The sequence below is a fragment of the Myodes glareolus genome, chromosome 25, assembly GCF_982192425.1.
Source record: "Myodes glareolus chromosome 25, mMyoGla1.1, whole genome shotgun sequence".
Taxonomy (NCBI): Eukaryota; Metazoa; Chordata; class Mammalia; order Rodentia; family Cricetidae; genus Myodes; species Myodes glareolus.
This window is the reverse complement of record NC_142050.1, coordinates 32,272,377-32,414,694: the sequence shown is the minus strand read 5'-3', so window position 1 is coordinate 32,414,694 and position 142,318 is coordinate 32,272,377. Positions and strand designations below refer to the sequence as shown.

At 44.7% G+C, this 142,318-nt stretch overlaps 5 protein-coding genes, 2 long non-coding RNA genes and 1 pseudogene across 11 annotated transcripts; 4 read left to right on the top strand and 4 right to left on the bottom strand.

Moving 5' to 3' along the window:
- Positions 1–9,032: 9,032 nt before the first annotated feature.
- LOC148117876 (aldo-keto reductase family 1 member B7-like) lies at positions 9,033–20,236 on the bottom strand. The gene is made up of 10 exons (XM_087901811.1): positions 20,077–20,236; positions 17,272–17,439; positions 16,184–16,300; positions 14,181–14,258; positions 12,936–13,058; positions 12,553–12,659; positions 12,007–12,088; positions 11,497–11,580; positions 10,976–11,058; positions 9,033–10,071 (listed from the first exon to the last, which is right to left on the bottom strand). Exons 1-10 carry the CDS (start codon positions 20,140–20,142, stop codon positions 10,029–10,031), a joined length of 951 nt encoding a protein of 316 aa, XP_087757937.1. The 5' UTR covers positions 20,143–20,236; the 3' UTR covers positions 9,033–10,028.
- A 9,436-nt stretch (positions 20,237–29,672) lies between these two features.
- On the bottom strand, positions 29,673–41,074 carry LOC148117875 (aldo-keto reductase family 1 member B7). 2 transcript variants are annotated; one of them, XM_087901808.1, is made up of 10 exons: positions 40,908–41,072; positions 38,245–38,412; positions 37,139–37,255; positions 35,489–35,566; positions 34,258–34,380; positions 33,875–33,981; positions 33,337–33,418; positions 32,817–32,900; positions 32,170–32,252; positions 29,673–31,538 (listed from the first exon to the last, which is right to left on the bottom strand). In XM_087901808.1, the coding sequence occupies exons 1-10, from the start codon at positions 40,971–40,973 to the stop codon at positions 31,496–31,498; spliced, it is 951 nt and encodes a 316-aa protein (XP_087757934.1). In that variant the 5' UTR covers positions 40,974–41,072; the 3' UTR covers positions 29,673–31,495. The 2 variants fall into 2 exon arrangements, with proteins under 2 accessions (XP_087757934.1, XP_087757935.1); XM_087901809.1 differs by lacking the exon at positions 37,139–37,255 and having other exon boundaries at positions 40,908–41,074.
- A 1,464-nt stretch (positions 41,075–42,538) lies between these two features.
- Positions 42,539–52,295, top strand: LOC148117874 (uncharacterized). Its single transcript, XR_015736685.1, has 3 exons — positions 42,539–42,645; positions 45,433–45,651; positions 52,029–52,295. It is a non-coding gene; the product is annotated as an uncharacterized LOC148117874 (long non-coding RNA).
- Positions 52,296–75,025: 22,730 nt separating this feature from the next.
- LOC148117873 (uncharacterized) lies at positions 75,026–77,223 on the top strand (the record flags this gene model as incomplete). Its single annotated transcript, XM_087901744.1, is given in 3 exon segments — positions 75,026–76,570; positions 76,572–77,192; positions 77,194–77,223. Coding segments are annotated over 3 exon segments (2,196 nt in total), but the record flags the coding sequence as incomplete, so codon positions are not given.
- A 504-nt stretch (positions 77,224–77,727) lies between these two features.
- Positions 77,728–82,369, top strand: LOC148117872 (uncharacterized). The gene is given in 2 exon segments (XM_087901743.1): positions 77,728–77,800; positions 79,518–82,369. Coding segments are annotated over 2 exon segments (1,419 nt in total). The 3' UTR covers positions 80,864–82,369.
- A 1,387-nt stretch (positions 82,370–83,756) lies between these two features.
- LOC146894341 (intraflagellar transport protein 172 homolog) lies at positions 83,757–110,120 on the bottom strand (annotated as a pseudogene). The gene is made up of 29 exons (XR_015736697.1): positions 109,977–110,120; positions 109,684–109,796; positions 109,272–109,311; positions 108,934–109,023; positions 108,670–108,749; positions 108,467–108,554; positions 106,853–107,067; positions 105,883–106,006; positions 105,347–105,442; positions 103,998–104,159; positions 103,624–103,677; positions 103,328–103,431; positions 103,085–103,170; positions 100,640–100,752; positions 99,304–99,470; positions 95,045–95,181; positions 94,742–94,849; positions 89,739–89,823; positions 89,405–89,497; positions 88,583–88,660; positions 88,117–88,365; positions 87,895–87,973; positions 87,558–87,680; positions 87,238–87,382; positions 86,449–86,538; positions 85,887–85,984; positions 85,617–85,750; positions 84,941–85,057; positions 83,757–84,620 (listed from the first exon to the last, which is right to left on the bottom strand). The product of XR_015736697.1 is annotated as an intraflagellar transport protein 172 homolog (transcript).
- LOC146894342 (uncharacterized) lies at positions 99,905–113,536 on the top strand. Of its 2 annotated transcripts, XR_015736698.1 has the most exons (4): positions 99,905–99,980; positions 103,399–103,488; positions 103,662–103,796; positions 113,291–113,536. It is a non-coding gene; the product is annotated as an uncharacterized LOC146894342 (long non-coding RNA). The 2 variants fall into 2 exon arrangements; XR_015736699.1 differs by lacking the exon at positions 103,399–103,488 and having other exon boundaries at positions 99,912–99,980.
- A 2,798-nt stretch (positions 113,537–116,334) lies between these two features.
- LOC148117871 (fibronectin type III domain-containing protein 4-like) lies at positions 116,335–118,743 on the bottom strand. 2 transcript variants are annotated; one of them, XM_087901729.1, is made up of 6 exons: positions 118,646–118,743; positions 118,441–118,556; positions 118,075–118,282; positions 117,570–117,659; positions 117,275–117,399; positions 116,335–116,838 (listed from the first exon to the last, which is right to left on the bottom strand). In XM_087901729.1, exons 1-6 carry the CDS (start codon positions 118,728–118,730, stop codon positions 116,821–116,823), a joined length of 642 nt encoding a protein of 213 aa, XP_087757855.1. In that variant the 5' UTR covers positions 118,731–118,743; the 3' UTR covers positions 116,335–116,820. The 2 variants fall into 2 exon arrangements, with proteins under 2 accessions (XP_087757855.1, XP_087757856.1); XM_087901730.1 differs by having other exon boundaries at positions 118,075–118,279.
- Positions 118,744–142,318: the final 23,575 nt, after the last annotated feature.

Genomic DNA, 142,318 nt, shown 5'->3' with positions numbered 1-142,318 from the left:
ACTGTCTCAACTCCACCTCCAAAAGGATCCTCTGTAGGTTCACGGGTGGTTGTGAACCACTGGATGTGGGTGCTGGGAATTGAAATCAGGGCCCCTGCTAGAGCGGATGTTCTCTTAACTGCTGAGCCTCAAAACACCATTTTAAAATTAGTTTTACAGAATACATTTTAGTGGATGTAAAATGTTTGCTTTTATGAAAATTTATACAGTCATACCCACCATTCTCAGATATTTAGTTTGTTTTCAGTTGGCACTCCTGACTTTTGATCCTCAGTCCCACTTTTCTGGCCTCACCCACAAAGTGTAACAAGAATTTCAATCCTGGGCATTTCCAAGTGGACTAAAAGACATGGTAGGAAAAAATGTTCCAAATCACAGAGGAGAGGCATCCCTTTCCACATGATAGAAGCCAATAGGGTGAGAGGAAGCCTCCTGACCCACTAATGTGGCTTTCATAACAAAAGTAGACAAAGCAAGGAGGTCTGTAGGGACACTTAGCCAGTAGAAGGAGAGAGGCGCGTGGGTAGAGCAGGTAGAGAACTGGAGAGGTGAACTAGGAGAGGCTTTTGGGGAATGAAGTTTCCAAGGGAAGAGCAATGTCTTAGAAAGTACAATTGCCCAAGTGGAGGGGCCCTGAAGGAGCCTCAGGAATATACCCATACAGTGGGAGCTCTAAAGCTGGGAGATGCCCATGTGGTGGGCACCACAAAGTGGGTAGCAGGCACCAGGAGTCAGAGAGAGGACACTTAATAAGTAGGCGAGGGAGGGATGGACGGGGAGATAAGGTGGAAGGAAGAAGAGGCAGACCTTAGAATCAAATTTGGTGGGTGGCAAAAGCCAGCAGAAGCAAATGATCTGTGTGTGTGTCTTAGGAGAGTCAGGTCTGCAGCGTGGTTCAGAGTGGGCGAGTTCCTCGGGAGGGAACTCAGTTATGCCACTTCCGGTTTTTGCTACCGGATAAATGAGAACAAAAAAAAGAAAGAAAGAAAAGGAAAGAATAAAAGGAAAGAACGTGACTGTTCCTAGCTGTGGTAGAGGAGAAAGTTTACTGTAGATCAAAGGGAGAGCAAGTCCAGAGGCAGAAACATCTGGATGGGTTCAGAGTGAACATGACCTTGAGCTATGTGAGGAGATGAGACAAACCAGGAGGCCAGGAGGATAAAGGGTAGATGAAAAGACCAGGTAACCTAAATGATTGGGTTATACAGGGAAGGGCAGCTGGGAGAACAACCCAACCCCTGAGCTGGAGAGTTGGGGTATGCCTGCCAGCTACCCTGTAACAAGTAGAGACTGAGGGATTCTGGGAGAACCTGGTGGCCTGATCTGCTCTGAGAAGTTAACTGGGCACCTCAGCCATTTATCCCAGGGTTTGAGACTTAATAGTACCAATCATCAAACTCAGGGATTCGTGCGTACTCCTCAAACACCATACCATTTTAACTAAATCCCAGTACTGCCCTTCCCCATTTATGAGAAATGCGGATGACAGTCCCCTAACTCTCTGTGTGGCCAAGGTTGGCCTATACCTGTTGAGCCTCCTGCGTTAATCTCTGTGGTAGTGATATTCTAAGCATTGGTCATGCTTGACTTTATTTCTTTTTGAAATTATTGCTTGAGAATTTTATACATGCACATAGTTTGTTTTATACAAGGCTACTCCCCATTCCCAGCCCTCCAGTGCCTTCCCTACCCCACCCCCACCAATATACCCTCCTAATTTTATGAGTTCTTCAAAAAACAAACAACCAAAACCAAAAAACCCCTGAGACAACTTAGTGAGGCCTGTATGTTTGTGGATATAGGGCCATTTAGTGGAGCATGGGTAGCTCTGAGGGTGGCATCCATAAAGAACATGAACTCTCCTTCCTCACGCAGATATCAGTTCCTCCTAAGCCAGGAATAAGACTTTGGCTGTGAGTGCCAAAGTTACATATTAAGTTTTGATTACTATGTCTGACACCCACGAAACAAAACTGCCACAGCTCTGCCAGTTCCTGACAGAAGGACAGACAGTTCCTGTAAAGCTGGAGGCTATCAGTTTGTCGAGATAACAAGCCACATGATTTTCATTCCCCTAAACAAGTTTGTTTGACCTATCTGCACTGGATACCCTGGATCACTGTGGGTGGGAGGCTCACAGGCTGGAGGTAGGCAGGTTGCATGCTTGCCCCTGATTGGACCTGATGGGAAATGCAATGAATTATGAGTTTTCTGTCTTCCTTCTTGTCTTCCTACTGTGATTCGGGGTGATTTCCTTGGATGCTGGGTATGGAACTGGCCAGAGCCCATCCACTAGCCAGTATTTAATTAAAGCTTGCTTCAAATTTGGCTTTTAACTGTGGTAGTGGTCTATTCCTCAATCAGCAGGATTAACACTGCCTCCTCTCCCTGTGCTAGGATTTTCTTTTTTTCTGATTTGATCTCCGTGTCTTATATACACAGTCACAGCAACTCTTTGCTGACCTGTGGCTATGCCCTGTTGTGTCCAGGAAAATGGTCTTCCTGTAATCATTTACTTACTTCTGGCTCTTACAGTTGTTATGCCCTAGTTCCTTGGCAGTCTCTGAGTCTTGCAAGAGGGTGTGTGATACGGAGGTCCCTCTTGGAGATGAGTATTCTGCGTTCTTAGTCTCTGTGCACTGACCAGTTTTGAGTCTCAGTGTCCATCACCATCCACTGCATGCAGAGGCGTCTCTGATGAGGACTGAGAGATGTACTAACCTATGGGTATAATGATAAGACTTGAGGAATTGGTTCTTGTCTTCATAATTATTTCTTTCTCAATATGTCCCAATAGCTGGTTCTCCAGGGGGGCATCCATATCTTATTGTAAACTTTGAATTCCCCTGTGCTGTTTAGTGACTTGATCATTCATTGCTGTTTTCTCAGTATTACTGTCCCATCGTCTGTATGTGCCCCAGTCTGCTTGTCCACTTACCTCTGGAAACACAAAGAAGTTTCCTCCACAGTTGTGGACTTTGATTAACGTAATTTCTCTGCTGGCTCACCATGAGTCAGCAAACCCTGCAGAGCTGAATGTCAGAAAGCTAGATTCCCTTAACGTAAACAGGAACTAAGCTTTGCTGGTGAAAGAAAATAGGGGGCCTCTTTTGCCTGTTGTGTGTTTCCTGTGAGAGCTGAGATCCAGAGGAGAAGGGAACCGCAGATCTTGATTTTAAGGACTGCACGTTTAGATTCGATTTAGTGTCAGACAAGTCCTGATCTGATTGAAGTCAGCTACAGTGCAAAGGTTGGATGAGAAGAGATGAGAACAGCTTAGAGTAGAGGCTGGAAATGGCTGGGAAGGAATGAAGCCTGGTGGACAGAGGCTGCTGTTTGGATGTGTTTCCTGGTCGAAGCCTGGAGTGTAAAAGGTCTGATAGGAAAGGTTAAATGTGACATGGGGGGTCCTGTGGTTTGGGAAATAGGGAGGAAGGTTCCTGGCCCCAGCCTAGAGCTCCTTTGGGGTGAACACAAAAGACCAGACTAGAATGATGTACTGGATGTGGGACCCAGGCTGAATCTGGTGGGTTGTGGGAAAGGCATGTATAAGGAGGTCCCACTACTCAGCAGGCTAGACTGGGAAGGAGGCTGCAGGAGTCGGGGTACTGAGTGGGGTGGCTAATGCAATGAAAAACACATGAGGCTCCCTTGGGACTGTGTGCATTTGTTATATTTACTGTAGCCCCAAATTAATAACTGTTTTTTGGAAAGTTAGTATGAACAGCTAAAACGTCTGCTTTGGAAGGACTGAAAAACTGTGTATAACATGCAGTGAAGGAGTTTAGAAGATCTTTTGCCAGGCAACGCAATTCTTCATTAGGTCGTTTGCTGTGTATTTCAATGAAATTTGGTAAGAGAAGACTGTTATTCTCCTGGGGAACTACATTTCCCAGGAGGCCCCTGTGTACAGGCTCAGAGTACAGCATTTTCCACCTGACTCAGAAGACTTCATTTCCCAGAAACACATGCACCCACAATCCAACGCAAAAGACCCCTCCCCCCCGCCTTTAAAAGGCAAGGGGACCAGTACTTTCCCTCAGGGTCCCCCATGCTCTTCCCTGTAATAAAGTTACACGTGGGTTTGTTTGTACCTCGTGGTTTCTTTCGTTTCCGCAGAAAAGAACATCAAAGACAAATTGAGAAATTTGTGAATGTGTCTTTCCTCTGCACAACAATTCTTTTTTGTTTCTTCTCTCTAGCATTTATTTTAAAATATAGATCTTGCTGTGTGTTCTGATTTGGCCTGGAAATTGTTGTGATCTCAGCTGGGCAACTAAAGATTCTATAAACTCGGTCTTTTTTTGTAAATGCTGGGGTTGTGTGTGCCACCCTGCCATACAATTTTATATTCAGTGTCAAATGCGGTACTCCCCAAATGAGAGTCACCGAGACTGCTAAGTGTTCTGTCTAGCCATTTTCTCAGTATGCTCTACTAGATAAGAAATGGTATTAAAGGAAATCCTGGCACGTCCAGATTGCGACCAACAACATGGGCTGTTCAGTGGCTCCCTTGAAAGGGAAGGAGTAGATTAGAATTAATAAATAAAAGAACGAAAGATAAAATTGCTGAGAGATAGAGTGTACAATGGGTGTGGCATCTAACTGAACCTTTTCGTGCCTCGCAGAGGCTTAGAGCAAGGGAACAGCTTCAATTTAGATAATTCATGGAACAGGATTGGTGGGAACTTCTCTTTAAGAACTCAGAAAGAGCTGTATCATGTTCAAAGTGATAAGCTCATAAGGACTTTGCTTAGAAGGTGCTCATTGGCATGCTTCCCCATCCAACCCAGAGAGCACTGATCAGTGGTGTTCTGAGTAAACACTGTGACCCTGGTTATAACAGCAAAAAGTTACTTTTTGCTTTTGCCAAAAAACAAAAGGCATTCTTTCACGCATGATGGATAATACCTATGATGCCTTGTACTTAGTAAGCTGGCACAGGAGTATTAAAAAGCCAAGGTCCTCATTTGCTATGTGGGAAGTGCAAGGCCAGCCTGAGTCCCTTACGTAAAAGAATAAAGTTCAAGGCTACACTGGACTGCTTAGAAAGTCAGCTGCAGGCCAAGCATGGCAATGTAGGGCCTCAAAAATTTAAAAATCATTTTGGAAAAGTTGCAGAAAATTGGCCTTAAAGGATTTACCTGGAAAGGGAATGTAGCATAACTGTTTCCTCCTCCGAGACTGAAACCTTCCATTCTGCAAGGAAGTTCCTTAAGAAGAAAGTTTAAAGACAAAACAAAATAAAGAAACAAACAGAACAACAACTTAAAACAGCTTCAGGAAGTCCCTGAAACTGACCAGATTCATTAGACCCTTCCCAGTCAGAGTAAGCAATAGGAACAGAGCTACCAAGAAGACTCACAGAGAAGCCAAGCTACAAAGACTCTGAGACTAGAACAGCTGCTGAGAAGAAGCAGAAACCAGGAGGGCTTCCTGGGAGAGGTTTAGACCGACGGGGGCACCAGGAAAGGATGCTCTCACCTGTTGAGCTGCCTGTAGGCTATGTAGTATGTTCCAGGTTTCCAGCTTTGTGAGCGATCTCCTGTGCTAAGGTGAGTTTTTGTGATGCAGCCATCTTTGAGTCATTTCTGCTCCTATAAGTAACTCCTCACCTGTTCTCTTGTAAGTAAATAAAACTCATTGGTTTGCCAAATTGGACTTTGGTGGTATCCGTACTTTGGTCTGTTGTGAGTTCCCTAGATGGGGTTGAGTAGACGTGTGTGTTATATCTCCCCAGGAGAAGTTTATCACACATCAGGAAAGGACCTAACTTTCATCCCTAGAACTGACAAAAGTTAGCTCTTTCTGAGTCCCACCGGCCAGTATATTATGTGTTTAAAAAGAAAATAAGAAGAAAAGCTTATCTCTCATTATTGTGAGACAATAATGATGAACTATACTCTAGAAGAAAGAATAGTCATGTAAATTCTTCAGACTCCAAAAAGGTTATTCTACTTTTGCCTAGGATGATTAAAAAACCATGATTTTTTAATCTTCATTTGGAAGTTCTGAAAGCTTTAATGTTGTCATTGTTATACAAGATAAGGTTTTTCTATGTAGCTCTGACTATTCCTGACTTAGTTTGTAGACCAGACCTCCAGAAGTTCAGTAATCTTGAGACTATCTTTTAAAATATTATTATTTAAATATTAAATAAGTAAAATATTAAAACTCTCTTTAAAATCTTAAAACTGAGTCATCAAAGTTGATCTATCTAAAATGGAATTTAAATTTCAGATATCCAAAGAGTAGCTCCTTGATTCATAAATCAAGAAACAAAAAGGAATTTATTTTTGAGACACGGTCTCTCTACATACATAGCTTTGGCTGTTATGGAGTTCACTACATAGGCAAGACCTGCCTCAGACTCACAGAGATTCACCTGCTTCTGCTTCCTAAGTGCTGAGACTAAAGGCATGAACTACCACTCCTGGAAGAATTTTAATTTACAAGTCATTTTCACTTTTTTCTCACTTCCATGTAAGTTTTTCCATGATTATATTGACAACATTCTAGAAGAAATACAAAGTTAAATCACAACAGAAATAAAAATACTCCAAGTGAACTAAGTATTATATATAAATTTAAATGTATATAACACCACAGCAGTACATTTACAAGAATGTATTTGCTAATACATTTAGCAAATTACTCTCAAAATAGTGTCCTAATAATTAGTTGTTAAATTTTTGAAAGATTAAGGGGAAACATGTTATATTAATTTATTAATAGTAAAAGGTAGCAATATTGAACTATTTTTGGTAGGTTATGTATATTTGCTTTTGTGGCACTAGTTTACAAAAGCCAAATATTAAAACAAGCCCACGCCTCTATTTTGCAATCCTTCTGTGGTATTTAATTTTTAAAACAAGTGGGTTTTCGATCTACTCCACAGCTTGTAACTCGATGTCTTATTTGTTTAATAAAAAGGGATGCTATCAGGTTCTTTTCCCAAAGAATCAAACTTTCTATGCTCTATTTCTTTTATTTGTTGTGACTTACATCCTGGCCAGTTTCTGTGCATCTCTTACGTTCTTTCTTTCACTGAGGTATACTCAGGTGCAGTGCAGTTTCTGGTGTATAATTTAGGATTTGAACTGGCTGTATAATTTAGGATGACCTTTGAGTTTTGATTCTCAGGCTTTCACCTTTTAAATATTGGGATTACTGATGTGGATCACATCCGGATCTGTTTCCCATCTTTATATTATTTCTTTCCCAGCTTTTCAAGTGTGTCCCACAGCTAGAATAAAAAGTTGCTTGTGAAAGATGTCCCTATCATAACGTTGTAAACTTGAATCCTTCTGTGCCTCTTCGTGCCTTGGTGAAGGGTCATTTCTAGTTTCTTGAGATTATTGTACCACTGTCTTTATGCACCACATTTAAGTTTTATTTTATTTTGATTTGTGTGCGAGTTCCTGCATAGGCAAGATGTGAGCATCCCAATCCCCTGGCGCTGGCGTTTCAGGTTGCTGTGAGACTCCAGACACGGGTGCTGGGCACTGAACTCAGGTCTTCTGGAGGGGCAGGAAACACTCTAAAACATGGAACCATCTCTCTATTCTGATTATACCATAATTTGCTCAGTCATTTTTCCCTGGAAGGATATAGTTGTTTCTTCCACATTTGTGGCCTTTTGACTAAAGTATTATAGTGTTTTCTGTCTGTTCACCATGAGTCAGCAATTTTAGCATAGATGAATGTTGAAAACCTAGACTTCTTTGATGTAGATAGGAACTCAGTTACTGGGAGAAAGAAAACAGAGGGATTTTCCTGGCCTATTGAGTGTTTCCTGTGTGAAAGGAGTCCAGAGGAGAGGGCAACAATAGAATCGTATTCAATAGATTGCACGTCTGGATTCAGTTTAGTGATGGACAAGTCCTGACTGGATTTGAGTCAGTTACAATACTGGTGTAGTCAGAAATCCGTGGGGGGGGGGGGATATAATGCCATGGCCGGCATTATTTGGGGCTGACACATAGGTGATCTGTTTCTTTTTATTCTTTTGTGCTTCATTTTGCTTTTACATAGTCTCATTTGTTAGTAAGCTGACTCTGGTTGGACCTTGAAGCAGACTTTAATTTCCAGATTGTATGTGATTACCCCGTTTATGGAAGTCAATTGATATGATGTTTTGCACCTATAGGTAGAATACCTTAACACCCATCATAATGTATTGTTAAGTGATTTACTTCAGCACTAATAATACATACATATATCGTAATTGGTGGCACCAGAATACAGTACAAAGTCTCTTAAGTCTACTCCTTATGCGCACAGGGTGATATGATAGTGGAAACCTTATAATTTGGAAATCCACTGTGAGTCACAAAGTAAAGACAAGTCTGTCATTCTTGCTCATATTTGTTCTTTAGCCTGGAAATCTGAGTCAGCAAAAAAAAAATATATAAAAAACCTTATTGGCTAGTAGGGAGTAATGAGCAATTTCTGGGTAAAATGTCAGCTCACTTGTGAGAGTTTTTATTCAAGAATTTAAATAAGAATAAGGGATCAAGGTTTTAGCTGGGGTTTTTTGGTACACATGACATCAGTCAGATTCCATCTGAAGTTTGACTTTATTTGGCTGGACTGAGATTTCAGACAAGACTAGAGTTCTTTTCCTTAGTGTTTCTTTCATTGCTGGATGCTTACTTAGGCTTATTCAGAGTTATGACATAATAACATTCCAGTGGTTCTATTCATTAGGTGTGTGCAGTGTCCCTTCCGCCACCTTCTCTTGATAAAAGAAGTTGCCGATACAGCAGAGTTGAGGATTGAAAAGGGAATCCACTTCTTGTGGGATTTATTGGAAATAAGCTGTTGCTATTTTCAATCAACCTCAGAATGCTCAATAAAGTCTTTTTTATATACTTCTAGCTTCATGAATTTGCCAATATATGCTTGGTTTATACTTTAAGAAACTTATCCTACCTTTTTATTTTGATGAATACATGTTTATAATAAAATTTACTGGGTTAAAAGTGCAAACAAAGCAGAAAAATGCTTAATAAAAAAAACGAGCCACCGGATTTTAGGTTTCATAACTTTTTATTGCTATAACAAAATATCTGGCCAAAACAACTTCAGGAAAGGGCTTACTTTGGCTCACAGTTTGAAGGTATACAGTCCTCCATGAAGGGAAGACAGGAGGAGGAATGTGAGGTAGCTGATCACACTGCATCGAAACTCAAGGAGCAGATAGAAAGGAATGTTTGTACTCAGCTAGCTAGGGCTCCAACCCATCAATTGATGCCATCCAAAGCTAGAGTGGTCCCCCACCCTAATTAACCTACTCTAGATAACTCCTCACAGGTGTGCCAGATGTTTGCCTCTGCATTTCTCCTAGATCCTGTAGTTGCCATTCTCTCTCTCTCTCCCTCTCTCTGTCTGTGAATGGTGGCATTGTGTGAATTTTAAGGGCTCTTCTACCAGCATCATTGACCCTTTGTCATGATGGCATTTCAGAGAGAAGAACAAGAAGAGGAAAGAGTCATTGGGGAAATGGGGAAAGAGGCAGGTGTGGCCTGGAGGAGAAGGCTTGAAGGAGGAAGGCAGTGAATTGTCCTGAGCTCTCCCAAAGAGGCCCTTTCCTTTGAAACGTCCTTCAGCCTCTTTCTACCTGGGGCCCTCAGCAAGTTCTTACCTTCACTACCTCTTCTGTAAAATCTGAATGATGAAAGTTGGACCCATTGAGTTCAGCGTTCAGAAAGCTCTTCTGACAGTTGAAAATGTGTGTGACGGTTGTTATTTGTATTGTTTGATTTTTATATCCTCAGAATTACCAGTGTTCCTGGGGTAAGACAAACAATTGGCCAGATCTAATTAGTGAAAACCATTGTCCTTCACTGAGTAAGCATCCTCTGTGACAGGCTGCTTCTAGCTGAACATGAGGTTTAAAAGCAGAATCATCTTTTCGTGGCTGGCTCGGTGTGGTATCTTAGGCTTGGCAGAGATAGGAGTCCTGAGGAGAGGATGGCACACCCTTGAGGAGGGGCGACTGGGCAAGCTCATCTGGTGAATCCGTGTCAGTATTCGGCGTGGAAAGGGAAGTCCTCGAGATGACTTGCCCTGCAGCAACAAGCATAAGAAGAAATTATTACCCAGAAGCAACAAGTGTGACCTAAGAGGCATCGTTCAGTGGTCTCTTCAGCCTCCTCTGTGCTCTCTGAGCCCCAGCTCTCATAAGACCACGAGAAAATGAGATGGGCACAGAGACCATGACATCACCCAAGAGTACGAGAGGGTTATTAAGGAAAGAGTCTGGTCACCAGTAGATTGTCATAATGAGGGATCATAAGCAAGCTGGCACACAGCCGAGGGTCTCAGAACTATTGTCTCATATTCTCACATTGTTGTGAAGGGGAAGTACAACTGAAAATAACAGATAGGTTGTGAGTATTAACTAAGATACTAACATAAGCCATGAGCTTAAAGTGTCTGCTATCCCTAAACTAGTACTCAGTGAATGGTTGCTGCAGTAAAATCATGTATTAGAGCATCAGTCACATAGGGCTCACTAATTCCTGTGCCTTTGCCCTACTTTATTTTCGCTACGGCATTTGTCACTCTCTGACATACATATTTGGAGTTACTATTCCCTCTGTAGAATGTAAGACTGGGAACAGGAAGCTGGTAGTGTGATTTCCTGACCACCTGGATTATTCCCGGCATCGCACATTGCAGTAAGTGGGCGAGTGAATGAGGGAGGAAGAAGTCGGCCTTCCACACAGTCATGACAATTCGTCCCTTCACAATCCTAGCTCTGGGTGTAGGATGCAGAAGATGAGCAGCAAAGAACAATGCTCTACTCTTAGTGATTCCCCAGGACTCAAACGATAATCTTTCACAACTGCCAGAAAATAGTATTCGAAGCCCTGCTACAATCCTGCATTTCTTTCATTCTTTCCTACTAACCCTTTACAGCCTTAGATAACGGCCTGATCACCCTCCTACTTAACCTGATGCTACTTACATAAAGAGGCCGCAGGCCCTCCAGTTTCTGTTGAAGCTGAGAATGGTGGCCATCTCCTCATCACTCAGCTGGAAGTCAAAGACCTAGAAAGTTCCAAAAACATCCTTAGCAAGGAAAGTGTTGATGGGATCTAAGGTAACAGATGTTCCTCCCATTCAGGCACAATGTATCCAAATTCTTCTCTAAATGACGACTGGATAATTTAGAGATATCAGTGTCCTGCCGGTGGGGGCGGTGTGTGTGATTGTAGGTGTGTCCAGTGTGTGCAGTGACTGAAATCCTTGAGGACCATGTGGGAGACACAGTTTTTTTCAATGCATTGCATCACCTTCTACAAAAAAGGTGCATGAGTGGACCAAGACAGTCCATAGTTGACCAGTACAACTATGCTGGTCAGGTAGTTAGTTGGAAGAAGTGAAGTCACACTGGCAATCAAGGGGTGAGATTAAAGTTCAAGGACAGAATCATTCCCAGCCCCACTCCACTGAGTGGGAATGGCAAGTGATCATGCCACATCTTACCTGAATGTTCTCCTGAATGCAGGAGGGTGTCACAGACTTGGGAATCACCACCACATTCCTTTGGACATGGAACCGAATCAGAACCTGTGTACAAAGAGGGGATAGCAGGCATCCACTTACCTACAAAGAACCCCTCCTAGTGAGATAAATGGTAATTGTATTTCTCTGTGGCTTTAGCTATTATTAGAGACACTTGTGAGGCCTCATCTTAAAGCCCCTGATGCTGGAGGCAGCACTGATTTCCCTATATAGGAAGGAGGCAGGTAGCTTGTGGCCATAAGGCTGAGACTGTGTTCAGTTGGCAACGTTCTTGAGGCTGAGCCTAGGGGTTTGACAGGAAGTTAATTGACAAAGGTAGCCCTTCCCTGGTGCCAGTGGTTTTACCTGGAGATCCTAACAGACTTAGATTTCTCATTTCTTCCCCGCCAATGCGTTAAAAGAGGCAATACCAATAAAACACATGACTATAAGAATGGGTGGTTAGATAAAGGGGGAATTGCTCCATTTTACCTGGGCTGCAGTTTTCTTGTGCTTTGCAGCAATCTCCTTAATCGCGGGAATCTCCAGTACTACAGGGTCTTCTGGCTTGGCACTAGAGGTAGAAAGAAGGCTGGCATCAAAATCACCATGGCTACAACATGTCTGTGAACATTATTGCCAGGACAGGGCCAAGGCTGAGCATGACAGCCTACTGCATCTAAGAGACAGGCAAAAAGATAGAGGAAGAGGGAGAGAGAGAGGGAGGGAGGGAGGGAGGGAGGGAGGGAGGGAGGGAGGGAGCGCTTTGTGTCTTTCCAGGAGCCTAGCTGTGGACCAGAGCTTTAGCAGTTGAAAAGTATGACCTAGCCATGCAAGACAGAAATGGTTTCTTTTCTGAGCATCAGCCAGGACCACTGTTGGGTTTTTCCAAACATTTCTACAGCTGCATTCCCTCTTTGGGGGTTGAACACATTGCCAAAGATAAAAACGTAATTAGTAGTGTCTTAGAAATTACTAACCAATTACCAAACAGTTTTAAGAGTGTTGAAAGGAAGAGACACTATTCTGAAGCCTTACTCAGGTCTGTCTGGGGAACCCAGAGGGCTGTAGGCCGTGATGCCAATGCCCTTGGAGTGACAGTACTGGATCAGTTTCTCCTGGGTCAGATATGGGTGGCACTCAATCTGCAAGAGAAAACATCTCCATCACTAGGGGACTAGGCCACTAGCCACTTCCTGAGTGGCTCAGAAAGACTTCTGCACATGAGAACAGACACACAAACAAAGACCAAATGCAAGTCATTGATAGATGTGCTCCAGACCTGACCCAGAGATCTGCCTCCCAGCTCCCTGAGCATCCTGAACCCAGTCCTCAGAGATGAGACTCGGTAGCTAGTGTGGAAATTGCCTCCCAGTGTTGAAGCAGTCCTAGAGCAGGGCCCTTCACCGAAGAGAATTTACCTGATTGGTCACTGGCTTATGTTTCAGGCCAGGCTTGTTCAGGAGCCTCTCAATCTGCAAGTGGTTGAAGTTGGAGATGCCCAGGGCTTTCACCAGCCCCTGGTCCACCAGTTCCTCCATGGCCTGTCACAGTGAGGAACACCAGTTAGATGGCTGTAGGAGGATACAGGGATTTTTGGATTGGCCTCATCTTGGATAGGAGGAATGGCTCCCATGTGACAAGGTCAAGTGAAGCACTAAAGGGAATCTCCAGCTAGACTGTGGTGCCAGCATGGCTGGTTCCAGTCCTTCTCCCTGTCCCCTGCTCAGCTGTAACCAAGAAGGAAAAGTGAAATTCTGGCTTCTGTTAATGGTTTTACCAACTTTCTTCACATATTTTTTCCAGGCCCTAATCAAACTCTTTTTAATGTCTCTCCTGGGATCAGACAATTCCTTCCTTCTCTCTCCAATTCCTATGTTGTTTGAACTGTCAAATAAGCTGAGGTTGCCTAGCACTGGGGCTGATGGCCCATCCACAGAAACTTTAGCACTTGAACGGAAAAAAAAAACTCAAGCAGGAAACACATTGTATATGCTTCGATCCCAGCAACTACTGGACAGGAACTTACAATGAATGGATTATAACTTCAGGTTCAGTTTGTAGTCGCTGCTCTAGGGTTAGATTATTATCTTTGGGAAAGTTTAGAACAAGATCACTGTGGGTAACAATCTATAAACCCTAAATCCTTGGGTTGATTCCATTTTGGGCTAAGGAGGTAGTCCGTAGGATAGATTTCAGCCCTTTTACAATACCTAGGTAGGAACTCTTAACAGGGCCTGTATATCTTTAAGGCCTTCCTCACACACATCAAGCTGTGTTGGACAGCAAAGAGGAGCTATGATAGCAGATGGGCATTGGTGTAGGTTGACAATCACAGATAAGTTGGGGGGTTGAGGTGAGAAACTCATGATTCAAAGTCTACCTGGGCCTCAGAGGAATATCAACATCAATCTGTGTGACTTGGAGAGTCCAAAGTTTATTCCCAGGAACTCACATAATTGAAGCAGAGAACTTTCTCCCACACAAGGTTTCTGACCTTCACAAGCGCCCCTTCCCCCCAATGAAATACATGAATAGAAAAGAGAGAAACAGGAGTGGTAAAGTTAGACACAAGGCACTTGGGCATTTTCACAATAGGATGGAGTGTCAAGGGGTCCTGACAGAAGTTTTTATCTCTGAGCACATACAGAGAAGCTGGAACCTACCTCCCAAGCATCCAAGAATGTGGATTTACTGACGAGAATGTTGCCTTTATCGTCTCTTGGTAAAAATCCGTTTCCAGCCTGTAAACCCAAGACAAAAAGCTCATTAGGACCTACATCTGGATGCCTGGTTCTGCGAAGAAAGGTTTGAGGGCAATGGCTTCCCAAAGAGAAATGCCCACACAGCCATTTGTCACAGAAAAGTTCAGAGCCATCTGTGAGGCAGTCCACTGTGAGATGTAAACCCTGCGTGTGACCCTGCGGACAGTGTCTGACCATCTGTCCTTAGTACATTGTCAAAGTCATTATTGTCACCACGGAGATTAACTCACCATACCTAAATCCATAGATACGTGGGGGGCATTTTGGCTTCAAGGTTATTAGACAAAGGTTGCAAGAAAATGGCATGGCTAGCAGGGTAGGATACTAGCCAGTGTCTATTCTTGAAGCCTAAATCTGAAATTTGGAATAGTATGCAATCATCACCCAAACTGGTCACATGTACGGTAGAATGAAAACTCACATCCCTTCAATTTCCCCCCACATTTTTTGCTACTTTCTTTGTCCAGACCACCAGGCTAGTTTACATCTGAAATAACCACACAGAAACTGTATTCATTAAAAACTAAATGGCCCATTAGCTCTAGTTTCTTTTGGCCAATTCTTACATCTTAATTTAACACATTACTATTAATCTTTGGATCGCCAGGTGACTGTGGCTTACCAGCAAGATTCTAACTGACGTCCATCTCAGGCAGAAGATCCATGGTGAATGCCACTCTTTCCTTCTTCCCAGTATTCAGTTCAGCCTACCTAAGTCCTATTCTATCAACTAGGACAAGGCAATTTCTTTATTCATTATCCAATGACAGCAACACACAAACAGAAGGAACTTATACATCACACATTCACTTTTTAAAAAGATTTTGTTGCTTTTAGATTTTGTGGAGTTTTTTTTGGCTGTTTTTTGTTTTTATGTGAATGATTATTTTGCCTGCATGTTTGTATGTGTAACCACATGCTTGCCACCTGCATGTGGAGGCAGGAATAGGATGTCTGAGTCTTTGGAACTAGAGTTACAGACCATTATGAGCCTCCATGTGAGTGTTAAAAATTAAACTTGTATCCTCTAGAAGAGCAACCAGTGTTCTTAAAAACAGAGCCATCTCCCCACACCCTCCTCAACCCCTTTTAACTCTGAGGAACAAGCAGGAGTGGGGTCCCAGGCGTGGAGCTATAGTTTTTCAGATTATATTATCTGCCAGCTTTCCTGTATTTGGGTTTTGCTCCCGGATGCTACTTCCCATTGCAGGGGTGCTATAAAGGGGAAAAGGTTGATCCTTGATGTGTGTCATACAAGACTATCCCAAGAGAGTCATACTCTCTCTGCTCAGGGTACTGGACTGGGAATGAAGAGGAAGGTGACAGGCCAGTTTGCAGTTTGTCTTAGCTGGCAAGAATCAGTTTCTCTCAAACCAACTGTGAGAACATAACATTAGCACATGGTGCTTCTGCACCTAGTCCTGGACTGCTTTTATTGTGACCAGTCTTTTTGTACACTGTAAAGATGCATTGCTCTCATTGGTTTATTGGCCAATAGCTAGGCAGGGAGAGGTTAGGCAGCACTTAGAGAGAGAGTGCGGGGATGAGGAAGGGCAGAGTCATCACCCAGACACAGAGGAAGCAGGACGTGTAGAAGATGAGGATACAAGCCATGAGCCAATTCACAGCATGCAAATTAATAAATATGGATTAATTTCAATTGTAAGAAATAGTAACAAGCCTAAAGCATTGGGCAATTATTTATAATTAACAATTAAGTCTCTGTGTGATTATTTGGGAGTTGGCGGGCTGGACAGAAAGGTCCACCTATGTGCTTTTTAGGCCACTGACTTTCTCCTGTGCGCAGAACTCCTGATACAGCCCTTCCCATCCGCTAGCTCAGGCACAGCTGCTGGTCTGATATTTGCTCAGCATCTACATATGGGGCAAAGAGCAGCACAAACCTGGAATCCCTGTGGCCAGTGAATTAGATACAGGTCTAGGTAGTCCAGCTTCAGATCCGTCAGGGTTTTCTGAAAGGCTTTCTTCACCAGGCTTTTCTCGAAGAAGGTGGGCCATAGCTGTAGAGTGTGACATGGGGGCTTTAGGACTAGGGAGAGGAAGGCCCATACCACAGCCACCCTCCCGGCTTTGAGATTTATAAACCCTGGCAAGGCCATTCATTTTTATTAAAAACAGTTAAGAAATGCACCCCAATAGTGAATGGAAACAAAGAAAAAGGAAAGGAAAGGACTTTTAGGCTCCCAGGCATGGTGGAGGAGAAAGTTTACTGCAGACAAAAGGGAGAGCATGTCCAGAGGCAGAGACATCTGGGAGAGTCCAGAATGGACATGACCGGACTGAGGTGGGCTATGGGATTGGGTGAGTAAGAGGGGGAAATGAGGTGCAAAAGTACAAAGGGGCAGGTAACCAAAGTGTCTGGGTAATGTAGGGAAGAGCCTCTGGGGGAAGGGCAGCCCAGCCCCTGTAACAGGTAAGGACTGTGAGATGCTGGGAGAATCTGGACACCAGGTCCACTTTTATATATTAATATCAAACACCTCAGTGATTTATCCGGTGTTTGACACTTAACAAGCAGTTACATCAGCTCTCATCAGGTCAAGGTCATTTCCTAAGTGTTCTGTGCTCTTCGTATTTCTTTGTTTCTTTGGTCATTTAACAGAGTTGGTCGCTGACCAAACTTTTATATTCCTATGTTATTCATTTTTGGCTCTCGTTTCTCAGAGGGCAGGAGTCGGTGGTGGTACTTAAAGCTCAGACATTAGGGTGCCATTAGGAACAGCCCTTTTAGCACTTCCTTATCCCCGGGCCAATCAAGTCCATGATGAATGACAATGAGTACATATAGGTGTGGCCACTCCAACCTTTGGTGATTTTGTGTGTAGAAATCTGTCTAGAGATTAAATGGGGGCAGGGGAAAAGGGCTGGCAGACAGGCAGGCACATAGAGATAGCTGATAAGCTCTTGAAGCCAGGCATACCCAGATACTTCCACCTGCCTGAAGTCACGTCCACCAAGTGGGCCACTCTACCTTGCTGACAATGAAGAGGTCCTCCCGCTTCACGGCCTTCTCCTTGATCTTCTCCTGGATGGCTTCCCCCACTTCATTCTCATTCTGATAGGCATAGGCACAGTCAATGTGGCGATACCCAGCATCTATGGCGGCCTTCACAGCTTCCTTGACTTTGCCCGGTGGAGACTGAAAGGCAACAGAAAGACAGCTAGACACCCTCAAAGCCCCCTCTTAAAGGTTTTACATAGACCATAGTCTCAAAAGCCCGGTCTTGATGAAACCTTAATCCCAAGTAGACAAGAGAGAGGAAAACATAATTGGGGAACTTTTCAAAGAAAAAGTGATTAATATTTTTTATTTCATTCAAACTTTAGGTTGACGATGTGATGTGTTTTATCATGGTGTCTTAAAGCACATGTCACTGTAGTGATCATCAAACCATGTCCTGTTCTCGTCAGTAACCAGTTGTCCTCTGATCCAGGTTGATCTGAAATGCCTCCAGGTTCCGAGAATGACAGACGGCTCCCATTGCAACTTCCTGAAGGCCAGTCTGAAAACTGAATTCTGAGACATGCCAGAGGCATTTTCAGACTCTGGAGGGAAGGCTCTCAAGAGCAGTCATGACAAGCTAATCTACTCTGTCATGGTGCCTTATGATGCTGAGGAATTCCTCAATTTCTCTAAACCTTGACAATGAAATATTGCAACAGTAATGGGCCCTGCCTCATAAGGCCTTTGTGTTCCTTGCTTGCCACAGGATTGTGAAGGTTGGAGCACATCCCCTGGCACTTAGTAAGGCTGGGTGGATGCAACCAGTATTTAATCACTGTTTCAGGAAAGGAATAAATAAGAAACTGTAGCAACTGATTGTTCCCCCACCTATAAGCAAAGCAGGAAAAAAGGTGAAATATCACCTTCTGTTCTAACCTAGCCGAGCCCGACATTGGTGTAAGGAAATAACACTCTGCAGTCATCTCCCTGCAGAGCATAGAGCTGCACACCTCCAATCCCACTCTGAGAGGCTCAAGGCAGGACGGTCATGACTTTGAGGCCAGCCCGGGCACACTACCGTCTCATTCAAGAGAAAACAAAGTTCTGCCAAATGTGAAGGCCTGTATCTATAATCTTAGCATTTGGGAGGTAAATCGTAGGCGAATAAGGAATTCAAAGGCAGTCTCAGCCATATAAGGAATCAAAGGCCAATCTGGGGTACATGAGACTCTCTCAAACAATAAAAATGAACACTTCATCTCTCACAAATTCTAAAAATCTTTTTTAAGTATCAAGCCTTGCTAAAGGATTGCACATAAAGCAGAGATAGCCGTACCATTATGTGGACAAGGAATTGCCAGAAACTCAGAGGCACTGGGGTCTGGCCCAAAGCCCCACCCTCCTGCATGTCCACTGATAAGTGCAGAGTCTCTACAGAAGCCCCGATGTGTAGGCAGAAGTTTCTGTCCACCAGCTGCTCCCAAATAACCACACAAAAACTTATTATTAATTATAAATTCTCTGCCAATAGCTTAGGTTAGTCTCTAGACAGCTCTCACAACTTAAATAAACCCATTTCTATTCTTCCTCCCAGCATTCTCTCTGCCCCAAAGATCCTGTCTAGCCATCAGCCAATCAGCTTTTTATTAACCATGAGAGCAACTACACATTTTCACAGGGTACAGAAGGATTGCTCCACAGCACCGTTCCTAAACCTCGAAAACAACTCCTTTACAATATTTACAACTGCTTTTGAAATTCTGAGTGTTCATCTCTCCTAAATTTATACCTGGAAATTTGTGATTATTTGTTACCTTGATGGAATGTGAAATTTCTAATTTGGTTGAAGTCTCGTTGTTCTAGAAAGATTTCAGTGCAGCACCCACACAAAGAGGGATCCGACCCTCTGTGCAAAGAGGAACAAAGGAACAGAGGAGGAAGCCTGGAGAGGAGTCTCTCAGACAGGGTTCCAAAGCAGCTCCTGATCCAGAAATGAAGGTCTACACTGTAATGTCAGCGTTCAAGAAGTTGAGGCAGGAGGGCTGCTCCCAGTTCGGTCAACGCCAGTTTAGGTTTTAGAGTGAGACCCTGTCTCAAGAAATCAAACTCTAACCTAAAACAGCTCCTGTGAACAAGCTGGCTATTGTCATGTTGTCGCTGAGGGGAAAGGCAAAGAAGGCAGAGATACAAGATGGAATAATTTCAGACTTGTCTGAGGAGAGCCTGGGAAATTGGCTTCACGGAGCGCAGTGGAACCGTGGAACAACTTGGCAGCAGAGATTAACACAGGCAGGACGGAGCCTAAGCTGCCTTCCAGTCCAGGTTCTGAAGTCCTCAGGACATCAGAGTTTACTTTACTGTCAGGAAACCACGTGGAGACTTGGTGAAGGGCAGGTGCCAGTTCCGTAACCTGGGCTGGGGTCTGAGACTGTGCCTCTCCCCCAGACTCCCAGGCCACTTGGATGCCTGCAAAGAGTTTTGCATCATGAGTAGGAAGAGGGAGCCTGGCCATTCAGAATTCTCTGCTCTCTCCGTCTCTCAGCCAGCAACAAACCAATGGAGAGCCTCTGAATCTCCAGGAAATGCTTGCTAAGACAATGACTGCACTAAAAACAATTTTCTTCCCAAAGTATAGTTCTAACTTGCCAAGTAAACTATCCTCATTCCTGGGAAAGGCTCATCTTAGTTCTCCGTAGCCCATAGAAGCCCCAAATGAAGGGACATTGGGTGACAGCTCTGGGCTTCCAAACCCAACACAGGTGCTGTACAATGGAGGAAAAATGCCAAGGTCCCCCCTCAAGGGAAGCAGGAGGCCCAAGATTGCACACTCACCTTCCAGGTGCCCAGGCCCACGATGGGCATCCTGGCTTTGGTACTGAGCTCCACGAAGGTGGCCATGGTTGCTACAGACTTTCTGAGAGCGGATGAACGCCTGCTTCTTCTGTAAGGAGTCTGGTGAAGTTTTTATTTCCTGGGTAAGGGGGCGGGCTCTTCCTTGGAAGGCAGCCATAGCCAAGGGGTGGGGCTCTCAACAGGATGTTCATTCCGATCTGTTGTAGAACCGATTATGGTGAACAAGATTAACCTCAGCACAGTGCAAAGTCTCCCCTCATGCAGAATGCATGATTTCCTGCTGCATGGAGGTTTCTGAAGCTAAATAAAATGGGTGAAAGTCCTCCAAGATGAATCGGTAAGATTATTTGGTAAGAGACACTGCCGTGGGAGAGGCTATAACTCTAGTGAATGAAGTGGGTGTTCAAGCATCTGAGACACGGGAAAATGTCAAGGCAAACTGAGACATCTTACAGCAGCTACTTTGAAACAACTGTGGTTCACTGCAGAGTTACGAAAAGGGGACGTCTCTTCTAGCGTACACTTGCAGATGACATTATAGAGTTCTTTTTTAAACATGAGGTCATGGTGAGCCTTTGTGCCAGGCTATGGATCTGCAAATGCTAGTAATGATTTGTATTCATGCAATTCTGACAGATTGCTGAGTAAGAATTTCTGTAAGCAAAAATGGGGGCATGAAGTACCTTAATACGCATCTATACCATATTCAGCATGTACCCAAAGGATGCTCCATCCTACCACAAGGACACTTGCTCACTTATGTTCATTGCAGCTTGATTCATAACAGCCAGAAACTGGAAACAACCTAGGTGTGCCTCAACTGAAGAATGGATAAAGAAAGTGTGATCCATTTACACAAGGAGCTATTTCTTAGCTATTCAAATGAATGACATGAAATTTGCAGGTAAATAGATGGAACTAGAAAAAAAAATCATCCTGAGTGAGGTAACTCAGACCCTGAAAGACAAACATGGCATGTACTCAGTTATAAGTGGACACTAGCTGCTAAGTACTGGATAATCATGCTACAGTCCTCAGGCCCGAGAGGATAAGTAACAGGGAGGACCCAAGGGGAGGTACATAGCTCTTCCTAGGAAGAAGAAATAGAAAATATTTTGTGGGTGTACTGGCGGTGGGTGGGTATGAGAACAGGAGGGATCAGGCCTGTTGGGGTGGGAAGTGATGGTTAAAGAGTGTACTGGGAGGGATGAGTGAAACTGATGGACATTTGGGGGTTGATGTGGAAGTCTAGTGCAGTTAAAATCTTAGAAATATCTGAGGGTGACCCTAGCAAAGACTCCTAGTAATGGGGGGTATGGGACCTGAACTGGTCATCTTCTCTAACCAGGAGAGGTTCCCAGAAGAGGTTCTGGAACCTTTAACCAGACACAAAACCTTTGATCTAACATCTGTCCTTCCTTCAATATGTGCTGGGGTAATGGTAGCACAGAATTTGTAGGCATGGCCAAATCATGACTTGTCCAACTTGAAGCCCACACCACAAGAGGGAGCCCGTGCTTGACACTCCCTGTATGACCAGACACCAGAAACTGAACGCAATATACAACCAAATACAACTAGGAAAAATGTCTGTGAAATGATTACTAATGATATTCTGCTATACTCAGAGATCAGTGACTTCTCCAGTCGTAATTAGTGAGGCTTCATCCAGCACCTGATGGGAACAGATGCAGAGACTCACAGCCAAACACTAGACAGAGCCAGAGGAACCCTACAGATTCGAGGGCTGAGAGGTGGAGTGGTGGGAGAATTGTAGGAGTCAAAGGGGTCAAAGACACCACAGAAACATAACCCACAGAATCAACAAAGCAAGACTCATAGGGGAATAAAGTTCAAGACCCCACTGGACTACTTAGAAAGTCAGCTACAGGCCAAGCATGGCAATGTAGGGTCTCAAAAATTTAAAAATCATTTTGGAAAAGTTGCAGAAAATTGGCCTCAAAGGACTTACCTGTCAAGGGACTGTAGCATAATTGTTTCCTCCTCCAAGATTGAAACCTTCCATTCTGCAAGGAAGTTCCTTAAGAAGAAAGTTTAAAGACAAAACAAAATAAAGAAACAAACAGAACAACAACTTAAAACAGCTTCAGGAAGTCCCTGAAACTGACCAGATTCATTAGACCCTTCCCAGTCAGAGTAAACAATAGGAACAGAGCTACCAAGAAGACTCTCAGAGAAACCAAGCTACAAAGACTCTGAGACCAGAACAGCTGCTGAGAAGAAGCAGAAACCAGGAGGTCTGCCTGGGAGAGTTCCGGGGAGAAAGAAAACAAAGGGATTTTCCTGGCCTATTGAGTGTTTCCTGTGTGAAAGGATTCCAGAGGAGAGGGCAACAATAGAATCGTATTCAATAGATTGCACGTCTGGATTCAGTTTAGTGATGGACAAGTCCTGACTGGATTTGAGTCAGTTTCAATACTTGGGTAGTCAGAAATCCATGGGAGGGATATAGGTGTTGCCATGGCCGGCATTATTTGGGGCTGACACATAGGTGATCTGTTTCTTTTTATTCTTTTGTGCTTCATTTTGCTTTTACATATTCTCATTTTTTAGTAAGCTGACTCTGGTTGGACCTTGAAGCAGACTTTAATTTCCAGATTGTATGTGATTACCCCGTTTATGGAAGTCAATTGATATGATGTTTTGCACCTATAGGTAGAATACCTAACACCCATCATAATGTATTGTTAAGTGATTTACTTCAGCACTAATAATACATACATATATCGTAATTGGTGGCACCAGAATACAGTACAAAGTCTCTTAAGTCTACTCCTTATGCGCACAGGGTGATATGATAGTGGAAATCTTATAATTTGGAAATCCACTATGAGTCACAAAGTAAAGACAGGTCTGTCATTCTTGCTCATGTTTGTTCTTTAGCCTAGAAATCAGAGTCAGCAAAAAAAATATATAAAAAACCTTATTGGCTAGTAGGGAGTAATGAGCAATTTCTGGGTAAAATGTCAGCTCACTTGTGTGAGTTCTTATTCAAGAATTTGAATAAGAATAAGAATAAGGGATCAAGGTTTTAGCTGGGGTTTTTTGGTCCACATGACATCAGTCAGATTCCATCTGAAGTTTGACTTTATTTGGCTGGACTGAGATTTCAGACAAGACTAGGGTTCTTTTCCTTAGTGTTTCTTTCATTGCTGGATGCTTACTTAGGCTTATTCAGAGTTATGACATAATAGCATTCCAGTGGTTCTATTCATTAGGTGTGTACAGTGTCCCTTCCGCCACCTTCTCTTGATAAAAGAAGTTGCCAAGACAACACAGAATTGAGGATTAAAAAGGGAATCCACTTCTTGTGGGATTTATTGGAAATAAGCTGTTGCTATTTTCAATCAACCTCAGAATGTTTAATAAAGTCTTTTTATATACTTCTAGCTTCATGAATTTGCCAGTATAATTGGTTTATACTTTAAGAAACTTGTCCTACCTTTTTATTCTGATGAATATATGTGCATAATAAAATTTACTTGGTTAAAAGTGCAAACAAAGTCTAGAAAAAAGGTAATGGTAAAGAATTAGCTAGGTTTAATGTTTTATAACTTTTCTTATTGCTATAACAAAATATCTGGCCAAAACAACTTCAGGAAAGGGCTTATTTTGGCTCACAGTTTGAAGGCATACAGTCCTCCATGAAGGGAAGACAGGAGGAGGAATGTGAGGTAGCTGATCGCATTGCAACCAAACTCAAGGAGCAGATAGAAAGGAATGTTTGTACTCAGCTAGCTAGGGCCCCAACCCATCAATTGATGTCATCTAAAGCTAGAGTGGTCTCCCACCCTAATTAACCTACTCTAGATAACTCCTCACAGGTGTGCCAGATGTTTGCCCCTGCATTTCTCCTAGATCCTGTATTACCCATTACAGGCTATGATTGTATTTCATGTTAACATCACAACTTCAGGGAGTTGAGCTGGTTGCAACGAGTCTTTTCTATGATCCATCAGCTCCAAAACAATGACACAGAGACTTGAAATTTTAGGCTTAGGCTTGTTCTAACTAGCTCTTATAATTTAAATTAGCCCATTATATTTATATGCATTCTATCATATCGCATTACCTCTCTTCTTTTTTGCACCTTCTGTTTCCCATCTGTGTCCCCTGGCTTCTCTTATGCCCCTAGATTCCTTCTCCTCTCCATTTCTTTTCCAATACCTCCTGCCTAGCTATTGGCCATTCAGTTTTGTAGTACACCAATTACAGCAATACCTCTTTACATAGTGTACAGTATTCCATGACATTTCCCCGGCTTTTCTAAATAAAAAGCAAAGGTTTAACTCTAACATAGTAGACTATATACAATAATAAAAAATATCAGGTAAGAATTACATTCACAATGTCGACTCTATTTGAATTTGGCCAATTCAGAGAAAGTACTGTATTATTTATCTTAGTGAGTTCAGGGTATTATGCCTAAACCAATTTTTATAACTTGAATTACCACCATAAAATGTTTTTTTGACCATAAACATCTTCTTAGATAAACATCTTAAGCTTTTGTGTTTCTCAACCTTGCAAACTTTGCATCTCTTAAGTAAGTTTCTTTACTTAATTTGGTAACAAGGAAAACTGTAACTATCTAGTCTTCAATCCCATCAAAGATCCCAGAAGGACATACTGTTACCTGAGTAAACAGGAAGTGCAGAACAAACAATGTCCAAAACTGTAGAAATGTCAGAGACAGCTGACTGCCTGGAGAGTCACTCAAGGTTCCTCTGCAATGTTATGGCATTCCTATTTGGCCTAAAGGCCTAGAATTTCTGACTCTTTTGTGAAGCAGAAATTTTGAAGAACCTTGTCTTGGCAAAGTTTGGCAGTTGCCTTCTTTTGTGCTCTGATCGTCCAATTTGTATAGCATACTGTCAGCAATTGAGGCAGGAACAGTATTTAGTCCAGTTGGCTGGCTTTGCCACATTGAAAACAAACTCCATATGGAGGTTCTTTGATGGCCATCATCTTTTTGTTTAAGTAAAATGGTGCTGCCAAGAGCAGATTTGTCTCATTGCCATGAAAAACTTTTTATTACTAAAAATTTTAAATGCCATATTCTATATGTCTCTGAAGTGTTTAAAGACCATCTCTCTACTTAAACTATATTTGTGTTTGAGCTTGAAAACATATATAACTTGACTATAATCTTGATTGTTACAGATGACTAACTACTAATCTGTCTTTATTATACTAAAAATAAGTTTCAAGAGCTAAAACCTTACATTTTTAAATGAGCCACATAGGTTCAATACCTTAAACAAGAGTAGAAACATAAATACATACATACATATATATGTGTGTGTGTGTGTATACAAAAATAACTTCAAATATGTATCAATATATAAACATTCATATCAATGTAAAAAATTGAGTTAGTGATTATTCAAAAGCAGTCTCAACAATCCACCCTTTTGTCCCATCATTTGTATACTATATCCCCACCCCAGGCTCCTTTATTTAGTTGCTTTCCTGATTATGACCAATAACAACTTGAAGCCAACTCCACTAAACAATAACAAACATCCATAATCCACCAAATGTCCAAAAACTACTCACCCTAACTCTTGGAAATGCAGGAAGCATGTTCTCTAGACCGCTTTATGTTGTCTGGGGGTGATGACATCTTTAGGGGACCCTGAAAAAAAAGAAATAATGGTCAAGTCCTAGGAGAGCAAGTTGTATGCATTATTTTTTTTTAGTCTCTGTGTGATAGGAACATGTAGTTCTTATCTGAAGTCTTGGCTGGATAGTCTGTGAGACTGGACCATCTTAGGTTGCAGTTTTTGAGTTATTCTGGATGCACAATTCTAAGGAAACTGCCACAGAAGCATTCTGTGAGACTGGATCACCTAAGCTACTTGTCTTCTTTGGTATCTGATTCTTTTTTTTCCTGAAAACACATAAAGTCTTAAAGGTAATATGCATATGTTCATTAACACAAGTATGGAAATGTTCAGTGTGTACAAGGCTACTAAAGATGATTTTCTGTTTTCTGTTTGAACAGGTAAAAAGCACCCATCAACTTTGAAAATCCTTTTGGACTATATGACCAAACTATAAATATACATCTGTGTCATATGAAAGGATGGCAATGTAGTAATAAGTCATAAGAACTCTGTAGCAAACAAGATTTATCATGTCTTCTCCAGTCGCAGAGTTGTCCCTATAGTAGAAGCATCAGCATATATGTTACCTGTCCTGTAGTCTTTCTTAGTTTTTTCTTCTTCATGTCTGTAGTCAAGATTCAGGAGGTCTCCCCCAATCAAATCTAATCTATGTTCATTTGAGGGAGAACCATAACTTTTTGTTTTCTGTGGAAACAAAGGTATAACCTCTCCCGCAACACAACACATTTCCCAACTTCAATTCTGAAACCGAGACTCTATCATGCACAGGCTGGTTTAGTTCAGCAGTCCCTTTCATAAACCAGTGTCTCTCAGCAGCTGTCATTCACTCATCATCTTTCACAAAATTCAGAGTCAATAAAGCACCACACAGTATCCAGATACCCTGGGTATTTCCCATCTTTATATGGCTTATTTCTTTTATATTACTTTGCGCTCTCATTAAAGACTTTTATTATATTATTTTGCTCTCTCTTTAAAGACTTTATTATTTTTAAACTATGTTTTCTATGACTGTCTATACCCAGTTTTTACCATATCTGTTTAAAGCTTTTTCTCAGTCTGGACTGCTTTACTGTACAACTACAGCCTTCCCTGACCACGTGAGCAAAGCCTTAAACCCACTGCGTGGCTCAGCACGTGGCACTGCCTGGCTGGAGACCACAGGCAACAGCTGAGAGCCATGGCTCTCTGTTTGCTGCCCCCTGCTTGAGAGACTGCAGACTAGGAAGCAGTGTCTGGCTCCCTGTTTGTGTGTTTGGAACATTTCTTTTTAAGCTTTCTCAGGTCCTACGTGGAAAAGTGTACCCCCATAATGAATGCCGTATGTAACAAGTCCTACTCTGTTCCACCAACCCACTGTCAAATAATGACATAGAGACTTCTTATTAATTATGAAAGCTCAGCCTATACCTTAGGCTTGTTCCTAACTAGTTGTTATAACTTAAATTAACCCATTTTTATTTGTCTATATCTTTACCATGTGGCTTCACCTCTCTTTCACCTTACACCTTCTGTTTCCTCTCAATGTCTCCAGGCTTCTCCTGTATGCCAAGATTCTTCTTCCTCTCCTCTCTATACCTGGAACTTCCACCTATCTCTCTTGCCTAACTACTGGCTGTTCAGCATTTTTTTTTTTTTGCTCCTCAGCTTTTTAACACATCTTCACACAGTTTACAAATATTCCACAACTGGTAGCATATTTGCTTAGCAAACCCACTCCTCTGCTTTGTAATGCTGCCATACAAATTGTCTTCACAGATCTGTAATTGTCTTCACAGATTTTTCTCATTTAGTTCTCTGATCTCAGCAGGAGTGACAAAGAGGCGTGGAAGGTGTCTGTGCACTTTGGGTACTGGTGTAGCCAGCTGGAAGCCATATGGACCCTTCCCTCTTTCTCCGTCCCAAGACCAGGATTCCCAGCCCCATTCTGGCCTCTAAGGTACTGATTTCCCAAAGCTTCTGCTCAGCCTTTCCTTTCTTTCATCTCTGCTGACCTGGAGGACCATCTCCCTTATTTACATTTCCTGGAACAGGTTCTGATGTACTCAAATCAGCAATGATTCTCCTGGAGCTGCTGGGAACAAATGTCATCCATATGAGAATCCACACTTGAAAGAGCAGGCATTCCCTGCAGTCGGGCTGCAAACAGTGATTGGGTGGACGCTACTGTTGTGTGTTAGACATCTGCACTGGTGGTATGACATGGCTTCCCTCATTTGCATGGGTGTAAAGTAGTGAGGGAATTTTAAATACATAGCTTGCGAGAATAGTTTGACTGCGAGGAAACATAGAAAGGAGATGGCGTCAATATTATCTATACTGTCGTACCCAGGGTTCACATTCTCCTGTGGTGAAATAATGAAATAATATCTCACCTTGTTTATCTCTCCGGAGGCAGAGTATAGAGGACTGCCTCTGGCTCATATTGATTCTCATGGTAGCCCTCCCTTGGCATTGTGCTGACTCCGTCTTGTTTGGTTTTTGGCCCCATGAATTACGTTGTTTTTCTCTTCCATTAATCTCTGGACAGGTGAGTGAACCCATTAAGATTTGGCTTACTTCAGATACTGTGTTACTTTCTGTTGTGTAATAAATACTTATCAGAAAGCAAGTTAAAAGAGAATGTAGGGTTTTTTTCTGGCTTCCGGTTAGGAAGGGCATGGTCCATTGTGATTGGGAGGACATCTTGTAGGAATAGGAATCTAATTCTCATATCAGATCAGATCAGGAAACAGGAAGGAATAAGAAATGAATTCTGGAACTCACCTAGGTGTTTCTTTCCCTCTTTCATCCAGCCACCTTTTAAGAATGCGCCCCCAACATGGGGTAGGTCTCCCTCTGTCAGTTACTGCTCTCAGGAGAGACCTCCATGAAGGCTCTCAGAGGTGTGCCTCAGTAATGGCCTGGATATTTTCTCATTCTAATTATGTTGATGATTAAAAAAAGGACCATAACAGATAAGGACATAGCCAGGGAACCCAGGAATATCAAAAAGAGGAAAAGGTCAGAATGGTCCTTCAGGAGGAGCTGAAGCAGTATGCGGTGAAGTGCTAGGAGCTCTTTGAACAAGCCAGGTATGCAGCACTCAGGGTCCTGGAAGATGCTATTCGTGCTAATTGGTTGAATTTTAACGGTATCCACTGATTGGAGACAGTTATCAAGAAACCAAATGGGTAGAGCATAGACATGGCAGCTCGATGTGGTATTTGTGTGGCTTTCCTGCTTTGCTGAAGGCGAGGAGAGCCTGTTCTGTGCTGTCACTGTGCACAGAATTGAAATGCACAGGAAGAAAGTGGTGGCGAGCACCTAAGAGTTTCCTAAACATAGAATTTTCCAAGGATTCATTAGGAAGTAGTTCATGGTCATTGGTGGTGCTGGAACACGAGGCTGACTGTGATGTCGTAGCAGGGTACAATGATTTCTAACCCCGACTGGACTTGGGAGCCACTGGCTGATCCAGGCTCAGCTCCTGCAGCAGCCCCACCCCCTCTTCTGCCGCTGTACTTGCTTTTGCAGTTAGACAGGGCCTTGGCTGCCAGCCCAGGCTCACGCTGTGAGGAAGCAGGGCAGGCCTCCAGTGGGGCAAAGCAATCGGCTCCTCAGAGCTGGGAGAGCCTGCAGCGGTGGGTGTGTGGCTCCTTGTCTGATGAACTCTTAAGGGCTGATGTTGCTGGCTGATACTATGAGGCCTGTGTTTGCATGCTTGTCCCAGAACTTGGCTTCCAGCTTCCCAGGAGAACAGAGACTCCAGAGGCTGAGCGCTGCCACCGACACTGGCTTTCCAGTGCTGTTCACTCATAAACAGATGAAGCTGAGCTAAGAGATGCTGCCCTTAGTGAAGGAATCAGGGGAGAAGGAGCGAGAAGGTTCATTTTCCTGAAGTTATTTTTTCCTGTCAGAGCTCAGGCAAAAAGAGACCATCACTTCTTGTTGCGGAATATTATTTTAAGATGTATTACATTCGTTTATGCGGTGAAACATTTGTTTAATGATTTAAGGATGTGTTGCATTCTTTTATGTTGCATTTGTTTAACTCTGTGAAGTTGTACTACTTTGCTAGTCTAAAACACCTGATTGGCCTAATAAAGAGCTGAATGACCAATAGCTAGGCAGGAGAAAGGACAGGTGGAGTTGTCAGGCAGAGAGAATAAACAGGAGGAGAAAAGAGAAAGGGGAACAGGAAAGGAAGAAGGGAGGACACCAGTGGCCCTCCACCCAGTTACATAGTAAGCCACGGAGGAAGAAGAAAGGTATATAGAAGAGAGAAAGATAAAAGCCCAGAGGCAAAAGATAGATAGGATAATTTTAGTTAAGAAAAGCCGGCTAGAAACAAGCCAAGTTAAGGCCTGACATTCATAAAACAGAATAAGTCTCCGTGTGATTATTTGGGAGCCAGGTAGCAGACTCCTCAAAGTGTAAAGAGTAAAAACAACCAACAACTTCTTGAGATGAGAGGATACAGGAGGAAGGCGGATGCCCTAATCCCAGAAGTGCTGTCAACTGTAGGAGTCAGTAGCAACGTGGAGGCTTGATTGGGAAGAGCTGGGATCACATGTTCAGACACTGACTTTTTCTGCAGTTGTTCAACCTCCTAACAGAACCTCAATGACCAATCCCAGAGAAAGCCATCTGACTAGGAAGCTTGGGTAGCAAGTGTCCCCCCCATCCCCATCACCATGGGCCCTGGGGAAGAGCAGAGCGGGAAATTGAGTGTTAAGTGGGCCTGTGAGCAGCAGAGAACGAGATGCCTCAGTGACCATCAACGGACACCAATTATAGGGACCAGGGATGGAGGAACGATCCTCCCCTGTCTTGACTACCTCTTGGATCTTGAATAAATTTCTTTTTAAAAAGTATTTGGAATAAATGTGGCAGACTGATAGTTTTGTTTAATTTGTAAAATGGTTGACCATTTGCTCATTATGCTTTCATGTGGACATTACTAGATAATTGGAAATGTTTCTAAAAAATGTTTTCTTAACATACTTTCTAAGAATAGAATTCTATATAAAAAGGGACATATCCCAGATTATCGGCAACAGTTAATGTCGTCATGTCCAGATTTCCTTATTCCATGCTCCATTCCCATGAATGCCATTCTCTCTCTCTCTCTTTCCCCCTCTCTCTCTCGTGGAATTGTGTGAATTTTAAGGGCTCTTCTACCAGCAGCATGGCCCTTTGTCATGGCATACCAGAGGGAAGAACAAGAAGAGGAAACAGTCAACAAAGTCTTGGGGAAAGAGGCAGGTACCTGCCAGGAGAAGGCTTGGGATGAGGAAGGAAGAAAATTGTCCTCAGCTCTCCCCAAGAGCACCCTTTCTTTGAAACTTCTTGTAACCACTTTCTACCTGGGGCCCTCAGCAAGTTCTTGGCTTCATTTCCTCTTCTGTAAAACCTGAATGGTGAAAGTTGGACCCACGGCGTTCAGGAAGCTCTTCTGACTGCTAAATGTGTGTGATGATTGTTATTTGTATTGTTTGATTTTTATATCCTCAGAATTACCAGTGTTCCTGGGGTAAGACAAACATTTGGCCAGATCTAATTAGTGAAAATCATTGTCCTTCACTGAGTAAGCATCCTCTGTGACAGGCTACTTCTAGCTGAACATGAGGTTTAAAAGCAGAATTATCTTTGCGTGGCTGGCTCGGTGTGGTATCTGGTAGGCTTGGCAATGATGGGAGTCCTGAGGAGAGGGTGGCACACCCGTGAGGAGGGGAGACTGGGCAAGCTCATCAGGTGAATCCGTGTCAGTATTCGGCGTGGAAAGGGAAGTCCTCGAGATGACTTGCCCTGCAGCAACAAGCATAAGAAGAAATTATTACCCAGAAGCAACAAGTGTGACCTAAGAGGCATCGTTCAGTGGTCTGTTCAGCCTCTTCTGTGCTCTCTGAGCCCCAGCTCCCATAAGACCACGAGAAAATGAGATGGGCACAGAGACCATGAAGACACCCAAGAGTACGAGAGGGTTATTAAGGAAAGAGTCTGGTCACCAGTAGATTGTCATAATGAGGGATCATGAGCAAACTGGCACACAGCCGAGGGCCTCAGAACTATTGTCTCAAATTCTCACATTGTTGTGAAGGGGAAGTACAACTGAAATTGACAGATAGGTTGTGAGTATTAACTAAGATACTAATATAAGCCACGATCTTAAAGTGTCTGCCATCCCTAAACTAGTACTCAGTGAATGGTTGCTGCAGTAAATACTGTCATCCCTACTCTGTAGATAGAGCGGCTTGGTGACATTACCCAAACAACCCAAGGCCTCATCTCTAGTAAGTGGCAGGGTTTCGAGTACAAGCCACTTAGTTTTACTTTGGAGCCCATCGATCTGTGACTACATATACAAATCCTGATACAAGAGCACTGTCCTCTTAGATAACGTCCTGGTCACCCTCCTACATAATCTGATGCCACTTACATAAACAGGCCGCAGGCCCTCCAGTTTTTGTTGAGGCTGAGAATGGTGGCCATCTCCTCATCACTTAGCTGGAAGTCAAAGACCTAGAAAGTTCCAAAAACATCCTTAGAAAGGAAAGTGTTGATGGGATCTAAGATTGTAGGTGTTCCTCCCATTATATGCACAATGTATCCAAATTCTCTAAATAACAACTGGATAATTTATAGAGATAACAGTGTCCTGGAATGGGGGCTTTGTAGGTGTGTCCAGTGTGTGCAGTGACTGCAATCCTTGAGGGCCATGTGGGAGACACGGTGTTTTCAATCCATTGCATCATCTCCTACAAAAAGATGCGTAGATCAAGACAGTTCATAGTTGACCAGGACAGTGTGGGCCTGGGATCTAAGTGCTCAAGGGTACCAGGAATCTTCTCAGTGGGACAAAGTTCAGACATTCAGTCCTGACAGGCCTTTGCTGGTGCCTGCCTCCAACCCATTCATGGCCCTTGCATGTAATCACTGTAGCCCTGTTGAGGCCAGCTAACTAACGTAAGTGTTGGTCAGGTAGTTAGTTGGAAGAAGTGAAGTCACACCGGCAATCAAGTGGTGGGATTAAAGTTCAAGGACAGGATCTTTCCCAGCCCCACTATTGATCACGCCACATCTTACCTGAATGTTCTCCTGAATGCGGGAGGGTGTCACAGACTTGGGGATCACCACCACATTCCTTTGGATGTGGAACCGAATCAGAACCTGTGTACAAACAGGGGACATCAAGTATCCACTTACCTATGAAGAACACCTTCTAGTGAGATAAATGGTAATTGTATTTCTCTGTGGCTTTAGCTATTATTAGAGACACTTGTGAGGCCTCATCTTAAAGCCCCTGATGCTGGAGGCAGTGCTGATTTCCCTATTTAGGAAGGAGGCAGGTAGTTTGTGACCATAAGGCTAAGACTGTGTCCATTTCGCAATGTTCTTGAGGTTGAGCCTAGGGCTTTGACAGGAAACTGAGTGACAAAGGCAGCCCTTCTCTGATGCCAGTGGTTTTACCTGGAGATCCTAACAGACTTAGATTTCTCATTTCTTCCCCGCCAATGGGTTAAAAAAAAAGGCATTACAAGTAAAACACATGACTACAAGAGTGTGTTGTGTTATTAGATAAAAGGGGGGAAAATTCCATTTTTACCTGGGCTGCAGTTTTCTTGTGCTTTGCAGCAATCTTCTTAATCGCAGGAATCTCCAGTACTACAGGGTCTTCTGGCTTGGCACTAGGGGAAGAGAGATGGCTGGTGTGAAAATCACCATGGGTACAACACGCCCATGAACATTACTGCCAGGACAGTGCAAAGGCTGAGCATGACAGCCTTCTCCATCTGAGAGACAGGCGGGGGGGGGGGGAGGAAGGGAGAGAGAAAGAGAGAGAGAGAGACAGAGAGAGAGAGAGAGAGCTTTGATTCTCTCCAGGAGCCCACCTATGAACCATAGCATTAGCAGTGGAAGAGTATGACCTAGCCAAGGAAGACAGAAATGGCTTCTTCTCTGAGCATCAGCCAGGACCACTGTTGGGTATTTCCAAACATTTTTACAGCTGCGTTCCCTCTTCGGTGGCTCAACGCATTGCCAAAGATAGACACATTTTTCCTAGTGCCTTAGGAATTACTAATCAATTACCACACACTGTTTTAAGAGTGTTGAAAGAAAGAGACACCACTCTCAAGCCTTACTGAGGTCTGTCTGGGGAACCCAGGGGGCTGTAGGCCGTGATGCCAATGCCCTTGGAGTGACAGTACTGGATCAGTTTCTCCTGGGTCAGATATGGGTGGCACTCAATCTGCAAGAGAAAACATTTCCATCACTAGGGGACTAGGCCACTAGCCACTTCCTGAGTGGCCCAGAAAGACTTCTCCACATGAGAACAGACACACAAACAAAGACCAAATGCAAATCATTGATAGATGTGCTCCAGACCTGACCCAGAGATCTGCCTCCCAGCTCCCTGAGCATCCTGAACCCAGTCCTCAGAGATGAGACTCGGTAGCTAGTGTGGAAATTGCCTCCCAGTGTTGAAGCAGTCCCAGAGCAGGGCCCTTCACCGAAGAGAATTTACCTGGTTGGTCACTGGCTTATGTTTCAGGCCAGGCTTGTTCAGGAGCCTCTCAATCTGCAAGTGGTTGAAGTTAGAGACGCCCAGGGCTTTCACCAGCCCCTGGTCCACCAGTTCCTCCATGGCCTGTCACAGTGAGGAACACCAGTTAGATGGCTGTAGGAAGATACAGGGATGCTGGGTTGGCCTCGTTCTTGGATAGGAGGAATGGCTCCCGTGTGACAAGGTCAAGTGAAGCACTAAAGGGAATCTCCAGCTAGACTATGGTGCCAGCATGGCTGGTTCCAGTCCTTCTCCCTGTCCCCTGCTCAGCTGTAACCAAGAAGGAAAAGTGAAATTCTGGCTTCTGTTAATGGTTTTACCAACTTTCTTCACATATTTTTTCCAGGCCCTAATCAAACTCTCTTTAATGTCTCTCCTGGGATCAGACAATTCCTTCCTCTCTTTCCAATTATGTTGTTTGAGCTGTCAAATAAACTGAGGTCCCCTAGCACTGGGGCTAATAGCTCGTCCAAAGAAACCTTAGCATTTGAACTAAAAAAATCTCAAGCAGGAAACACATTGTATATGCTTCGATCCTAGTAACTACTGGTCAGGAACTTACAATGAATGGATTATAACTTCAAGTTCAGTTTGTAGCCGCCGCTCTAGGGTTGGATCATTATCTTTGGGAAAGTTTAGAACAAGATCACTGTGGGTAATAATAAACAAACCCTATTTCCTTAGGTTGACTCCATTTTGGGCTAAGCATATAGTCAGTAGGATAGCCCTTTCACAGTACCTAGGTAGGCACTCCTACCAGGGCCCATATATCTTCAAGGCCTTCCTCACACATATCAAGCTGTGTTGGACAGCAAAGAGAGGAATTACAACAGTGGATAGGCCTGGCTGTAGGCTGACAATCACATTTAAATTGGGAGGTTGAGGGAGGAGACTAACGATTCAAAGTCTACCTGGACCTCAAAGAAAGATCAAAATCAAGCTCTGTGACTTGGAGAGACCAAAGTTTATTCCCAGAAACTCACATAGTTGAGGCAGTGAACTTTCTCCCACACAAGGTTTCTGACCTCCACAAGCGCCCCTTCCCCCCAATCAAGTACATGAATAAAAGAGAGAAACGGTAGTGGTAAAGACAGGCACAGGGCACTTGGGCTTTTTCATGTCAGGGTGGAGTGTCAAGGGGTCCTGACAGAAGTTTTTATCTCTGAGCACATACAGAGAAGCTGGAACCTACCTCCCAAGCATCCAAGAATGTGGATTTACTGACGAGAACGTTGCCTTTATCGTCTCTTGGTAAAAGTTCATTTCCAGCCTGTAAACGCAAGACGAAAAGCTCATTAGGACCTCCATCTGGATGCCTGGTTCTGCGAAGCAAGGTTTGAGCGTGATGGTGTACCCAACAGAAATGCCCACACAGCCATTTGTCATAGAAAAGTGCAGAACCATCTGTGAGGCAGTCCACTGTGGGCTGTAAACCCTGCGTGTGACCCTGCGGACAGTGTCTGACCATCTGTCCTCAGTACATTGTCAAAGTCATTGTCACCATGGAGATTAACTCACCATACCTAAATCTATAGATACGTGGGGGGCATTTTGGCTTCAAGGTTATTAGATGAAGGTTACATGGAAATGGCATGGCTAGCAGGGTAGGATACTAGCCAGTGTCTATCCTTGCAGTTTAAATCTGAAATTTGGGGTAGTGTGCAGTCATCACCCCAACTGGTCACATGTACAGTAGAATGAGAATTCACATCCCTTCAGTTTCCCCCCACATTCGCTTTTTAAAAATATTTTGTTGGTTTTAGATTTTGCGGTTTTTTTGCTGTTGCTATTTGTTTGTTTTTATGTGAATGATTATTTTGCCTACATTTTTCTCTGTGTAACCACATGCTTACCAACTGCCTGTGGAGGCAGGAATAGGATGTCTGAGTCTTTGGAACTGGAGTTACAGACCGTTATGAGCCTCCGTGTGGGTGTTAAAAATTAAACCTGTATCCTCTAGAAGAGCAACCAGTGTTCTTAAAAGCAGAGCCATCTCCCCACACCCTCTTCAACTTTTTTTTTTTTTAACTCAGGAACAAGCAGGAATGGGGTCCCAGGCATGGAGCTATAGTTTTTCAGATTATATTATCTGCCAGCTTTCCTGTATTTGGGTTTTGCTCCCGGATGCTACTTCCCAGTGTGGGGGTGCTATAAAAGACAAAAGGGCTGATCATTGATGTGTGTCATACAAGACTATCTCAAGAGATTCGTGCCCTCTCTGCTCAGGGTACTGGGCTGGGAATGAAGAGGAAGGTGCAGTTTGTCTTAGCTGGCAAGAATCAGTTTCTCTCAAACCAACTGTGAGAACATAACATTAGCACATGGTGCTCCTGCACCTAGCCCTGGACTGTTCTTATTGTGGACTGGTCTTTTTGTACACTGTAAAGATGCATTGCTCTCATTGGTTTAGTAAAGAGCTGAATGGCCAATAGCTAGGCAGGGAGAGGTTAGGCAGGACTTAGAGAGAGAGCGCGGGAATGAGGAAGGGCAGGGTCATCACCCAGACACAGAGGAAATAGGACATGTAGAAGATGAACATACCAGCCATGAGCCAATTCACAGCATGTAAATGGATAAATATGGATTAATTTAAGTTGTAAGAACTAGTTAGTAACAAGCCTAAACCATTGGCCAAGTATTTATAATTAACAAGAAGTCTCTGTGTGGTCATTTGGGAGTTGGCTGGCTGGACAGAAAGGTCCACCAACATGCTTTTTAGGCCACTGACTTTCTCCTGTTTGCAGATCTCCTGATACAGCCCATCCCCCACCGCCAGCTCAGGCACAGCTGCTGCTCTGGCATTTGCTCAGCATCTACAGATGGGGCAAAGAGCAGCTCAAACCTGGAATCCCTGTGGCCAGTGAACCAGATACAGGTCCAGGTAGTCCAGCTTCAGATCCGAGAGGGTTTTCTGGAAGGCTTTCTTCACCAGGCTTTTCTCGAAGAAGGTGGACCACAACTGCAGGGTGTGACATGGGGACATTAGGACGGGGTAAAGAAAGGGCCACTCCACAGCCACCCTCCCTCCTTTGAGATTTGCAACTGATCTAAAACCAGGTCAGGCTGTTGGTTTATAATACATTTAGTTAACATGTAGAATAGGTCACCAACCCTCAACAAGGTCAAGGTCATACCTTTGTCTTCTTCCATGCTCTTGGTATTCTATTTCATTTAGCACATTTGATCCCTGATTAGAATTTGACATTCCTGTATTAGTCTCTTCTTTGGCTGTCATTTCTCAGAGGGAAGAAATTGTGTCTGACCCTTAAAGTTCAAGTATCCTGATGCACGGGGAGCAGATGACCCTTTTATTGCTCTTGTCCCTAAGTCCATGAGTCAATACCTGTGCCAACACTGGGGCTGTGTGTCCTACCAGCTACGATTTCCTGGAACAAGAGTGTTTTGGCATGTTTGTCCAGCGCAGAGCCAAAGCTCCTCAAATACCTAGCGTTCAACACCTCTTCTTTTTATCACAATTTATAATCTATCTACACATTTTACTGATTTGAAATGAGAGGAAGTTTGTACGTGACAATAAATAATGCTCCCACCATTTCCAAAACACGCATGTCTGAGAACGTCCAGACCAGAGTCGTGGAGACCACAGTCGCATTAAGCAAGCGGTAAGGTTCAGGGGCCATCCCAATCATACCCTTTACTGCCCCTTGGGGAGTAGATCCCGCTGACTGAGAACAGCGAGGTCAAGAGCACCAGGAGGCTTTTGAAGCCATCACTATGGTAAGAGATCCAATACAGTAGGGGACCAGCATCAGCATTTTCTTACTAGTACTGATTTGGTGTGGATAAACATCCAGAGATAGAATGAAGGTGGGAGAGAGGTGCTGGGAGAACACAGCAGAGGAGAATGGCTGAGAAGCTCTTGAAGCTGCCCATTCAAAGATACTTCCACCTGCCTTGAAGTTACATCCACCAAGTGGGCCACTCTACCTTGCTGACAATAAAGAGGTCTTCCCGCTTCACGGCCTTCTCCTTGATCTTCTCCTGGATGGCTTCCCCCACTTCATTCTCATTCTGATACACGTAGGCGCAGTCAATGTGGCGATACCCAGCATCAATGGCGGCCTTCACAGCTTCCTTGACTTTATTAGGGGAAGACTGAAAGGCAGCGGAAGAGACCATTAGAAGCCATTCTTTCAAGTCCTCCTCTGTAAGGCTCCACGTAGACCAGATTCTCAAAACCACAGATTTGCTAGGATCTATTTCAAATAGACACTGGGGTCAGGAGTAGGGAAACATCCTTTGGAAAACTCTAGAAAAACAGACTGAATTATTTTATTCATTTTTATGGTTAGCATATAATATAATTGGTTTCATCTATTGAACTTCATTCATATGCTTTATCCTAAACTGTGAATTGATTTTGTGATTATCACTTATGTTCATCTTAGCCAAAAATGAGCTCTTCTCTAATCTAGGCTGATCTTGAAGGGTGTCCAGTTGCTAGGAGTGATAGATGGCTCCCCTTGCAACTTGCTAAAGAAGAAACTTGAATCTAGAGTGAACCAGAGGAATCCTCAGACCCAGACAGTTATAAATACTTAAACTATGGTCATTATAAGTTAATATGAACTCTACCATGAGTAAAGTTCTGATGCTCAGCAGATTGCAGTTTTTGTTGAACCTTGACTGCAAAACAGCTGTCAAGACAGCCTACCTGATAAGGTCCTTACGTTGCTTGCTTTCAACAATGAACATAAAGATTCTAGTGTAGCGCCTGTCACTTAGTAAGGCATTGCATAGGCTTGCATATCCGTATGCAATCCATTATATAGTCACTGTTTCGGGGCACAGGGGGAACAAATAGGAAACTACACAGCATTGGATTTTCATTTCTGCCAATAAGAAAACAAAACAAAAGAACATTTGAGATACCATCTCCCAATTTCAACCAGCCACGCAGATATTGGATTAAGAAAATAAACTTTTAAAGTTCACTTCTCAGAGCAAGCAAGATGACTCCTAGGGTATGGGACTTGCTGCCAAATCTTAGGCCCTGAGTTCAAGCCCCAGCTCTCACGTGGTAGAAGGAAAGAGCTGAATCATACAAATTATCCTTCCAAAGGCCACATGCACACCATGACATAAAGACAGTTGAGTGTGCATATGTACGTGTTTGCATGCACGCAACCATACTAGCAAACAAACAAAACATGTAAAAAAAAAGTTAAACCAGATATGGTAATACACAGTTTTAATCCCAGCAGTATAGACGTAGAGGCGGGCTGATCTCTGTGACTTTGAGGCCAGCCTGTTCTACGTAACAAGTTCCACGCTAGCCACAGCTACACAGTGAGACCTTGCCTCCAAAAACAAAACTCAAAACTCACTTTAAGTCAAGTATAATAGTGTAAGCCTGAGTCCAAAGCACAGGAGGGACAAAGGCAGGAGGATAGTGAGGCTAGAGACAGCCTGGAACGCTTCACTGTCGGTTTAAAAATAAAAGCAAAAAACGTTCACATTCTGGGTAAGGTGGCCTATGCTCATAATTCCAAGCCTTTGGGAGGTAGAGGTTGGGAGGGGGCCAGGCAATCAAGGCCAGTCTCAGTCACTTAATGAGCTCTAAGACTGCCTGGGCTGCATGAGCCTGTCTCAGACAACAGTAAGTAAATCCACCTCCCACCAAGTCTAGATATCTTTCTGTAGCTGTCAGAGAGGTATATATAGCAGAGATCAACAACTATATCATCATGGGGACAAGGAATTGCTGCCAGCCACTCAGAGGCACTGGGGTCCAGGCTCAAGTCCCATCCCCCTGCACCTGCACTAGTGAGCTCATTGTCCTTTCCAGCAGCACCCCATCCTGAAGAAGATTCCTGTACAGAACCTACATCGCTGTGGGGACTCTGAAAGTTCACCTCGGCTGATTTTTCCGGGTGAGTAGATTCTCTGGAGATCTGCAAGTGATTATTTGTTGCTTCGGTGGATGCGAAATTTCTGATACGGAGCAAATCCGCTTCACTATGCCCTGGAGTGGGCCTTGGAGCAACTTTGCAGGAGAGATGACTACAGCCAGCCCCGGACCCGAGCGGACTCCTAGCCCAGGTTCTCTGTCATCTTGAGTCTGCTCAGGCTTTAATGTGTAGGAACACATGGGGGTCCCTGTAAAGTGCAGGCGCCAGTTCAGTAGCCTGGGCTGAGGTCTGAGGCTGCCTTTTCCACAGGCTTCCAGGCCGCTCGGATGTTCCAAATGGAGTCCTTCCCCATGGAAGCAAGAGAAGCTGGGTCATTTGGAACTCAGTGTTCTCTCTCGGTATAACCCGACGGGAAATACACAGCTCAAACCTGTAAATTGTGAAGCAATTCGGGGAAAAGCTTACAGAAAAAGCTAGCTGCCTGGAGACGATATTTTTGTTGTTCATTGCCAAGTCCAGGGACGCTGGAAACCTGACACTTGTTTGGGAAGTTGTCAGCCGGCTGGGAAAAGCCAGTCTGAGCTTTGAGGCCTGAAACAGTGCAAAAGCTGAAAGCAAGCTGGGTCCTGGCTCTAGGATTCCAAACCCCATTCCCTGCAGACGCTGTGCAAAAAGGAGAAAATGCCCAGGGCCACTCCTCGCCTGAAAGAAGGAGTTTTCCAAAGACTGCACACCTACCTTCCAGGTGCCCAGGCCCACGATGGGCATCCTGGCTTTGGTACTGAGCTCCACGAAGGTGGCCATGGTTGCTACAGAAACAGTAGAGAGCTGGGAGAGCTGATAGGCACCTCTGGCCTACTTTAGGAAGCTGGTAAAGGTTATGGGTCCTTGGGGAGGCGGGCTCTTCCCACTGGCAAGCCGCCACAGCCTAAGGGGCAGGCCTTGGCACAGTAAATACATTGTGGTGTTTCGGAAGACTGATTAAACCCTTTAGAATGCAGAATCTCCCTGCGGCAGAATGCGAAGGCTGCTGTAGACGTACTCACGCGGGGTTGAGGACGTAAAGAACACGGCGTGAAGAATGAATTAGTTTACTTAAGAAGGGCCATTGCTGTGAGAGTGGACACACTCAGTGAACCCTGTGACTGTTCAAGAAGTTTTCAGCAGGGGGAGAATTCAAGGAAAAACCAGGAGGCTTGTAGCAATCATTTTGATACGAGTTAGTACGGATAGCCGTCTCCTACTGCTCTTTTCCCGTGTGTTGCACATGGTTTTTATTATAACAATTGCTCTGAATATATGAACGTGTCTGTTTTTATATATTGTATTTTTCTAAAGTCAATACAGGCAGACAAACTTTCTCTGCATAATAGAAAGTCACTTTAAATTACACCAAACATTTTAGTGGTTCTTGGAGGTTCAGTTTTATGGACATTTATTTTCACTATACTTAGATCTGTCGTTCATTAGTTTCCATTTAGTTTCTAGTGTGAATATATTTCAAGGTGTACCATTGTAAACAAAGCACTGAGTTGTTTTCCTTGGGCTAGATCTTCTGAAGCTGGAATTTATTTCAGTTTATCATGTGGTAATTTTTTCCAAGTAGGAGAGTATCCCACGGCCACTTATAAAATAACAGAATCTCATTACTCTTGTTTATATTTCTCAACTTTCATTTAATTGATGTACAAAACTATAATAGGTGAGAGGTCACTCACAGGAGTATGGGTGAGGGGTCACTCACAGGAGTATGGTTGAGGTGTCACTCACAGGAGTATGGGTGAGGGGTCACCCACTGGGACATTTTATACACACCCCTCCACACCTCCTGAAATCTCACTGACATTTGGAGATAGAAAAAAATCTTACACGCAGCAGCATATTTTAATCTATAAATCAAAGGAAAGACAGAAGGCAAAGAACTAAGTTGAAGATGCTACATTTGTATAAAGATGCTGCAGACTGCTTCATCTTGGCTATCATAATAGCCTACAGTGTTGTGAGTCAAGAGCCATAACCTCTGACTACTAACAACCTCAATAACATCTACTTCAGTAGCTGATCTGATGGACTGTATCTCTGAACTTAACACACCTCTAGCCTCCAACTGAATAAGGACTGGGGAATCTTTAGGCCAACTGGGAAAACTGGGCTTGGCCCCTCTAAGGGGGCATCTTTTGGGTTCCGGGCCTGGATGCAGAAAAAGCAAAAGCAGTCACTGCCTCAAAGTGACAGAGATAAACAGGAGAGGACCAGCTACATACAGAGCAACAGAGAACAGAATGACAAACTTTGCTCCCACTAAGAAGCTGGGAAGGGCTCCAGGGCTGGAAATCTGCCCAGGAATTCTAGGTTAGAAATCCTGTAGGCTTCTAAGACCATCCCCTCTCCAGACTTCTGTCTTCCTTTTCTCCCTGATTGGTCCTGCTAAGGGTGCCCTTCTTAGGGTAGACTCTTTCCTCCTGCCAGCTGAGCAGTAAGTAGTTTCAAACAGTTGGGCAGGGGGTGGAGGGGGAAAGGAACGGTGTGTGTGTGGGGGGGGGTAGTTCTAGGCACAGGGGATTAGAAGGTATGTGCAAAGCTTTGTGTGTGTGTGTGTGTGTGTGTGTGTGTGTGTGTGTGTGTGTGTAGAATACATTGCAGCTATAATACCTCAAAGGCTCTGGAGAAAGGTGAGAAGAGCCATGTACTTGAAGACATGGATACTCACGTGAGAGCCATCTAGGACAGAATGGGTATACAGACTAAACGACCTGAAAGGTACCTCCATGGAAGACCTTTCTGACTTTTGCCTTTGTTTTATTTATACATGTCATTCTCCAATTAATAATGAGCTACATGGAACGTTAGAATCAACAACTAGAACTGAAAATCTGTCTACAACAGTCAAGTAATGTATTTTGTAAGTCAACTTTCATGTTGGCCTGAGTATTCATTAGCTAGCCTGGTGTGGCTTTATAGTGGAATTGGGCAAGAGGGCAATACAGACAATTATTGGTAAGCGTTTTCTCTTCACCACAATTCTTCTTTTCCTTTACTTATTAATCTTTTTGGCACAACCGTATATGATGGGAACAGCCAAAGTCACAAGGCCAACAGGGCTCTTTGACAAAGATCTAGCAAAGCTGAACCACATGATGGCTGTCACCTTTGGTTTTCATCTCTCCCTGTTGCATACTTGGGGACTTTTAATATTTGTACAATTTAGGGATATTGGATTGATGGAAGTTTTCTTATTAATTATTTATGCTTTCTTCCAGGAATGCTGCTTCTAAGCTTCTCCAGAAAAGTCCTGAACATTCTATTCTCCCCTCTTTTAGGGAGTTATCCTTCTCTCCTTGAAGGTCTTCCTTGTGCCTTGGAGGTTGTGACACACATAAAGAACTCAGGGGGCTCTTTATGAGGCTGTGAGGCATTCTTGAAACATCTGTCCCTGTACTCACGCAGGGACAAGATATTCAAAACAAAGTCAACTCAAAAAGACCAACAAGATTTGGTGGGCTAGAGGACCTGGCTACAGTTTAGATTACGAGCCTCTTCTCGCAGTACACGCAGGCTGTTATGCGGCATATACGGCAACAGAGTTAGATTGGCTACAGTTGCCTCTGCCCTACACAGAGCCTTATATTGATAGGCAAAGAATGATGTAGAAGGATGATAAAGGAACAAGATGTGAGGACCTTCCTTTCTTAGCAAAGTTAGCACATGCAGAGCCACTGTGGTGTCATGTGACCAAGAAACAACAGAATGCCAGGATTAGACATATAGACACATTCTATAAAAATATAAAATATAAACATTGCATTATGCCCAGATTTGAATAATAACTGCAGCAGCTTTGGCCTGATGATCATTCTTGGGCACTCTGACCATTAAGAGTTAATACTACACTGCTTGGAACATGACAATATGCCTGGGTTGGCTTGAAGATTTTGTTTTGGTCCTTATAGCCACAGAAACTCCTAGCCTAAGAATAGGCTGTCTTATGCCTCTAGATTCTTAAAAATTGGGGTGTGGGGGTTAGTGGGTAAAAATGATAACTCTGTTTATCAGTGATGTCAAAACTTGAGAGAAAATGATGGAAAATGATAACTCCATTCGGTCGTAGTTTATTAATGATGACTAAAAGATGTGCAAAAAGAAGTGAAACACAGGTCCAAACACCATAAATGTTATGATCTATGTTTTGAAATAGCATGAATGTATTCCCGCTCACTAAATTCTGTATAAATGAAGAAGCACTCTGGCTGCCAGTCAGTCAGGCTGCAGGATTCTCCCAACCACCATGGCCTCTTTCCCTCCCATGCCCACTCCTTACATTCCCTGCTGGGACCTGCTCCTCTGCCTGAGAAGTTCTTCCTCTCTGTCCCTCTCTCCTAAAATGACACTAAGAAGTGTTCCGTGTTTGATTCCTTCTGCCACTGCTCTTGCATCTTCAGACCCTGCCCTCATCTGGAGCTGGACTCTAGCATTTTTTTTCTTTTTAACTAAAGGTCTTGTTATATATTCTACTTTAACCTAGAACTCACTGTAAAAAGCCCATGCCTCAAACTTAAGATCCTCCTGAGTCTTGGTCTCCTGAACCTCGGTCTTCTGAATGCTTGGGTGACAAGTGCGGATACCAAGCCAGAAAACAATTTTAGTTTTCAATGGTAAACCTCATAGCCTCTGAACCAGAGCTACAGAGAAGTATCTTAGAAGTAGATAGGTAATGATACTGTTCTGTATCTCTTCACTCACTCAGCACAGCACACAGGCCTGAAAATGGTCTGAAGGAGAAGCTCTGACATTCTGATGTTGCTACCAATAACATGGACTTCCCATTGGCCAAAGAGAAAGTCCTACCTTGGGAGGAAAAGTGTAGATTTAAAATGATGATAGATGGAAGAGGGGTAAAATTGTTGATACTGTGACGTCTAACTGGATTTTTTTGCCATGCAGAGGCATCGAACAAGAGAACAGCTTCAATTCAGATGCCTCATGGGAAAAAGGACACTGGAGCTAAAACCTATCTCCCCCCCCCACACACCTCTCTCGAGACAGGGTCTCCTATGTACCTCAGGTTAGCCTAAAACTCATTATGTATATACATCAGACTGTCCTTGAACTCACCTGCCTTTACAAGAACTGTTAGTGAAGAGGTGCACCACCATGTCTAGTTGAAGCCTTCTCTTTTAATTCAGAAGTCAGTTGTATCATATTTAAACGGACAGACTTACTTTTTGATTAGAAAGTGACCTACGGACATATATCCTATTTCCAGATAAAACCCAGAGAACCCTGATCGATGATGGTCTGAGTGAATACCATGTGGCCTAAACTACAATTCATGAAGGTATAAGAATGACCTTTGGCCTATTATAGAAATTCACCCCTCGCCAACCCCGCCTGAAGGCTCACTCCTGTAAACCAGCTACTCGTAGGATGTTTGAAGCCTGTCTTAGTCACTGATCTGCTGCTGTGAAGAGCCAGCATGACCAAGGTAACTCTTGTGAAAGAAAACATTTAATGGGGGGTTTGCTTACAGTTTTGGATCGTTAGTCCATAATCATCGTGGCAGAAAGTAGACAGGCATGATGATGCTGGAGCATTAGCTGAGAGCTTTTTATACTGATCCACAGTGATCAGGCAGAGAGAGAAAGACTGAACCTGGCATGGGCTTTTGAAACCTCAAAACCCACCCCCAGTGACACATTGCCTCCAACAAGGCCACGCCCCCTACTCCTTCTAACCCTTCTCAAACGGTTCCACTCCTTGATGACTAAGCATTCAAATATATGTGCTTATGGGGGCTGCTTTCATCCAAACCACCACAAAAGTTGAAAATCATCCTTGACTATATAAGGACTTTTAAGTAAGCCCAGTCCAAGCTGGAAAGTCTGACAAAAAAAAGAAGAAAAGATAAAGATGATATAATGGAAGAAAGGGAGGGGAGAAGAGGAAAGGGGGGAGGAAGAAAAAGGAAAAGCGAAAAGAGAAGAGGGGCTGGTCAGTAGAGCATTTGTTCTGCAAGCATCCAAACCTGAATTTCTCATTTAATCCAGCCCAGCAATGTATCTGTAATTTCAGTACTTGGGAGGCAGAGACTATTGGCCAGCCAACATAGCTGAATTGCTGAGCTTCAGGTTCAGTGAGAGACTCTGTCTCAGAAAATAAGGCAGAGTAAAGATTTCTACAGGAGACTTCTGGCCTTTGCATTTGCCAGCACACATGGGTAGATACACCCAGATGAGCCCTTAAATGTACCCCACAGCATGCACACAAATTATCATGAAAAAGGCTGCAGACACTCCCCAGCTTAGCATGTGCAGAGTCTTAATTTCATCCTCCAGAACTGAAAATAGTTATTCCTTATGTGGCCCACTGTCAATATATTGAGGTGGGAACAATTAAGTTTTCGGGATCACATATAATTATGTATCACATGGTAATTTTGCTTCCTGTTGCTGAGATGGGGAGAGGAAAGGGTTTACTAGACCTACAACTCCCCTTCACAGACCACTGGGGGCAGCCAAGGCAGGGGCACAGGCAGAGTTTGTGGAGGTGTGCTGCTTACTGGCTTGCTCCTAATGGCTTACACAGCCTGTTTTTCTATATGACCTAGGACTACCTGCACAGGGGTGGCACTGTTCCTTCATGGTCTGGCCCCGGTCACATCAATCATTGCCTATGTTGGTCTAATGGAGGCATTTTCTTGGTTGAAGTTCCCTCTGCCCAGCTGTTCCTGGCTTGTGTCAACTGAAAAAAAAATCGAACCAGGACACGAGTAAGAGAAAAATGCAGCTCTAGCATATTTATAAAAATGGTTCTGGCCCGGTGGTGGTGGACCATGCCTTTAGCTCCAGCCAGACTTTGGTTCCATGAACTTCCCTGAAAGCATCATGTAGATACATTTCAAGCCTCTAGATTTTAAAAACATTGACTTAGAGCAGCCCTGTGGCTTCTCCAGAGTAAGGGAGTGTCTGTCTGCTGGGGCTGAGCCAGCATGGGGAAAGTGGATGTGGCCATGAGCTAGAGAGTGTATTCAGGTCTCCACTAAGGCTGAAATGGGTATGAAGACCCATGAAACTGTTTCCGGCAGTTTGATTGCTTCTCTCGTCAGCCTCAAACACTGTGGCTGTAATAAGGTTTTAAGAGAATTAGTGACGCATCAGCTTACAGCTTGGGGATGTACTAAAGCCATCCAGCTTGTCGGTTGAGAAACGCTGGGTAGAATTACTCAGCATTGAAAATACTCTCCTCTAGCAGGCAGTTGCATCTGTTGGGAACCGGATGGGTGTTGGCAAGGAGTCAGATATTTGCGCTGTCGTGAATGAAGGACAGCAATTTGCATCAAAGCCTCACAGACTAGGAAGAACCAAAGTCCTTGAAAAAATCAGAAAAACAAGCCTAATCATCGTAAGCACAAGCATGATTTGTGGCCTTATTTCTTTTATTTCTCTGCTAGAGTGAGCTTTCCGGCTGGGACTGTCAGCCCCCAAAGACACAAAGACTTCTTATTAATTATGAAAGCTTGACCTTCAGCTTAGACTTGGTCCCAGCTAGCTCTTATAACTCAAATTATCCTGTTTCTATTACTCTACATTCTGCCACATGGCTTTTTACTTCTCTCCCATTCTGTATGTCAGATTCTCTCCTTGTCTCCCTGGTCGTCGGCATTGTCTTCCTCTTCCTCTTCCTCTTCTTCCTCTTCTTTTCTTCTTCTTCCTCTTCCTCTTCTTCCTCTTCTTCTTCTCTTTCTCTTCCTCTTCCTCCTCTTCTTCTCTCTTATTTTTTAAATTTTAATTTTTAATTTTACATATCCATCCCAGTTCTCCTTCCTCCTCTCATCCCACTCCTTCCCCCTTCCCCTCATCCCACCCCCCCATCCACTCCTCAGAGAGGGTATGGCCTCCCATGGGGAGTCAATGAAGTCCATCCCATCATCGCATTGAGGCCTGACCAAGGGCTTCCACCCCACCCCACCCCACCCTACCCCCGTGTCTAGGCTGAGCAAGGTATCTCTTCATAGGAAATGGGCTCCAAAAAGCCAATTCATGTACTAGAGAGAGACCCTGGACCCATTACCAGTGATCTCATAAGCTACACAATACACTCACTGTCACCTGCATTCAGGGGGTCTAGTTTGGTCCTATACAGGTTCCGCAAATGTTATTCTGGAGTAGGTGAGCTCTCACTAATGGACTTGGCCCCTTTGGTCATACTATTGCTTCTTTCTCTCTTTGACTGGTTTCCAGGAGCTTGGCCTAGTGGTTAGTTCTCTGTCTCTGCTCCCATCAGTTACTGGATGAAGGGTTGACAGTTACAGTAGTCTTCAATCTGATTACAGGGGAAGGCCAGTTCAGCCCCCTCTCCACTATTGCTTAGAGTTTTATCTGAGGTCATCCTTCTGCCAGGTTTTCTTGATAATTTCATAACAATTCCCACTATCAAGATATTTCTTTCCTTGCTCTCCCTCTCTGTCCTTCTCCCAACTTGACCTTCCCGATCCCTCATGTTCTCCTCCCTATTTCTCGTCCTTGCTCCTCTCTCCCTTTCCACCCTCCCCACTCCCTCCCACGCTCCCAATTTACTCAGAAGATCTTGTCTAGTTCCCTTCCTAGGCAGATCCATGTGTGTTTCTCTTAGGGCCCTCTTTGTTACCTAGCTTCTCTGGAATTGTGGAATGTAGTCTGATTGATTATCCTTTACTTTAGGCCTAATATCCACTTATGAGTGAATACATACCATATTTGTCTTTCTTGGTCTGGGTTACCTCACTCAGAATGGTTTTTTCCTAGTTCTGTCTATTTTCCTGAAAATTTCAAGATGTCATTATTTTTTACCACTTAATGACACTTCTGAATGGGACTGGAGTACTCCCATGAGTATCATGAGCACCATGACATGAGCAGCTTTAGGAGGGGAGAGAGGTCTCAGTTTGAGGCACCACGGGAGGTGTATGCATCTCAGCAGGTTTTTGTAGCAGTGCTTAGGAGAGCATCATCTTGATGCTGGTTTCTGAGTCCTTAAACTAGGTACTATGGACGATATTTGTCTCATTCGGGATTTCTAAGGCACCATTTGCCACCCTGGTTCACCATGCAAAGGACGGAACCTGGTGCCCTTAGTGAACTTGGGGAGTTTGATTATTGGTGGGGAGGAGTCAAGATAAGCTAAACGTGAAGCAAAAAGGAGCCAAGAAGGTAGAACCAGAAACAGCTGATTCCGCAAGGCAATCGGTAATGAAAAGTCCCCAGACTATCTTAATACAAAATATACAGCTTTAATAAACAGAAGTAAGACTTATACCAGCTTACACCAGAATCCAAACGATCCGTCCGGATGCAGGAGCCAGGCGAGAGAGCTAGCAGGAGCATGCTTGCTAGGTTTATAGGCAAGCTTTAGCTTAAGGGCGACACGCCCCCAAAACAGAATGTGATTGGCTGAACTCCGCTATCATCTTTGATATAGATGTTGCTTTCATTGGTGAATTAATAAAGAGGCTACTTGGCTTGATAGGTCAGAACATAGGTGGGTAGAGTAGACAAAACAAAATGCTGGAAAGAAGACAATGAGTCAGTCGCCATGACTCTCTTCTCAGAGACAGACACAGGTTAGGACCTCTCCCAGTAAGTCACCACCTCGTGATGCTACACAGATTATTAAAAATGGGTTAGATCAATATGTAGGAGTTAGCCAATAAGAGGCTACAGATAATGGGCCAGGCAGTGTTTAAATGAATACAGTTTCCGTGTAATTATTTCGGGTAAAGCTAGCCGGGTGGCAGGCGGTAATGCAGCCCGCTGCCCCTTCTACAAACAGCGGCTTGGAACATGGTGGAAGGAGAATGCCAGGCTGTGTCATGGCACAGTGGGTGTTGGCACTGAGTGGCACCAGAACAGGTGTGTAGTGGTGAGAGTTTGTCTCAGCTGTTTCTCATAAACTCTACCACCATGTTGGACCATTCCCCATGATTTCTGGTTAAGTAGACTCCCCTATTCATTACCCACAGTCCCTGAACAAAGCCCAGGTATGTTTTCCTGACTTTACCACTAATTCTCTTTCTGTCTTTGAGACAAGGCAACTTTGTGGCTGGAAAATACAAGAGTCTTCTGTGTCAGAAAGAATTTGTGTCAGAGAGTGGTGTCAAGTATCACATCAACGCTGTCCATGCTGAGGTGTGGGCTCTGCTTTCCCTAGTGTCTTTGTAGCCTCGTGTGTCCTGTCTTCCAGCTATAAGAAGTGGACCTTGTCCCTGGTTTCATGAACTAGGACTGGCAAAGAAACTAAGGTTGAGAACTTGCCAGAGTTCAAATGCCCTATAAAATTAGTAGTGTAAATGGGTTTTTCTGTGAAGATATTTGAGATCACTATGGTTGGGCTTCTTTGAGCCCCTATAATTAACTGTGATTAAATGAGACCAGTTGGAAGCCAGGTTGGACTTACATGTTTGATCTTGTTTTCAGCCTTTTCTTCTGACAAAAATCCAGATGTTCTAATGCTTTTCAATAATCTGGGTTTTTTCTAATTCTATGCACACAGTCGTTTTGCCTTCATGTTATGTCATGTTTTGCCTTATGTTATGTTACCATGTGGTGCCTGGCCAGAAGAGGGCTACAGTTCCCCTGGAACTAGAATTACAGATGGTTGTGACCCACCATGTGGGTGCTGGGTCCTTTGCAAGAGCAGCCAGTGCTTATAACCACTGAGCCATCTCTCCAGCCCGCCAACAACTAGTTTTTGATGCTTTATATATTATTGCATAACACAACTCTGAATCAGAGATACATTCATCTTGGCTCCATCAGACCCTGTCTGAAAAAAGAAATAAATAGCAGTGAGGTATTTGACATGATCTGCTACCAAGTCTTTGTGTGTCTCTTTCACTGAAGGCATATCAGTTTGGACTTCCCTGTTTCAAGAGTTCATTAGACATAGGTGGCAGTGCCTGTCGCCTTCCATCATGTAGTTGGGAGGCTTCACTTGGCATTTGGGACTTTGCTGATCTGTCCTGTGGTAGCACTCCTCTGCCCTAGCCATTTCCAATGAGTTGATAGTCCTACCTATGAGACTGAATAAGTAATTCACTTACTTAGTTAGATTTAGGCTTTTCCATTTCCAGAAGAATATTTTATGATGAATTTCCTCTGCCTCATAAATTTCTAAGTGAGACTCAAAGAAATCAAGTGACTTACAGAAAGCAGAGGAAAAGAGAATTGTACTCGGGATCTGATGGGAGTCATGTTCCTGTCACTATAGTGTCATGAAGTGAGCATCCCTGTGATCCAGACCTTCCATCCCACAGTTTTACACGGAAGGAGGTGACAGGTGACATCATGCCAATAAATACATTCTATGATCACAACCTTTATCTTTTACTGTGTAAAGTGTGTGCCTGCATGTACCTATGTGCCTGCAGGTGTCAGATCCCCTAGAGCCGGAGTTACAGCTGGCCGTGGGATGCTGCTAAGCTGGGAACAGAACCTGGCTCCTCTGGAAGAGCAGAGTGCTCTTAACTGCTGAGTCATCTCTTCAGTCCAGGTTTTGGATTTTTGAGACAAGATCTTAATGCAGCTAGGCTGCCCTCAGACCTTCTGTGTGTCCAGAAATGCTTCTAAGGGCTAGAAGTCCAGACATGCACCACCACATTGTGCCTGGATCACATATTAAATTACACAGAATCCTGCATTACACGGCACTTGCTAATGAGAACTGATGCATATTGGATTTCTCCAGTTTAAAATGGAGAGGTCCCATGTGCTCCCTTTATTCTTGTGCTGTATATCTAACACTATCTTCTCTCCGTTTTTCCTGTCCCTTCATTTTATCCTTTTTGGTATTTCTAAGTGGCCCCCATTTCTGCTCTGCCCCTTTTAGGATTGGTTCGTTGTAAACCCGACAACCACCAAAAGCTTTGAGAAGCTGATGAAGATAAAGCAGCGGCAGCAGGAGGAAGAGAAGCAGCGCAGCGGCAGCAGCCCAGGAGTCTGCGGTCTCTGAGAAGGCAGTAGCAGCCTCATACTGAGCCTGCAGAGAGCCAGCCCGAGCCAAGGGCAGGGAAGGGGCAGGATGAGAATGAGGAACTGGTGGTGTCGACTTTATGTAAGGGAACCGAGCAGGAGCCAGTGCCAGCACAGTCCATGACATCAGGGAAAGGGGTCTGTCCCAGCCTGGCCTCCCGGTCTACAGCAGAGCGCAGCAACTTGGTGAACTTGAGGCAGTACTCATGTGCTACGTCAGTTAGGGTCTCTAGGACACTTTCGTCAGCACACTCAAAGCCCGCATGGGCCAAGATTGTGGCCACCGCTTGGTAAAGGAGCTGCCGACAGGAATGCCAACTGAGTTCAGTCACTGGTTCTCCTTTTCCACTGAAAGCGGAGACATGGCGGCGTCACTTGTGTACTTGCAAGGGGGACCAACCTGTCTCACTGGGGGCTCTACAGTTCCAGTAATCCCTGGCCCTGTTGCAGGTAAACAGTCACCTTCATCCTGCTCTTCTCAGGGCATGAGCCCCCCAGTTACACAGTTGGAACAGGCCATGCATGTCTAAAATAAACAGTACAGGAGAATGGCAAAGGTATCAGATCCCTGGGGATTGGAGTTACACAGCTGTGAGCCAGCCATACAGGTGCTAGGAATAGCATCTGTTTCCTCTGTAAGAGCATCGAGTGTTCTTACCCAGGTGTAACCCCTCCAACCCCTCTCAACATTTATTGGCCTTCTGCCTTCTTCTGGCAAGGGAATTATTTTGCAAATAAAAGTAAAGCAGAGAAGAAAATCCCTGCTCCTTTGTTGAAGTCGCCGTGCTCTGTAGAAGTGGGGGCCTGAAGAGCCACTCACGCATTTACCTATGCTCTGCTCACAGCAACACTGCACGCTATGGACAGCTGAAAAGAAGACAGCAACTGACTTTTCATAACATGTCCATGGCCAGTCTATCTGGGCCAAAGGTTAAAAGCATCAGAAGTGCCTATTAAAGCGCTAATTACTATCACTTAATTTGAGCAATGTATGGACTTTTGTTTTCTCCTTTGTAGTGCTGGGATCTGAACCCAGGGCCTGCACAAGCCAGCAGTGCTCTACACTGAGCAACATCGATAGTCTACACAGACTTCTTTAATGAGAAGTGATGTCTTCGCACCTTGTAGCTGGTATTATATGTATAAAACAAACTAGCTTCAAATTGTGTGTGTGTGTGTGTGTGTGTGTGTGTGTGTAGAGGCTTGATACATGTATATGTGTGCACAATGCTTGTGGGCCTATGGTGTCATTCCTATTGGCTTTTGAGACAGGGTCTCTCAATGCAACCTGCAACTTGCTGATTAGGCTATGGTTCGCTGATTAGGCTAGGCTGGCCAGCCAGCGAGTGCCAGGGATCCTCCTCTCTCTGCCTTCCCCACACTGGGATTACAATCCTGTACCACTGTGCCCAGGTTTTTAACTGGGTTATCAAACTCAGGTTCTCATGGTAAGCATTTTACTGACTGAGCAGCCTCCCTGGCTACGGCCTTGTATTTTAAGGCCGTATTTTGGCCTTTGGCTCATCAAGTGGGCTTGTTGATTGGCTAAGAGAGTCTCAGAGATGTTTGTCTCTGTTTTCCCAGTGCTGGCTTTTAAATATGGGTTCTGGGGACAGAACACGAGGTCAACCAGTTGCCCCAGTCCCTGGGTATGGTCACCATTCTCCTTAACAATTAAAATAGGAACTTCACAAAAAAAATATAAAATTGTAGTAATACCATGAATTTAATACAGTGAACAACAATAATTTGTTGAACTACCCCTCAAGAAATGGGAATGTGGTCCTTACTGTAACAGGCTGTCTTCTTCCCTATTGCTAGGCCACGGCTCTACCACGGACGGTGGTGGTGCATGCCTTTAATCACAGCCCTGGAGAGGCAGAGGCAGGTGAATCTCTGTGAGTTCGAGGACAGCCTGGTCTACAAGAGTGCGTTCCAGGACAGGCTCCAAAGCTACAGAGAAACCCTGTCTTGAAAAACAAAACAAACAAACAAACAAAAAAGGACACACACACACTCACAAACAGACACACACATGGAATGCTAAATAATTATCACTGGAGGGTGTGGAAAACTTACTTCATTTTGTTGACTAAGAAATCAGCATTTGATATTTCACCTTCCAGGCTATTTTCACAAAGTACAAAAAATTCAAGAGACTATAGAATATATCCACAAACATTTTGGATATATCCAGACATTTTGGAAGATGGATACTCGGGTTTATGAAAAGACAGAAGTCAGAGGCTGACAGGGCTTGTAACTCACACCTTTAATTCCAGCACTCAGGAGGCTGAGGCAGGGTAGATCTCTATGAGTTCAAGGCCAGCCAGAGATACATTGTGGAGAGACCCAGTTTCAAAAATCTAAAAAGAAAGCAGTTGTGGCTGATGCGTTCACTCAGCAGGTACAGATGTCTGCTGCCAATTGTGATGACCCAAGTTTGATCCCTGAGATTCCCGTGGTGAAAGGAGAGAATGGATTCCCACAAGCTGTCCTTTGACCTCCATGTGCTCTGTGGCACTTGTATGTTTGTGGCATAGATAGATAGATAGATAGATAGATAGATAGATAGATAGATAGATAGATAGATAGATAGTGTCAAGACTAGGTCAGAAGCCATTAGCATGCTAGAGTTAGTGTCAGAAAAGGGAACAGTCACGACGAGTAAGACCGAGTAGGAGAGAAAGAGAGCGGTAGGCTAAAGCACTCAGTGCTTTCCCAGAGTGTAGCAGGTGAATGTCTTAGAGAGATGGGAAGAAAAAGACACCGTGGAAACAAGTCTTGTCTCCTACGTAATTTAGAAAACTAAAAGAAAAAAGATTCTTCCAATCACCAGTGACAATAAGGGTCAGTCTGGCCCCACAGGTTGTATCTCTGAAAATAATTTCTCCTTTCCTGAATCCATACATGTCTGTATTTCCCCCCCTTGATTCATTAGGGGCCAGAGGAAGACCGAGAGGCAGAATCTGAGTTAACGGTAACACAGTTGAAGGAACTGCGCAATTTTTGATTTGTGGTTGTTCATCGCATGCTCTCAAATATCTTTTAATCACTTTTAAATGTAGGTGTGTGTGTGTGTGTGTGTGTGTGTGTGTGTGTGTCTTGAAACATTATCTCTGTAGTCAGGCAATCTTGGAACTTATGATCCTCCTGCTTCAGCCTCCTGAACACTGCTTACAGGTGTGTGTCACTGTGCCAGCCCTTCTATTATATCCTTACTCCATCTAGAAGGATCATGGATGTCATTCACACATCTTCTCAAAGAACATTTGTTCTTTCTTGTGCCCTGCAGGCGAGGATGCTGTAGAGGACGAGGCTGAAGAGAACCCCATTGCCCTGGATTTTCAGCAGGACCGGGAGGCATTTTATATAAAGAATCCGAAGAAGGCTCTCCAAGGCTTCTTTGACAGGGAAGGTACGTAAGGGAATGTGGCTCTGACCCTGGCAGTGAGATGTGCACACAGCAGTGCTGTTTCCTAAAGCTTTCCATTGGACCTCATATATATAAACAATTTATTTATCTGTTGTCTTCCTTGTCTGGTTCTTGCCCTGTGACCAGTTTCTTTGGCTCTATTTATTTTTTACTTTTTGTGGGATGCTGAGTCTCAGACCCTTGGTATATGCTGGGAAACTGTTCTCTCTACCACTGAGCTGTACCAGCAACCCCAGGTTTTTTGTTTTTGTTTTTGTTTTGAAAATAGCAAAACTCTAGTTTACCTTTCTTTTCATTTTAAAGAAATACTTTAAACACATTCTTCTCAAAAGATCTTGGACTTAGTGGTAGGAAATGAAGCAAAGCCTTAGAATTCATTGTTTCTAATCCCTATGGTTTGTTATAATCAATACTTTCTAGTGTGGATGTGTTCTGGAAAACCTGAGGTGTCGTCCTCAGAAGCACCATCTTCCTCCTTGGAAACGGGGTCTCTCTGTCCTGGGGCTCGCTAATCACACTAGACTGGCTGGCCTCAAACCCCCAGGGATCCCCTCGTCACTGCCTCTCCGGGGCTGGACTGCAAGTGTGGGCCACCATGCCCGATTGTTTTACCTTTTTTCTGGGGTCTTGGACTCTGGTCCTTATACTCTCTAGGCAAGCGCGTTTCCAACTGAGCCATGCCGTACAGCCCTGGTGTTTTCAGTTCTTAGTGCAGATTTTACCTTCATGTGATAAGAAAAGTTCTCAGGGAAAATTGTTTCAGTAGAGACACTTTGAGAGAACCTTGATGCATGTTTATGTGTGTATTCATGTTCTATGGATATATTTACACATTCTAGCTATTCACAGGGCTTTTTTGGGGATTAGTTTCAAAACCCTTCCTTGAAGATACCAAGATTTGAAGATGCTCAAGTAGCATAGTATTTGCATATAAACTACATATAGCCTCCTTTACTCTAGATTATTTACAATACCTAATATGCTGTAAATTTATTCAAATGATCAATATACCTGCTGTTTAGGGAATAATGACAAAAGTATACATGTTCAAAGCAGACAGTTTGACAGGTTTTTTTTTCTTAGTGTTTTTTAGGGTTTTTTGTTTTGTTTTTTGTTTTTTATTTAGTTTTTTTTGAGACAGAGTTTCTCTTTGTAGCCCTGACTGACCTGGAGCTCTATCTGTAGGCCATACTGGCTTCAAACTCACAGAGACCCGCCTGTCTCTGCCGCCTAAGTTCAGGGATTAAAGGCATGCACCGCCACTGCCTGGCTTCTCTCTTTAATTTTATGTGTATTTTTGCCTGCATGTATGCCTGTGTGAGGATATCTGATTCCCTGCAACTGGAGTTACAGACAGTTGTAAGCTGCCTTGTAGATGCTGGGAATTGAACCTGGGTCCTCTGGAAGAGTAGTCAGTGCTCCTAACTGCTGATCTTTCCTAGACAGTTCTTTTTCAATCTGCAATTGGTTAACTACCAATAAGGAAAAAAAATCCAGTGTGTATGTGTGTGTGTGTATACATATGTATGTACACATATGTAACTAGAAATATATATATGAGCAAATTGCTTTCAACACTTTTTATTTATGCTTCTAGTCAGGCATGGTGGTTGTTGCCTGTTGTCCCAGAATTAGAGGCAAGGAGATCAGGAGTTTAAGGTCTACACAGGTTCAAGACCAGCCTAGACTCCATGAAACTCGGTCTCTAGCAACAACAAAATGTGTATTTATGCTTCTAAAAAGGCAGTGCTGGTGCATGCCTTTAATTCCAGCACTCGGGAGGCAGAGGCAGGCAGATCTCTAAGTTAGAGACCATTCTGGTCTACCCAGCAATTTCCAGGACAGGTTCCAATGCTACACAGAGAAAGCCTGTCTCAAAAAACCAAAAAAAAAAAAAAGCTAGACCTGGTAGCATGTATAGATGGATCCTTGGAGCTTATTGGTCAGCCAGCCTAGCTGAATTGATGAGTTCCTGGTTCAGTGAGCAATCCTGAGGTGGATGACTGAGGAGGACCCTCACTCTGCACAAACACACACACAAATTGCATAAATAAAAGTATGTATAGAGAGATGAATGGTTTGGGTGTTTTTTTCTGATAGTGCTGGCATCAAATCCAGAGCCTGTTCATACTAGGCAAGCATTCTATCACTAAAGTACCCCTGAAACCCAACCCTACCTCCTATAGACCAGGTCAGCCTTGTATGATCATCTTGCCTCAATTTCTGAATACCTAGTATTACAGGCCTGTAAAACCAGGATTGTGTTTTGTGGTACTGGGGTTGAACATAATATCAAGCAAGCATTATGCCACTGAGGTATATCCCTCAATTTTTTTTTCTTTTTAAATCGGGGATAGGATCTCACTGTATAGCCAAGGTTAACCTCAAACTTTCAATGTAACTCAGGTTGACATTGAACTTGTAGTGATCTTTCTAGTGCCTCCTGAGTTCTGGGATTATAAATATGAGCTACCAACCGGGTGGTAGTGGCACACGCCTTTAATCCCAGCCCTTGGGAGGCAGAGGCAGGAGGATCTCTGTGAGTTCAACGTCAGCCTGGTCTACTAGTCTCCAAAGTGAGTTCCAGGACAGCTAGGGCTGTTACACAGAGAAACCCTGTCTTGAAAAACCAAACAACAAACAAAGAAAGAAATAAAAGTCTGTGCCACCAAGACCTCCTGAGTTGATTGTTCTAATTTGAAATTGTTTTCTTCCATGTCACACTCATTCTAGTCTTATTTCCTGGTGATGATCCCTGGGAATAAATGACGTCTATTGAAAATTAATGCTCATTGTGATATTAAAACTTGGGTCTTTAACTTTGTTCTCCTTATTGTACCAACTAGTAATTTTTTAGATCTTACTAAAATTGTTCTTCTTTCTGCAGGAGAAGAATTAGAATATGAATTTGATGAGCAGGGCCATAGCACTTGGCTCTGAGGGTGAGGTGTGTTCTTTTTGTTTGTTTTTTAGCTATATTTTTGAGACACTATCTTGCTTTGTGGGACTCCTCTTTCTTTTGCTTACTAAATACCGAGCTCATAGGTTCTTTTCTTGTCAATGTTTATAACTGGAAGTGACTACTTTCAAGTTAGCATATGGTTGCAGAGCCTATCCCCAAGGGTTACTTTGCTCTGCATTTTAGGCTGCTACCAAGTGGGTACCTTTAAGTGTAGTAGCACTGGGAGCCAGGGTGAGGTGAGTAAAAGTCAAAGGAAATGGTTTCAGGTCCAACCCTGGCAAGACAGAATGAATTTACCTGAGAGACTTAAACACCATCTCAGGAAACATGGCGTCGTGACAGTTGCTCTCATGAGAGTCAGACTTTGCTGAGCTGTGACCCCTGTGAACCCGTGCAGATTACCTGTAGATGACTCCGCTGGGAAGCAGCTGGTGGCTGAGGCCGTTCACTCAGGGAAGAAGAAAGAAGCGATGGTACAGTGCTCCCTGGAAGCTTGTCGGATCCTTGATACATTGGGATTGCTGCGGCAGGAAGCAGGTCAGTATATGAAAGTCTTTCTTTTTCTTTTAAAAAAACATAGAAGGAAAAGGTAACACAAAGGGTAGCATAATCTCTCTACGTGGATAATCTGCAAATTGTACAGAATTTTCTAAAGTGCAGAGAAAAGTTCCCTCTATCAGCATCCTAAGACAGTTGTTTATATTGTCTCAGACATTTCGGTACATAGGTGAATATACATTTATAAAATACTAAATCCTGGTTAAAAAGCTAAGTCAGGCAGTGTTGGCACACAACTTTAGTCCCAACACTTGGGAGCAGAGGCAGGTAGATCTCTGTGGATTCTAGGCCAGCCTGGTCTACAAAGTGAGTTCCAGGACAGCCAACGCTATATAGAAAAACCCTGTCTTGAAAAACAAACAAACAAACAACAACAGAAAACCTGTATCCTGGGAGCCAGACATGGTAGCTTATATCTGTAATTTGCCAGGTAGACACAGGAGGATGGTTGTAATTCAAGGCCATCCTGGTCCACGTGTGAGTTTCAGGCCAGTTCCATATTCCTTGGTTTATTCCTATATTTAGTGATCTTTTTATCTTCTTACCTTTTTAAAAGTAATTTTTGTTTGTTCATTAATTTTTATGTGTATTGGTACTTGGCCTGCATGTGTGAGGATCTGCTGGAACTTGAGTTACAAACAGTTGTGTGAGCCTTCATGTGGGAGCTGGGAATTGAACCAGGTCCTTTGGAAGAGCAGCCAGTGCTCTTAACCAATGAACCATCTCTCCAACATCATCTTCTTACTATTTATTGATTGACTTTTTTGGTTTAATTACATACTTTATTTTATTTATTTATTTATATTTTTGAGACAGGGTTTCTCTGTGTAGCCCTGGCTGTCATGGAATTTGCTCTGTAGACCAGGCTGGCCTCAAACTTAGAGATCGGCCTGCCTCTGCCTTCCCAAGTGCTGAGATTAAAGGTGTGTGCCACCCTGCCCAGCTTTGTCTTAACTTTTTATTGTTGTAAAGTACATGTAACATAAAACATACTATGATTTAGTGATACTAAGTTTACTTATATAATCTCCACTGCCCAGCTCAGCCCTTCCCATATCACTGGTACAACTGTATCATTAGCTCCACTCTCCATCCTCCCAGCCCACGGGGACTCCATTCTGTTTCTGTCTCTGTGATCTGTTACTGTATGACGGATGTGGAAGTCAGAGGCTGGCCTTGGGCATTCTTTACTGAGGTAGACCCTCCTGCTGAACCCTGAGACCTAAGTTTGTTTAGCTGACCAGCTTGTTCTGGGGATCTCTTGTCTCTAAGTCCTCTACATAGAAGTGTGCTGGGCTTACAGTGGGCTGCAACCCCTGCCCATTGTTTACTGGGTATCGGGGATCTGAACACTTGTCCTCATATTTCTGAGGAAAGTACTTCATCTGCTAAGTCATCTCAAGAATCAAGGAAACTTTTGGAATAAAGAAGATTAGAGGGAGGCAAATAAAACCTGAGAATGTTTTGAAGGCTTACAGTGTTACGTTGCTAGGGTTTAGCCTCAACTTGAGTTCAGGTCCTGAGGCAGGGAAGGGACATTGGCCAAGGAAAACTTCTGACCACCAAGTGGGCTGTGCTCAAGAGGCCCCGAATAGCTCAGGCCAACTTTATTTATACCTACCAGAAATTTTCTTACCAGGGTTACGTGAACAACTTTATTATTGGCTTCTATTTTAGACTTTAAGAAATACATCACAAACGAAGGAATACAGTATGAAAAACCCCATTGTTCCCCTTTATGCTTCCCCAAATACACCGTCCCACCTGCTACAATACCTTACTATAGACGCAGAGTTCAGCATTTTTGCAGGCCTTAACTAAATATCGAGCCAGACACAGCCTGCTCTCCTGGAGCTTGTCAGCTGACAGCTGCTTGCAGTTACAAAGTTAAAAGTAACAGACATGGGAACAATGCTTTAAGGACAGTATTCAAACCCAGACCTTGGTTCATGTCTGCAAGGTGTATTTTATACAGCTCTTTTTCCTACAAGAGGGCCCTATGTCTCGATCTCTCTGTAGAAGGCAGACAGACTGATAAGCACTCTTCCCATCTCACTGTACCATGCGTCTCCCACCAACACAAGCTCCTGTGTATGGTAAAGATGGATCTCTCCATCCCATATTTTGCATTGTCTGTTTCCTCTTGGCACATAGCAGATCCTACCAATGATTCTATGCTTGGTGTCCGGGGACCTTACTCTCAGCAGTTGGCACTGTGTGAATCCCTAAGGCTTTCCCCCTATTCTGTGTACGCATGCCTTACTCTCCTTTCTAGAACCGTGAGACAGAGTGAGTGTTCGAAGTGTTGTTCTCTCATGCGTACCTGTCTCTATCGAGTCAGAGAAGTTCCCAGGATTGGGAGTTGTAGTTAGCAATTCCAGAGAAGAGATTTGAGAAGCGTTAGCCCCCTGCTGAATATTAGGGGAAAATATTTTAAAAGGAGCAGAATTTCCAGGGGCAATTACAGCTGTTGCACATGTGGCTGACAGGGTAAAACTAAAAACCACCCAAAGAATCACCAAAATAGTGAGAGAGAAAAGAACCTGCAAGCTGCATGGATTTCGCAGATTCCTACACTGGTCTTGCCAAGTGAGAGTCTGTTTCCACAGGTGCCTTGCTTGCCCTGAGGAAGCCCATAGAACATGTAGTCTTCTGCTGATCTGAAACTAGGCTGCACAGCTCCCAGCATGCGGCGTGAACAACAGAGTTTGGTCCTTCATAGGGGATTCTGGGCTCTAGGCAGAGCTAAAACAGTTCAGAGATAGGTTAGAACTGAGTAAGGCATGGTGCTGCATTGTGCAATCCCTTCATCTGAGAGGAGCAGTAGGAGATTGTGAATTGGAGGCTTCATATCAAGAGTGCTTGCTCTCTCTCTCTCTCTCTCTCTCTCTCTCTCTCTCTCCCCCCCCCCGCAAAGAATTATCCAGAGATGGATGGGCTGCAACTTGTCTCCAAATAACTAGCACTCTTTGAAGAAAGCAAACATCTGAGGAGAGGAAAACAACCAGAGAAGGCAGCAGTGATCCCGAAATGTTGACAGAAAGCTGACCACTGGATTGAAGAAGGGAAAAACAAATGATCTCTTGGGTATCCATTTGCTGGATCAAAGCCAAGAGGATTTGGCTTGGGAGGCAGTTGGATACTGACTGTACACGAAGTCTAATACACTAAAAATGGAACTCCATTCTTCCAGGTCAGCTAGCTGTTATTTTCACAACGTAGGTGGTGCTGGGAGGTTTAGACAGGCTTATATAGGTCTTGAATATGTTAAAGAGTCTGTAAGGTCAAAGAAGGGAAATTGAACCAGGTAGGGGATGAAAGTACCAACCTGGTTCCAAAAATGGGCTCATAAACACAGTGAAATGCCCAGTATCCCGTCTAAATTCAAGGCAGATTAGATCCTGGATCTAATCCTAGATCCATTTTGGATTAAACACATGGATTAGATCCTAGTGTTGTGAGGACAGACATTGTATATAGAATCGAGATGGTAAAGCATTCCCTTCATGGGAGAGGGAAGAACTGGGTCTGTTTTTTAGCTGGTGGCTGGGGGTTACAGAGTGAGAGAAAGACACAGGAAGATGAGCTCTGGTTTACAGGGCCCCAAACTCCAGAATGATGGGACGTATTGAAGACAAACAGGCAGAAGAGCTCCTCACAGCTAAAGCTGGAAAAATTGAGCAACAAAATGAATAACAATGGTATCGAGCCATAATACAAAGTACAAAAGAAATATACACACATCCATACCAATAAACACAAATGAGCAAATAGACTATGGGGAGAGGGAGACACATCTTTCTTACTCACGAATTTCAAATACTTTGTGTTGTGTTATAATATTCCTCCAGGAGATGGAACTGAATCATGCCAGCTCCCGTACCTCCAATAGGAGTTAGATTTATAGATTTGCCCCTTCCAGAAGCAAAGTAGGAGCGAAAGAAAATAATAGCTTCAAATGGAGAAATGTGGCATGCACTACCCTACAAAGTACTTGAGACCAGTACCACAAGTGAATCACGTGTCCCTCTTGGCGTGCTGGAATAAGAAGGACATGCCACAGCTGTGTGTTGTCCATTTCCACCCCACCCCACCGATACAATCTCAGTCTAAGCATACAGGGAACATCACAGGGACACAAATTTAGGGCTCTTCTTTTTCTGTTATTGGCACAGTGGGTGAGCGCTGGTGGAGCCCTCAGAGGACTCTGGGTTTGGTCTCCAGCAACATGGTACTATGGGTTGGACCCTGAACATTGGTGTGAAAATATGGCATCCCAATGAAGGCTGAGGTTCAGTTAATAGTAAATATGCCAGTGTTTTTAGTTAATTTTCTGAGATAGGATTTATGTGCTCAAGTTTTCTTTGAATTTGCAGTGTAGCCAGATTACCTTAGATTCTGGATCCTCCTGCCTCCACCTTCCAAGTTTAACTCATGGCCTTGACAAGTGTACTAAAGTTTTACAAGATGTTTAGAGTGGGCCTGGGGTCGGGCAGTGTTGGCACATGCCTTTAATCCCAGCACCCAGGAGGCAGAGGCAGTTGGATCTCTATGAGTTCAAAGCCAACCCGGTCTCCAGAGCGAGTTCCAGGACAGCCAAAACTGATACACAGAGAAACCCTGTCCCAAATAGCAACAACAAAAACTAAAGCAAGCAAGCAAGAAAGCAAACAAGCAAAAGAGTGAGTTTGGAGAGATGGTTCAGTGGTTAAGATCACTGGCTGCTCTTGCAGAGAACCTGGGCTGAGTCCCAGCACCCACATGGTGGCTCACAACTGTCTGTATCTCCAGTTCCAGGAGATCTGATGTCCTCTTCTGACTCTCTTGGGCACACATGTGGTATATACACAGACATATATGAAGGCAAAATATCCATATACATAAAATAAATTTTAAAAAAGGTGTTAAGGATAGAGGAGCAAGGGTAACTGGGGTTTACTATACATTTATTACAGCTTTCATAATTACTCCAAAATAAAAAGTAGAATTCCTGCCAGGCAGTGGTGGTGCACGATTTAATCCCAGCACTTGGATGCAGAGGCGGAAGGATCCCTGAGTTCAAAGCCAGCCAGGTCTACAAAGAGTTTTAGGGTGGGTGGGGCTATACAAAACAAGCAAACAAACAAGCAGCAGAATTCCTGACTATAATAGCATGTTGTGCATGGGAAAGGCTAAATGAGTTTAAATGATCTAAGGACCCTGAATTATGCATAAGAAAATAAATGTTTGATTGATTTAACACTCTGATCAGTGTATGGCGCACTGTAAATGATGCCCAGGGCTGGTGAGCTGACTCAGCAGGTAAAGCCCTGGCTTCCAAGCTTGGTGGTCTGAGTCTGATTCTCAGAAGGGGAGAGCACAGGGATGAAGAGCTGGCTCCGTGGTTAAGAGCACCCACAGGCAGCTCACAAGCATCTCTAACTCCAGTTCCAAGAAATTCCATGCCCCTTTCTGACCTCCGTGGGCACCAGGCACACATGTGGTACAGACACATACAGGCAGACAAGACACATTAAAAGAGCTAAATCTAAAAAATATATATTTGAAAAGAAGGAGAAAGTTGACTTTATCAAGTTGTCCCCTGACTTCTGTATGTAGGAGTCAAGCCACAGTCAAGTATTCTCTGTCTGTCTCTGTCTCTGTCTCTGTCTCTGTCTCTGTCTCTCTCTCTCATACACACACACACACACACACAAAGAGACAAGCGATAAATGTGATTTGTAAAAAGCACTCACTAGGGGTAGCTTAGTAGTCAGGTCCTTGCCCAGCATATGAGTCCCTGGTCTGAAACCCTCAGCACTGGCAGAAAAGATATTTACTGAAGGCATATAAAGGTTTCCTATGCTGCTATCTATTCCTTCAGCACAGCTACTTACCTGTGACAAAGTGACATGAAAGCAGCCATAGACACTATGCAAGTGGACCGAATGGACATATAGAGACTGTATACACCCCAGGCATGGTGGCTAAACAATTAAGAAAGAAAGGATATCTTTTCTGTACTGAGTAGGAGGTTTCTTGATCAAGAAAAGAAGTTTATTTTGGTTCTGAGTTGAAGCAGTGTTGAAAGGCCACATGTGGTGACCTTTCGCTGGTAAAGTCTAGATGTGGAGCAGAGAGGGTTGTCACATGGCAAGAGATAGGGAGCACATGTGTGTACATATGTCCATTTTTATCTCTTCCCCTTCTAAGGCTAGCAGTCTTCGGTCATGGGGGCTCCACTTGCTAATTTTATGTTTAATCTCCCCGGAAAGCTCCCGTTTTTAATCACCACAGTTGAGGTCAGGCTAGTGGTGCTTACGTTGCCCTTCCAGCACCTGGATGGTGGTGGCAGTAAGACCAAGAAGTTCAAGGCCCCACCCAGGTCCTCTGCGTGTGTGTGACAGTTGTGTAGCTTGGTCTGTGTGTAAGGCTCCTAGCAGAGAGATCAGGACCTGGGCCTGGCCCGTAGCTGGATTACCTTGCCCAGCCTTTATGCAGGGGGAAGAGCTCGGTGCTGCCTCAACTTGATGTGCTGTACTGTGTTCAAGCCCACAGGAGGCCTGCTCTTTCTGAATGGAGAAGGAGTGGTTAGAAAGGGGGTAGAAGGGAGTTGCAGGGGAGGGGATGGGAAGGGAGGAGAGAAGGGAAGGGAAACTGTGGTTAATATGTAAAATAAATTTTAAGAAATTTTAAATAAAATTTAAAAAAGGAAGAAGTTCAAGACCATCATTGGCTACATAGAGAATTTGAGGCCCAACTGGGTCCTGTATCAAAAATGTTAAGTAAAAATATTAGATAAAGTAGTAAACATTATTTTATTTAATAATTAACAGCTATTTATGTAGTTGAATTAAGTTCCTACTCTCTTAATGCCTCACTATGGGATAAAATTCCCCCCCCCATGAACCCTTAAGGGACACGCTGACATCATAATCTGAATGACAGGGCCTAAAGGCTCCTTGTTAGGGCTGGAGGTGGCCCAGAGGTGGGGAATGAAGACTGCTCTCGCAGAGACTCAAGTTCAGTACCCAGCACCCATGTTGTGTGGTTCTCACACACCTGTCCCTGCAGACACCCTCTCGGCCCCTCTCCACAGCACCCGCACTCATACGTGTGTATGCATACACACATGATTTAAAATAGAAAAGTAAATCTTTAAGGTTCCTGTTGAACTGCACACAAATGTTTTAAGAACCCAAAGGGATATTTCACTGCTAATTATTTCCCAGAGCTCCAGGCTGGTATACCCCGGTGTACGTACATACATGCTATGTGGCTAGCACCTGTCCGCTGTTCAGGGTACAAGCCTGAGTTCTTTATAATTAAAATCCTTGTAGAAGTTGAACAGTGCTTCATAAAGCACGCACACCATATTTATTTATTCTTTTTTATAGTGGGATTCCCAAAAATGTGACTTGTGCTGCCCCTATAGACGGAAGACCCTGTGGGGAAAAGACCTAGTCTGTCTTCTAAAACGGTGCCTACTAGGCAGTAGTCCGTTAGTGTTCCTAGATGGAAAAAAGCATTTTTCTTTATCAGTGATCACATCAATATTGTTTGCACTACATTGACTCTAGGGAAGATGGAGTGATGAGTGACGTAATGACCGAACTGGGCAATGAGACCGTCGGTCCTCTCTGAAGGCCACTGCTCAGTGTGATGTGTGTCAGGGCAACAGCAACTAGGAAATATGAAGACTTGTAAACCTAGAAAACCAAGCACCTCCAGGTCCCTGAGGGATTCCACTTGATCTATCCCAGCTCTCTTAGATTCCACCTGGTTCTGTGTTCTAACCTGCAGTTTGTGAGTTGTGGCCATAGACCCAGTCCAAACTTGACAGTGACCAGTGACTGACTCCAAAGAAAATGTGAGTCAGAACAAGTCATTTGGGAAGACCTTTGAAAGTCTGCCTCATCACGCCCCCCTTAATGACAAATCTGACTAGCTGAACCCTAGGAGATTCACAGATAGATTCTTTCCTGGGCTTTAGATACCAGAGCTCTCAGAGCCACAGGCAGACACAAGGAAGGGCAGCAGCTGGTACCTGAGCGCGCCCCCAGACTGGCTTTCCCTGACAGTGCCTATTGTGATGTCATGGAGTCTCAGTATAAAGGCAGGAACTGTAGCTGAGAGGAGCATAGGCTTGAGGAATGGCGCTAATGTGGGGCCTCGCTGCTCCACTGCCAGTGTATCTCAGCCTTATGTTACTTGGTTTTTTAGTCTATGGCTCATGGGTACTGTTTTCCAGGTATCAGAACCAGGGGCAGGTGGCAGCCAACACACAGGTACGTGATAACCACTCTTTCTTGGGTCACTTCTCCCCATGCTGACAGCCTATAGGTTTGTCTAAATGCCTGTCCTCTGGGCCATAGGAGGACCTGGATGGAGGACAGAGGGAAGTTGAGACAGAACTGATAGATGCCTCCTCTTTTTTTTTTCTTCTTCTTTTGGTTTTTCAAGACAAGGTTTCTCTGTGTAGCCCTGGCTCTCCTGATTCCTGTAGACCAGGTTGGCCTTGAACTCACAGAGATTCTTTTGCCTCTGCCTCCCAAGTGCTGGGACTAAAGGCATGAGCCACCACTACCCACCTTGTCTTTCTCTTAATTCACTTCAAGAAGTCTTAGGATGGGTTTGGTGGTGCATACCTTTAATCCCAACTTGGGAGGGAGAGGCAGGAGGATCTCTGATTTCAAGACCAGTCTGGTCTACATAGTGAGTTCCAGGACAACCAGGACTAAGTAGAGAGATTCTGTCTCAAAAAATAAAGAAGAAGAAGAGGAGGAGGAGGAAGAGGAGGAGGAGGGAGTGGGATGGAGGAGGAGGGGGAAAGTGAGGAGGGGGGGAAAGAGGAGGAGGGGGAGGGGGAAGAGAAAGAAGAAGAAGAGGAGGAGGAGAAGGAGGAAGAGGAGGAGGAGGGAGTGGGATGGAGGAGGAGGGGGAAAGTGAGGAGAGGGAGGGGGGAAAGAGGAGGGGGGGAGGGGGAAGAGAAAGAAGAAGAAGAGGAGGAGGAGAAGGAGGAGGAGAAGAGGGTGGGGGGGAGGAGGAAAAGGTGGGGGTGGGGGGAGGAGAAGGAGGAAAAGAGGAGGAGACGGAGGGGGAAAAGGAGGAGGGGGAGGGGGAAGAGAAAGAAGGAGAAGAAGAAGGAGGAGGAGGAGGAGGAGGAGGAGGAAGAGAAGGAAGAGGAGGAGGAGAGGTTGGGGGAGGAGAAGGGGGGAAGAGGAGGAGAGGGAGGGGAAAAGGAGGAGGGGAGGGGGAAGAGAAAGAAGAAGGAGGAGGAAGAAGAAGAAGACAGGAGGAGGAGGAGGAGGAGGAGGAGGAGGAAGAAGAAGAAGAAGAAGAAGAAGAAGAAGAAGAAGAAGAAGAAGAAGAAGAAGAAGAAGAAGAAGAAGAAGAAGAAGAAGAAGAAAGAAGTAGCTTCAGTAGCTTTAGGATCTATTATCAAATAGACACTGAAGAAGAATTACTAGATATAGAGGAAGTGCTGTCTAGACTTCCAGCTGAAATGGAGCATTCATATGACTTAACTCTGGGGAAGTTATGGAAAAGAATGTGGTAAGTAAGAGTGGTGTGGATATTGTCCATTGCATGGATGGGAGGCAGATGGTAGAGAGAGCTTGTCTTACAAAGATTTATAATCATATGACAAAACAAAGAAGGTCTCAGGAAGTGAATTGCAAGTGTCGCTTGGTTGGGGAGTTTCTATTTCCAGTGGGAGAGGGGTTGTCTGAGTACATGGCTCACGTGTTTGAAACATCAGTAGATCACGTCTCTTCTGAGTCTTTGGTCCTTTGAGCAGACCATGAGTGGCTGGCTCTCCCACAGTCCTGCCATCTGGCCCAGACTTGACACGCCCACCTCTTTATTGAGTCGCTCCAGTGACTGTGTGGTATCTCACTGTGGTTTCACGTGCACCCCCACCCTGCCCCCCCATAAATGACATTGAGCAACGTCTCAGGTTTATTAGTCGTTTGGAAATTCTCCTTTGTAAACTGCCTATTCAAGTCATTTGTGCATTTTTTGTTTGTGTGAATTTGCGAGTGTGTGTGGACGTGAATGTGTGAGTGTGTGTGAGCGTGTGTGTGAGCGTGTGAGTATCTGGGTGTCTGTGGGTATGTTAGTGAGGATCAAATTCAGGTCATTGCTCCTTCCAGGCAAAGCAATGACTTTACATTTCTGGTGCATTTTTTCCTTTTTTTTTTTTTTTTTTTTTTGTTGTTGTTTGTCTGTTTTAGTTTTTTTTTTTTTTTCTTTTGGTTTTTCAAGACACAGTTTGTCTGTGTAATCCTGGATGTCCTGGAGATCTTTCTGTAGATCAGGCTGGCCTCGAACTCACAGAAATCTGTCTGCCTCTCTCTCGAGTGCTGGGATTAAAGGTGCATGTCACCACCACCTGGCAAGCAGTATGTTTCTGTTTATTTATTTAGTAAAATTTTTGTTTCTCATTTTACATAACAATCCCAGTTCTCACTCGCTCCCCTCCTCCCTTTCCCTCCACCTCCCCACATCCACTCCTCAGAGAGGAGTCCACAAAGTTTAGCACATTGCTCTGAGTCAGGACCAAGGCCCTCCCCACTATATATATCTAGGCTGAGCAAGGTATCCCTCCAAAGAGAATGGGTTCCAAAAAGCCAGTACAAGCAGTAGGAATAAATCCTGGTCTGCCCCAGTCATACAACTGTTATCCACATTCAGAGGGCCTAGTTCGGTCCTATGCTGGTTCCCTCACTGTCAGGTCAGAGTTGGTGGGTTCCCATTAGCTCAGGCAAGCTGTTTCAGTGGGTGAACCCATCATGGTCTTGATCTCTCTGCTCATATTCTCACTCCTCCCACCCTTCAACCGGACTTTGGAAGCTCAGTCCAGTGCTCTGCTGTAGGTCTCTGCTTCTGCTTCCATCAATTGCTGGATGAAGGTACTAAGGTGATATTTAAGATAGTCATCAATCTGACTACAGGACAAGGCCAGTTCAGGTCCCCTGTCCACTATCGCTTAGGGTCTTAGATGGGGTCATCCTTGCGGATTCCTGGGAATTTCTCTAGAGCTAGGTTTCTTGCCAGAATGCTTCTTTATTCTAATCTACAAAGTCTCTCTTTTCTTTAATAATGTTATTTAAATATTGGATAAAAGGGACATTTCTCTAGATTTTACAGTCAACATTTTGTTGATCAAATACCTATGCTGTGTAGCCGTGCACATAAGGACGATGCTAATTGGATTTAGTGGGTTATAAAAAAAAGGCAAACATGAGGCTGGGAGTTGGATATATTGTGGGGTATGTGGGGGAAGTTGGAGTGGGGAGGGGTGGGTATCATTATAGTTTATTGTATGCATGTATAAAATATTTTGTTTTGGTTTTTTGAAACAGGGTTTCTCTGTGGCTTTGGAGCCTGTCCTGGAACTAGCTCTTGTAGACCAAGCTGGCCTTGAATTCACAAAGATCCACCTGCCTCTGCCTCCCAAGTGCTGGGATGAAAGGCGTGAACCACCACCACCTGGCATAAAATATTTTTGAATTAGGAAGAATTATCTTTTAAAAAAACCCTCCATGTTGTGATTTGATAAGTTTTGCTGACTCTTGTACTTTCTGTGAGTTGGGATTTTTCCAAAACTCATGTAGAAATACATGCATTTTCCAGGGAACAGGGTTGCAAAGTGTGACCTTCAGGAGGGATTCACACCCTTCTTTGCAGACTAGGTAAAGTCTCCCAGGCGGGGCTCCTTACTCTCCGAGGACTGGGTTAGCTGACCTTCAGGAGGTATTCCTGCAATGGCCCCTTACTCTCTGAGGACTGGGTTAGCCACCACAGGAGTCGGAACCCTTTTGTCTTCCGCACGCAGCCCCAGCTCCTCCACTTCTGCTGTGAGTTGAAGCTGTACAAAGACAGGCAAAGCTAAGGACATGGTTGCACTAGGCTCTTAGGCTTCTGGAACCATGAAACCAACTAAACCCTTTCCTTCAAAGACGAGCTGATGACAAATATTCTATTTTTTGCAACTCAACATAAACTAGAACCAGGAGGAATTTGTTTTCTGTTGAGAAGAGAGGACATACTTAATAGGTCATGATAATCATCAGGAGGCACACATCTTCCATCACCTATATCTATCTTTTTATGTATTTTTAGTGCTAGGAACCAAATTCAGGGTTTGGTGAGCTAGGCAAGCAGTCTACCACTAAAGTACATCCTCAGGCCTGGTATATTGGTTTAATACTGTAAATAATGTTTCTTACCTCCCTCCTTTCTTTTTCTTTCTTTCAGGAGAGGGGGTTAAGACAGGGTTTCTCAGAGTAGCCCAGGCTGCCCTGGAACTCACTTTGTCACTCTGTAGACCAGGCTGGCCTACTCACAGAGATCCACCTTCTCCTGTTTCCTAAGAGCTTGCATTAAAGATATGTGCCACCGCTGCCCCTTGTAAATATCATTGTATAAATGATGCTGAAGCCCCCAAATACATCTTTCCATAAGGATCTGCTTAGAGGACCCTGCTAAGTTTATCACTTTGAATCTATTCTCCTGTAGGAATATTCTCTAAATCATGTTATGTGTAAATAACAACAGTTTTATTACTTATTTTCCAGTTCTTATTAATGACTTTGTTCTCCTTGCCTTCATTTATGAGTATGACTTCAGTACAGTATTCAGGAGCGGTTGTGGGCATCTGTCTCTTTTATTAAGTCAAGGAACGTTTTCAATAATTCACCAGTTATGTATAATGTTTTCTGTAGCTTTTCAAATATTCTTTAGCAAATCAAGGAAATTTTAGCAAGAATTGGTGTTAATTTTTAAAAAAATGTTCTAAAATTTTAAATTTAATCTTTTTGTACTGGGTGCTAAGTATTAAGTATATTTCCTGCCTCTATTTAGATGGTCATATTTTTTCTTGTTTGTTCAATCAATGTACCGAGTTGCACGAGAATGTAAGATAATAAATCAACTGTGAATTCCTAGGAAATGTATAATCCATTTGTAATGTTGGCTCCAATACTTTAATTAGATTTATTAGATTCAGTTTTCTAATGTTTTGTTTGGTACTTATGCAACTTTGCACAAATATATTGAGTGGACAGATCTTAATTAGATTTCAGAATGGTGATTGTTCCAGCTTCCTCAATTAAAACAGAAGCAAATCCACATTTCCATCTCATTAATGGAACAGACTCCCTCAATGCTCATGGAGTTACAGGGGTTTGGGGAGTTCGTACTAAGAATCTGGAACAAAGACCAGATTGTTCTTTATCACACATATGTGTGTGCGCGCACACATAGACACACACACACACACACACACACAAACACACATACACACTCCAATGGAATAGTGACTAAAATTAAGAAATTGGCTCTCAGCTGGGCCGCGGTGACACAGGCCTTTAATCCCAGCACTTGAGAAGCAGAGGCAGAGGGATCTTTGTGAGTTTTGAGGCCTCTAGTCTACAGAGTGAGTTCCAGAACAGGCTCCAAGGCTACACAGAGAAATCCTGTCTCAAAAACCAAAACCAAACCAAAAAAAAAAAAAAACAAACTTTTATATCTCCTCTGAAATTCATAGACAAACTTGGGTAAGAGTTAATATCATTATGCCCAGTACAAAATCTGCAGGACAGGACAGGCTAGTAAAATAGGTATACTTCTGTGTGCTTCCGTCTTATGGAGGATTTGTTCCTCTTCAGGGAGCTCTGGTATCTGTTCTTAAAGCCTTCAGCTGATTGGGTGATGCCCACTCGCAGTATGGAAAGCAATCTGCTCCAAAGTGTACTGATTCTAAATGTTAATCGTATGTAAAATTACTGTCAAAGTGTTCTAGACCAATAATATATGACCAAACAGCTGGGCTCCATAGCCTAGACAAGCCGAAATAAGAATTAACCATTACACTCCTTTCTCTAGCTTCCATTTATTATTATTGAAAAAGAGGGTGTCCTGAAGAGTACCCCCATCTTTCTGACATCTTCACTTCCAAAGTCATGCAAACAGCTCCATAATTTCTCTGCTTTTCTCTGCTTCCCCAGCACTGGGGCACTATGTCCCTTTATTTTCATGTGGGTCCTGGGGATGGAACTCAGCTTCTCTCTTTGAATAGCATGTACTTTACTGATTGACTCACACATTTTGCTCTTGGTGGAGGGATTCTTTACACAAACAACTGATGCTTGTGAATGCAACCCCTCCTTTCATCTCTCCCTTAGACCAAAAGTGTTTTGGAATTGAAACAACCACTCTCTCTCTTCTTACTGATTTTGTGCCTACTGATTCCAAAGAAAATGAAAACATTTCTTTTTGTCAGGTCAACACTTATTGAATGGACTTCACAAGACTCCCAAAATTTTTCTTCCTCCTCCATCTCTGACATTGTGGGTCGGGAGGCTATCTCACCTTCTTGCCACTATATGATGGGAAACAGTTCTTCTGACTCCAGTATGTCTGTATCATCCAACGACAGCTCAAACCTGTCTTATCTTCCAACTTGGAAATTCCGGAGCCGGAGTTTACCTGCTTTCTCCTGAAAGGAACCATCCACATCCACTCCCAGAAGCCAGGGCTCATCCCTGCCTACTTTTCAGCTCTCTCCTTTAGTCAGAGGAGAACTGGAAGGACACATATGTCAGAAGGTTTCTACTTTGCGGGCACAAGTTGCCATGGACCGGATCAGGGGAGCCACTCAGACCGTGGGAGAACCAGGGCAAAGGCTCAGGAGAATCCAGGAATCGGCAAGGAAATGACAGACAGACACATTCAATGTGGTTGAATATGCTGCTGTAACTTTACTTTTTTCAGCGTAATATTTATATTCTTTTACAATCAAAAAACTCGGCAAAGGCATACATCATCAGTTCATAAAATAAAAAAGAACAGCATAAAACAGTTTACAAAGAGAATCTTTGAAAATGCTTTGACTTGGGTACAAGGACTTTTGCTCCATACTTTTACTTGGGTACAAGGACTTTTGCTCAGTCTAGAGGTGTACCTCCACAGCTCCCATCTGGCCAAGTGATAGTTGAACCACAACTCCAAAACATACAGTCTGCTGGGTTGGCCCCAGATCCACCGTTGCAAAGTTAATAAATCAGTACATTTTACCCCTAACCTTCGGGGTACATATTCAGAACACACCAGCTTTGAGGAGACAGCCCATGTACCATGCATTGCTTGAAGATACAAAGACTCTGCTGGTAGAAGGGAGGAGTTTAATTCCTGAGGCACTGGTGGAACCTTAGTGAATTGGTCCCAAGCACACACCTTAATGGGCGACCGTAACTTAACAAGTCTTCCACATCCAGCCACGGAATCGAGAAAGAAGAAGACGCTTCACTGAAAAAGGACCTGGGAAATACTCAATCATTTGTGGATGTACAAGGAGTCCCTGAACAAGGGCTCCCCAAAACTCAGTTACCTAAACTCATCCCTCAGAGTGCTGAGCAAAATACCAACCAATCTCCAGATGGCCCATCAAACTTGTCTTATCTTCCAACGTGGAAATTCCGGAGACGTAGTTTACCTGCTTTCTCCTGAAAGGAACCGTCCACATCCACTCCCAGAAGCCAGGGCTCATCCCTGCCTACTTTTCAGCTCTCTCCTTTAGTCAGAGGAGAACTGGAAGGACACATATGTCAGAAGGTTTCTACTTTGCGGGCACAAGATCAGAGGGTCCTAGATCTTCCAGGAAAAAGTTTTCAGCCACAAAGGGCACAAGTAACTGATGTAGAACTGACAGCCCAGGTACATGCTCAGCCATGGACAGCATAAAGGTCACTCCAGTGGCATTGCTTCAGGTTATGGGCTCGATGGGACTGATCCCAGAATCACATGCGCAGGTGATAGATGGCATGGGGTTTCCCCCGCAGCCACCAAATCAAGCAGAAACAGCAAGTATAACTCCTGGGCCATATCAAGTAATTAAACACCTTAAATGTGCTAAAAATCCTTAGAAGTGAACCCCAACCCAAGTTATCATTTCCTGGAACCTGAAGAATTGGCCCTACGGTATCAAGCCCCAGAAGAAAGAGTGGGCTCTGACATTCGTCATCAGGTGGAAGAATCTGTTGAGCTGACACAATCATCATTAGGAATGACTCCGGCACCATTAAGCCAAACCTCAGACTCTATGGAGATGTACCCACCACCACTCCAAGAAACTCTTGAAACTAGGAACCAGGTTGTAAAAGGGATGGAAGAGACTCCAGAATCACAAAGCGCAATTAAAGATGCTCTGGAATCAGTGGTGATGGCCCCAGAACCACAGCCCCCAGATGTGAAGTTTCTTCATGGAACTCTAGAATCGTGTTCAGAAGTTACCAACTTATCAGAAATAACTCTGAGACCAGAATACAAAGACAGAGAGACTATCAAATTGACATTGCCTAAAGTTGATGATACTCAGGGGGCCATGGCAGAACTATATTCAGAAATGGGATCTCTGAAGTTGGGTCTAGAACCAGGAGTGTGAGATGAGAAATCAGAGTTCTTGGCACAACACTTGAAATCTGCAGAAGTAATCGGTGAACCTCCTGTACTAGCTGTAGAGCCTATGGCACTAACTACAGGACCCAAACCACACATTAAAGATGTGATCCCAGGGCCCCAGCTCCACGAAGTAAAGCCAGAGCAAATAGATACAGAATCACAGTTGCAAAATGAGAAATCTGTAAATGTAATACAACAATCATGTATAGAAGAGGTAGGTCCTGAAAAGACAAAGCCAGAGCCAGGGCCACAAAGTTCATCACCAAAGGAACTGATTGAGGAGACACCGCCCTCAAAAGTGAAATCTGTGGATTTAAATCTAGGCCCACAGCACCTAAGCATCAAACCTGGATTGATTCCAGGGTCACAATTGCAAAGTGTCAGATGTCCAATGTTATATCAAGGGCTGCTTCTTCAAGGGGGAAAACCAGGAAATTTCATCCCAGGTCCCCCACATTATGGTGTGAAATCTGATGAGGCACTATCACGTTCCCCAGTACCAGAAATCAGATCGTCAGATTTTATCCCGGGGCCAAATCTTCCAGAACCAAAACTGCAACATGTGAAGTCTGTGGAAGTAAATGTAGGGCCATGCTTGCAAGGTGTGAAATTCTCTGATCTGATCCCTGAGTCCAAGCACCAAGGTTTCAAATGTACACAGGTCACACCAGGTATTCAGTTTCAAGATAGGAAGTCTCAGGGACATACACCAGAATCATTTTTGCCATTAAGCCAAGAGCCACAGGTTGAAGATAGGAAGCTTGGTCTACCTGTGGAAGTATCAGAGTTTCGGAGCAGGAAACACACAATACCGGCCTCTGAACTACAATATCCAAGTGGGATATCTGAGGAGGTAAATCCGGAACTGCAGCAACAAGATACCAAATTTTCTGAGTTGGCTTCTAGGCTAAGACTTCAAAGGGTCAAATTTGGGGAGGGAACTTCAGGACCATTCTTTCATGGTATGCGGTCTATGACTCCAGAGTTGGGGATACATAAATAATCCAAAATTAGCAAAGATGACTCCAGGGCTCCACGATACAAAGCAGGCGAGTTCTAACTCGGGGCCGTGCCTGCAAAATGTCAAATTTTTTGATGGAACACCAGGAACTCAATCTCAAGGTGTGACGACTTCAGAGTTACACTTGGGGCCACAGTTGGAGTGTGTAAAAATGTTTGCGTTTACCACACAGCCAGAGAGGCAAGGGATGAAGCCAGAGTTAATAATACAGGAGACACTGTGTGGAGGTAGAAGGAGGTACATCACAAGGAATCAAGTACCAAGGTTTGAAGGTGAGATGTCTTATAAGCCACCATCTGAGCCACAGATGCCCATGGCAGAATCAATGAGATCGACTCCTGGGACACACCTAGCAAGTGTACATCATTCTGAGTTGATTGGAAGACCACAGGCACAAGGTGTAGAACCTTCTGATTCGATCCCTGGACAGCATTTGGGACATATAAAACCTGCGGAGAAGGTCACAACCTCAAAGCAAGAAGAGTTAATGCCAGGGCCTTATTTGGGAGATGTGAAATCTATGGAGCTAAGGTCAAAGTCAGAGCTGGGAAAAGTCAAATCTATACCATTAACTCCAGGGATAAAAGCAGTAGATAAAGAACCTGAGGAGCTGCCTCTGGGCCCCAACTTGAAAGGTTTAAAATCTGAGTTACTACCTTCAAGACCACAGTTAGAGAATAGGAAATCTGTGGTCTTAACTCTAGGACAATGTCTAGAGAAGATAAAATCTACAGTGGTCTCCCCACGGAGTTCCCAGTCAGATGGTACAAAAACTGTGAAGTTGATTCCAGGTTCAACAATTCAAGATTAGAAGACTGTGGGACTGGCCCGTGACATACATGTTCAAGATGTAAAGGCCATGGGTTTGAAACTTGAACCCAAGAAGCAAGAAGAGAGTCCTGTGACTTTTGTACCAGGGGTACAGTTTCAAGATGAGTTTATGGAGGTGTTGCAAGGGCCTCAACTACAAGATATAAAACCCAAGGAACTGACTTCGCAGTCACAAATGTAGAATAGGAAATGTAATTATCTCATATTTGAAGCCACAAAGTCTAAAACCTGTGAATATAGCCAAAACACAAGGAATCCCAGGAGAAACATTTGTGAATTTAGTCTCAACACAACCGTGGCGAGGAATGGCACCCATGGATTTAACTCCCAAGCCTGGACAGGATGACCAGATAACTGTAAGACCACCCGAGCAGAAAGGTGGGATTTTAGACCAGCTGAGCAAACATTTTCAGTCAGAAGATGTATTGTCCATGAAGTCAGGTCAAGAAGCCAAACCTGCAAATAAAAAACCCAAAGAGATCAAATTTAAAGTACAATTTAAAGATACACCATCATTTGAATTGACTCCTGAACCAGTTGTTCACAGTGTAAAACCTGAAGAGGTCCAAGATGAATCACAGGTGCCAAGTATGAAACCCTGCCAGGTGACTCCAGGGCCACAGGGGCACCAGGAGAAAGTCTCAGAGCCAATGTTAGAGCCACCATTTCAAGATGTGAAAATCATGGTGCTCACAGAGCCACAGATTGGAAGTACAAAATCCATCCAATGGATACCAATATCTGAGTTTCAAAGTGAGGAATGGGTAGGACCAGACTTTAGGTTGCAATCTCAAAGTGCCAGCCCTACAGAATTGAAGCCGTCTAGCCCTCTGAATTGACTTGTCAGGTCTAAAATAATTCAAGAAGAAAAATCTGTAGGGTTTCATCTTGAGCCACAGTCACAGCAAGTAAAAACCTCTCCGTTAGCACTAGGGCTTCAGAAAACAAAAAACTTTTGACTTAACATCAGAGCCACAACCTCAAGGAATCAAAACTGTGGATCAAAACAAAGATCCACCAGCTGGAAGTGTAAGATCTGTCCAGTGGATACCAGGACCTGAGTTCCACAGTGTAAAGTTTTTAGGATTAAATCATGGGTTACAATCTCAAGGTGTCAAATCTACAGAACGGAAAACGTCCATACAGTTGGGAGGTGTGAAGCCATCAGAGACGACTGTAGGGCCAAAACTTCAAGGAGAAAAATCTGTGGATTTTAACCTTGAATCACAAGTACACCATATGACGATACCTGAATTGTCCCCAGAACCAGAGTTACAGAAAGGAGAAAACGTCACATCCACTTCAGAACCACAGCCTCAAAACCAAGATCCACCAGTTGGAAGGGTTAGATCCATTCAGTGGATACCAGGACCTGAGTTCCATGGTGTGAAGTGTTTAGGGTTAAATCGTGGGTCACAATCTCAAGGCGTCAAATCTACAGAACAGAAACCGTCTATACAGTTGGGAGGTGTGAAACCACCTGAAACGAGTGTAGGGCCAAAACTTCCAGGGAATTAATCTGTGGATTTTAACACTGAGCCAAAAGTACAGCACATAAAAACCCCCGAATCATCCCCAGAACCAGAGTTACAAGAAGGGGAAAACTCAGAGCCACAGTCTGAGTGTGTGAAAAGTATGGCATTACACCACGGATCAGAACCACAGGCTGAGTGTGTAAAAAGTGTGGCATTACACCATGGATTACAGTTTGAAAATACGAAATCTGTTCAATGGATCCCAGTGTCTGACTATAAAGCTAAGAAATCTATGCTGAACCTTAGGTTACAATCTGAAGATGTCACGGCTAAAGAGTTAAACCCTTTGGCACAACTAAGAAATGTGAAGAGTTCTAGTGAGTTAACTACTACAGGGCCGAAGTTACAAAGTAAACAACCTTCAGGGTCAACCCCGGAACAACAGTCTCACAGGTTCAAAACTATTGATTTTAAATCGGAGCTCCAGTTTAGAAGTATGAAAGGATGTGACTCACGCTTAAGGTCAAAGATTAACAATATAAAATTCCCATCCAAACCCAGGTTTCACTTAGAAGACACAGGCTCTCCTGGATTGAACCCTGGAATGCAATCATAAGAAGTGAAACTCTTAGGGTCACCCCCAGGAACACAACCTCAAACTGAGATCAACTCTGGGCCCCAGTGGCAAAGTGCAGAATGTTCTGACTTGACACCTGAAACAGAGTCCCAAAATATGAAATGTATCACATCAAGTCAAGGTAAGCCATTTGCCAATCAAAGTGTCCAGCTAGACTGTAAACATGGGTCACAGTGGCAAGGTACAAAATTCAATTCAGTTCTGAGGACAAAGTCCCAAAAAATGGAGATGGAAGACTGTGAATCAGGCCCACAGTTACAAGATCTGAAATCTTCAAGAACAATCATGGGTATAAAGGTCCAAGATGTCAAAGCTATGGGCTTTACTCCTGGACCACAATTACAAGGTATGCCATCTGAAGTCCTTACAGAGAAGAGGGTTCATGGTGTGCGATTGGTAGAAAGCAAACCTACTTCAAAGTTACAAGGTAAGAAACCTGATTTCACCCCAAGGAAGATGTTTTTGGGCACAAAATCAATAGAGCTGGACTCAGCGCCCCCTTTACAAGATTTGAAATATCCTGAGCAGATCTTGGGCATGAAACTTCAAGGTTAAAACTCTATGGAACATCACGTTGCAAGTATAAAATCTTCCGAGCTGGCACCACATATAAAATCCCAAGGTGTAAAAGCAATGGACCTTAATTCAGGACCACAGCCACAAAATAAAAAGCCATCTGAGTTGGCTCATGGGAAAAAGCTCCAAGGTATGGAATCTTTGACTGTGGAGTCAAAGTCTCCAAGTGGGGACTCTGTGGAGTTCAACCCAGGCCCTCAGTTACCAGATGAGAAATCTTCTCAGTCAGTTCTGGGGATAAAGCATGAAGATGCAGGACCTACAGAGGTCAGTTCTCACCCATACTTGCAGGGTATGAAGACTTATGAAGTATTTTCAGAGGACATGCTTCAAGGAGAGAAACCCATGGGCTTTGAGGCCCAGTCACTGTGGCAGGATGTAAAATCTCTTAGGCAGACTTTCTGCAAGGCACGTGACAGGAAGATTTTGCAGCTGAAAACCCCTCAGTTCCAGGACGGGAAAGGATCCATGTTAACCCCAGAATTATATCTTCAAGGTATGGAACCTGAGGCAGTCAAGCCTGGATCAAAGTTGAAAGGCGTGCAACCCGAGCCTACAAATGTCCAAGCAGTGAAGGATATGGGGATCAATGATGGTGCAGAATTGCAGGTTGTGGGATTCCCTGAGCAGGACTCGGACTCAACAATCTATAGTGTGGTACATTCTGAACTCAGTGCCGGAAACCTGAAGCAAGACGGGAAATTTCACAAAGCAACAGCTTCAAAGTATAAAACCAGTAGTCTTCAGTCATGAGCCACATTTGCAACATATCAAGTCATCAGAAGTATGTACAAAGGTTCAAGACCTGAAGTCTACGGAATTCAATTCAAAGCAACAGTTGCAAGAGATAAAAGTTCCTGAGGTGTACACAGAGTCCAAGCTGCCAGATGAGTCATCTCTGGAATTCAAACATGAGTCTCGATTGCAAGGTAGGACATTCTGTGACTTGAGTCCAGGGCCACAGATTCACTGTAAAAATATCATGACATCCAAGACAGGAACACAAAATGTATAATCATCTAAGTTGCACCCTGATCTAGACCTTCAAGGCATAACATCTAAGGAATTCTGCCTTGGATCACATTTGGAAGATGTGAATTCTACATGTACTCCCAATGCAAATTCTCAGTATACAAATTCCAGTGAATATAAACCTGGGTCATATTTGCAAAACACAAATTTCTCTGCATGCATTCCAGAGCCAGACCCTCGATGTATAAATTCTGGGTGCAACCCTGGGCCACATTTTAATGGAATGAATTCTGTGTGTATTTTAGGACCAAAATTGCAATGTGTAGATTCTACTGGGTACAATCATGAGCCAAATTTGCAAGATGTAAATTCTTCTGCATGCACTTCAGTGTCAAGTCCTCCGTGTGTAAATTCTTCCGTAATCGTGTGTGAATTCTTCTGTATGCACCCCGGAGCCAAGTCCTCCATGTGTGAATTCTTCTGCATGCACCCCGGAGCCAAGTCCTCCATGTATGAATTCCACTGAGTGCAATCCTAAAGCACATTTACAAGGTGTGAATTCTTCTGCATGCACTCCAGGGCAAAACCCTCAGTGTGAAGATTCTAATAGGAATAATCTTGGGCCACTTCTTCAAGGTACGCATTCTGGTACAACATTTCCAGCACCACAAATTATGTGTGTAAATCCTGTTTGGTGCAGACCAAACACATTTGCAAAATGTGAATTTTTCTGCATGTACTCGAAGACAAGAATCACAGTCTGCAGATTCTATGGGATACAACCGTGGGCCACATTTAGAAGCTCCTAAACTTCAAGGTATGAAGTTTTCTGAGTTGAACCCAGAGACAGGAATTCAAAGAGAGATGCCTGTAACAGTTAACCCAAGACAGCACTTGCAAGATTTAAAGCTTGAATTAACTCCAGGGTCAAATATTGCAGGTATAGCACCTGTAGAATACAACCCTGGGCCACAGGAACAATATGTGAATTTTTCTGAACTGAATCCAGGATTAAAATTACAACCCATAAATTTAGTGAAGCATGGTTCAGGGCCACAGTTCCAAAACATGAAGTCCTTTGAATGGGCCCCTGGAGAGGAGATGTTGCAGTCCCTCTAGAAGAACCCCTCGGAGTATCTCTGACAGGAGCCGACTCAAGCTCTCTAATGGGAAAGGTCCGTAATTTAAGATCAATAACGGGGTAATAATTGAACTCTCTTTGCAGCCATATGATCACTTGTCGGGTGGATGGGACTAGATGTGCAGATGCCTGGAGCTCAAGGGCTGGGCTTACAAAAGAAAGAATAAAAGTAAAAGAAAAAATATAAAGAGATTTCCAGTCCAGATCTCCCTAGTCTCCGGCTTCTGTACCAGTTCACAGGAGGCAAAAGCAATGGGGCAGCCATGGTGTGGCAGGGAAGACAGAAGCCAAAGACTCTGGGCATTGTGAATCCTGTGAGGTTCTCTCCGTGTCAGAGAGTGGCTTTGAAAGTAACCGGCTAAGTCAAGACTCAGAAAGACCTCAGACTTGAAGAAAATCACCAAGGAAATTAAACGCAAAACACAAAGCTCTACAAAAACAGTAGAAGCACAGAAGAGAGTCCTCCTGGAACACTGACAGATCCATCGAGGAGCAAGAGTATCGAAACCGCTCAAACCAGCACTGTTTCTTCAAAGAGACAACCTAAGAAATCCATCCAGCCCAAGTTCATCCAGCTACTTTTTCAGGGCCTAAAGCAGGCATTCTAAAGATCACACGGAATTATGGCTATTAATGGACAGAAGCCTGAGGACAGGTCTAGTCTAGACAATTTGTGGTCAAGCAAAAACTTGTACCCCGAAGGAAAAGACGAGGATGAATGTTTAACAGGAGATGGCAAATGGGCCAGTACACCCATTATCAAGCAAAGGTTCACGGATTCCACCCCTAAACAAGAAGACAGATTGCAGGAAACTCATGACCAAGCTCAACAACCAAAACAAGTGAGCTCTCTCCAACCCAGACCTTTGGAATTGGTAAAGGACATGGCTTCTGAGAGGAATGTTGTTATCCAAGCTACTTCAATCCTACAGCCTTTGAGTAGAGTTCGAAATGTCAACAGCAGAGCAAAGAAAAACTATGAATTCTCCAGTCCAGAGTCTAAGAACTATTCTAAAGTAGAAGCCAAATTTCAGGCCCAAGAGACACTCGTGCCTGACTCCTTTCTGAAGAGAACCTTGCAGAGTCACTTCAAACACAACCAAGAACACCATGGCTTCTTCAGGGACTGGACCTTATATAATCATAATCATAATAAGCCTTCTGAAAGGAACTATCGCAGTCTGTCTCAGAGACCTCATCGGAGATGCCACAGTCCTCAGAGAAAGCCTAGAAGTCCCTCTGACAGGACCCTTAGAAACCTCTCCGAGAGGAGATGTCGCAGTCCCTCTAGAAGAACCCCTCGGAGTATCTCTGACAGGAGCTGACTCAGGCTCTCTAATGGGAAAGGTCCGTAATTTAAGATCAATAAAGGGGTAATAATTGAACTCTCTTTGCAGCCATATGATCACTTGTCGGGTGGATGGGACTAGATGTGCAGACGCCTGGAGCTCAAGGGTTGGGGTTCACAAGGACCCCTGAAATCCTCAATCTTTGCCCACTTGCCCCAACCCTCCCCCGCCCCATGACCTCCCTAAGCCCTAACTTAGGTTCTAACTTTTCATGCTGTTCCTGCCCAACCTGTCTCTCTAGAACCACTGATAAAACACCTCCCTTCCAAAGATCTCTCTCTGCTATGATCTCTTTCTTTCCTTCTCTCTCTCTCTCTCTTGATACAGGGTTTCACTATGTAACCTTGGCTGCCTGGCCTGAGACTGACTCACTGTGTAGACCATGCCAGCCTTGAACTCATAGAGATCTACTTGTGCCAGACAGTGATGGCACATGCCTTCAGTCCCAGCACTCAGGAGGCAGAGACAGGTGGATCTCTGAGTTCAAGGCCAGCCAAAGTGAGTTCCAGGATAGCTAGGACTATTACGCAGAGAAACCCTGTCTCAAAACAAACAAACAAAAAACCCCACCACCAACAACGACAAAAAAAAACCAAAATTATGCATTATTATAATGCCTGGCCAATTTTTCACTCTTTAGTTTGTTTTGTTGAAGCATGGTATCATATTGTCTAGGATGGCCTCAGACTTACTATGTAGCTAAAGCTGGCCTTGAACCTCTGATCCTTCTGCCTCCACCTGGAAGTGGCAGGATTATACACTGGCACCACCATGCCTAGCTCACATGTTTTTACTTCTGCTTCAGCTTTTGAAATTACTTTTCAGTTTGCATGTCAGTTTTCCTTATGTGTGGGCTGCTCTGAGTGGGATGGAGCTGAAGGAGAGGAGACTGCACTGAGACCCACCAGTTGTCAGCAGCATGGTCAATGGCAGCCTCTAGAAGCCCCAGCTTGTTAAGCAGTCAAACTGCAGCCTCTCCTCCCAGACTCTTTGCTCACAGATAGGCCATGTGTTTGTGGGCACTGGCTCCTCCATGGGCTTTGGCCACCTGTAAAGCAAAGTTGTTAGAGCATTGCCCACTGCACAGTTGCCCCCTGTCGCCTCTGGCCTCCTGCCCCAGCTGTGATGAGGATCAGGATCCTGCTCCAGATCAACACCGAAGAGGACCAGCTTCCAGGTCTCTTAACGTAGGGTCACAGTGTTTATGGACAGAGGATGGCTTCAGGAAAACCATAAACCCTTAAAATTATAAGTAAATGCTATATAGACAGGTATGGCTGTACTTCAGACAGACTTTAGTTAAAGTCAGTGACTTTAGTTAAAAGTTGTCATGTAAGACCAGGAAAGAAGGATGCATGAACTCCTCACCCGGTAGGCCTCCTCCCAGAGCCCACTGGACCGGTACATGTTCACAGTTGCCTTCCATTCCTGGGCTTCAAGGTAGTGATACTCAGCTTCCTGCAGTCGGCCTTCTGCCTCCAGCTCCTGTGGGGTAGTGCATTGTAGAGAGCTGCGTGATGCCGCGCCTTAAAGATGGTGCTAGTTTCCGCCTTCCACCTTCCCCACGGTGAGTGCTCTCGGTCGTGAACAACTCCATATATGGCTAATGCTAAGGATCTGGCTTGCTTCTGCATTTCTGGACCTATCTGCATTTCCTACGTGGCTTGCTGGGGTTGGCTACCCAGAGGTTATTTAAGCTGTGGGCTGGCTTTGCCCAGGGTGAGAGGTCAGAAGATTAATCAAGGGTCCTGAATAAACCGCAGTTAGAAGAGTCCGGTGTTGCGTCTTCCTTGCTGGCGAGGTAGTCACGACAGTGCATCATGATGGAAGGGGTGATGGATACTGGCTGGTCCAGCTCCTGAGGGGTAGTACATCATGATGGAAGGGGTGACGGATACTGGCTAGTCCAGTTCCTGAGGGGTAGTGCATCATGATGGAAGGGGTGATGGATACTGACTGGTCCAGCTCCTGTGGGGTAGTGCATCATGATGGAAGGGGTGATGGATACTGGCTGGGAGGCATGGGCAGGGGTAAAAAGGCTCACCTTGCCCAGGTGAAGGTGTGTGTCTGAGTAGATCTGGGTGGTGCTTCCCTACCAGGCGGATCATATCATCATACAACTTGTGCTTTTGGAACATGGTGTTGGCAAGGTCAGGCTCCTCCACTGTCACATACAGCCTGAGGACAGGGGATGCAGCTGGAGCCTCCTACAGCTAGATCCCTGCTGCCACCGCTTCTGGGAGGAGGCCACAAGTCCTCAGCCCCATCCCTTCTCCACACTGATGCCTCAGCCCCATCCCTTCTCCACACTCACCGTTCAGCCTCTCGGTACTTGCCCTGCCTCTCCATTTCCTGGGCCTGGGTGATGTACAGCACTGACACATCCTCTGGCTGCATGCATTTCATTGTCAGCTGTGAACATGGAACCCAGAGGTTCAGGTGCCAGGCCACATGGAAACTCTGAGTCCGCCCAACAATCACGGGCATTTAGTTACTGCCACTCTCAGTCCAGGCAATGTCATGACCATCAGGAGCCCATGAAGAGCTCCATTCTGCCGAGGCCTGAGAGACGGATATGTAGGACACACTGCATTACCACGCCTCTGCTTACTCTACTGAGGTCTGCAGTGTAGGGGAGATGACAGTGCTATCAAGGGACCAGGGGCTTTGGAATGGTAGTTCAGAATGCCTAACTCCCTGGTCCACAAGCTGAAGTGCGGGCTAAGGGACAGGATCCAAACTGTCAAGGCTGTATTTTAGTACTTTCTTAGCTTTCAGGGAACTAGTAAAGGAGGGGTATCGGAGATCAAGGACTGAGGCAACATGGTGGCCACTAACGCAGAGTTCTTTCCTCATGGACACTGCTCATTCATTACCTTGTGGGCTTGCTCCCAGCAGCCAGCCTGGGTCTACATGTCTACAGCATTTTTGGTCCGGTCTCCTTTGGTGTAGAGCTCCTCAGCAATCTGAAATTGCAAAGATGTCAACAGGGGTGGTGGAGAGCCTGGCCCACCACTTTGTAGTGATACTGCAGGAAAGATGAGTACAAGAAAATGTGTCTCTAGGAGAAACACTAGATCAAAGCAGTGTGTGTGTGTGTGTGTGTGTGTGTGTGTGTGTGTGTGTGTGTGGTGCATGTATGTGTGGTGTATGTACATGTGTTAGGCACACATATAAACACAGGAGCAAGAGCACAGAGTGTTAATTCTACTGCCCTCTGCCTTGTTTCTTTGAGGCAGGTTGGTCTCTGAAGCTGGAGCATGTGTCTTTTAGCTAGGCTGGTGGCCAGCAAGCCCCAGTAGGGCTTCACCCCCACAGCTCTGGGGCTACAGGCATGTGTGAGACCATGTAGGTTCTCCCAGTTGCACACAAGTATTCTCAACTGCTGAGCCACCTATTCAGGTGGAACTTAAAGGGCCTCACATTTCTGCCACATAGGGCGATCTACACTAGCTATGCTAGAGTCAGTCATGAAGAATCATGAGCTGGCACAGGAAAGGGAGCTAGAGATCATATTTGTGCCATGCTGGGATGATGGTAGGGACGTGATGGCTGCGCTCCAGCAGGAAGAGCTTGGTGAGCTGCCCCATATCTTGTTCTACCGGACGTCCTTACCGCCCTGCACTGCACTGCTTCAGAGCTGCAGAAACGGGACTTCTCCTCACCTCATACTCCTGCAGAGACGCATAGTGCTGGGCCACACGAGGATAGTATTTAGACGCAGTGTTTCGGTCCTGGAGATCTAATATATAAATTGCCTTCTTCCACTGGCGGGCACCCGGAGCAGCCTCAATTGCTTTAATGGAGCACCTGGCATAGTCAGGGAAGCCATTAATATGTATGAGGAGAGAGGAGGATGGAAGAATAGAGACCCCAAGCACATCCTAACCTACATTCTGAGATCTCTTCCTTTAGGCCGTGCCGTCCTCCTTCACCCACAGTTTCTCACGTCATGCCCAGATCCCTGTGCCCTGTGCTGCCATACCTGACTTCAATGTAGAGATTGATGGCTGCATCCAGCTGCTTCTGCTGCACCAGGTAGTACCACCCCCAGGCCTCCTCCAGCCTCACAACCTTCACGGGAAAGCCAGTTGTGCCAGCTCAACCGCTACCAGGGACAGAAGAGGCACTTGGCTCAGAATCCCAGGGATGGAACCCAGGGAAACAGAACAGGGAGATGAAGTACGGACGGATGGGTGACAAGTGGAGGAATGCAGAGGAAACAAAGCCAGTCAGCCTGAAGAGATGTCCCCAAGGAGATGCTGGGATACTGGATGGGCAGGAGCGTACAGTGGTAAAGACAGCTGATGAGCACCTAGTACCTTTCATGAATGCATTGCCTTTACAGTAGCACTCAAGGGCCCGCTGTTTGTTTCGAATCTTCTCAAAGAGATCACCAGCCTGCCAACACATGACTACAATGAAACTCTGATCACAGAGTCAGGAATCAGCTCCCCAAAGAAGAAATGCTGGCAGTCAGGGAGAGTTATGGACCCCCAGGTCTCCTTGGGTGGATAATGACCGGGAAGAGGCAGCCCACATACCCTTTCGTAGAGCTCCCCCTTGATGAGGGCCATGGTGATATGTTCTACCAGCTCTGTGTTGGCCAGCAGCTCCTCGCGGGTCAGCACCAGCCACGCAGCTTTGGCAGGGAGCCCAGCCTTGAGGTAGAGGCTGATGGCTGCCAGCCCATCCCCTTGACTCTCCTGCAGTTCACCTGCTCGCTCCTCTTGTTGTGTGTCCATTAACCATTGATAGTAATCCCTGCACAGCTTTTCCAGGGCTGGGTGTCCCTGGACATCACAGAGGGAGCTAGGGATTCCATGTCTCTTCTGCTCCTCTTCTGGGACAGTGTGGCTCCTCCCATTCCACCCATTCCACCAATATGTTAATCCCTCACCTTATCAGTCAGCCCCAGCCCCATTCCAGATCCTATGGCTTCCTTAGAAAGACAGCTAAAATTGGTGATGCCAAGTCGTGAACAATCATGCAGAGAAGACAGAACAATACCTTGGCCTCTGCCACAGCGACACACTCATCCCAGCGTTGTAGCTCCTGGTACATGTCCATGGCCTCCTCCACTGCATTCTAAGGGTTAAGAGCATTCACACAAAAGAAAGAGGACCCCGGGAAGGCAGGCCATCAATACATCCTGCTCAGACTGTCTAAGATGCCAGGCATGAACATGCTGTGTGTGTGTGCATCAAAAACTGAACTGAGTGCTTTGCACATTTTAAGCCCAAGATCATCCACTGAGCTATGCACCTGACTCAGTGATAAATTTATTATAGACTACTGGGCTCCTTGTTTACACAGGTACTCAGAGCAATTTATCTTAATGAAGGCTCCTCAGACTATGTGTTTTGGGTGCCACAAAAACTTGGATCTACCTTGTGCATAAAATTGCAAAGACCAATAAACAAACAAACAAATAAATAAATGAAATAAAAGGTTGCAAAGACATGTTCTGAAGTAGATAGGAGCTAAGATACTTTTTGAAAGGAAGAAGAAATTAAAACCAAAGAAGGATGTTTGCCTAGATGGCGCACACCTTTAATCCCAGCACTTGAGAGGCAGAAGCAGGTGGACCTCTGTGAGTTTGAGGCCAGCCTGATCTATAGAGTGAGTTCCAGGACAGGCTCCAAAGCTACATAGACAAACCTTGTCTTAAAAAAAAAAAAAAGACTAACAGAGAAACTGAAAAACCTAAAGAAGGCATGGGATGAACTCTCTAAACTTAAAAGTTCTCTCCCAACTTTTGGAAGTCTTGGTCTTTCATCCTTTTTCCCCTCCCAAATCCCCTCTTCCATCCTGCTCCTCATCTCCCCTTACCTGTTCCAAGAAGATCATCTCTGCCAGTTTGTAGTTCTTCTCCAGCATGGCCAGTCGTGCTCGGACCTGATAGAAGTCAGTTCCTTCTCCACCCTACAGGGAAAAGGAGGTTTGGTCATTCGGCGGAAGTGGACACAGGGAGGCCAGGAGGACATGGGGGCTAGCAGACTTGAGAAGCTAAGGATCTTTAAGGGACTTAGCAGCCTGAGGTTTCACAGGCAATTCCAAAGTGGGTAGGGTGAAAGCTAGAGAGGCTGGGAAAATAGGAATCAGGAAGAAAACTAACAGAAACTCCAGCTTGGGAGACTGAATGAAGCAAGAGGACGATACTTGCATATTCCCTGGACACCTGATCTGCAATCTCATTGGTCTCATGCAGCAATCGAGCTTTTGCCACATGACCCAAAGCAGAAAAGCACCTGCAGCACAGAGGCAATGATACCACGTTACAGTAGTACAGGGCTGTCATTCAGTCAGCACAGAGGCAATGATACCACGTTACAGTAGTACAGGGCTGTCATTCAGTCACTGGTTCAATAAACAGGTAGTGGCATCTAGTGTGCGCCGACACTGCTGACTGTCACAGAAAGCCCACAGAGGCACAGGAAGGTAAAAGCCTTGCTCTCAGGGAAAGAATGAAGAGTAAAATGAGCAGCTGTCACAGGGGCCGAGACCACTGAAACTGACTGGGACCGGAACACAAGAAGCAGCTAGTCACTGGCCAGGCAAAAATATGCTCACTGCTAAAGTGACAAGTTTGTTAAGGAGGGAACCAAGGGTTTTCTTGTTGGATTCCAGGCTTGCCCTGTAAAAGGGAATTCACATCTGGAGCTGTAAAACTGGCCCAGAGTCTGTGATCGGGAAGTCACAGGCCCTAGCTGGGAAGTGACTGCTGTTACTTTTTGCTAAATGCACATGATGTGCTCACCAGACTGCCTTACAAATAATTACGTTTATGCCCTCGATTGGTGCTGCAGTCAGCATTGGTCAGAGGAGCTTCTTCGTGTAGTGGCAGATGTAACTGCAGGGACATAACTGGTCAGAGTAATGAGGGTGGGAGACTGTTGAATGCTCAGCCTAAAATGGCACATATGTATCAAAGTTCAGGGGACATCATGGAAGAGGGAATGGGAAGAATGTAAGAGTTGGAAGAAAGGGAGGATGTTGTCTTCCAGGTATGACATGGCTCTGCCATATGGGGACTGACATAGCCTGTTATGGGGATGGAGACACTTAAGAGGCCCCAGCCCTCCCTCAGGATCTAAGGGCAGTTAATGGTTGGTGGGGGAGAGAAAGACACTTCTTTAGTGGTGTGGCCACTGGTAAGGTGCCCACACTTCTATAAGCAACCCACCCATGATCCTGTAAGCAACCCCTCACCCACACCCCTGTAAACAACCCCTCACCCACACCCCTGTAAACAACCCCTCACCCACACCCCTGTAAGCAACCCCTCACCCACACCCCTGTAAGCAACCCCTCACCCACACCCCTGTAAGCAACTCCTCACTCACACCCCTGTAAGCAACCTCTTACCCACATCCCTGCTAGCAACCCCTCACTCACACCCCTGTAAGCAACCCCTTACCCACCCATGCTCCTGTAAGCAATCCCTCTCTCACACCCCTGTAAGCAACCCCTCACCCATACCCCTGTAAGCAACTCCTCACTCACACCCCTGTAAGCAACCTCTTACCCACATCCCTGCTAGTAACCCCTCACTCACACCCCTGTAAGCAACCCCTTTCTCACACCCCTGTAAGCAACCCCTCACCCACCCATGCTCCTGTAAGCAACTCTAAAAGAAACTCACAGAATCATTAAAAGCCAAAGGTAGCAGCGGGGCTAGCTGGGAAGAAGGGGATCAGAGGCAGTGAGAGGGGACAGGAGAGGGCAATGGGGTGAATATGGTAAAAATGAATTACACACCATAAGGAAACCCATTAGTGTATATGCTTAATCTATGCCAATAGAAAAAAAGTTAAGGGAGTTAAGTCATGGAAGGATATGGCAGAGCAGATGGTTGTGCAACACACGCCCAGCAAGGATGAGGAGGGCATGCTCAGAGCCAAGGGGTACGATGGGGCTAGAAACTGCTGGGCGAGCAGATGACTGGCCTAAGAAAGAAGCAGAGGCAAATACTTGCACCCCTGGCCACAGCAATCATTCTAGGTTTTTTATGGAATATAAGAGTAAACTACTGGAAAATTCTAGGCAAAAACAACACAGCAGGTTTATGGTTGTTGTCTTATGTGCAGGGTCTCATGTAGCCCATGCTGGTCATGAACTCATTATATAGTCAAAGAGTTTCTGATCCTCCTGCCTCCACTTCCTAAATGCTGAAATTACAGGCATATGCTATAATGTCTTGCATTATGTGGTGCTGGGGATCAAAGCCGGGCGTCACGTGTGCTAGGCAAGCCCCAGGCCTCTAATTGATAGTCTTTTTTTTAAAAAAAAAATAATATTTATTTATTATGTATATAGTATTTGGCCTGCATGTATGCCTGCATGACAGAAAAGGGCACCAGATCTCATTACAGATGGTTGTGAGCCACCATGTGGTTGCTGGGAATTGAATTCAGGACCTCTGGAAAATCAGCCAGTGCTCTTAACCACTGAGCCATCTCTCCAGCCTCTAATTGATTGTCTTAAAAATTATTTTAGTTATTGTTTGTGTGTATGTATTATATGTGGGTGAATGCAGGCATGCCTATGTTATGCTGTGTTTGTGGAGTTGATTCTCTCCATCTACTGTGGGTTCTGGGGATTGAACGCTCATCAGTAGTAGGCTTATGCAGCAAGACCTTTTAACCACTGAGCCATCTTGCTGGTCCTATATTGATGGTTTAAAAAAATGTTCATTTTATGTGTATGGGCATTTTGTCTGCATATATGACTATGTTCCATGTGGTCTGTACACCACATGCATGCCTGGTTTTCCCCAAGGCCAGAAGAGGGCATTGGATCACAAGGACTGGAGTTACAGAAGACTATAAGATTCTAGGTGAGTCCTGGGAATCGAATCCTGGACCTCTGGAAGAGCAACTAGTGCTCTTAACTGATGCGCCATCTCTCTAGCCCCTTAGTTAAAAAAAAAAAATAGGTCAAATGTCATGACACAAGTTTTTAACCTAAGCACTGGGGAATCTGAGCAGATCACTGAGTTTGAGGTCAACTTGGTCTACACTGTGGGTCCCCACTGTGTGATGGACAGATTTTGAAGGACAAGGCTAACATCAGTAAGGCTAAGGAAGAGGCTTTTGTACGACTGAGGGTGGGAGATGCTGGTGGTCTGCACTGGTGGTCGTATGGCCAGGCCAGATATCAGACCTGGAATATGTGTGAAGACTAAGACCTAGGCTGGGGTGTAGCTCAGTTGGTTGAGCACTCTAGTGTTCACTAAGCTCTGGGTTTGGTCCCCACCACTGAATAAACTAGGCAAGGCAGTGCAAGCCTGCAATCTCAGCACTGAGAGGAAGAGGCAGGAGGATCAGAACTCCAAGGTCATCCTTGACTATATCTGAAATTTGAGGCCAGCATGGGCTACACAAGACTTTACTTAAAAACAAAATCTGAAAAAACAAGACAAAAAAACAAGACTGGGGCTGGAACGATGGTTTAGCAGTTAAGAGCATTTGTTGCTCTTGTAGAGGACTAGAGTTTGGTTCCCAGCACCTAGAAGGCGGCTCACAGCCATCTGTAACTCCAGTTTCAGGGGATCTGATGCCCTCTTCTGGCCTCCATGGGTGCCAGGCATACATGGGTACCTATGTAAAGCAAAACAGTCATACATGTAAAAATAAAATACACCTTAAAAGGTAAAAAGTAGACAAATAGATAGAGGGAAAGAGGGAGGGAAGGGGGAGAGAGGGGGAAGAGGCAAATAGACAGACAGACAGACAGACAGACAAGGTAGGGTCCTTAGGACTTGCAGACAGTTAACATGGGGTCAAGGGAGGAGGGGTGTATATGAAAAAGCTCAAACTGTTTCTGGGAAGCAGCTGACATTACTGAGCCCTTACATCTAAGTCTTTTGCAGATTTTCTTGTTCTTCACCACCATTACCATTGCCACTCTCCTTTCTAATACTGTATGGTAAATGCTGTCATTAGTGCCCCCAATTTATATGAAGAAAACCAAATCCCAAGGTTGGAAAGGATGAATGACCTAAGTGTATACAAGATGAAAAGTTGAACCAATGTTTGATCTCAAGGAATCTGAGGTCCCAAATGTGTTCATTACCTCTGTGCCACACCCAGGAAAGACACAGAGGTACGTTTAAAATGCTTGGGCAGGCTGCAGAGATGGCTTAGTGGTTAAGAGTGTGTACTGCTCTTGCAGAGGACCTGAGTTCAATTCCCAGTACCTACATATGAAGGCTCACAACTGCCTGAAGCTCCTCTTGTTCCAGGGGAATCCTATACCTCTGGCCTCTGCAGGGACCATCATTCATGTGGCCATACCCACACATGGACCCTCACACAGACACATGTGGCAGTGTAGATGAGACTGCCTCCCACAAGCTCAGATGTTTGAAGGTTTGGTCCCCAGGAGGTGGAACTGTTTGGGAAGGATTGGGAAGTGTGGCCTTGTTGGAAAAGGGGTGAGGGTGAGGCTTTGAGGTTTCAAAAGCTTTCTGCCATCTCCAGTGCTGTGTTTGCTGGTTCCAAGATGTGAGCTCTCAGCTGTCCAGGCCACTATGCCTGCACTGTACCCATCATGGATTCTAACCCCATGGAACTGTAAGCTCATTTCGTGCTTCTTTTATAGGCTGCCTTGCCACACGGTGTTTTGCCACAGTAATAGAAAAGTGACTAAAACACACCCAGCTCAAAGTAACTAAATCTTAAAAACATAAAACTTTAAATATATAAACAGTAATAATACAAACAAGAAACAACCTGTTAAAGGAGAACTTTGTAAAGGAGAAGCTAAAACATTAGGGCATATTCATATTAGGGACGGCTCTGCAATCAGGAGTGTGTACTGCTCTTGTGGAGCCTGGGGTTTGGTTCCAGCACCTTTATCAAGGTGGCTCACGACCGCCTGGAACTCCAGCTCCAGGAGGTTCAACACTCTCTTCTGACCTTGGCAGGCACTGGCACTCATGTGCACAAACCCACACATTGACATTCTTATTCACAGAATTTAAAACTATTTTTTAAAAGATATATTGATCTAGAGTAGGAGGGTGTTTGCAGTAAGTGCACCGGGGAGGCTCATACTGTCGGTGGGGTGTGTGGGGAGCAGTGCCCACACACAGGACAGAAGCAGCCCATAGGTGACTACCCACAGGCCTCCTAGTTGCCAGCATTCAGTTCCATGCACTCTCACCTCTCAGCAGTTTGGAGCTGCCTTGCCTCCAGGGCCAGTTTGCTCAAGGTTTTCTACGTTGCCTCTGTTTCTGGGGTCATCCCCAGGGTCTCCAAGAAGGCTGTTGCCCTGGAGAGGGAGGGAAGAAAGCACAGGAGTGAAGCAGGATCTCGAGGAGCAGAGAGGAACCCTGGTACTGCTGGGGCAGCAGGAGGGGGGAAGAAAGGCTCCTCTCATGATTGCAGGGTCCTACTGAGCAGTCACTGCAGGCGGTCCCTATGCCCACATGGCTCACCACCACAGTGGTTGTCAGCAGCCTCTCACTGGGTGTAGTTGCCGTCATCGATGGCTGTTCCAAACTCAATCAGGCCCTCGTCCAGGGTGTAGGCCACAGTCATCACACCCTCGGTCACCATCACCTCTGTCTTCCCTCCACCTCGCTCCAGACCTACAACATCACCCTGCACAGTATACAAAGAGTGGCATCCAGTTCTTCAGTTGTAAACAAACTAAGGGGTGTGTGTGCATGCACAGACTGTGGGTGCTTGTGTGACTGCGTGTGTCCACATGACTGTGCTCGTACATGTGAGCAGGCCAGAAGACACGCTCAGGTGTCATTCCTCAGCTGCTTCCACCCTTTCTTTCTTGAACCAGGATCTGAGGTTGGCCCTGGAATTTACCAAGTAAGCTGGGCTGAGCCCGAGGGGTCTGTCTCTGCCTCTCCAGTTCTGGGATTTGAGTGTGTAATGCTTCACTTTCTTGCTGAATGTTCTGGGGCTCAAACTCAGGTCCCTCTATGGAACAGCAAGCACTTTACCAAATGAGTTATCTTCTCAACTCTTAGACTGATATTCTTTTTAAAGTATATTATTTTGTCGGGCAGTGGTAGCACACTCCTTTAATCCCAATACTCAAGAGGCAGAGGCAGGTGGATCTCTGAGAGTCTGAGGCCATTCTGGTCTACAAAGTGAGTTCCAAGATAGCCAGGGCTGCACAGAGAAACCCTGTAATATATATCTATATAATTACTTATTCACATTTATTTATTTAGCATGTGTTTGTCTATTCATGTGGGCTCTGAAGACTGAACGCAGGTCATCAGGCTTGGCAACAAGCACCCTTATCCACGGAACCATTTCCCCAGGCCCCAGACTGAGATATTCTTGAGGGTCCTCCAGTTAAATTACAACTTGAACCCGAACCCAGAACATACTTTTTCTTTTCATGCACTGCTCAGTTCATGTGACGAAATCACTAAGAATGTTCCCCACCTCTATGCTACCCATCCCTCTTTTAAAAAATTTAAAAAGACAAACAAAGCAAAACAAATCAGTAAAATGACATTTTTTCGCCAGGCGGGTGATGGCGCATGCCTTTAATCCCAGGATCTCTGTGAGTTCAAGGCCAGCCTGGGCTACAAGAGCTAGTTTCGGGACAGGCTCCAAAGCTACAGAGAAACACTGTCTTGAAAATCCAAAATAAATAAATAAAAAATTTTTAAAAAAGAGAACAGACAGAAGAGCAAAGGCCAAGAAGCTAAAATCTGAGCAGCAGGAAAGGGGGTGCTGCTCTGAAGGCGAACACATGAACCCGAAAATGAGCCTCGGGCCCTTCAGCACATGGATGGGCTGAGTCAGAGTCTCTGAGTAAACCCGGCCCCTGTTCTGTAGCAAAGGACACCAAAGCAAGTGGAGCACAGCCTTAACATAGATTCTGACTGCTACAGAAGCAAACAACCATCTCAGCAGGAAAACAAGTAGAGACTGCCTTCAGAGTGACATGTGGGTGTATGTGTGCAAGTACACGCAATATAACACAACCAGTATGAAAGAATAAATTGTAATTATAAACAATAATTTTAGGTCTTTAAGCATTTTAGATATTAAAAATAGCAGTTATAGATAATGTTTTTCAATAAAATTAAATAATTCATATTTGAAGATATAAAGATGACATGGAAAATTAACTAAGGAAAGACTGGAGTGGCTGGGCACACTGGACAGAGAATCAAATCAAATCTTATGGGAGTGAAGCCTGTGACACTGAACAAGGACAAGTTCCTCTTGTGGCATAAGCAGCAGACAAGGAAAAGAGTGAGCCAGTGAGCTCAGGATGGATCTGAAGATGTCATCTAGAATGTTCATGGAGCAGGAGACACAGAAGAAGCTGGAAAGTCAAACAAGACGGAACAAGAAACGTAGCATATGCTGAGTTAGAATTCCTGGGAGAATGGCAACAGCATTCCGAGAGAGTGGCTGAGAAGTTCCCAAGACTGAGCACGATGTGTGTGTTCGGAACTACATGAAACACAACATATGCTGCATGGGATTCATGTAAATTCATGTAAAAAGGCCGGAGTACAGCTCAGACTAGAGAATTCACTTCCAATGCACAGGTTCAGTCACTAGCCATCCACTGCAAAAACAACCCCCAAACCCTCTAACCCGATGGGTGGCCTGTGACTACGGTCCCTGCCTCTAAAGAGGCAGGGCAGGAAGACAGCCTGAGCCCCGAAATTTGAGACCAATCTGTGCTATATGGCAAGACCCCTTCATGAGGAAAAATACTATGTACAAAAATTGTAGTCAAGTGTCAAAACATCCAAAAAAAAAGTAGGTTTTAGGAGCAACCAAAGGGGCTAGAGTGGACAGCTCAGAGATTAAGAACACTGACTGTTATGGCAGAGGGCCCGAGCTTGGTTCCCAGCACCCAAGATAGGCACTCACAGCAAGTGGCCTGTAACTCCAGCTCTGAGGGATCTGGTGCCCTCTTCTGGCCTCAGCAGGCACTGCACACATGTGTACAACATGCAAGTTATCTATTGGGATAACATGTTACAAAAAGCTAAGAAAAGTTAGCTGTCAGTCTGAAGTTGGGTACTGAGTCCCAAAGTGCTTTTAGAACAAAAGCTAAACAAAGCTACTTTCATATTATCAAAACCTGAGAGAGTATAATCTTCCACTAAAGAGACCCTCACCAAAGGGATTTCTAAGTGATATTCTCCAGGCAAAAAAAATAATTCCTGATGGGAGAGCAACACTGCAAGAAGGAAAAATAGGAAGAAATGTGCTGGTGGGAAATCTAAGTTCTGTCCATATAAGGTAATAACGTCATAAATCACGTGCGGTGGCCAGTGCTTGTGATCCCAGCACTCAGGGAGGTCAGACTGGGTTACAAGTTCCAGTTCCAGGTCATTCAGGGAGGAAAGAGAGGAGAGAAAGAACGAGAAATTGAATATGAATGATGCCCATTTTGGAAGTTAAAAAAAAAATCTTAATAGCAAGGCATGGTGGCCTAGGTCGGTAATGCCAGCACTCAGGCACTTAGGAGGTAAAGGCAGGGGAAGGGGAGGAGGGGAGGGAGTGGGAACTGGGATTGGCATGTAAAATGAAAAAAGATAGTTTGTTTCCTTTCTTAAATAAATAAATAAACATTTTCTAAAAAAAAAAAAACGAAAACCAAAACCAAAATCAAACCAAAATAAAACAACAACAACAACAAAAACAAAAACCCCCACACACAAAAAAGAAAGAAAAACACAACAAAATAAAAAGCCATCAAATCTAAAGGAAACCCTTTACTACTGGAAGCACAGTGGTAAATACATGTGCAGTGTGCTTGGAGCCTGGGTTTGATTCCAGCGCAGCAGCAGCAGCAGCAGCAATGAAGATTAGCACTAAGAACCAGAGAGAAGGTTTGACAGGTAGAGGCGCCTATTGGCCTGCATTCACTCTCAGGAACCGCATGGTGGGAAGAGCAGACTCCCACAGGTTGTCCTCTGGCTTCCATAGATGCATACACAAATACACAAAATAAATAAATGTAATTTAAAAATTTAAAGGTTAGAATGAAAATACTATTCAACAAAGAAAAAAGAGAGGTAACCAAAGTCAAAGCCTTGCAAGGTCCTATATTATTTGTGGGGAGAGAAAGTTACATGGTAGCTAACTTGAGCCTTCAAGGGTCTGCATATGTGTGTGGTATGTGTGTGGTGTGTGTATATGGTGTGGTGTCTGTGTGTGTGTGTGTGTGTGTGTAGGATGTGTGTGTAGTGTGTATGTGTGTGTGTGTGCGTGCTATGTGTGTGGTATGTGTGTGAAGGATGTGTATAGTGTGTGTGGTGTGTGTGTGGAGGATGTGTGTGTAGTGTGTGTGTGTGTGTGTGTGTGTGTGTGTGTGTGTGGTATTGTGATGGGACAGTAAAGAATGTTTGATGTGAAATTTGAAAAAGGAGCCTTGTTCTTGAATGGCCAAGAACAAGGACAAGGATGATGGCATGGAACCATCCCTCCTACTGGGGTCTATATTCTAGACTACAAAGAATGTCATATGGTGATTTCATATAGTCCCAGGGCCACTGGAATGTGGCCTCATCTCTAGGAATGCAATACAAGGTCAGGAAACACAAGCAAGGATAATTCTGGAGGCCAGGCCAGTATGGGGGGGGGGTGAACGTTTCACTTGCCAGTTTTATCACAGCGATTGTGGGTGGTGGGTAGAGAACACCACACGGTCTCACATACTTCTCCTTGGAGTGCTAGTGAGTTAGAGCGACACACCTGGGCCTCCGGGTACCAACATACCCTGATAGAGGACATGGTGACTCTCTCTGTGCCTCAATGTTGTACCACACACATAAGCTGTTTCGGTTCTGGGCTACCAGCACATCACTCCCGGGAACCCACTGCACGTAGGAGCAGAAGTTGAGGATCATTGTCTTGGAGCAGCTTTCAATATCATATAGATGCAGCTGGAGGAGGAGACAGCACAGGTAGGAGGGCATGTGGTGATGTCATTTAGTTCTGCTCATTTTCCCCACGGTAAAATGACCCACCAGTCAGTTATGTGTTGAGTTGCCAGCCCTTGGAGTTTGTGCTAAGTTGGTATATCCTGACTGATCGAATATGAGATGACCAAACAAGCTACAACCTAATTCAAGGTATGGTCCTTGGGTTTAGGGACATCATTTAGGGGTTGGTTATAATTAGTATAGGGTTGAGGGTTGGGGGAGGAATTTTATAAGCGCAGGAATCTTTAAAAAAAAAAAAAGAGGGAAATGGTGCGGGAGAATTATCTGTATTCTGTCAATCATATTTTAATAAAACGCTGATTGGCCAGGCAGGCAGTATAGGTGGGAAAGCCAGACAGGAAGTAGGGGTGGAGCAAAGAGACTGGGAGTATTCTGGAAGCTGAAGCTCTCTCAGCCACTCCTGCGCAGACCACCGCGAAGAGGCAACATGTAAGCTGACAGCTGAAAAAGGTACTGAGTCCGTGTGGTTAACATAGATCAGAATAATGGGTTAAGATAAGTCATAAGAACTAATAAGTAGCCTGACCAAATGGGTCAATCAGTTTATAACCTTATGGAGTCCTGTGTGTGATTTTCTTTGGGGTCTGCATGCTGTGGGGTACTGGGCGGGACAGATACCCCAACAAGCCGGCCCTCGTGTTACAATGGTCAGGTGAAGGTCAGACTATAGAGTATCGGTTCTTAGAGTAACCCTGGGCCAGATTAACAGGTAAGGCTACCAAACAAAACTAAGTGAGCTGACAGTCTGCAGTGTGTGTGGCTCTCAGTGAAATGAAGCATCACAAGAAAAGTGAACCTTTGGTGATGCCACACTGACAAGAGACTGCGTAAGTGCTAGGAAGGGCTGCTGGAGTCAGTGTCCATGCCTTCAGCTAAGTGTGGCTGAAGCACACTGTGTCAGAGGGACTGGGCAAAGGGCAGCTGGATCTGAGGAGAGGAAGCAGCTTCACAAGGACACAGCCTGTAAACAGTCTGTCAGGGTACCTAGGACAGCTTCTGACTGGGTATAGACTATCCTTGGTCCACTTTGCTATGCTGCATTGCCCCCATAGTCCCTGGTAACAGCTTGTAGACCAGCCCAGGCCTAAAACCCTAGTAACCCCTCTCACGCGAAGTTTCCGATCCCTGAAGAGAAGCTTGTGCCCAGTCTCATTAAGTTCCGGCCAATCCACACGGCTCTCATGACTGATAGTACCAATGTTGTAGCTGCCAATCAGATCCACTGCAAAGAAGACATGGTAAGAAGAGCGAACCCCTCCATGTAGAGGGCTGCAGTTGGTCTCTAGAAGGTTGGTTTGATAATCATGTTGGGATTTAAGAACATTTTATCAGTTCAGGGATATCAATGGGAACCACAAATGACCAATATTGCACAATATTTCTAAGATGCTTAAAAAACTGGGTCTTAGCCGGGTGGTAGTGGCGCACGCCTTTAATCCCAGCAGGGAGGCAGAAGTGCTACAGACTGGCTCAGGGGAGCCACTCAGACCATGGGGGAAGCAGGGCGAAGGACGGAAGATGTCAGGATACGGCGAGGAAAGTGACAAACAGACAACTCTCAATGTACTTGAGACATGCTGTTGTGATTTTACTATTTTCAGTGCAGGATTATATATTTTTTACAATCCAAGAACTTGGCAAAGGCATACATCATCAAATCATAAAACAGAAAAGAACAGCATAAAACAGTTTACAAAAAGAATCTTGGAAGATGTTTTGACTTGGGCACAAGGACTTCTGCTCTCTCATATTTTGTAAAATAAACTCTTTTTTTCTTGCCTTCAGAGAGACTATTGCCCTTGAATTGAATTAGACCATCTTTATCAGCTTGCAGGTGGCTGGTTGGTTTGAGCTAAGTGACCTTGTGTGCCTGGTTGAGAAAGAAAAGGGCTACTATCTCCCTGGGAAAGCTTTCTGCTAGGAAATTTCTAATACAAAGTCTTGAATCTCTCTGAAGTTTACTTTATATCACTAACCTCAACTCTCCTCTCTTCTTAATTCTCAGGCTCAGATATTGTCAGCTTAGGTTAGGTCTTTTTCTTCCCATAAGAAAGGTTTCATAGGCCTTCCATTTACAACTGTACAAATTTCTCAGGCAAATGCCTAAGGCTTCTAAGGTTTTTCCTAGTAAAATTAACTCCTTTTGTTCCATATCATCAAGGAATTGTCCTAATGATGATTCTGCCAATTCCCAGAACTGGCTACTTTTTTTTTAAGGCTTTAATTAATAGTGGAGTAGAATTAAAAAATGTCCTCAGCAGTCTTGTTTGTATCTGCAACTGCCTGGAATAGTCTGATCTGTTAGCAATATGCAAGGATCACAAAGAACACAAAGACAAAGAAAAGGACACACATATGGCTTCCAAGGACAGCCAGGTCGAGTCAGTACAAATGGTGACTCAGGGAGCATTACACCACAACTGATTGCCAAGGGACAGCCAGGGACACATCTCCGTGGAGCGCAGATCCCAATCCTCCCGCAACACATGCCTGCCTAGTCAGCATTTCTGCTACACTGGCGAGACAGCCGTGGATGTAGCACAGAGGCAGGTGGATCTTTGTGAGTTTGAGGCCAGCCTGGTCTACAAGAGCTAGTTCCAGGACAGGCTCCAAAGCCACAGAGAAACCCTGTCTCAAATAAAAGAAAACCAAACCAAACAATGAAAAAAATACCCAATACAAACAAACAAGCAAACAAACAAACAAAAAACCCTCTCTCTAAATGCCCATGAGTAAGAGATGAGGTAAAAAAAACTAAATGTAAATGCAACAAAAAGTTATGATTTAACAGAACTAGGCATGGGTAAGCAAGTACTAACAATATGTCATGACCATCAGCAGCTGAAATTTATTAACAATTATGTGGCAGGGAAGGATCTGAGTGCTTTATCTGACATAGGTACTATCTTCATTCACTCTGTGGGTGAAGACACTAAGAAAGACGAAGTAACTTTGGTACGCTCACACAGCAGTAAGTACGGACAGGGTCGCTGACACCAGCCCCATCCTTACAGACACACTATGTGGCATGCTTGTCTCTCTACCTTCTGCACGATCCTAAGCTAGTCTCAGTTCTTCCTGCCATGCCTGGAACATTTGGTGGCAGAAATCATAAAGTGGAGATTTATAAATGAAACACTTGCGAAATGCAAATTACATTTCTATTGTTACTAGTTACTAATAACATAAATATAAAAAATACAGCCCTTCCAGTTCTAAAGAGTCTAGGATTTGATGATGTCTAAACAGGAAAATTCCTAAATTTGCTGAAAATTCTTCTCTGCTGTTCACAACTTGCTGACCCTAAGATATAGGACGAGAGAACATGGTAATCCTATGGACAGGCCTTCTGATAGGTCTGAGCATGAATGTATCCATAGCCAGACACTTCATAAAGGCATACCCACAGGGACTTAAACATTTCCTCTGACACTGTAAAAATGAGGTTACATATTTACCTGGTGCCTTTCAGCTTCATCACTGAATACGATCCCATGATACACAAGTGTAATACAGGTATCTGTGACAGTATTAAAGTTGTAAAAGCATCTTACCTATAGCAATAGTCTTAATATCAACAAGATAAGCCAGTTTCTTATTATCTTCCATTCCTCGCTGGCACCTCTCGTTGATACGGACGCTGAAACATGAAACAACAAGGTAAGGTAAAATGGGCTAAGGCAGGGTCTTCTTGAGGGTTCTGAAATACCATACGGGATAACATTTTTAGCCTGATCTGGGGACACACATTTTAGAAGTCCCAAAGGAATCCTTCTGGATTTCCAGGGTTCAGTTACCTGATGAGGTGAGGGTTCATGAATTCAGTGCGTACAGAACCCAAGGAGTCATTACTCCCATATTTCACCAGGGTCAGCTCTCCAGCACTGAAGATCAAGCACACCTGGGGAAGAATGGAGGCGATGTGGAGAGAAGTGGGGGAAGGGGCACTGAAGTTCTGGTGACCTCTCCCTGTCTTTTCCTGTTTTATTCCCACCCTTTACCTGCAGTCTCCCCATCCCTTGCCACTCACCCCTCTGACTAGAAGCGGGAATGGGGCTTATTGAAATGGGGACAGGGAATCAAGGCTACTCACATTCTTATTTTCAAAGAAATATTTCTCATTGCCACCAGAACGCTGCCAGACTATCTGCAAAGTGAGGAGAAAACATCAGAGACGATGTAGACAGTTACACAAGACAAGGTTGGAGGATGTCAGTGGCAAGGAAGAGAGATGACGTTCAGTGAGGCTTTGACGTTACACAAAAGGTGCTGTATCAAACTCTTGCCCTGATTCTCTTATTTCTGAGAGAAACAGCAGCAAAAACCAGTCTGACTGTGGAAGTTTATATTCCAGGAAATAATATCAGAATGGTATCTTTTGGGGAATCTTACTTCTTGGGGCCCTGCGTCTTCAGAATTAGCAAGCCAAGACATCCCATTACCCACCCTTCCTCTCTCGGTTCCTACCTCACTGAGGCGGTTAGTGTTCAAGTCTCTGAGCAGCAGCATGTCCGATGTGTGGGTCACCAAGTACCGTTCCTTCCCCAGGATTTTCACCTCTTTTACCTCATAGCCACAGTGGGACTTGAGCACCACCCTGGTCCCTGAAGACAGGTTCTTCACTATCACCTGGGAAGGGACCAGTCCAACCCATCAGGCTTTCCCGGTGCAGGAGAGGAGGGAAGGTGCTCTGGCCCCTCACGCAACTCCAGGATACCTTGTTTCTCCCTTGGCCTAAGATGCTGTTGATAAGGACAACCTTTGCATCCACACAGGGGTTCGCTACCTAGGAAATACTTCCCCATGCTCTCCTGGGCTGTCCATGACTATTCGATTCTGAGAGCTCTACTGGGTAACACTAATCACTCTTTACCTACGAAGACAGAATACTATATATCGTTACTGTTATATAGTTATGTTCCTATTATTATCGTTATTAGATCATCACGTGCCTAAGATGACCTCCAACTGGCCATCCTCCTAAGTGCTAAGAGTTTCTTTCTTTTTCTTCCTCTTCTACTTCTGATTTTTTTTCTTTTTTGAGACATGTAACCCTGGTTGGCCTGGAACTTGCTATATAGACCAGGCTGGCCTCAAACTCACTGGCCACATACCAGACCACAATGTCTCTTTAAAAAAGAATTTGAATTACATGTATGTATGGGTGTGTACAAAGGTGGGTGCAGGTGCCGGCAGATGTCGAAAGAGGGTGTTACATCCCCAAGGCTGAAGTCCCAGTGATTGTGAGACACTAACAAGGCGCTGGGAACTGAACTTGTGTTCTCTGTAAGAATAAAAAGAGCCGTATCTCCGGCCCTGGCACGATATCTTCCAGATAAATTACCTTTGTACTCTCAGTCCTTAACAGATCTAACAACAGTAGAGAAAGGATAAATGTTTTTGGAGAGACTGGAAAGATCCAGGAACAAATCGGTAATAAACGCCAGGGAAGGGAAGTGGGAGAGTGAGACACGTGTCTCTGGGACAACAGAGTCCTGCGGCATTACAATTTGCCCGTGATCCTGCTCATCCACAACTCTAGTGGGTGGCGCTGAGGACAGCTTCACAGGGGGAGTTACAGGCGCCAGTCCCTGTACTCTTGAGCCTAGTGCATAAACTTTGCTTACGGTGGGCAAGAACAACTACGTAGCAGGAGGGTTGCCAGAAGTCGCCCTGACACATTCAGTTCCTTACGACAACTCTGCCAGAGGGAGGAAGGTTAAATTTGACACTGTGGCTGTGGCCAGCAGGTGGGGAAAATGTAAGAACAGATGAGCCATGAGAGGTCTCAGCATGATAGGCCATCAGCTGCTCACCTGGCTGGGTCCCACATACGTCAGGTCAAATTTGTTCTTGTAAATACTCCTTCGGAGGCAGCAGTCAAACTGTTCCACCCCACCACAGAGGGTGCCCTGAGAGAGAGAGGGACAGCATGGAAGGCAATGCACGGCGCACTGGCTGTGGACGGTACTGGCTGTGGACGGCATCTGGATTTACCCCCCAAGACCTCAAACCTCAGTGTCACAATCTAGACAGAAGTGGCCAGCAAAAGGGTGGGCAGGTTTTGAACATATCAGAAAAAAAAAGTGGCAATCCTAGGACTTACAGGGATCACATGTGGGTTGGCAATGAGGGAAAAATCAGGCTGTCCTGGACAAGCGTGTCCCTCAGGGCCTCCTGGAAAGTCTAAGTTTCCCTTTCCTGCCTTTAACAGTATTTTTTAGGTTGAAGTCACAAGGCAGCTGGCGTTCTCTTGTGTCAGAGTAGAACTCCCTTGGCACAGGGAGTATTTTACATTTTACTGTAGTGTGGAGACAGTCGCCAGTACAGAAAGGGGCTCCTAATAACACACCGCACAGAGCCGGGAGCCGTCCCGCTTCCACGCCAAGGCTGTGATGGTGTATAAGTTGGCAATCTCCTTGGGTTTGGCCTCTTCCCAGATGCTTCTTCGAGGACTCCAGTTGAACACCCGGAGTCTAGAAAGGTAAAGAGTGAAAACAGGCTAGTACTAATAGGGAAACATCTCACTCTATCAGAAAGGGAAGCACATGCAAAAGGGCAGACCAGCGAGGCAGCCTAACGGGAGGGGAAAAGGTGCGGGGAGTTGAGGGAGTAGGGGTGAAAGGAGCAGGTAAGAAGATGGATGTCAGGCATGGTGGTACACGCCTGTAATGACCAACAGGTTGAGAGGCAGAGGCAGCAGGATCACTGTAAGTTTGAGGCCAGCCTGGTCTACCTAGTGAGTTCCAGGCTAACTGGGGCCACAGAATGAGACCCTGTCTCAAAAACCAACACCAACAGAAAGGCCAGAAGTAGAGACAGCAGGACAGCAGGACAAGTGAGGCAAACAGACTGCCAGGAGTGGGAAGAGGAAGAGACAAAGTGTAAGAGGCAAAGAAGGATGGAACCTAAGGAGACACGCAAGACTGGAAGGACATAAAGACAGACAGACAAAGAGGAGACCTAACCCTAGCTGCTTGGCTGTTTCTTTATTCATTCACCAAACGGCGGCTACGTTACAGACCATGCCAGTGCAGGCGCTGAAGATGAAGACAGCTACTCAGCCTTCTTCTCAAACTACAACACAATGGCATAGTAGGGACCAGGCAGGGGGACACGGGGAACGCGATGGCCTCTGCTGTGGAGTCCAGGCTGAGGCAGCACAGCGCATCCTGAAGCTGCCAGCATGCCAGCAGACGACAATCTGAGAATCCCTTTCAACAGACATTGCTTCTGTCCAGGTTCCCACTGCGGTTCAGAACAACTTGGCTAGGGAAGAGCTCACAGAGAAAGTAGAAGATGCAACTGGCCAGGGGACCTACCTGTCGTAGCTTCCTAGCACGACAGACTGGCCTCTGGGACTTGCCGCAGCTGTGGTGAATTCACGCTCCTGAGGATCACGGCTGTAGTCGAAAGTCTGTAGCATGTGGCCTTCCTTTCCACAGGCTACAATTCTCCGATCACAGCCTGCAGCCACGATGCTGTTGGTTGCCTAAGCCAAGGCATACGGTGGGCATGGGTGATTAACCAACTTCCCCTGAGACAGAATATTTCAATTGTTCGCTGCAAATGCCAGCCTAGAAACTGTCCATTCTAGCAGCTGATCCACACACTGTTGACCATCCTACCCTGGAGAGAAAACAAACCTTCCTGCCAGCATTTCCCCACATCAACACGTCCTCATTCTGAAGGCTTTACAACCTGTCTCTGTATCATGAGCACACACATGCCATGTGTACACTGGCCGTGTACTCACAGTGGTGTGTTGAGACCTCTGGTGTACACTAGTAAAACCACCCAAAGGGAGATGACACACAGTAACCAACACTGTCTAGGTCCAAGAGAGTACATGGCTTCAAGGGCTAAATTTAATTAATTATGTGGGTAACTCACAATGTAAACGATTCCGCAGTACTGAATTATACAGAGCAAAGCAGCAAAGTTTCCCTTTATGTCTGTCTTTTCTTTTTCCAAGAAAATAGTTAATTCTTTAACATCTTATTTATTTGTGTGTGTTTTTGTGCGCACATTTGCACACGTGCACACATGGCTGAAGGGCAGAGGATGACTGCGGAAGTCACTTCAGTCCTTACATGGCAAGGGTCCCGTCAGGTTTGGCACTGGGCACCTTTACCTGCTGAGGCATCTTGGTGGGCTGTTAACTTTTTTCTCCTATGCATTTGGATGTATATACATTACATAAACATATATATATATATATATATATATATATATATATATATATATATATATATACATACATACATTTCTGTAACATGAGGGGCCGGCTTGTTGGGGTTTCCGTCCCGCCCGGTACCCCAACAGCCGGCAAATCCCAAAGAGAAATTACACATAGGACTCCATAAGGTTATAAACTGATTGGTCCATTAGGTCAGGCTTTTTGTTAACTCTTATAACTTATGTTACCCCATTATCCTTATCTACATTAGTACATGGCTCCGTATCTTTCTCAGCTGGGCAAGTTATATGTTGCCTCTTTAGTGGTTTGTGAAGGAGTGGCTGAGGAAGTTTTCTCCTCTCTAGCCTTATCCTATTCTCATTGTCCCGCCTCTACTTCCTGTCTGGTTGACCCGCTTATACTTTTTGCCTGGCCAATCAGCGTTTTATTAAAATACATGATTGACAAAATACAGATAATTCTCCCACACCACATTTCTGTATATGTATGTATTTACATAAATGGAAATAATTTTCACTTTTTGTCCCCCTTAGAGTCTTTATTCCCCTTCTTTCAAGGTCCCTTCTGCCCACTTCTCCCTATAAATAGTGAATTCTAGCCTCCTGAATGCAAATCTCTGTGATGGCACCAAATGCTTCTCTCCAAGATCGCCCCCTTGGTGCTTAGACACGCAGCATCCCAGGGAGGGCTCCAGAAATGTCCACCCCACCCCAGAGTGAGTGTGAGCCGTTCATACCTGTGACTCTCTGGAGCCTTCATCATCAAAGAAATACCTGACGATGGTGCCATCTGCATGACCTGAGAGGATGCCTTTCCCAGAGCAACTGAGGGCAAAGGCAGAGAGGTGGGCACAGAGGGAGGGACTTCCGCCCCTTGTCAGTCCCCTTTCCATCAAATGCAGCTTTGTCCCAACAGTCCCAGTCTACTTCTGTTACTCACTTGGTTGTCAGCGCCACCACATATGAGTCCGTCCCATAGATGGTAGACGACTTGTTAGTTTTAGTGTTTGCTAAACGAACCTGAAAACCAAACAAGTCTGGCTAGGCTACTTACAGTGTCACCCAGGTACGGAAAAACAGGTAAAAACCCAAAATGACAAAATTAGTCCTCATGCCTTCTTCTCAGGTACATACTTGAGCTCCAGGGGAAAGATGAACCATACTGCCCGGCACCCCAGGACACTATCCCCACCTAATACCCAACCTGTGTCTCCCTCTCCTCTGTGATTTTGCCTTCAGCCAGTCCGAAGACAATAATGTACTCTGCAGGCCACTGCAGACAGGTAACAGCACTCTGTATGAGAAGGGGTGAAAGGCTGACCCACCTGTGTGGACCAGCACACTCAGAACAACCGCCACCCACCACACACCCTCACTCTAGTCCTCTCCAGGGGGAGAAGGAGGGAGGGGACACAACAGTGCTCTCACGTAGGTGACAACACCACCCTTTAGCAGGTCAAGTCGGGGTCAGACATTGAATAAGGCAACTCCTGGTTACTTTTACAAGGAGAGAAGCAGGTGTGGCTCATCTTTGAACTTTACCGTCTGGATGAACTTGTTGCAGATGACCTTCTTGTCACCCCTGTCAGACAAAAGGCAAGGAAGTAACCTTAAAAATCACTTCCCAATGAATTGCCGGACATGTCAGTGGGGAAAGGGGACAAGAGCGGAAACCCTTCCCGTCCCTCTGTGGGAGGCCTGACGGAGAAGTGAGTGGGTCCCCAAGGAGCCCTGGAGCTATGCCAATGACACAGCACAGCGCTGGCTCTCGGGACCTTCTGCTGGCCTTACACTCATCCCTCCAGGGATGGGGCTGCAGGACACGTGGGGCAGGCAGAATCAGGCTCTAGAGAGTCCCTGCCTTCCACACCTGATGCCATCGGTATCCCAGTGAGGCACATCCCATGCCCAGCTCTTCTTTAGTGGCCACAACCCGCCCACCCCCCGTCCTCACCAATCTTCTCCAATCTTGGAGACATAGATGATGTTGTCAGTCTGTCCTATGGCGATTTTAGTGGAGTCAGGAGAGAAAGCCATGCCCTTTACCATGTAGCTCTTCCTGCCATACTAGGAGTAAAAACAAAAATAATGAGTAGAAATGAAAGAGAAAAGAAAACACACATTTCCCCAAAGATCAGAAAGTTTATAGAGAGAAACAGTGTAGACCATTGCCCATGTCTACGGCTAGAAGGCAGATCACACAGCTTTCTTGGATAACGTGTTGGAGCACACACGAGTCCTCTCCACCTTCATGTCAGCTGGCTTGGTGGAAAACTTGTCTCTCCGCTCCCCGTGCTCATCATACAGCAATACCACTCGGTCCACTGTGCAGACAGCAAATTTAGCGTTGTTCTGGGACCAGGCCATACAAGTCACTTTCGCAGCTCCATCCTGCAGAGGCAAAGGGGTTCTGTAAACATGGCGCTGGTCTCCAGCACACAAAGCGTTTCCAGGATCACCAGTCCTCGTGTGCCTTTGTTCTACATCTACGTCACAGGTTTTCTCTCAAAATTAAACAAAACAAGACAAAGTGCTTGGATACCTGAACTCTAAGAACAATAGTCTCTCGGGCCTCACGTGGCCCAGACAGACCTCAGATTCACTCTATGGCAGGGATGACTTGAACTTCTGATCCTCCTGTCTCTACCTCCTGAGTGCTAGGACTCAAGGTGTGCACCACCCCATCTAGTTTATACCATGCCGGGGACAGGACTCAGGGCTTCACTCGAGACAAGCAAACACTGTACTACCAAGCCACATCTTCTTGTCCCTTAATGTGTTTTTCTGAGACTCATGATACAAATGTAATGCATCAACTGTTCCAAAAGCAGTGACCTCCTTGTTCCCCCATCTTTCAGGTCTGCAACTAAAAAAAAGTCAATTAATCTGATAAATTTTAGCTTTTATAGCTACTCATTCAATTAATGTTTTCCAGCACTTTACTGTCAAAGACACTTGGCTGGAAGATGGCAGAGAGACGAAGAACAAAGCACACATCCTGCCTCAGGTCCTAATTGGATGCTACGAAATTGGAAATGTCCCATAAGAACAATGAGTGTAGTAATATTTTAGAGAAGCCCAAGACAAGTTTATGCTTAAATGGTCAAGATTAAACTTTGAATAAGGGATGCCATCGAATGGTAAATTACTTCAGATGTAATGAGGAGCATGAACAAGGTCAAGCTCTGGCCAAGGACCAGCAATTTAAGGAAGCTGGGACTGCCAACCAGAGAGGAGGCAGGGCAGGAAGCGTAGACTGGGCTAGCTCAGGAAGGGCCTCTAGAGGCTGCTAATGATTTGGATTTATTGGACAGGAATAGGAGAGTTTGGAAACAAGGAGCAACAGAATTCAAATTGAGACTTGGGATAAACAACGTCACTTTCCCCTGTTAACTGTCCACCAAAGGCTCGCGGTGAAAGTGATCACTGCATAAACAGAGGTACAGCCCAGATAATGGAGCACTTGTCTGGCATTCATCAGTCCCCAGGTGTGAGCCTTCACACCACACAAGAGTAAGCAAAGAAATAAAAAGAATATGGGAATGGCAGGTATGACGGCACACGCCTGCAATCCTAACACCTGGGAGGGAAGGCAGGGGGGTCAGATGTTCAAAGTCCTCCACGGTTACACAGGGAGTCTGAAGACAGCCTGAGCTATATGAGACCCTGACTTTAAAAAAAAATCAGAAAAGAAAATACGTGATCATCACACAGTGAATTACTCTGCTTGTCCCTGGCCAGCTGTCCTCTCGGGTTCCTGAGGTGAAATTTGGCTCCTACGCCAAATGTTGGATTAGCCACTTGGGCTTCTAGAGGTTTGGCTTACAACACCTTTACTTTCTACACCTACCCTAAATACGTCCAGAGCCAGCAGGGGACTCATTGCCCCCAAATCCTCAAACTACAACCAGAAAGTAGCTGCACCACCATCATGGTCATGAGCCAACCATTCACTACCGTCGGCTAGAAGGGGGTGCAGGCGCCTCATCAGCTTTGGCTGCTCCTCCTCCTCAAGACTGAGTCCATCCTGGGCATCTGGCCCAGCTGCACCATGACATCATCTTTTTTTTCGAGACCAAAGGGTTCTATTTCCAATTTTTCCATTAGGGTGTTTTGAAATGACAGATAACAGTACCAGTTTACTGAGCAAGGAGTACAACTTTTTATTTCTACCACTGAGCCAGGGCTCTATCCCTTCAGCTTTCCTTTCTTCTAACCGACTTCTGCTCTCCTCACACAGTGCAAACATCCCCGAGTCCCATAATCGACAGAAACGTCTTTCTCTGCACTGCGCGCCTGACTGGACTGCCTGGGGATTGAGTGGAATGGAAAGTAGGACAGGCATTTTCATAAGTGCTGGGCACCCAGTCGGTACCTCACCTCGTATCTCTGAGGCAGAAGCTATTGTGATTCCCATTTTACATATGGGGAAATTGAGGCACTGAAAATTAAGAAAGCTTCTGAATCACACATACAGTTTTTAGATGACAGATGCAATATTTGAATGCATGTATGTTTGATTCCACAAGCTATAACTCTCTCTTTATGCTGTTGTGGCATATGTATTAATGACTTAATTCTGCCATACACTGTTATTTACTGTTGCCATTATGATGATGATGATGATGATGATGATGATGATGACAGGGTCTCTCTATGTAGTCCTCCATCTTGTTTTGTAGACCACACTGGTGTTGAACTCACAGAGATCTGCCTGCCTCAGGGCATGAGACACCATGCCTGGCTATTCTTTTTTTAATTAATTAATTTTATTTATTTTACATCCTGACTGCACTTTCCCCTCCTTACTATCCTCCCATCATCCCCCCCCAATCCACTCCTCTTCTATTTCTATTCAGAGAGGGGAAGGCCTCCCATGGGCAGCAATAAGGCATGGCATATCTAGTGGAGGTAGTACTACACCCTACTGCTCCAGGAAACACTAAAAGTCACACAGTATTCTTATTTTTTTTAAAGGAGGTCTTGGCTATGTAGTCGGGCTGGCTTTGAGCACACAGCAAGCCTCCCAAATTCTGCGATTACAGGCATGCAGCACCATGATCAGGCAACGGATTTCTTTTTGTAGTGCTAGGGACACATGCAGAGGCTCGCGCATGCCAAGCACGTGCTCCTCTACTCAGCAACATCCTCTGCAAATAGCATATTCTTTTTATATGTTGGGGGTAACATGTGCCTGTTTGGGTGTGCATGCAGAGGCCAGAGGTCAACATCAAGGGTCTTCTTAATTGCTCTTCACCTTATTCTCTTTGAGACAAGGTCTCTTCTCTCACTGAACCTGGAGCTCATAAATCTGGCTAGGCTGGCTGGCCAGTGAGCTCCAGGGACCCACTTGTCTCTGCCTCCCCAGCACCGCGATTACAGGTGTGCCTAGCTTTCAAGTGGATGCTGGAGATCTCATGCTCATGAAGAGCCATCTCCCCCACTGCCAACTTTATCTGTGTTGTCAGCCTGTCCTGTCCATTTCGATGTCCTTCCCTGCTGTCTATCATTCTTCATAGAGCTGTCCAGTTCATAATGTCCTTTCCATCTGTCCCTTACAGCTCCATGACCCAGGGCAGCAACAGGATGTCCAGGAAGAGTCCCGGTGAGGCCCCAGTGTTGGCAGTGTAGCCGAGACCAGGGGCCTCGAACGAAACCCATGAATCTCTGCGATGACCCCACACATGTAAAGATGTATGGACAAAGGAGTCTACCGTGTGACTCTCTGTGCCACACGGCAGCTTCCATGACGAGATTTCCCCCTTCTTCCTTTTTTGTTTTTCCTTTTTTATCTTAAATTTTATTGTGTGTGGGGGAGTAGGGGGTGGGGGGTGGGGGGTAGGTTGCAGGGGAAGAGGCCGGATGCAAGGGAACGGGAAATGAGTGAGATCGGGATGCATGATATGAAAGACACAAAGAATAAATTTTGAAAAATGAAAGTTAAAAGACTGTTTTCCTTACATGTATTTATTGTGTGTGGTGGGGTGGCGCATGTGTGGAGGTCAGAGGGTAACTTGCATGAATGGATTCATCCCTTCCACTGTGTGGGTCTCGGGGCTCAAACCCAGGGAGTCAGGTTTAGTGGCAAGTGCCTTTATCTACTGAACCATCTCACTGGTCCAATTTTTCTTTTCTTTTTTCAAGATAGTCTCATGCAGCCCAGGCTGGCCTTGAATTCTCTATATAGCCAAGAATGCACTCCTGACCCTCTTGTCTTCACTTGCTGGGATTTCCGGCCTTTGGCGCCACCGAACCCTGTTTATAGTGTGTGTGTGTGTGTGTGTGTGTGTGTGTGTATGTGTGTGTTGAACTTCACTTAACTCTCTCCTAAGGCTCTTGGAGTTGCTTTCATTACGGCTTTTCTTTCCCAAATGACGAAGCTAATGCCAGAAAGGCCACGTATGATGAGGGTTAAAGCCAGAGATACCATTTGGTCAAATCAGTGCTAAACCTGAACTCCGATCCCGTCACCCCCAAACCTATCCTTCATGGTTTGGGGCTCCTCTTCTAGAGCCCAGCCACTTCTGAATCTGAGACACACTTTCACGATTCAAATGAAGCGTCAGCCTTGCGCTTATTTCATCCTGTGTAGATTTATGGTCGTTGTCTAGATATGCGCCTCTCCCTCATAGCCTGTGACGTAACTCGTCCCCTTAGAGCCGAAGCTTGGGGCCTGGCACTCAAATGATGTATGCGATGCAATGGAAGTTTGCAGTCTTTAGCAATTCATGTCGCCTACTGAAAGATGTTTCACAATCTTCTGCACACAGTAGGCGCTCAACATTATAAACTTCTGTTACCCCACTTTTTTTCTTTTGGAACGCCCGGTGGCCGAGGAATGGAAGAGTCACCCGATTCCTTACCTGAGGGCTCAGCAGGGTCCTCAGGTGCTTCAACTGCACGACGCACACAGGTCTAGGATGCTCGCTGACCGAGACAACTCCCGCAGATACCTGGAGTTAATCAGCGGTTACCAGCGGTTGCCAGACGTTCACGCACAGGCAACGTGAGTGTGACACACGTCATAAGGTCACGTAGTGGGTTCGCGACGGTGCAAACGGGACCTGCGCAAGCGCAGTGAATCCTAGGGCGGGCTCATAAGAGGGGGGTCATTGAAGTCTATCCTCTACCGCTCCTGTACTTGCAGCAAACCCAACGCAAAGCCCCACCCACAAGTCTTCGTCCGTCCCCACCCTCCCCAACCCCGCCCCTCGATCCTATATCACTTTAACCCCAGCTTTTCTCATTGCTGTATCCGGCCAAGTGCGCTTTAGTTGCTTAAACTCTGGAGAAGCGCAAGGCAGGTGCTAAGAGAGCGAAAGCCAATTCGCAGAACTGCAGCCTCCGTTTTCCCCGCCAAAAGTTCTGTGACTTGCGCGAGGCCACTCAACTGATAGGTACCAGTGAATGCTCAAGGATATACCTGTTTGAAGTGGGAAGAGGTACAGTTCCATTTTACACAACAGGAGGGGGTCACACGCCGAAGCTGAAACAGCTAATAAACGATGGAACCGGAATTCAACCCAGAGCTGATAACCTTTTAATTCCCGTAAGACGATTCAAGTCTTCTCAACTCATTATCTCTTTGTTCAGCTTCTCTAACCTGTAACACGGTCTCAGGAAGTGATGGGGTCTGAGGGATGCATTGGAAGCACTGGCTAAGGCAAGGCAAGGCACCGTTTGGTCAGTGGGTAAAAACGGTGAGTTCAAGGCTGCTTGCCGAAATCCAGATGTCGTTATGGATCAGTGTAATGGACAGAGCTGGGCTGCCCTCCTAGCTTAGAGCTGTGTGATACCTGGGGTTGGGGATTGACTAAGAAAAGATACTATTGTCTTTATTTTGTTTGATTGGAATGCTCTCAAGAATTTTTGTTCTAGTGTCTTGCACTGTATCGGAGAGACTGACTGAAATGCAGAAAAGGCCCTTTCTCTGTAAATGGTCCCAGGTTGGCAAGACCTATACCCCCCAAAAGCATAGCATATAATCTCCAGACCAGGACTGGGTCCCAAAACCTTGCATGCACAGCGGTTGCCAATGGCAACGAATATTTCTCTCCCCAACACTACCTCCCTCTTGAAAAATTAAGAACAAGTAGAGGGCAGTTTTCATTTTTCACAGATAACACAAATAGGTCCCAGAACCCAGATTATAATTTTTCTATAGGAGCATCCAATCCCCTTTGTTTTATTTCTAGAATGCTCTGGATATGTCACAGAGTATAAATATAAACGCCTTTATGGATTACAATTATTAATGTTAAACGAACAGAGACATCGATGAAAGAGAAAACGGAGAGGAGGCACTGGTGTGCACAGGGTGAGGATACACGGCACCAAGGGACACCTCCATGATAGCTGCCCTCCATGACCCTGCTCAGTCCTTCTGACCATTTTCCCAGAGGGAATGGTGGAGCTGAAAGAATAGGGAGGGGGTCGGTTATGTAACTCAGTGGTAGAGCATTTGCCTGCTATGCACAAGGTCCTGGACAAAGATGAAAAAAAAGAAAATCTACTGGCCATTTTATGGCGACATGGCCTGGTTTCCATTGGTGCAGAAACTTCTGTGTCTTCTCATTGCATCCCCCCCGCCCCGCAATTCAACAAAGCCAAAGAGAGGCGGCTTTTAGCTCTCTGTACCCTTTCCTTGTCTTTTCCCCACCCGTCTTAGACGAAAACACTGACACAAACATCCTATAATGGGTCTGTTCCTTTAAGTTGGTGGTGGCATGAGAGGCCCTTGGAGAGCTGAAAAGGTGTAGAGATGTCTTCAGCATACCATACAGTCAGTTCCGGTTTGTCCAAGAACCTTTATTGGAAAAAAATGTCCCAGGGCTGAGATCACCAGCAGCTGGAGGGGCTGCCAGGTGAGGGGGGAGCACCTGAGGCTCTGTGGAAGACATTGGAGTAGTGCAGTGTGGCATCTGCTTCCAGGCCCAGATGGTTCCTCTTCCTCTGTGGAAGAGGGCACTACAGACAGAAACAGCCCTCTCTGAGGCCCAGAGGCAAGCTGTGGCGGCAGCTAGTGGGTACCAATAGTCCTGATGCAGGTGAGATGGGGCCCCTATTTGGGACCTAGTGGGATAGGGTCGAATTAATGACTCCTCTGGACCTGGGGGATAGGAGATGTTCCATTAGATATCCACTCCCAGGTCCAGGGGTACAGCTTCTAATAGACCTACCTTCTGGCCCTGCTCACAGTGGAAAGAGGATGGGTACCAGCCTGGGATTCTGGGAGTGCACAGCCTTGTGGGAGTCTCAAGAGATCACCACCTTAGGCTTTCCCTGACCCCCCCCCCCCATTATCAGTGCATTTCATTCGCTCAGTTCACTCAGACGTCGATGGTGTTGATAGAAGGAGACTTCTTCTATGAGAGAAAATTACCCAAATCTCAAATTTCAGACAGGTAAAGGTGCTGCTCCTGCCTTCTGGACTCCTTCATCTCAGACATTCCATTCCCGCCTCACCTCCCTTCGCTGCCTTTCACTGAATACTCCTGGGCACCCAGATCACCCTTCTCACACGTCACTGGTCCCCCACTGGTCACCTGTCTTGTCCCCACTGGCCTTCCCTGAGGACTCTGTTCAGGACCCTTCCCCTTCTCCTTGGGGTTGTTGTTGGAGTCGTTGTCCTTGATGATGTCATACTGACGGCAGACTAGCCCGATCACAGCTGAAACACAACAATACCGTCTGAGCCTTGATCTTGACCTCTCCATTCGCAGCCTTGAGGCTGTAATAGCCACACGACTTCTAGAAAATCCTGGAATCCCTGGGGCCCATAACCTTCACCACTTCCCACTATCATGGACCCAAGTCCCCGGCTCCCCATCCGGTACTCACCAGCCCACATGAGCAACACCACCACGATGATGACCACTTCCCCAGTCTGCAATGGCCGCTCTCCATCCAGACCCTCCACTGTAATGTCTCCTGAGGAGAGAGCCATCCTCGGGGTTACAGAGGACCCACTGGACAGCTCTGTTATATACAGAAGGGAGATGCTGGGGGTGAGAGTCAGCAGGGCCCATCATTGCCCTTCTCAGGAAGAAGCCCGTGGTTTAGAGACCAATGGGTGATCATAGAAATTGCTCATGCAGGCTGTGGCAGGTGTGATGTAAGCTTGGGTGAAAGAAAGCAGGAAGCTCTCCCCCCCCCCAAAGGATTCATTAGCAGTGTCTCTGTAGCTGGTCCCCTGCCCACCTGTTTTGCTTTCCTTCCCTGGCAGTAGAACAAATCATATCATCTTTCTATTCATCTGAGCTAGAACGTTGTTAGCGTTAAGCAAGTCAATGAGAGGTTTAAACTCGGTTCAAAAGCCGGAGACTCTTCTGATACAGGCTCTCACCTGGGCTGGAGCTGTTGGAGGGCAGCCTGTCAGAACCCTTGAGAGTACGGAAGTGCACACGGGGCCCAGGAGGACTCTCTTCCCGGAGGCCAATGCTCCTGACCTGCACGGTGTAGTCATTGTCTTCAGCCAGGCCCCAAAGAGCACAGGCCCTAGTGGTGGTGTTCACCTCCCTGATTACACGCTGCCCAGGGCCATTCTGTCGCTGCTGCAAGAAGATGTAGAGAAAGGAGAACAACCTAGCCCCGGTCCCTGACCATCAGGTTTAACTCGGGATTCTGTAACATCCAAGTACTCCAAAGGAGTAATGTGGAGGAGTGTTCAGAGACCCAAGGGCACAGGTTGGGGAAACAGGGTGATTCGTACTTGCTGGGAAATGGAGTAGCCAATGACGATGCTGCCTTCTGGGATGTCCCAGGACACAGTGGCCGAGTTGGCTCTGAGGTGAGTGACCCTCACATTCACAGGAGAGGGAGGTCGGTCTGGGGGTGCCAGGGTATTGACAGGTTAAGAGGTTTCACTTCCACACTAGCTCTGACGGATCCCCACTGCGGGCGTCCTCTTCACTCACCTGCTCGCACAAAGCCCAGGTCACAGCTGACCAGCAGGAGGACCGTGGGACTCAGATATGGGGAAAGAGGCATCAAAGAAGCCATGGTTTCCACCGAGTTCGCCAAGGCCCTACCCCATCCCGACGCGGACCCGCCGAGCTGGGCAGCGCTGGCCGAGCTGCGGGCAGAGAGGACAGAGGCGGAGTGGCCACGGCCTGCGGGTCTGCGTGGCCCCCAGCGTTCCCGAGGGCCATGCATAGTCTGTCTCGGAGCAGGGGGCGTTGCCGGCGAGGCCTGGCAGCTGGCCTGCGTCCCCGGTGCAGACCTTGCTTCACATTTACACTATGTTTCATTTTGATAATAAGAATGAATCTGTGAAACTGCAATCACAGTGACAGACATTTCTATCCCCCAGCTTTTTAAATTTAAATTTTAATTTTATGTGTATGAGTGTTTTGCTTGATTGTACGTCTGTACTACGTGTGTGCCTGGTGCCTGTCAGAGGGCATCAGATCCCTGAAACTAGAGTTACAGACAGTTGTGAGTTGCCACATGGGTGCAGGAATTGAACCTGTGTCCTCTGCAAGAGCAGCCAGGGCTCTTAACTGCTAAGACATCTCCCCAGTCCCTCCAGAAATTTTGTTTTGTTTTTACTTTTTTCTCTTTTTGAGACAGAGTTTCTCTGTGTAGTCCTGGCTGACCTGGACTCGAACTCGCAGAGATCCGCCTGCCTCTGTCTCCTAAGTGCTGGGATTAAAGGCAGGTGCCTTTCTTTTAAAGATTATTTTTATTACTTTAAATTATGTGTATGCTTTTGTATCTCTGTAGGTGTTTTGCATGTGAGTGCTATGTCCACAGAGGCTGGAGGAGTTGGCTCTCCTGGAGCTAGAGTTACAGGCAGTTGTGAACCTCCCAGTGTGTGTGCTGGGAACTGAACTTGGGTCCTCCAGAAGAGCAACAAATGCTTTTAACTGTGGAGCCATCTTTCCAGTCCCTCCCAAAAGTTTCTTGTGCCTTTTGCAGTCCATTCCTCCCTTCACTCCTGTCCCTAGGCCAGTGGCTCTCAGTCTGTGGGGTTCATGACCCTTTTGGGGATCACATATCAGTTATCCTACATATCAGATTTTACATTGCAATTCATAACAGTAGCAAAATAACAGTTATGAAGTAGCAATGAAAACAATTTTATGACTGGCGGTCATCCAACATGAGGAGTGCTATTAAAGGGCCACAGCATTAGGAAGGTAAATAACTGTAACTGTACAGTGGTTTGCATGTTCTCCAATTTTGCACATCTCATTCCCTGCATCTTTAAAACAGGGTACCTTTGCCAGAACTACAGTGTTGCGTTGTAAATAGTTACTCATTGCCAAGTAGAATTCCACTACAGGTACATTACAATTTGTATTGCTATCTTTCTTTATGGAAATTTGGTTTTTTGGGTTGTTTCTCATTTGGGGAATTACGTAAAGTTGTATAAGATTCATGTATCAATCTTGTGTAGACAAGTGTTTTGTTTCTGTTCTTTTTTTTTTCATTTCACTTGGTAAATACCTAAAGTAGCATTACTATCCCATGTTGATTGGGTCATATGACAACACTGTGTTTAATTTTTTTTATTTAAAAATGATTTTCATACCATATATTTTGATCATATTTTCCCCTCCTCAACTACCAGATCCTTCCCACTTCCATACCCCTCCAACTTTGTGTTCTTTCTCTTCCCCTCCCGAAACAATATAAGAAAATAGAAAAAACAACAAAAAGAACACGGCTTGGCTTCCAAAGTAGTGCATATGTATGTGTGTGTGTGTGTGTGTGTGTGTGTGTGTGTGTAAAATGTATATATTAATCTTTGCTAACAGGTGCATAGGGATGCGCCCATGGTTTTTTATTGTAAGTGACAGTGAGCATCTTACTCAGCATGCTTATGACCACTTCATCTTTTTCTGTAAAGAATGCATTTACGTTCTTCACTGATAGCCCCCCTCCCCTTTTGGTATGTCTCCTACTTTGGGTACTAGAGAGCAAGCCCAGGCCTGAGCGTACTAGGTAAGGGTTCCACCACTGTATTACGTCCTAGGCACAGTTTAAAAAAATATCAAGATGTCTTTTTTAGAAAAAGATTTATTTATTAGTATGTGTACAGTGTTCGGCCTGCATATCAGAAGAGGGCACCAGATGCCACTGTAGATGGTTCTGAGCCACCATGTGGGTGCTAGTTTTACCCTAGGTTCCTGGGCTGTCCAGTCTCGGGTTCTTAATCCCCTAGCGGTGTCAGGCATGGATTCCATCTTGTGGAGTAGGCCTTAAATCAGATGCGGTCAGTGCCTCCCACAAGCTCTGTGCCACCTTGCAGTCCTAACATGTCTAACAGGCAGGACCCATTCCCAGTCAGAGGGTTTGTGGCTGGGCTGGTGTTTATGTTTCTCCTTTTGGTAGTCTGCAGAGAACTTCCTGTACCAGAGCCACCAGGACGGCGAAGTGGAGGCTCTGTGTAGGCACCAGCTCCGTTTCTCCATGTTCAGTAAATTGTGGAGGAGGTGTCTTCAACAGTGGGGCCTTCCTTTCAGTTGGTGGAGAGTAACTTAGAGTCTTGGCAACAGCCTGTTTGTTTTTTTTTGGGGGGGGGGGGTTCCCATGGGATCCCTTTGACCAGCAACTCAGTTGTAAGTAACTCAGCCATGTTACTGAAAGCTTCATTGGTGATAGACGGCCAGTTGGGACTCTTGTCTCCCTGTTATTTGACAATTGCAGTTAGATCACCTTCATATTTATATATATTTAAAGAAACTTCTACTATATTGGGTTTCCACACTGTCCCTCACAAATAACTTCATATTAACTGTCTCTCCCTGTGTTCCCTCCTTGGGCCACCTCCTTCCTCCCCTCCCCACTTGATCCTCCCATTCCATCTCCTCGCCCCCATCCATCCATAGCTATTTTAATTCACTTTCCTAATGAGATCTGTCTGTCCCCTCTAGTGTGTACTCAATACCTAGCCTCTGTGATTCTACAGTTTGTAGCTTGCTTCAGCATTGACTTAATGGCAAATGTCCACATATATATATAAATGAATACATACCATATTTCTCTTTCTGGATCAAGGATATCTCACTCAGGATGATTTTCCATTCATTTACCTGTGAATTTCATGATTTTCAGATTTTTTTTTTAATAGCTGAGTAGTACTCCATTTTACAAATGTACGATTCTTTATCCATTCTTATGTTGAGGGAAATCTAGGTTGTTTCCAGTCCAGTTTCTGGCTATTATAATTAGAGCAGCAGTGAACATGGTTGAGCAAGTGTCTCTGGGGTAGGATGAAGCATCTTTGGGTCTATGCCCAGGAGTGGAATAGCTGAATCTTGAGGTAGATTGATTCCCATCTTCCTGAGGTACTGCCATGCTGATTTCCACAGTGGCTGTACAAGTTTGCATTCCCACCAACAGTGAATGAGTGTTCCTCTTATTCCACATCCTCGCCTGTGTGACCTGTCAGTTCTTTTTCTGATCTTGGCCATTCTGACAGGTGTAAGATGGAATCTCAGAGTTATTTTTGATTTGTTTTTCCCTGATGGCTAAGGATGTTGAATATTTCTTTAAATGCTTCTCAGCTTTTTGAGTTCCTCTTTTGACAATTCTCTGCTTAGATCTGTACCCCATTTTTAATTGGATTATTTGGAGTTTTTTGATATCTAGTTTCTTGAGTTCTTTATATGTATATTGGTTATTAGCCCTCTATCAGATGGGTTGTTTGTAAAAATATTTAAGCTGTTGCTTTCTCCAAATGGCAGCAACCTGTGCTGTTCAAAGTGACAGTGTCCTTTGCTGTGCCAAAGCGTCTCAGTTTCATGAGGCCCCATTTATTAATTGTTGTTCTTAGTGCCTGAGCTATTGATGTTCTTTTCAGGAAGTTGTCTCCTGTGCCAAAGGCTTCAAGGCTCTTCCCCACTTTCTCTTTTGTCAGGGTCAGTGTATCTGGTTTTATGTTGATGTCTTTGATTCATTTGGAGTTGAGTTTTGTACACGGTAATAAATATGAAATCTATTTGCATTCTTCCACATGCAGCCGTCTGGTTTGACAAGCGCCATTTGTTGAAGATGCTGTCTTTTTTCCAGTGTGTATTTTGGCTTCTTCATAAAAAATCAGGTGTTCATATGTGTGTGAATTTATGTTTGGGTCTCCAATTAGATTCCATTAATCAACATGACTGTTTTGTTATCATACTGTTTTTATTACTATAGACTTGAAATTGGGGGTGGTGGTACCTCCAGCAGTTCTTTTACTGTTCAGGATTGTTTTACTATCCTAGTGTGTGTGTGTGTGTGTGTGTGTGTGTGTGTGTGAGAAAGAGAGAGAGAGAGAGAGAGAGAGAGAGAGAGAGAGAGAGAGAGAGAGAGAGAGAGGGAGGGAGGGAGAGGGAGAGAGGGAGAGAGGAGAGAGAGAGAATGTTTCCATATGAAGCTGAAAATTGTACTTTCAAGGTCTGTGTTGGAATTTTGAATCTGTAGATTCCTTTTGGTAGGGTGGCCATTTTTACTTTGTTAATCCTGCTGATCCATGAGCATGGGAGATCTTTCCATCATCTGATAACTTGTTCAATGTCTTAAAGTTTTTATCATGCAAATCTTTCACTTGCTTGGTTAGAGCTACCCCAAGATATTTCATATTATTTGAGGCTATTGTGAAAGGTGTTGCTTCCCGGGTTTCTTTCTCAGTCCATTTGTCATTTGTATATAGGAGGACTACTGATTTTTGTGATTTAATTTTCTATCTTGCTATTGTGCTGAAAGTGTTTATCAGCTGTAGGAGCCTCCCCGTGGGATTTTTAGGTTCATATAATCTGCAAATAAAAATACTTTGACTTCTTTCTTTCCAAGCTGCATCCCCTTCATCTCTTGCAGTTGTCTTACTTCAAGTACCACATTGAATAAGTGTAGAGAGAGTAGACAACTTGTGTTGTTCCCGATTTTAGTGAAACTACATTGAGTTTCTGTCATTTAAGTTGGTTCTTGGGTTGCTGTAAACTGCCTCTGCTGTGTGTATCTTGTCTCTCTGATCTCTCCAGGACTTTTGTCATGAAGGGTGTTGTACTTTGTGAAAGGTCTTTTCTGCATTTATTGAGATGATCTTGTGGGTTTTGCCTTTTAGTTTGTTTATAGGGTAGATTATACTTGTTAGTTTATCTATGTTGAATCATCCCTGCATCTCTGGAATGACGCCTACTTAATCATGCCGAATGATCTTTTTGATGCATTCTTCAGTTCTGTTGGCAAGTATTTTATGGAATATGTTTGCATCATGTTTGTAAGGGGAATTAGTCTGTAATTCTCTTTCTTTGTTGGGTCTTTACGTAGCTTGGTTGTCAGGATAACTGTGGCCTTGTAAAATGAGCTGGGCAATGTTCCTTCTGTTTCTGTTTTTGGAATAATTTGAGGAGTATTAACTCTTCTTTGAAAATCTGGTAGAATTCTGCACTAAAACCACCAGGCCCTGAACTTCTTTTGGTTGGGAGTCTTCCAATTACCGCTTCTGTTTCATTAGGGGTCATAGATCTGTTTAAATTGCTTATCTGATCTTGATTTAACTTTGGTAAGTGGTATATATTGAGAAAATTATCCATTTCTTTTAGATTTTCCAACTTAGTGGAGTATAGGCTTTTAAAGTTTGTCCATATGATTCTCTAGATTTCCTCAGTGTCTGTTGTTATGTCCCCTTTTTCATTTCTAATTTTGTTAATTTGGATAGAGATTTGCCAGTCTTACTATTTTCTCGAAAAAAACCCACAATTCTTTGTTTCATTGATTCCTTGCATTGTTTTGTTTTTATTTTATTAATTTCAACCCCAAGTTCGATTATTTCTTATGGCCTTCTCCTTTTGGATGTGGTTTCTTCTTTTTGTTCTAGAGCTCTCAGGCTTGCTATTGAGTTACTAGTAGATCTACATAAAATCTACATAAATAAATCTCTACATTTTTTTTTAATCTAGGCAGTGAGTGCTATTACACTACCTGTTAGAATTGCCTTCATTGTGTACCACAACTTTGGGTATATTGTATATTTATTTTCATTGTATTCTAGAAAGTCTTTAATTTCTTTTTCAACTTCTGTCTTGACCAGTTTTTCACTCAGTAGTGAGTTGTTCAGTTTCCATGAGTTTGTGAGCTTTCTTGTAAGCTTTGTTGTTTCTCTTGATTTCCAGCTTTGATCAGTGGTGGTCAAAAGGGACGCTCAGTGTTATTTCAGTTGTCTTGTATCTGTGAAGATTTACTTTGTGCTCGAGTACATAGTCAGTTTTGGAGAAAGTTACATGAAGTACTGAGAAGGTATATTCTTTTATATCTGGGCAAAAATGCTCTGTAAATAAATATCTGTTAGATACATTCATTTATAATGCTATTCAGCGCCAACATTCCTCTGTTTAGTTTGTGACTGGGTGGCCTGTCTGTTGGTGGGAGAAGGCATTGAAGTCTCCTGTCAAGGGGTGAGGCTCTATGTGATTTAAGCTATAGGACGGTTTCTCTTTTTTGAGTACTCTTGCAGATGGTGCATAGATGTTAAGAACTGCAATGTCCTTTGGATTTTTCCTTTGATGAATATGGTGTCCTTCCCTGTCTCTTCTGATTAGTTTTGGTTTGAAGTCTATTTGTTAGGTATTAAAATGGCTACCCCAGCTTGCTTCTTAGGGCCATTTACATAGAATATTCTTTTTCTATCATTTTATCCTGAGGTGATGTCTGTCCTTGATGTTATGGTGTGTTTCTTGGGTGTAGGAGAGAGATCGATCCTGTTTTCTTATCCAATCTGTTAGTCTATGTCTTTATATTGGGGAATTGAGACCATTGATGTTGACAGATATCAATGAGTAGTGTTTGTTGATTCCATTATTTTGTTGTTGTGGGCTGTGTGTGTTCCTTCTTTTGATTTCCTTGTTTGGGATTATTTATTCCTTGTGTTTTCTTGGGTTGGAGTTCTCCTTCTAGTGCCTACTATAGAGCTGTATTTGTAAATAAATATTGCTTAAATTTGGTTTTATCATGGAATGTGTTATTTTCTCCATCTATTGTGATTGTAAGTTGCTGGGTATAGTAGTCTGGGCTGATATCTCTGCTCTTAGAGTCTGTAGAACATCTGCCCAGGCCCTTCTGACTTTTAGAGTCTCAACTGAAAAGTCATGTGTTATTCTAATAAGCCTGCCTTTATATGTTACTTGGTTTTTTTCCCTTGCAGCTTTTGATATTCTTTATTTATTCTATATGTTTAGTGTTTTGATTATTATGTGCCAGGGAGACTTTATTTTTCGGTCCAGTCTATTTGGTGTTCTGTATGTTTTGTGTACCTTGATAGGTAGGGAAATTTTCTTTTATGATTTTGTTGAAAATATTTTCTGTGCTTTTCATAATATAATATAATCTATTCCTATTATTCTTAAATTTCGTCTTTTGATAGTGTCCCAGATTTCCTGGTGGTTTGTGTCAGGATGTTTTTAGATGTAACATTTTCTTTGACTGAGGAATCCATTTCTTCTGTCGTTATCTTCAGTGCGTGAAATTCTTTCTTCCATCTCTTGTATTTGTTGGTCAAGCTTGCCTCCGAATTTCCTGTTTGAGTTCCTAAATTTTTCATTCCAGATTTTCCACAGTTTAGGTTTCTTTATTGATTCTGTTTCCACTTTCAGGAACTTTCTTGAACTGTTTTATTCATTTCTTCCCACTGCTTGTGTTTCCATAGATTAAAGGATACACTCCTGCCCTCTAGAGACGTGTGTCACACCCACAGAGGCTGTGTTCTGGTCTTTCTGTCGCAGTGCTCAGGGCCTGCTGTGGTAGGGTTGTGGGGCTCCAATGGAAACACATTGTCCTGCGGTTACTGTGTTTTTACAATGGTCTCTAGGCTTGGGAAGACTGCAATTCTAGGTGTTGATATCTGGTCTTATCTTTGTTGGTTTCTGCTTTGTTCCTTGGTTTCTGTTGCCCTCTCTGGTTCTAGGATTATGGTAGCTGTGGAGGAAATTCTGGGATCCTGCTGGGGGTTCTAAGTTAAATATGTTTCTAGGTATTGGGAGCTGATACTTAGAAATGAGGGTGTGCTAGGAGGTGCACAGGAGGGAGGAAAGCAGGGTGTTCCTCCAGGGTCTGCTTAGCTCCCTGGCCACGGGGGCATGGAGTGAGGAGGGGCTGCAGCAAGTGTTCTGCTACAAAGCTGGGGGTGAGACTGGGGGATTGGACTGGGATAAAGCAGTGAATGGGGTGGGGTTAAGGAGGGGAAGATCTGTGTCATCCACTGGAGATGGGGACAGTGGAGGGAGACTGGGTGGTTGCTACAAGCTGGGGATAAGACTGAGGGATTGGTTTTTGAGGAGCTGAGGGAGAGGTGAGGATTTGCAGTCTCTGGTGAGAGTACTGAGGCCTTTGTACTGTGTTTCTGCTTTGTGTATGTGTTGAATGAGTACAGACGCATGTGCCTGTGTGTGTGCATATGGATGCTAACGGTCCAAGGCAGGTGCCTTCCTCCATTGCTCTCCACTTTATTTTCTGAGACAGAGTCTCTCACTAAGCCTATTTAGACTGGCCAGTGACCTCCTGGGATCCAGTTGACTCCTCCCCTTCTCCAGTGCTAGAGTAATGGACACGTACCTCCACAGATGACATTTATGTCTGTGCTGGGGATTTGAACTCAGGTCCTCAAGTCTGCATAGCGAACACTTAACTCCTAAGCCAACGTCCAAGACTGCATAAGTGTTTCTCTTTTAAGAATCCTATTTCAAGCCGGGCAGTGATCACACACACCTTTAATCCCAGCAGAGGCAGGTGGATCTCTGTGAGTTTGAGGCCAGCCTGGTCTACAGAGAGAGTTCCAGGACAGCCAGGGCTACACAGAGATATCCTGTCTCAAAAAACAAACAAATAAAACAAAACAAAACAACAACAGCAAAAAGAAACCTTTGTCTGCTATGCTTGCAAACATTTTCTTCTTTCATCTAGAGGTTTTTTTTGTTGTTGTTGTTGTTGTTGTTTGTTTTTTGAGATGGGATTTGGCCAGGAATTGGCTATATAGCCCAGGCTATTCTCAAAACTCATAGATTCAGTGTCTTGTGCATACTAAGGAAGCACTGGGCCAAAGCTCTCAATTTAATGCTCATTAGAAATTCAAGAATTTTTCTTCAGGTTTGTGCATTAAAATCTTATTTCCTTCTTTGGTTAAGTTTTTCTTTTTGGGTTTTTGAGACAGTGTTTCTCTGTGGCTTTTGGAGCCTGTCCTGGAACTAGCTCCTCACAAGACTCTACAAGCTCTACAAAGACCAGGCTGGCCTCGAACTCACGGAGATCCACCTGCCCCTGCCTCCCGAGTGCTGGGATTAAAGGCGTGCACCACCACCACAGCAAGTTCCAGGACAGCTAGGGCTGTTACAAGGAGAAACTCTGTCTCTAAAAATCAAAAACAAAACAACAACAACAAATACATGATGATTTCCCTACCTTCATGTGAAGTTTGAGACCTAAAATCTTCTATGACTTTAATTTTGTTTCCAGTTTTTCAAGACAAGATTTCTCTGTGTAACAGCCTTGACTATTTTGAAACTCTCTGTGCAGACCAGGCTGGCCTCAAACTCACAGAGATCCACCTGCCTCTGCTTCCTGAGTGCTGGGATTAAAGGTGTGTGCTACCATTCCCCCACTCCCAATAACTATAATTTTTTTAAGCTTGTGGAATTGCCTGCTTTTCTATAATTCTGTCAGTTTTCAGTTTGTGTATGTTGAGACTCTATTATTAGATGTTGCAACAGATCATTACGTCTTCTGAATAATTTGATATTTTGTCATTTTTGTCTTTTTATATCTGGCAATAAATACTCTTTGTCCTGAAATCTATTTTATCTGAAATTAAAATAGCCATCACATGTTTGCTGATTGCATAGTACAATTTCATTGATTCAGTGTTTTACGATTTATTTATTTATTTATGTATATATTTATTTATTTGAGACAGGGTTTCTGTGTAGCTTTGGGGCTTATCCTGGAACTTGCTGTCCTGTAGACCAGGCTGGCCTCAAACTCACAGAGATCCACCTGTCTCTGTCTCCTGAGTGCTGGGATTAAATATGTGTGCCACCACCACCCAGCTTAATATATTTAATTACAATATTTAATTGTAGTAGAATTTAAATTATACATTTAATTACAAATTATTAATATATAAATTTAATAATTATAAATATAAATTTTATGTTTAATTTCTTATATGTGTGTGAGTACGTGCTTGTGAATATGGGTACCTGCCAAGAGCAAAGGCAGCAGATCCCTCTGGAGCTGGACTTGCAGGTGGTGATGAATCACCTGATGTGGGAGCTGGGAACTAAACTCTAGAGGGCAGCACATACTTTTAAAACCCAAGCCATCTCTCCAGCCCCTATTTAATTTTAATCTATGTTTTTATATGTATGGGTTACTGATCATATATCTTTGTAATGAATCTGTTAATTACTAAATTTTAACTGGAATATTTAGACCAACAGGATTTGAGTTAATAGGGCTGGATTTGAGTCTATCCACTTACTCTTTGTTCTCTGTTCTCTGGTTTGTTCCTGTTCTTCTCTTGGGTCATTTGAATGCTTAGGGTGCCATTTAAACATTTAAACATACGACCATTGGTGGCTGAAGATTCAGTGGCTAAGAGTGCACACTGCTCTATGTAGAGAGTTCAGTTACCAGCACCCACAACTGCCTCTAACTCCAGCCCTGGGCGAAAACCAATGATTCTGGCTTTCATAGGCACATTGCATTCCCATGTACATCCCACACAGAGGAACACACCCATATGTACAGAACTGAAAATAAATAATCTTTACATTTGCTACCGTATCAGGAGTTTGGCAAAGGCTCTGCAGTAGAAGCTGAATTCATTTCCTCTAGGTATTATAACTCATGTGCATCCTTTCATACTCTATTAGAATTAATATCTGCTACTTTCTTACATTTAGGAACCTAACAAACACACACATTCCTTCCATATCCTACCATTTGACTTATGTTGTAGATTTTGGATGTATTCAGAAAACTTTATCAAATAATGTTAACATTTGCTTTATTCATTTTTTAAAAAAAAAATGTTATCCAAGCTGGGCAATCATGGGTGCATACCTTTAATCCCAGCACTTGGGACACAGAGGCAGGTAGATCTCTATGAGTTTGAGGCCAGCCTGGTCTACAGAATGAGTTCTAGGACAGTCAGGGCTACACAGAGAAACCTTGTCTCAAAAAAAATGAGTTGGATGGTGGTGGCGCACGCCTTTAATCCCAGCACTTGGGAAGTAGAGACAGGTGGATCTCTGTGAGTTCAAGGCCAGCCTGGTGTACAAGAGCTAGTTCCAGGACAGGTAGGGCTGTTACATGGGAGAAACCCTGTCTCAAAAAACAAACAAACAAAAAAGTTACCAAAACTGTTTGTGCAAGCATACATTCTCTCCCTCTCTGAGGCAGGGTTTTGCTTATTAGCCTACCTGGCCTGAACTTGCCATCCTCCTGCCTCAGTCTTTCAGGTGATGGGAATTCAAGATGTGTACCATCATGTGGGCCTGTCTGTTGCCTTCCTTTTTTTCTGTTTTGCCCAGACGGTCTCACTCTGTAGCGAATGGTGGACTACAAAGAACTTGAGGCAGTTCTCCTGTCCTCCTCATATGTACTGGGTTATAGGTGTGAGCTAACACATCTGGCTGTCTGCTGCCTCTTCCTTTTTCCTTCCTCCTTCCTCCTCTTTTATTTAATTCATCTATTTTTGGACCATCAAGATAGCCTAGTGGGTAAAAGCCAAGCCTACAGACATGAGTTCAATTTCTGGGATCTGTGTGGTATAGTTGGCTTTCTCATTTTTATGTCGTCCAGTACATAAGCTCAGGAAACAGTATCCCCTTCTAGGGTTGATCTTCTTATCTCTATTAACCCAGGCATGCCCAGAGGCTAACCTAATCTAGATAACCTGTCACAAATAGATCAAAACTCTACTCCTTTGCAGTGGGATAATGCTCTTGTACCCTGTAAAGATTTGTTGTTCATATGGGTTTAATAAAACACTGATTGGCCAGTAGGCAGGCAGGAAGTATAGGCAGGGAAAACAGACTAGAATTCTGGGAAATGGAAAGGTAGCCACAGTTGTGTCAGCCAGACACAGAGGAAGCAAGATGAGAAAGCCTTACTGAGAAAAGGTACCGAGGTCACATGACTAAACATAGATAAGAATTATTGGCTAATTTAAGTTGTAAGAACTAGTTAATAATAAGACTAAGCTAATAGGCCAAACAGTGTATAATTAATACAAGCCTCTGTGTGTTTCTTTGGGACTGAATGGCTGTGGGACTGGGTGGGACAGAAACTTCTGTCTATACCCCTTGTCAACCTGAAACTCAAACACATCAAGTTTATTTTTTATTGCATCTTAATTTTTTATGTGTATATGTGTATGCATGTGTGGGTGTCAGTGTACATGTGTGGAAGTCAGAGGACAACTTGCAAGAGTCAGTTTTCTCCACCACGTGGACCCTGAGAATCAAACTCAGGTAATCAGGGTTGTCAGGGTTGACAATAGGCACCTTACCTGCTGAACCATCTTGCTGTCCCCAAACACATCACTTTTAATCTGCACCTTCTACGATTTGTCCCTATAGGTTCATGGCGACCTCATAATGCAAAAAATGTATTACATCCAAATTTCAAAAGTGCTCATGGTCTACCAGTTCCATACAATTGAAAACTTAAAATTCCTTCTGACATTCCAGACAGTCCCTTAGCTCTAAGCTTCCATAGGATTAAAAACAAATTACATACTTTAAATAAAGTTGTACAGAGTAAACATTCCCATTCCAAAGAGAAAAATAGGAGCCTCGCAATGCTCAGACCAAGACGAGACTAAAATCCAGCAGGGCAAACACCAAACCCTGCAGTTCTGTGTCCAGCATCTTGGGCTCATGATGGAATCATCTGGGTTCCAGAGAGCTTGAGCGGCCAAATTCCTCCAGCTGTGCCCTCTGTACTACACAGTCTCTAACCTGAGCTTCCCTCACAGGAAGTCCTGTGGTCTCTATTACTTCATTGCCACAGCTTCACACAGTGACTGCTCAAGGCTTCCTTTCGGGGAGTCTGACACTGCTGCACATTGCCAATTCAGGTTAGATCTTCCCACCTGAGTAACTTAACCAGCGTAATCCCTCAGGCTAAACAGATCTAGATAGTTCCTCATAGGTGTGCCCTCATGGGAGGCTTATGGTTCTAGGTCCTGTTGAGTTGACAATCTTAACTAACACAATTAGTGGAGGGTGGGAGCTGGAGAGATGACTCAGTGATTAAGAGCACGGGCTGCTGTTACAGAGAACCTGGGTTCAATTCCCAGCACCCACGTGGCAGCTCACAGCTGTCTGTAATGCCAAGACATCTGACATCCTCATACCTATATACATGCAGTCAAAACACCAATACAATAAAATAAAAATAAAAAACACTGGGAGTGGTTACAAAAGATGGCTTAGTGATTAAAGTGCTTGCTACACAAATGTGAAGTCTGCAAATTGGATTCCCAGAAACCAATGGAAAGGTCCAATGAGCTTGGTCGCCTGCCTGTAGTTCCAGCCTCAGAAGGTAGAGGAGACAAGATCTCCAGAGAAGGCTGCCTAAAAGAATAACCATATCAGCTAGCTCTGGGTTTGATTGAGAGATCCTGCCCCCCATGCATGCAGTGGAAAAGCAATTGAGGACTGTTTCTTACATAAATTTTGGGCCTCTATATGCATGTGCACACATGTGCTCCCACATACATGCAAAAACATGTATACAACACATGAGTGTACACATTTTTTAAAAAAATATGGATAACAACCAACATCAGCCCCTGGATCACACGCATGCATGCACACAAACGCCACACATGCACATGCATGCACACAGACGCCACCACACACACATACAGGCACATGCATGCACACAAACACCACACATGCACATAAAAAGAAAACACATTTGGAAAAAGAATAAAAATTAAAGACCCCTTAAAGTTGGTGACATTTATAAATTGAGAGATTCAAGAAGCTTAAACAGTAAGATCACCCAAAGAAAGACATAGCTATTCACATCTTAATGAAACTGTTAAAGACAAAGTCTTAGAAAAAAAGTAGAGCATGGCCTCAGAAAAGTTGTATTTTACAATACAGGGACACTGACTCATAGGATCTTGCATACCCAAATGGAAACCAAGGAAGCCAGAGGGCCCTGTGTCACTGTTTTTAAAACCTTGAAGGAGATTTGTCAATTCAGAATTCTGGCTTGAGTGAGTCGTTCCTACAGTGATAAAACATGTTGCAGGGTGGTGGTGCTGCACGTCTTTAATTCCGGCACTCCCGAGGCAGAGGCAGGTGGATCTCTGTGAGTTCAAGACCAACCTGGTCTACAGAATGGGTTCTGGGACAGTCAGGACTACACAGAGAAACCCTGTTTTTTTTTGGGGGGGGGCAGGAATGTGAAGGAAGGCTTCTGGAGAGACGACTGAGCAGTAAAAGCACTTGTTGCTCTTAGCAGAGGACCTGGGTTCAATTCCCAGACCCACATGGTAGCTCACAGCCATCTGTAACTTCAGTCCCAGGGGACCTGGAGCCCTTCTGATTCACATAGGTCCCATGAGTCCATTGGCGCACATACATACAAGCAGGCAAAGCATTCGGACACATGAAATAAAAGCCTAGAAAGTTTGTTGACATTTTTGTGTACCTTATTGGAGCTGCTCATTTATGGCACGTGTGCGGGTGTTAGAGCACAACTTGCAGGGGTTGGTTCTTTACTGTGTGGGTCTTGGGGATCAAACTTAGGCAGCTGGGCTTGTGGGCAAGCATCTCTACCTGTTGAACCCTCTCACTGACTGTTTCTCCAGGTTGGCTGCCTCCCCCGTACTAGGATTACAGACGTTCTTACTTGGGTGTGGGCACTGAACTGAACCATAGCCTCCCCCCACCCCCCAGCGTGTTCATCTACCTTGGTTTCTTCCTCTTCTCCCTCTGGAATTTCAGTTATACTTAGGGTAGAACTCAGAAGTTGACCACCAGCTTGGCGGACTTTTTCTGCTGTCTGCTTTTCCGTTTTTTGCATAAGTCCTCCTGTCGTCTGCAGTCCGCTCCTGAGCCCATCTAAGGAGTTTTTATTTCAAACACTGCCATTTTTGAGTTTTAAATTTCATAGTTTTTTGGTTGGTTGGTTGGTTGGTTTTCGAGACAGGTTTTCTCTGTAGTGCTTTGGAGCCTGTCCTGGAATTTATTCTGTAGATCAGGGTGGCCTCGAACTCACAGGGAGAGGGATTAAAGGCATGCACCCCCTCCGCCCGACTTCATTTAGTTTGCTAGTACGGTTTGTCTGGCTTGTCCCATTTGCCGATAGACCACACAGTTGCTCTCAGACTTCTAGTTCACGTCTTTTCAGCGCTCCTCCTTCCTCCTCCTCCTTCCTCCTCCTCCTTCCTCATCCTCCGTCCTCCTCCTTCCTCCTCCTACTCTTCCTCCTCCTTCCTCCTCCTACTCTTCCTCGTCCTCCTTCTCCTCCTTCCTCCTCCTCCTCCTCCTCCTTCTTCCTCTCTCTTCCTTTCTCTCTGAGAGAGAGAGTATGTGTGGGGGGGTTCTCTTTGTGAACTGGCTGTCCTGGAACTCATTCTGTAGACCAAGCTGGCCTCAAACTCAGAGATCCGCCTGCCTCTGCCCCATAAGCGCTGGGATTAAAAGCGTGCACCACCACTGCCTATCTTAGTCATTTTTCTTTTCTTTCTCCCCCCAACCCCCCAAGCAGGGTTTCTCTGTTTAGCTCTGGAACTCACTCTGTAGACCAGGCTAACCTTGAACTCACAGAGATCCACCTGTCTCCGCCTCCCGAGTGCTGGTATTAAAGGCATGCACCACACTGTCAGGCTCAATAATTTTTATTTATGACCAGTTTGACTGAGAAATCTGAATCCAGCTATTTACCAGGATTCTCTAGTCAGCTTCACTAAGATGAGATAGCATTGCTTTTAAGCTGTGAAAGCTAAGGGTTGTGTTGCATAAGTAGGACAGAGCCCCATATCAGTGCAGGGCAGGGAGGCTGAGGGGGAGGATGGTTCACATCAGAATCCACAGACCGTCTTTTCCTCTGTGCTCAGAAGCCTTTTGATTCTGGTCCTTCTATCAGAGAGACCGGACAGATCGGATACGTGTGGCTGTACATCCAAGGAGCGTTTGAGCGGTCACGTTGTATCTTATCTTCTTGCCTGCTTTCTTTTCTCAGAGTAGTCTGGGAAGGCATGCCTTCCTGGGCTGCAGAGGGACCACTGGTGTTGTCTGCTTACTCTGTCGGACTGCACTGAGAGTAAGAAGAATTGTGTATGCTGTGTTACGTTGACTTGTAACTGTTAGGATATTATAGCCATATAGTGTTTTTGTGTGTGCTTGCTTTCTTTTTCTTTATTTTTTGTAAACAAAGCAAAAGCCACTCGAGTTTTGCACAAGTTATTAACTGGGTTGTATTGTTACAGTATAAGAAACATTACAGGAGATTTCTCCAGCCTCTCCCTGCGGTACACATCTTTGCGTTGTGTCAGTAGCAGGACCCAGTGCTCCATCAAGGACAACAGCTTCCAGAATACTATCCCTCATGATGACTCCCTAAGTGGCTCATCATCCGCCTCCTCATGTGAACCCGTGAGTGATATCCCAGCATCCTTCCAGAAATCTACCTACTGGATGAATATTTTATTTCCCTCTGCTTTTGAGGATGTGGGGGCTGGGCGGTAGATTATCACGGTAGTGCTTGCTAGATGGTTGCCGTCAGTGACTCATGGTCATCTCTGTTTAGCTCTGCTTCTGTAGCCCTCGGTCATAGTCGGGAGAGATGAGTTTTATAGGCTCTTAAGCCTGAGGAAGAGTGGTTGGGTTGTGAGGGAAGGCAGTCTAAAAGGAAGAGGGAGCCTCTCACACCAGGGCCCCTAGGCTGTTCGGTGAGGGTGTGTTTGCTGGTGACCTGTCCCTTGGTGGCATTGTGATAAGGTTTTGAAGGCCAGCCCAAGTGTTCATTTATGGACTTTTGTTGTGCGGTGTGTGAGGTACAGGTGCAAAGGAAAAGGCCAAAGGAAAAAGGAAAATCAAGCAGGAAGAAGATGAAGACTATCACGAGCTTCCTCAAAAGAAGCACAAGCTTTATGGTAGGGCCCTGTGCTGTCTGTCTGTCCTTCCCTGGGAGGCTGAGCGACATCCTTTAAGGCCCGAGGGAGAAAGCCTTTGGTCTGGAGGCTTGATTGACTTTGGAGCCTCTAGAATTTGAGTGAGGGAATGGCTTTCACCTGCCATCTTGTAGCCTTTCCCTCAGACCTGTCTTAGGAAGGCTAGTTTCAAGGAACCTAGTGTGCTGAAGAGAAGGGGAAGGGGTTTGTAAAGCTGACGAGGCTTCAGATTTCTTAGTTTCTGTCTTATGTCAGGGAGGAAGCAACGGCCTAAAGCTCAACCTCACCCCAAACCCCAGGCCCGTCGGGTTCGGAAGGAACCTCCAGTTTATGCAGCAGGTATGCTTTCTCTTCGAATATCTGTTGTTTCTGTGAGGGATGGTGTGCCAGATGAAGCCCTCCTTCCCTCCCTTCCCCCTTCCCCCTCCCTCCCTTCCCCTTCCCCCTCCCTCCCTTCCCCTTCCCCCTTCCCTCCCTTCCTCCCTCTTCTCCTTGCCCATGTAAAGATTTGAACCTAACACTTCATTCCTGCTAGGGAGGCACTCCCCCAAGCCTCACCTGCAGTCCGCTGAAGGAGCTGCTGGTTTGGTGGTCACTAGACTTTTAAGTTTTGACACTTTATGCCCACTGCCCTGCCTCAGTCTATTTCCCTTGTACAACCCCGGGTTTCCCTGTATGTAAGTATATAAAAGGTATCAGAATTATGAAATTTAAATGACATAAAAACATTTAGCATGGTCTCAGGCACATAGGGAAACAAAACTTAGAAAACAATTTTGCGTGTCTCAGTATCTTTTTCTTAAGTCACGGTCTGGAAAGTGGTGTGCGGCTGAGTTGTCACCAGGCTTGGAGTGAGTCTCACATGGGTTGGTTCCCCCCCCCCCGTGGGGAAATGGGTAGAAGTTTCTAGAACTCTACAGTGAATGGAAACAGGTTGTGTGTGGAAATTATATACCCCAGGAGTCTCTTCATTGCCACCTACCAGGACAAACCATTTTATGATACTCTTCCTCAGTTGTAGACCTAAGCTTTTCGTTTCTGGAGAATGCTACAGGTTACAGTGTCCTGTTCTTTTCGTTGTAGGAAGTATGGAGGAAAAATGGTACTTAGAAATCATGGATAAAGGCAGTGTTTCCTGTCCTACCTGCCAGGCAGTGGGGAGGAAGACTATAGGAGGTTTAAAGAAACACATGGGAAACTGCAAACAGGTTAGCTATTTTGTGGCATTTTGTGACTGTTGGGATTTTTTTTTTAATTAAACTGTAGGCTTCTGATTCTGTGTGCAGTCTTTTATAACTAGCTGGGGTAGCACTGTGCAGTAGAGAAAACAGACTTTGCATGTATAGGCTTGGTTTTCTTGCTTGTGTAACTGCACTACTTGTTGCTTTTTTAAAGTATGGACCTTGGTTACTTCTCATAAAATGTTGGAGAAATGGCAACTGTTTGACCAGATTTCTGACCTGAGCAGTTAAAGGGCGGGTTTACGTGACTCATGGTGGGAGAGGGTGTAAAGCCACTGGTGGCCAGGAGGGTGTGGCGGCTGGAGTACTCACCTGGGGCGCCAGGAGCTTGTGTCAGAGCTTTTCACATGGCTGTTGAATCAGGACAAAAAGCAGGAGTAGGCAGGCCCACTCCTAGACCGCCCTCCTCCAGCCAAACCCCATGACCTCCCAAAACAGTGGCACCAGCTGGGGACCAGGTGCTCCACACACGAGCCTGTGGACGACATCAGAATCGAGCCATACCACGTGATGAGAAAGAAGTGGCACAGGCTGTTTCTCCCCTGAGCCTCTGGCGCTGAGCACTGGCTTCTCTCCTTCAGGAAATGTTCACCTGCCATCATTGTGGGAAACAGCTCCATTCTCTAGCGGGGATGAAGAAGTATCACGTCATGGCCAATCATAATAGCCTGGTAAGAGTTTCATGTGTTCCTTGTGAGCCTTTGTGGTGGTCATACACACACAGGCATGCATGTATACATATATTACATATATACATATGTACATATACAATTGCATGCATACATACATATACATAGACACATAAATATTTTTAAGTTTTTCAAAATTAAGTTTTTCAATACAAAATATGTGGGGAAAGAGGAATCTTCATCCACCGTGGTGGGAATATAAACTGGTGGAGCCACCATGTAAGTGAGTGTGGAGGTTCCCTCAAAAGGCCAAGACTAGAACTACCGTACGACCCAGTTACATCATTTCTGTCCATTCCATTGATCGTCGGGAAGTGAACATTAAAACTGTGGCGAGAAGCAAAGCAAATGTTCAAAGGCTTCCCAGTCACAGGCCTGTACAGTTCCAGCTCTTAGGAAGCTGAGATGGGAGGATTGCTAGTACAGGCATCTGGCTGGGCTGCATAGTGAAACCTTGTCTCAACCAAGGCACAATTTTTTGCTCAGAATGTTAGGAATGGGGGGGGGGGCAACAGACTGGGACACCTAAAGAACTTGTGGGCAGTTTTCCATCAAAGGAAATGCACCCACAAGCAACAGCTCCACTTCTAGACTGGAAATCCACAGAGGATGTGGGGACGTTAGCCACAGTGTTGTGTCAGCTCGGTGAAAGTGGCAAAGGCTCATCTCTAGCAAGTTAGAGGGCTAATGCATATAAGAGACAGAAACTACTCAACAGGAAGACCTCCAGGGGGTCTCCAAGATGCCCTAAAGATTTAGAAACATCCTATGCTGAGGAGGCTGGAGAGATGGCTCATTAGTTAAGAGCGTAGAGTGTTCTTGAGAGGACCTGAGTTCTGTTCCCAGCACCCACATTGGGCAGCGCACAACTGCCTAACTCCAGTTCTTGGGGGTCTGACACCTCTGACATCTATCCCCAGGTACTGGCACTCACATTCACAGGCCCCCACACAGATACATATACACGATCAAAAATAAAATAAATCACTGGGTGTGGTGGTGTGCACTTTTAATCCTGCACTCAGAAGTCAGAGGCAGGCCTGGTGTGGGAGAATTGTCTGTATTCTGTCAATCATGTTTTAAATAAACGCTGATTGGCCAGGCAGGAGGTGTAGGTGGAAAAACCAGACAGGAAGTGGAAATGATGCAAGGAGAGCAGGAGAATTCTAGGGTGGAGGAAGCTGATTCCTCTCACTCCTGCCCAGATTACCGAAGCAGCAGGATGTGAGCTGCCCCACTGAAAAAGGTACTGAGCCACATGGCTAACATAGATCAGAAAAATGGGTTAATCAATACATGAGAGTTAGCCAGTAAGAAGCCTGACCTAATGGGCCAATCAGCATTATAACTTATAGAGATCTCTATGTGTGATTTTTCTCTGGGACTAAACAGCTGGGGAAACAGGACAGAACAAAAACACAAACAAGCTGCCGCCCCTCATGTTACAAATGGCACCCACGTGGATAACTGCATCCACAGAAAGCCTGAGAAAACTTGGGAAAGACTAGAGTAAAGCATTTTGGTTTTCAGCTGTAGCAGGAAAAAAAGCTGCGCAGTTTTAAAATGCTGGCTTTCTGGGCAGTCCTGCCAGGGAAAACTCTGACTCTTTCAAGCAGCCAGTCCAGACTATGGAAACACTGTTGCAGCTTGCTTCCTGGCAAGGACCTTCAAATGCCTTAAGAGCTTTTGACTGTTGTTTTCTCCATATTCCTTAGCAAATTAAAGACCCATGTGGTCAGAAAAAGAGAGATATACAGTAAAGAGAGATTCAAAGAGTAAGAAAACCTCTAAATGGTTTACTTTCTGTTAAAAATATATACAGGCTAAAGGTTAAAGTTCTCAAAGTTAAAAAAAGAAAGAAAGAAAGAGAGAGAGAAAGAACGAGTAGCCTGGGAGGCAGAGAGGGACGGATCTCTGGGAGTTCAAAGATAGCCTGGTCTACAGAGGGAGTTCCAGGACAAAGATATGCAGAGAACCTGTCTCAAAAAGCCAAAAGTTAAAAGTAAAAATAAAAGAAATAGAGGTTAAAATAAAGCCACATAAAGATGGAAAATACACAGAGAATCTTGATACTGTATGCTATTATGCTCTCTTTAAATTGTTTGAATGTGGAGGAAGGAACAACACCTTCTAAAAAATATTTGCTTATAAATGCTGCAAAATTAATCCAAGATAGGTATTTTGAAAATACCTTGGCTTCAGAATTGAAGTCAAAAGGTATGTTACTTTGGAGAAGAGATTTTGCTTTTGTTTCCACAGAAAATGAGAGGCTCTGGATTTATTCGGAGTTAAGAAAAATCATCTTTGACCAAGGGAGACCACCTGAGCAATCTCCGGTAGGAACAGATGGCCCAGATGTCTGAGTTCTTCATCCAGAACAGGTTCAAGACTGCTACCTGAGATGATCAAGACTCACGGGACTTGACTATAGCTCTAAATTTTCTTTAGGTCCCCATAAGATTATCAGCACCCCCAACCAGCAGGAAGTAGCCTGGAATACTACGCCCACATTCCCAAAAACTGGACTATGGATATTTTCCTTTGTTTGTTTTTTATTTTTTAAAAAAGAGGGGGAAGTGGTGTGGGAGAGTTGTCTGTATTCTGTCAATCATGTTTTAAATAAACGCTGATTGGCCAGGCAGGAGGTGTAGGTGGAAAAACCAGACAGGAAGTGGAAATGATGCAAGGAGAGCAGGAGAATTCTAGGGTGGAGGAAGCTGATTCCTCTCACTCCTGCCCAGATTACCGAAGCAGCAGGATGTGAGCTGCCCCACTGAAAAAGGTACTGAGCCACATGGCTAACATAGATCAGAAAAATGGGTTAATCAATACATGAGAGTTAGCCAGTAAGAAGCCTGACCTAATGGATCAATCAGCATTATAAGTTACGGAGTCCTCTGTGTCATTTTCTTTGGAGCTAAGCAGCTGGGGGGCTGGGCAGGACAGAAATCCGAACAAGCAAGCCCGGTCTTCTCATGTTACACAGGCTGATCTGTGTGAATTGGAGGCTGGCCTTGTCTACAAAGCAAGTTCCAGGACAGCCAGGGCTGTCACACAGAGAAACCCTTTCTTGAAAACCCATAAATAAATAAACAAAAAAGTGAACAAGTAGGTAAAGTAAATCTTTAAAAGAGAAGAAAAGAATTATCCTGAGCCTGGTTTGTCCATGTCTGTGATGCCACCTCCAGCTTGGTACCTGATGTCAAGTGAGAGACCAGGACTCTCCTCGGGAGGCTGATAGAAGCTCTGTGGAACCTGGGGAAGATGCAATATCTGGTGAGGTTGGGGAGATGGGAGACCTAAGGCCAGGCTGCAGCTATGGCAGCTGGGAAGTCCTCCTGGGTGTAGCAGCCCAGGACACAGCAAGAGAAGCTGGCCTCTCCTGTGGTAGGAGTTCTTGGGTGGGGAGAGGAGCACACCACCACCGGAGTCTTCTCTGCCGTAGAGAAGTGACTATCCTCAGCTGGACGGCAAGGCAGTTTGACAACCTCCGGCACAGCTGCTGGCGCTGCATTCAGAGCCCTGGCTGCTGCTGCTGCAGCAGAGTCTATACAGGCTCTGCCTAAAGAAGTGTGTCCACACATGGGGCTCCCTCAGGCTGTTTGGGAGCCAGGACCACACAAGCCTTGTAGCCAGGGCAACAGTCCATCCTGAAGTATTTCTCCACTTCAGGCTGTTGATCCTTGCTATAGCTCTTGCAGGAGATGCAGGGACAAGGAGCCCAGTAAATTACTAGCTTCCTCCATCTTGGCTGACCTTCTGTTCTGGTGTTTTGTGTATTTTACTTAATGAGTATAGACAGCTCAATGAAGCTGGATCTGGCTCTTATACCTCATAGAAGAGTGGATAAGAGTCTTCATTACTGAAATTACATAAGATGAAATCTTTGCGCTGGACCATAGGTATTTGTGTGTTTAGGTTACTCCTCTACTGGGAGTTAGAGATGAGAACTTGTGTATTTGTTGTATTTACTTCAGGCCATCCAGAAGATGGAAAGAGCTGGAACTTGGGACTTCATGGTATCAGTATTGCTCATAGTTCAACTGTTGATTTTTCTGTCCTTTTTTTGGGGGGGCAGTGAGGTGGGGGAGTGCTGTTTTGTTTTCTGTTCCATAAATCATGTTTATTACTCTTCTTTTTCCAGCCAATTTTGAAGGCAGGAAATGAGGTAGATGATCCCAGCGAGAGGGAGCAGCTGTGAATGGTTCTCAAGAGAATGGGGAAGCTCAGGTGCATGCGGGAGTTAAGAACCCATGGCAGCAGATCCTTCTGGAGTCTTAGATCTGTGTCTTTCTGTTGTTCTTTCCCATTTGTTCCCCTCTTCCTTTGCTGTCTGGTGACATCGGGTGGTACCTACTTTCCAGATCTCTTGCAGTCATTGTTAGTTCTTTAGTTTTTCTCCTCTCCACAAATATATTCCCTCTCATCCTTGCTTGAAGGGACCACTGCTGCTGCTGCTCTCTTCTTCTTCTTCTTCTTCTTCTTCTTCTTCTTCTTCTTCTTCTTCTTCTTCTTCTTCTTCTTCTTCTCCTTCTCCTTCTT

Coding starts and splice junctions, on each gene's coding strand:
- LOC148117871 (XM_087901729.1), bottom strand. CDS start 118,730: ATGGCTTCTTTGATGCCTCTTTCCCCATATCTGAGTCCCACGGTCCTC. Junction 117,660..118,074: donor CTCCAACAGCTCCAGCCCAG/GTGAGAGCCTGT, acceptor CTCTCTCCTCAG/GAGACATTACAGTGGAGGGT. Junction 117,400..117,569: donor GGTGTTGCTCATGTGGGCTG/GTGAGTACCGGA, acceptor GTTGTGTTTCAG/CTGTGATCGGGCTAGTCTGC.
- LOC148117876 (XM_087901811.1), bottom strand. CDS start 20,142: ATGGCCACCTTCGTGGAGCTCAGTACCAAAGCCAGGATGCCCATCGTG. Junction 14,259..16,183: donor ACTGGCCACAGGGATTCCAG/GTTTGTGCTGCT, acceptor TTGGGTTTACAG/GCTGGAAACGGATTTTTACC. Junction 11,059..11,496: donor GCATTCAGGAGAACATTCAG/GTAAGATGTGGC, acceptor GGAACTTTCTAG/GTCTTTGACTTCCAGCTGAG.
- LOC148117875 (XM_087901808.1), bottom strand. CDS start 40,973: ATGGCCACCTTCGTGGAGCTCAGTACCAAAGCCAGGATGCCCATCGTG. Junction 38,413..40,907: donor TGGGCCTGGGCACCTGGAAG/GTAGGTGTGCAG, acceptor GCTGCCTTTCAG/TCTTCCCCTAATAAAGTCAA. Junction 37,256..38,244: donor ACCTCTTTATTGTCAGCAAG/GTAGAGTGGCCC, acceptor CACACCCTGCAG/TTGTGGTCCACCTTCTTCGA.